This window comes from Anomalospiza imberbis, chromosome 32, assembly GCF_031753505.1.
Source record: "Anomalospiza imberbis isolate Cuckoo-Finch-1a 21T00152 chromosome 32, ASM3175350v1, whole genome shotgun sequence".
Lineage (NCBI taxonomy): Eukaryota > Metazoa > Chordata > Aves > Passeriformes > Viduidae > Anomalospiza > Anomalospiza imberbis.
In genome coordinates this window covers 1,592,417-1,718,907 of record NC_089712.1, presented here as the reverse complement: position 1 = coordinate 1,718,907, position 126,491 = coordinate 1,592,417, and the positions used below count along the sequence as shown (strand labels likewise).

Here is a 126,491-nt window from a genome sequence, read left to right as displayed (position 1 = left end):
TGGGGCCAGAGCCGGCTGGGCTGTGCTGGGGAGAGGCCCTTGGTGCTGCACAGAGCTCAGGGCAGCTGGCAGAGCTTGCAGGGAGCTGGGCTGGGCTCAGAGAGCCTGGCACAGAAACCATCAGTGTCCATCCCAGCCTGGCTGAGCGTGCAGGGGCCAAGGAGAGCAGCCCCGGGTCTGCAAGTTCTCTGTGTGGGAGCTGAGCTGGTGAGCCCCTGAGCCCTCCCGAGTGCTGGGGCTGCACCTCCAACTCCAGAGGAGATGTGACAGATGGGAGCAGAGACAAATCATTCCTGCTGGATTCTTTATTGTGTTTGCTTATACACGTGACTTGGATCCATATGTAGACGAGCTGTTTTGTGTCAGCAAACCCTGGTAGAGTGAGAAGAACAATATTTCTTAGCTGAAAATAGTATTTCATGCATAAGACACAATGAGAAAGAAAAGACACATATGATCAGAAGAGCATCTGAGTTTTTTAGAGGATGAGAGAGTCATTGATGTTCCAGCAGTCAAACCTGCTCAAATACTTTCCTCTGGACTTCCTTGAGATGAGAGGTGACCACCAGAGGACCAGGCCAACCAGAGGTGTCTGTCCTGCCAGCTTTTGTCTGGGAGAACCCTTGCATATAGGGAATTTTTCAGGAGGAGTATCAGTTTTGGGTGTGGGCACCTGGAAAGACGGATGGTTCTTTTCCATAGGAAGGAAAGCACAGAGCTCCAGTTCTCCAGGGACTGATGAGAGGCAGCTCTCAACATTCCAAGATCAGCTGGACCTGTCAGGTAGCCCATGGGAGCCCAAACCCTTGCTTCCATGAGGCCTTGCAGTATCACAGGGGTCTCCTTGGTGCCGCAGTATCACAATGGATCCTTGGTTCCATGGGGACTCCCAGTGTCAGAAGGGTCTCTTGGTTCCATGAGGCCCTGCAGAGCCCCTTGATTCAATGAGGCCTCAAAGTGTCACCATGGCCTCCAGGGTTCCATGAGGCCCCGCAATGTCACAGTGGACCTTTGGTTCCATGGAGTCCTGCACTGTTCCATGGATCCTTAGTTCCATGGGGCCCTGAAGTGTCACAATGGACCCCTTGGTTCCATGGTGCCACACAGTGTGACAAGTGCCCCTTGGCCTGACAAGACTCCATAGTGTCACAATGGCCCCATGGATCCATGGGGCCTGTAGTGTCACAATGGCTCCTTGGATCCATGGGGCCTGTAGTGTCACAATGGCTCCTTGGATCCATGGGGCCTGTAGTGTCACAATGGCCCCTTGGATCCATGGGACCTGTAGTGTCACAATGGCTCCTTGGATCCATGGGGCCTGTGGTGTCACAATGGTCTCCACGATGCCATAAGGCCTTGCAGTGTCACAACAGAGCATTGGTTTCACTGAGCCCCACAGAGTCACTATGGTCCCCTTGGCTGCACAGGGCTCTGGAGTGCCACAATGCCTCCTTGCTGTCACAAGGCCTCCAAGTGTCAAAATGGCCTCCGAGGTTCCATGAGGCCCTGCTGTGTCACAATGGACCTGTGGTTCCATGATGCCCCATAGTGTCACAATGGCATCCTTGGTTCCACGGTGTCAGAATGGCCCCTTCATCCCATGGACACCCACAGTGTTCACTGTAGTGCCCTTGATTCCACGAGGCCCTGCCATGCTCTAATGGTCCCTTGGTTCCAGTGAGTCCAAAGTGTCAGAAGAGTCTCCATTGTTCCATGAGGCCCCGCAATGTCACTGTGCTCCCCTTGGTTCCACAGGATCCACAGTGGAACAATGGACTCTTGGTTCCATGAGGTTCCTCAGTCACAATGGTCTCCTTGGATTCACAGTGTCACCATGGACCCATGGCTCCATGAGGCCTTGCTGTGTCAGAATGGCCCCTTGGTTCCAAGAGGTTTCTCAGTGTCACAATGGTCTCCTTGGATCCGCGGTATCACAAAGGACCATTGGTTCAGTGTGGCCCCAACGTGCCAAAATGGATTTTGGTTCCATGGGGTTCTGCTGTGTCACCATGGACCCTTTGTTCCATGAATTTGCTCAGTGTCACAGCTGACTCCTTGGTTCTGTGAGGCCCCGCTGCCACCAAATCTCTGAAATATCAGAATGAGGCCCCTTAACATTCATTTGCTATTTCAGAGGGTATCGTTTATTCAGGCCTGAGGTCTAACATGGGATAACTCCTAACCTGACGTGGACATGTAATTCGACCAGTGTGTTGCTCATATACAGTCGCTAAATGCCAATTACAATTTACCCATTTCCATAAATCCCACCCCAAGTTCCCAGATTCAGTCCTTGTTTTCTCTATCACTGCACCCTTGAGCCAGATGTCTTCTTCTTCTCTTCCAGCCATCCTTGCTGGGAAAGCAGCCCCTGCATGCCTTGTTCCTGTGCTGGAAGTTCACAGGCCAGGTAAAAATGGAATGAACCCTTTGGGTCTGAAGGCCAAGGCTTTGTGTGGCCAGGCAGGGGCAGGCAGGAGGCAGAGCTGTCAGCAAAGGAAGGGGCCAGCGAGGTGGGGCAGCCGGGGGATGACGACAGCCTGCAGGGACAGAGGCCAGGGCAGGGACACCGCAGGACAGCCTGGGCTGCAGAGGGCACAGGGATGTGCAGCAGCTGCAAGGCCCTGACAGAGCCAACCTGTGCAGCCCTTTGGCCATGGCTGCTGGCCCTGGGCCTGAGGCCACGAGGGGACAAGTGACCCTTGCAGCCCTGGGGCCTCATGGCCTCCTTGTCCCTGCTCAGCAGCCTGGCAGGGGCCGCTCCATGGTCCTGCCCTTGGCATGGCACATCCCCACATGGCAGTGCCCATCCTGGGAAAAGCCCTGAGCAAGGAGGGAGGGACAGGATCTGCCTTGCCAGGGGCTGGGGCTCAGCCTTGGCCCTTTGCATTCCTGAGACACATCCAGGTTTGCTCAGCGCCAGAGACACCTTTGCCTTGTTTGTCCCCACCTGTCATCAGTGCCTCCAGTTCTCTGCTCTGCCTGGGGCCTGGGGACACTTTGATATGAATTGTGTCCTTGAGTGGAACCCATTTACAGTTAAAGAAATTTGGACTTTGAATCTGACTTTTTGAGTTCTTGAGAAGTTCTTTGAGCACACTCTGAGGGACTGGGTCTTATGCAAACAGCACCAAAGCCCCAGAGGTCATTAAAGTCCTGGTGCTGTGTCTGTGCTGCTGAGCTGGGCTGGGCTCCTGGCCCAGAGGCAGCTCCTGGCAAGGGCAGCACTGCAGAGAGACAGCTCTGGCCAGGAGCAGCTCCTGTGCACAGCCCAGCAGGGCTGGGGCACTGCCAGGGCATCCCAGGGACACGAGCAGGGCACAGACAGAGCTCACAGGGGCTCAGCACTGGCAGGGGCTGTGGGGTGTCCCAGAGGGGGCTGTGTCACAGCAGCACCTCTGTGGCTGTGTCACGGAGGCACAGAGCAGCTGTGATGTCAGAGAGGGGCTGTGTGACTGCACAGAGTGGGTTGTGTGAGGTCACAGATTGGGCTATGACATCACAGAGTTTGTTGGGTGAGGTCATCAAGCAGCTATGGCATGACAGAGGGCACTGTGTGACATCACAGAGCAGGCTGTGACATCATGGCATGGCTGTATGACATCATAGAGCAGGCAGTGAGGTCAAAGTGTGTGCTGTGACATTACAGAGTGGCAGTATGACATCACAGGGAGGGTTTTGTGGCATCACTGAGGGGGTTGTGACATCACAGGGCAGGCTGTGACATCATAGAGAAGGGTATAAGGCAATAGAGCAGATCCTGCCATCATAGACGGTGGCTCTGTGACGACAGAGAGTGGGTTGTGACATCACCGGGTGGCTGTGTAATGTCATAGAGCAGGCTGTGACACCAAAGAAAAAATAGTGACATTGCAGGGTGACATTGTGACATCTCACAGTCTTCTGTGACATCAAAGAGCTGCTGTATGACATCACAGGGTGACATCTCAGAGTTGGCTCTGTGACATCACAGGGGTGTGTGACATCACAGGGGCTGTGTGAGGTCACTGGGGAGGTCACTCCACCCCAGCCCCCCCTCCCAGTTCCCCCAGAGAAGTCCAACGCTGCTCGTGCACAGAGGGGTCCCCTGTCCCCCCGGGTCCCCCCGACCCCGGCACCGCAGCCTCCCCCAGAGGATGTTCCACGAGATCGACCCCAGAGCCTGAAACGGGGACGGGGGCTGGGGCTGTGGGGGGTGGGACAGGGGGACAGGAACCCCCTGGCAGCATCCCTGTGTCCCCCAGGGCCAGAGCCTGGGCCAGGGCTCCTTCACCCTGTTACCAACGAGGGCTTGAGAGCGCTGAAAAAATCCCCAGCAAGGGATCAGCAAAAACCAGATTTAATATTAAGCGAAAGCACCACAAAGTTCCTTGGCAAGAGTCACTCTGCTCCTGACTGGACACTGCAGGCACACCAAGGAAACAAAGCAACAACAAAACCAAACAGAATCCAGGCAATCAAACCAGAAATGAGCCAAGACCTGGGGCTTTCATTCCTGTGGAAAAGAACTGTCCTTCTCGTCCAGGTGCCCATGGCCAGAACTGGGATTTCACCTCCAACACTGCCTGTTGGGACAGACTGGAGGAGATTGTTGGCTGGAAACATTTCATGTGTGGGGGAGGAAGGGGCAGATCCAGCCTTGCCCTGCCCTGGAACCCCAGCCCTGCCCAGCCCTGGAACCCCAATCCCCCCAGAGCCTCTATCCCAGCCCAGCAGTGTCTGCCAGTCCCTGGCACAGCACAGGCAACGCTCCACAGCCACCTCTGCAGCCCCCAGCCCAGCTCCTGAGTGACCAAATGACCCCAAGTCCCACCTGGGGAAGGGCCCAGGAACACCAAGGGGTGTTTAAGGCTGACCACAAGGCAAGCACACATCTTGACCCTACCTCCTCTTGGAATTTCTATCTGAACAGTGCTGGAATCCAGGAATTGGTAGCTCTGTGTGTGCTTCTCTGTATATTTTTTGTCTTTCTCTCTTTCTGTGTCTATTTCTTCTATTTTGCTCCTCGTGCAAATGTTGATTAACTTAAAATTGAATGAGCTAATGGTCTGTGAAGTTGAATGGGCCAAGGTAATGCTTTGGGAAGTGTTTTTGTTGATTGAATGTCATGCTAAACCTTTTACCAAAGTTTCTCTGGGTTTCTAAAGTTGCCAGTTAAGGCTGTTTTGTTGTTTGGAGCTCCTGAGAATCTGTTCTTGGTATTTCTCCAGTGCATCCAACTCAGAGGACACAAACAATTGCAATTCCTCTTAAATGTCTCCTTGAGAGAGTTGTTTGGGGGATGGGAATCAGGGCTTGTGTGTCCTGCTTGGCACAGCCCAGGCAGGGCTTTCACAGCCACATTCCACACTCCATTTCCCAGCTGGAGCCGCTGGTGCCTCTGAGTTCTGATGCCCCAGCCCCAGGGACACTCTCCTTGTCTGCCCATTCCCCCACGGTCTCTGGGCAGGGATGGCCTCAGTGGGAGCTGCTGACATCCTCAGCACCTTGGAGCGCCCTGGAGCCACCTCCGGCCATGGATAGCGGCCAGCGGCGGGGAATGCCCCGGGGTGAGGAGGGAGGACACCAGCAGAGCATCCCCCCGGGGCAACGACGAAGACAGTGCCGGGATCAGGCGGAAGGAGCACGGACCCCCACCGGAGCTTCCTCCAAAGGTAAGGTGTTTTCCAAAGTAAAATGGCAAAAAATCTCATTAAATTCTGTGGCTGATCTTTGCTGTCTCCACTAGTCGCTCGCCACCCACACAAATCACAAAGTTACCCCTCAGAAGTGGGACTGGGACCACACAGACCCTTCCCCATAGTCTAGGGACCCCCAGAAGACCCCTCCCTATGGACTGGCCACCCCAGAAATGGGGCTAGGACCTCCAGAGAAACCTCCCCATTAACCTACAACCCCCCAAAATGGTGCTGGTACCCCCAGAGACCCATCCCCATGGGACTGGAACCACCACAGACCCATCTCCATGAACCTACAACCCCCAGAAATGGGACAGGGACCCCCAGAGACCCCTCCCTATGGGCCTGGGATCCCCAGAATGGGGCTGGGACTCCCCCATGTGAGCCACGCCCACTCCCCGCCTTGCCCCGCCCCCCAGCGTCAATCCAACCAATCAGCACCTGGAACAATCAGTGCAGGAACGCCTTCCGCATTGACCAATCAGATCGCTCTCTCATTCTGGACCCACCCCTTCATTGTGACATCACAAGTGGCCGTGACACTCAGCCCCTCACCACTATGACATCACTGCACTCCCATTGGCTGTCGGCGGGAGGGCGGGGCTTGCCTGGACTATAAAAGGCGTGTGCTGGCACACAGGGCTCAGTGCGGGCCCGGCGATGGGGCGGCAGTGGCCCCGGAGCCATCTCTGGCCGTGGAGCATCGTCCTGGTGCGAGGACGATGGAACCGGGAGGACCAGGGGAACCAGCAGAGCATCCACGGGGCTGAGGAAGGGGAACACCGACGCAGCATCCCCCCGGGGCAATGAGCATTTAGGGATTTTAGGGATTGTAGAGAGTAGTTTAGTATGTCACATGGGTGAGAAGTTTAGGTTTTACAATTTTTAGCATATTGTAGATTGTTATAAACGCCAATCACTTGGTTTTTAAAATTTTAAAAGTTTAATAATAATAAAATGGTTATAAAAATAGTAATACAATTAGAGTAATGAAAATTGAGAGTTAGGACAATTACAAGACAATAAAAAGCAAAGAATTACGGACGTCCGGATGCTCTCGGGCACTTAAGCCCAATAAGCATGCCTTGTGAACAAAGGAATAATCTTTAAAAGCAGTAGCCTGTTGCATATTCATACATCTCATACATGATGCATAAATTCCTTGCAAATTAAGAACTTTTCTGGTTTTTGTCAACTTCTTCCCCTTAATCCTGGTGGTTCCATAAAGACGGAGAGAAGGTGGAAGAATCTTTGTCTTTTCCGATAAGGAGGCAGTAATTCTTTATGGGCCCCCATCATTGTCATCTCTGTGTGAAGAGTTTCTTCATTATCTCATCTCTTGCTTGAGCTAGTAAAAAAAAACCCCACATATATAGCCTCTATTTTAACTACAAAACTACATTTACCATACTATTAAAATGTTAATACAGCACTTCTAATGAATATAACATAATACATATAGTATTCAATTTAATATTTGCGAAAAGCCAATCATAAAATATGCATTTTTCACAGATGGGTACAGGAGCTGTCACATCTTCAGCAGAGGAGGACACACCTTCAGCAGGAGCTGTCACAGCTTCACCAGGTGTTGGGGAATGGCTGCAGGAACAGGGTCATGGATCGATGGAACAATTGTTCCAGCAATCCTCTGTTTGAGACCCCAGACCTGAGCTCTGTGCCTGGGAGGAGCTCTGGCCTGGGAAACTGGCCTGGGAACAGCATTGTGTCTGGGTCTGGGAAACAGCACTGTGCCTAGCCTAGGAACAGTACACTGTGCATGTACAGATAGCAAAAAAGCAGCATATCCTTGAGATATGAGTTGTACAAGAACAGGATGTAAAACAAGATGTACCTAGCAAAGTAAAATATATCAAGCTAGCAGATGAAACACTTAGCTGCAGCTGAAACCACACGTAGGAGAGCATGTAACAATGAACCTTTATGAATTAACCAATGAGAGCTTGTTGCTAACATTGCTTGTGAAAGACTGTATAAACTGACAGGATCTTTGAATAAATCAGAGCTTGCTTATCAATCATATTGATTGTGTGCTTGTCTTCCCTCACTGCCCACGGCAAATCTTGGCACCCAGAACAGGGACCCTTGCAACCCTCAGGGGTCCCGGTGCCTCTCTGACTAAGGCGGTGAGCCCGGAGCAGCGCCGAATATGCAGTGTTCAGAGGGCTGGAAGTCTACTCGATGCTGGCATAAGGAGTCCTCTCGAGCCTGGGTCAGAGCAAGACTTGCCATCTGGGGAGTCAGGACAAGACTCGCCGTCCGGGGAAGAGCTGCCGGCTTGCAAGGTACAAAGGCTGCACTTAAGGGTCAGATTATGGAAAGCGAAGTAGCTCTTCAATTACTTACAGAAACGTGATTTAGCTGACATAGATTTAGATAAAGATCCGCCAGCTTTGTACACCTGTGGTCGGGCTCAAGGCTTATTTAAAGCCTCAGGAGATCTCTCTGATGAGAAAGAGTGGCGTGGATTAGAGAACATTCTTTAGTTTAAGGTGATTGATGATGATAAGGCTGCCCGAAAGCGAATGAGGTCGTGGCGCTCAGTCATAAATTGTTTGCAGAAGTATCAAGCAGAAAAGAAAGTTGCTGCTGTTGCTACTGCCACTTTAGAAGGGGTTAAACCAGGAATGCATTCTTTAGAGGTTGATATCAATCCTATTCCTCCAGTAAGAAATATTATTGAAATTAAGAGCAGATTGAGTGATAAGCAACCTACTGCTCCCCCTGCTTTTAATCCTGCCTTTAATGCTGCTCAGTCAGACACAGATCCCCTCCCCGGGAATGAACAATCAGTAATAAATGGTGAAAGACTTCCACAGGCTAAAAGAAAGCAGCTGCAGGATGAAACTGTTCAGAACAGCCACAAAAGAGTTTTAGTGACATCTGCTAGTAATCCTTTTAAGCAAGAACATCCTAAAATTTTACCAGGAATACACAGAATGAATTGGTTGAGTATCCAAAAAGAAGCAATAAGTAATAAAGATTATGACTTGTTCTACTATTACTGACATAGATTGCCAAGCTTTTCCTGTTGCTTATACACCAAATGCAGGAGGGGGAGAAACAACCAATTATCATCTTGTGGATTGGAAATTGCTTTCACAATTGAGAGCCGCAGTTAATGACTGTGGGCTACACGGGGAACCTGCAAAGCAAATGCTTAATTCCATATGGGGCTCAGGTTTACTTCTTCCAAAAGATATTAAAAGTATCATAAGAATAATTATGACACAGTCTCAGTTAAGACTGTGGCAAGCCCACTAGCATAAATTATGTAATCATTTTGCAAAGACTCCACGACAGCAGAATGAGCCCTTATTTGGGATAACTGTTGCACAATTAATAAGTGTTGGGCAATTCACTACAATTGAAACGCAGGCACAAGTAGGGGCTAAAGTATGAAAAGCTACCATACCATTAACTAGAGAAGCAATCTCCAAGGTTAGGACAAAACCAGTATCTCCTTCTTCTATGTCTCTTAAGCAAGGCAGAGATGAGCTTTTTACTTCCTTTGTGGACCAGGTGACCGAAGCTATTAATTTAGCTGATGTACAGGACTTTATGAAGAGAACCCTATTACGACAGTGTGTTTTAGAAAATTGTAATACCTCTACTAGAAGTATTCTTAACACAATGAGCATTGATGCAACAGTGGAGGAAATGCTCTGTGTGCTCCCCGATAACCTCAGCTCTGGGACCACTGTCTGCCCCAGGCTTCAGGGGCTGCAGTGGGAGCCTGGCTGGGCTCTGCCCTGGGGCCATCCTGCAGGGACAGCTGCAAACAGGGAGCATTCCCTTGCCACAAACAGCCAAGCCAGGGCTGCAGGGCAGCTGCTCCAGCCCGGAGTGCACTGCTGAGTGCTGTGCTCTGGGGCTGGGGCTCCCCGCACAGGGGACTGGACTGGTGTGCCAGAGGAGACTGAGAAGCTGCAGCTTCAGCCTAACTGAGGTGGGTGCGTGGGCTGGGAAGAGTGGGGAGGCTCAAGGGGATTCACAGAGCTCATCCTGCTGCAAGGACGAGGACAAGGGAGTGGGAACTCAGCAGTGAGGAGAGCTGAGGGCTGGAGAGCAGCTCTGAATGACACTAAAATCCCACTGGACCTCTGAGACATTGCTGCTCCTCAGCCAGTGACAGGATGAGTCCCTAAGCCTGGGGCTCAGCCTTCCTCGTGGTGAGGGGCACCAAGGAAGGCAACAGTGTGGTGGAGACTGCCATGGGCTGGGAACTCACTGGGGGAAAAGAGGGAGCAGTTGGGAAGTAAAAGGCAGGTGGGGGACAGAACTGTTCAGACAAGGGCTGAGCTACAGCTTGAGCAAGCTGCAAAATGTCATTTGGGGTCATCCCAGATTGATTTCATTTCAGAAACTATTGAACAAGTTTATTTTTTGGGTGGTGTCATGTTTTCCCTGGGAGGTGTACACTCTGCACACTTGAGCTGTGTTGCTGAAATGCTCAAGCAGGTCTGTGCTGCAGGTCACCCCATTTCTTCTTTGGCTGATTGCGGCCCGGTGCTGAGCTCCAGCAGAGCCCTGGCAGAGCCCAGAGCAGCCTCAGCACCCGCAGAGCCCGGCTGCAAGGAGAGAAACCAGAAAGCGCCCGTCAGCTGAAGGCTCCTGTCCCCTTGTCCCAGCCGCCCGCGGTGCCCAGGCCCTGCTGGCCGTGCCCAGAGCTGTGCCCAGAGCTGCCCATCCCTGCTGCCTTTGGGAGCAGAGCAGGAGGGCAGGACATGTGCCCAGCCTGCAGCCAGCCACGGCACATCCAGCCCTCAGCAGCTGCTCAGAGCAGGATGCTCCTGTGCTCGCTGCCATCTCCCCAAAGCTCTGATCCCACCATGCCAAGCAGACGGGACCCACCTGACGCCATCCCCCGCTGGAAGAAAAGCTGGTCCCAAATAATATCCTCTGTGGATATTCTCAGTTAATTCAGAGAGAAAAAGAGAAGGTTTTCTTACCAGGCGAGAGCCTGGGAGACAGTTGGGAGAGAATGTAAATAATTCTCTAATCTCTCTCGTTGTTCACATTGTTTATAGATAGGTTCTGCCACCGTGCGTCATTCACTGCACACCAGTGGTGTGAGATGTTTTTACTCTAGGACCAATGAAATTAGTCCACACGAAGTTCTCTATAAATAGAGTGGTGCATTTGAAATAAATCAGAGTTCATTCTCTTTGCCTTTGATTTGGAGTCATTTTTGTTCCCGTCCTGCTCTACGGCGACACTGTACTACCAAGATTGTGCCCCCCAAATCCATCAGTATTTATGTCTCCAGCTGCTTGCACCAATGGCAGGGAACGTCCTCAACAGTGCTGGGGCACAAAGTTACCTTCCACAGGTCATCTGACAGGGCCTTTTTCTCCCTGTGCTTCCTGTCTTTCTCCTTGTCTCCTACTTGCAATTTTGACAGGATTTATTCTTATTTTCTCTTGATCAGGGCTAAAATGCATGTTTCTCTTCTAAGTTTCCGTTTGTTTAGTGATCCTGTCCAGCCTTTTCTCACAAGCCTTTTTAATGAAATTGAGAGTCAATTTCAGCAATTTTGGTGATTCTCTGTGTGAGTTACACAAATCTCCTGTTAATTAGGGCACCACTTAGGAAGGTACAAAGAGAAAAAGGATGTTTCTGTATGTCAGTTCAGTAGTGGAATATTCATGGATAGAGAGAGTGATTAGCTGAATTTTACACGTACTCCTAACCTGAAAGTGCAACAGCTAACTTGGGGAGCAATTAGAGCCAGATCTCTTCTCCTACCAGCCGGAATTCAAATGTAAAGGAAATACAGCAGGGTGAGAATGTTAGTGCTCAGCTCCCAAAGTGCCTTGTTAAGGTGTTGTTAGAGTAATGGAGATAAAAATCTGGGTTCCCATTCCTAATTGTCAGTTTCATTGACTCTGAAAACAGCAGAGATGTGCACATCACACTTATCAATCCATTTGGGGGTGTTTTAGGTTTGTAATGTAATAGCTTTTTAGATCTCTAGACAATGCTTCCAGGAGTCTAAATGACTGAATGACTTTCTCCTTTTCTCCTCAGTCTTTGCATTCCTGTGCACCAGAGATCTTCAGTGAATGAGTTCCACTCTACTCCAAGCTGAATCTCTCAGCTGTGTTTACAGTGGTTGTCTGTGGCTCTCTTCTGCACAGCACAATTTTAAAATCTTCATTCCTTTATATCTGTTTTCCTGCTCTCTGTGTTATCACACTTGTTCAGCAAGTTTTCTTTCTAAGACTACTAATCACAATATCCCAAAGGAATAAAAAATGGTTGGGAATTTGTTCCACAAGTATTTACAAAAGAACAACTTAAAAACCTGTATAAATGCTGGATGCAAATTGCAAATAAAAATAAACTTGAGAGTTCTCCCAAAAACCTTAAGAAAAAAACCCCATGTATTCAATAAAAACCAGATAATTCATCTGCAGAATACGAAACGGGGCATGTTCTAGAAGAGAAACTTTGTAAAACAGTGCTACACAGAATGAGATGCTTTCAAACTTTTTGCACTTCAGGGGCAGTATCATTCTCTGAACTGTAATGCTCTGAGCATGTTCTGCTCACCATGGCAGCTTTCTGCTCTCCCCTGGTACAGATCATCCTCCCAGCAAAGGGTGAGTGCAGCCACCACAACTCCCAGCACCTTCCCACCCAGCAGGAACCTGAAGGAGAGAGATGGCTTTCACCAGCTGCTGCGTGTTCTAATACTGCCACCTCTCAGCTGCTGAAAGCCTGAATTTCTGTGCCTTTTTCTCCTTCCCCAAATGTTACATTTTGCACCCCAAACCTGCAAACCATTCCTCTCATCAAAGAGGAATGTCTACCCCACCTGTATTTCAATGCCACCACTTGGCTCAGCCTCCTTTCCTTAGACCTACAACTTTTTTTCCAGTGTGTGAAATGCCTCCTCTTTAGAAAGGCATATTCCAGAGCTTAGCAGAACAGCAGGGGTGATGCATGGATTGAGAGCAGCCCTGTGGGGAAGGACTGGGAGATCCTTGAGAAGGAAACATTGGCTATGCGCTGTGTGCTTGCAGCCCTGAAAGCCCTCTGTGGCTGTGTCTAAAGAGGGATGTCCAACAGGTCAAGGGAGGGAGTTCTGCCCCTCTGCTCGAGGGAAAGCCAGGAACAGGATGCCCATGGCTGTTGTGGATGTGCCCTCATTGGGAGTGTTCAGGGTCAGGTTGGATGAGGGTCTGAGGAGTGAGGTCTAGTGAAGAGTGGCCCCAAGCATAGCGGGGGGCTTGGACTAGATGATCTCTAAAGGTCCCTTCCATCCCCACCCTTTCTGTCATTTCATCATTTCAGGGCCCACGGGACAGGAGAGAAAAAGAAATGAAATGGGATCATGGCAGCAAGTTAATGGGGGGATATTCTGGGCCACAGATGCGCAAGGAACTCGAGATCAAACCAGCACCTTGGCCAAGACTCCTCTTAAAGCATGAAATGCACCTCCTGGGGTGCATTAGTTACCCCAGGAAAAAGGGAATATTTTGGTACTCTGAAATTCCAGCTGCTGCCTGCACATTTAGACCGTTAAAAGTCCAATTCCAAATGAAATGGAATATAACTGCATATTTTAGGAGGCACTTTCTCAAGCAAGGAGAAACACCCTCCCCATAACAACACAAAGAAGTCCTGATGAACAAACTTCCGTCTTTGTCCATGTGTATTGTTAAGCACCAAAGTATGGCAATGGACATCCTCCATCTGCACAGGTTTGAAGAGAGATCTCTGCACCCTGAGGCAGAGCCACATGGTGGTTGCACACAGCATCCTTGCCTCACAGCAGCCAAGCCTCAAAGCAGGAGAAGTTAGTTCCAAGTGAAGAAAGAACTGCTTGGGCTGATGACTCTCAGGGATGACAACAGCCAGAGGCAGGAAGGGATGATGGCACAGCATGGCCCATGCGGTGATGGGTCCTGGGCTCTCCAGAATCACGACAGGGTTCCTCTGGCCCTTGTACCCCACTCTGCTGGGACAGCAACTCCAGGTCCTTCCTGAGGCTCTGGAAAGGAGCACAAAGGCACTGAACTCCAGAAACACAGAAACTTGGGAAGTGGAGAGGGACCCGGCACTGTGGGCAAGTGCCAGCGGGAGTGGATGGGGCTGGAGCAAAACATTCCTTCCTGCTTCTCCCTGAAGCAGGGACACAACCCTGTCCCACGGGGGGGGACACTCTCACCCCGGGCTGGCCACCAGCACCCAGGTTCTCCAAATCCCATCACTGCCACGGAAAGGCAGTGACAGGAGGAGACATCATCCAGCCACAGGCCGTTCATGCTGACAGCTCCCACCACTCCGCTCCTCACAGAAAACCTTGGCAAGGTGTCAGGAGCAGGGATGAGACACAGCCATGGACACATGACACAGGTGACCAAGGCAGAGCAATATGGAAGTGCAGAAGTTTTCTTCTTTCTCCTATCAACATGCACTGGTGTGGACATGGCCTCCTGATGGAGGGTGACATCACCGAGCGCAGGATTGTGACATGTCCCCCCTCGCTGCTTAAATACAGACGTGGGCAGAGCCGGTGCCAGTCTGGCTCTGGCCTGAACTCCTACCGAGCCTGACCGCGAGGTGTGGAGGGTCAAGCCAGGTTTCTCTGGTGCTGAGTGGTGCCTGTTCTTGGCAGGTCCCAGTGCCAGTCCCAGAGCAACCAGCAGGGTTTCCCCAGCCCTGCCTGGCTGGGGCAGAGCGTACCTGCAGCACTGACAGGAAACGTCCCCTGGTCAGACGTGGGCAGGTGACAGGGCTTTAGGGAGGTGGGAGGGTGTCCTTCTCCTTCCTCCCCTCTCCTGCAGGGTGTGACACCGGCAACAGAGAGCAGCTCCTGATCCTCAGCCCTCCCCAACGTGCTGCAGCAGCCAAATATGGCCACAGAGACAGATGGCAACTGTGCCATCTGCCAGGACACCTGGGATGACGTGGCTTCTACTCTGCCCTGTGGCCACCAGTTCTGCCGGAGCTCCATCCTGCGGTGGGCACAGACAAATCCATCATGCCCACTGTGCAGAGGAGTAGTAGAGACTGTCAGGTTTTCTGATGATGCTGGTGACTCTCTAGAGATTGTCATCACAGCCCCTGAGCAGCTGCCAGCAGCCACGAGCTCATCAGAGCGAGCTCCCGGCGGCCAGGACGAGATCAGCCCCCATGGCCCTGTGCTGGCCCATCCCTCTTCTCCTCAGGAGACACCAGCCAGAGCTGTCGGCGGTGTCCTGCCCAAGGTCTGGGCAGGACTTTTCCGTCGACGACGGGAACTTCTGGACCCTGTGTGGACTTGGCTGAACCAGAGGATGGAGGCCATCCAAAGGGAGCAGGGGTGGATGGCAAGGAGCACAGAGTGCCATCCTGTATGTTCTCTGTGTGCGTGGGGCAGACCAGGAGGACATGATCCAGAGTCTGCAGGGCTTCCTGGAGGAACACACAGTGCCACTGGTCCAGGGCACCATCGACATCACTGTGAGACACTGCAGCTCAGGGGCCCAGAGTCTGCTGCACTCCCACGCTGCCGCAGATGAGGATGACAGCCCAGCAGCCAGCAGCTGCTCCAGCAGCTCCAGTTCCATCTTCTCCAGCTCCCCCAGCCTCTCCAGACCCAACAGCCACAGTTCCCCCAGCTTCTCCAGCCCAAACAACCCCAACTCCTCCAGCCCTAACAGCCCCAGACCGAGCTCTTGGACTCTACCCAGCAGCCCTCAAGTCCCCACAGAGGAAGAAGAGGAAGCTGCCACAACGGAGGCCACCCCCAGCAGGGATCAAAGCCATCCGCCAGTTGTGCTGGTGTCCCCAGAGCAGGACCAGCCCCAGGATGAGGCAGGTCCCTCTGATCCATCTGTCCAGAGCACCAGCCTCAGACCCTCTGGTCCCACCCAAGGCAGGCACTGCTTGCCTGGGTGGCCCCGGCGGTCCCTAAAGAGAAAGGCCTCGAACTCTCCTCACCCCTGCAAGAGACCCCCCTGCCAGTAGAACTAGCAAGGCTCTTCAACTCCTTATTTTTAGAAAAATAAATAAATTGTTGTTATTTCCCCCACACAGTCTCTGGGCTCTGCTTCCTCAGCCTTCCCCTTGTGCCCCACCGTGGGTGGCACCCATGTCCTGTGGGGCACCAGCCTTGCGCCCAGGGCCATATGGGCAGCTTAATTGTCTTCAAGGCCATTCTTGCCTAAGAAGAAGATGCCTGGACTTTCATTCGTCTCAATGTCAATTCCACTCTTAGAGTTTTTCCCAGGTTTGTCCTTCCCAAGGCCGTTTGTGCTAAAATATCTCAATACTCCATCCTGGATCTTATGAACATCTGCGAACAGCTGTTTTGTGATGCTAATTACATATCACTTTCCCCTATTACTTTTTAACAAATATTTTCTAAAATATCGATATAGTTACAATTATTGGCACAAATCATATTCATTTATCACATCTCTATCTGGCTTTGTTTGAAGGTGTAGGCTCAAAGCAAACTCCCTTAGTTCCTCCCTGAGCCCTGGCCAAGAGGAGGATGAAACCAGATGTTCCCGCACTAGAAGTTGTGGTAGCTTGTTTATTCAACAGTATAAAATCTGGGCCCTCTCACAGAAAAGTTGGTGGCCTCGCCTGAGGGTGGGCGAACCACATAGGAATTCCCAGTTACTGGGAGTGCTTCTCCAATCCCTTGGTGTGACAGGGCATCCCCAGCTGACGTGTGTGTCAGGACAATGGTCAAGTATGAGGGTAACTGGTGATGTATCTTTCTGAATCCCTACAGGCAATCTTTTCTAGTAATAATCAGGTGCATTGCTTAGCTTATCCTTTTGTACTTCTGTGCTGCTTTGCCCTACAGTCAATGACACTTCTTCCTTAAGCTGGGGTGGGTGTCTTTGGTGCTGACCCTGCCAGCAAGCCATTCCCTTCAGAATTGGACTCGGTGGATCCCTTCCAACACAGAACATTCTGTGATTCTGTGATCACTTCTACAAAGTTTGCTCAGAATGAGTTTCAGCTAAAACACTTGGAATTATTTGTTGAAATTAGAGTTGGTAGATGGAACTCTTGCTGGTAAACAATGGAGGGAGAGAACAGCTTCATGTGCGTTTTTGGGGCGTTGCCCCAATTTTGTGGGTTCCTCCCTCCATTTTGGGATCTCACACCTCCGTTTTGGGGGTCTCCACCCACCGATTTTGGCTTCCACTCCTTCCACTTTGGGGTCCCCCTTTACTTTTGTGCACCCCATCCCCATGTTCCACACATGCCCAGCGGCCCCAGTGTGCACTGAATGGCCAGCAAGGGACTGGGGAATGCTGGGACCCACAGTGATGTCAGTCATCCCTCCTGGTTACACATAGGACTCCTCGGGCCTTTCTGGGGTGCCCTGGAATGCCAAGGCCACGGGGAGGAAATGTCTTTGCTGCCACGCTGGGCAGGATCTTGCTTGGCCCATTGTGGCCTCACGTCCCCTGTCTCTCATTGTCCTCTGACAGCCCCTGTGTCCCTGCACCCCTCTCAAGAGCAGGACTTTGGTGCCAGCACCCCCAGGCTCCAAATCCCCGCGTTGGCTCTGTCCCTATGGTATCCCCACACGGCCGTTGCGCCGGGGCCGTTGTGGCGACAGCCGGCGAGCGGCGCCATGGCGGAGCTGCCGCTGCCCGCCGGGCTCAGAGCCAGCGCCTTCCCCGCCAAGCTGTGGCGCCTGGCGAACAGCCCCCGCGTCCGCTCCGTGCGCTGGGACAGCCGGGCCCGGGGGCTGCTCATCCACCGCTCCCTCTTCGAGCGGGAGCTGCTCAGCCCGGGCGACGCCCAGGGCCCGGCCCCGCACACCTTCAGGGCCACGCAGTTCCGCAGCTTCGTGCGCCAGCTCTACCGCTACGGCTTCCGCAGGGTGCCGGGCCGGGTTGGCTCAGCTGCGCCGGGCGATGCCGGGGCTTGGCTCCACTACAGCAACCCCTGCTTTCGCCGCGACCGCCCCGACCTCCTGCTCCGCATCAGGCGCCGGAGCGCGGCCAACAGGCAGCGGCCGGCGGCGGGGCGGGAGGGCCGCAGGCGCCCGCCCCGCGGCTCCCAGCAGCTCCCCGGGGCGCGGCCGCTGCCGCACGGGCGGGACGGGCGCAGTCGCTTCCAGCCGCTCTCCAGGGAGCGGCCGCCGCTGCCGCCCGGGCGCCCGCCCAGCGGCTTCCTGCTGCTGCACAGGGAGCGGACGCTGCCGGACGGGCGGGAGCTGCGCAGCCCCCGGCCTGGCCGCTTCCAGCCGCCCCCCGGGCAGCGGCCGCTGCTCGCCCGGCGCCCGCCCTGCGGCTTCCACCTGCTGCACAGGGACCGGCCGGTGCCGGCCCGGCGGGAGGGGCCGAGCCGCTTCCAGGAGCTCTATGGGGAGCGGCCGCCGCCCGCCGAGCGGGAGCTGCTGCGGATCCCGCCCTGCGGCTTCTTCGGTTTCTACGGGGAGCCGCTGCTGCCGCTCGGGCAGGAGGGGCCTCGCAGCTGCTTCCAGCAGCTCTACGGGGGGCAGCTGCCTCCGATCGACCGGGAGGTGCTCAGGATCCAGCCCTGCAGCTTCCAGCAGCTCCACAGGGAGCAGCAGCCCCCAGCCCACGGCCCGCGAGGTAGGAAAAGAGTTGTAGCCTTGCTTTTCCAAAAGGTCATGAAAAGTGACTGTTTGAAGTATTTTTCCACAAGGCTCTGCCATTCTCGGCCCAAAATTCTCAAGCTTATTTAGAAGGGGCACCTAGAAAGGCAAAAGATTCTCTGCCTGGTTTTCCTGCCTGCTTCCTGTGATGGTTGATCCAAGGCAGCAACAGAGATCTGTGTCCCAGAGCCACACTGTGGAGTGTGACCAATGTCTTTGGATTCTTGCAGCCACCTCAGGCACTTCAGCCCCCAGCGCTCTACCTGGCAGTGCAGGTTGTGTAGCATCGACGGCCTCCGGCTCAGCCTGGAATGCACCTGGTGAAGAGCAATTGCCACCAGTGGATCTTGGCTTTGCCGTCGAGCAAATGATCCAGGAGATCAGGAGATCCCTGCCTGAAAGGTCTCCCTCTGCTCAGGTAACCCATTGGAGGGGAATGGAAGAGGCTGGGCTGAGAGCTTTTGAACGCTGTTACATGGAGGAGAGTAACTGTATACTTGATGTGATTCCAGCAAAATACTGAATGAACTTTAGTTTTCTTTTTTTTTTTTTCTCTTGTTCTTTCAAGGGCAATATGAATGTTGCCCCTGAGTCTTCAGGAGGGGAGCCTGTGAACCGGGCTGCAGCAGAGGAAACTTCATCTGGCACTGAGAGCTGCGAGAGCAGTTCCCCAGAGCCCGAGGAGCCTGGTAAGGACAGAGCCCCCGTTGGTTTAGAGAGGTGTGAGGCGGCTGCTCTGAGCCTGCCTCTGGCAGGAAGGGAGACGAGAAGAGTTGAGTTCTTGTCTGCAGGGTTGGTGCTTCCTGGTGCCTTTAGTTTAAAGGCACATGCACAACCTGCCCGAGCTCTGCCCTCCACGCTTCGCCAGAGGCTTGGGCACTGAGTCCTCTGCTGTGGCAAGAGAGCAGGGAATAAACCTGACCTTGTGGGAGTTGTGCCACCAAGCTGGGTGTCCCAGTCTGGTTCATACCTCAGCCCCCAGCAGCCTTCAGCCATTTCAGTGAGGACTGTGGTCTCTCTGTCACTGGGACTGTCTGTGTTTCAAGCTCTCGTGGGTGCCATTTGCACTGTGGGTGCTGAGACTTTATTAGGATACTTAAATACTTTACACAGTTCCGTCTTGACAAATTGGAAGGATCCCTGTTCTTTATAGAGCAGGCTTCAAATTGCCAAGTGAGAGTCTGCCTTTCAGGCCATCTTTTAATGTCCCTGATAGAAGGACAATTGGTGCTCAAGGGACACTTGCACAAGGGCCAGTGTTGTCTCAGTGTTCCCTTTGCTTCCCAGATCCCGTGTGATCAACGTGTCCAGGAGGGCTGCCCTGTGTGCCAGGAAGAGACAGAGGGAGAGCCTGTGACCCAATTCTACATTGGGCAGGTAGAATTCCTCTGTCTGTAGTTATATTTCTAGATGTGTATAGTTCTATTTATTGATATATGTAGTTGTCTTTATAGGTTTATGTAGTTATATTTATCTATCTACACAGATAGAGATTTGTCTAGTTAATTTATTTTTAGTTTTAGGTGTATATATTTATACTTTTAGATATGCAGTTATAGTTGTAGATGCCCATAGTTGCATTTATACATGTGTATAGTTACATTTACATATATATATAGTTATATTTGTAGATAGGCATATTTATATTGATATATGGGGGTTTAGTTACATAGATTGATATCTGTATAGTTGTAGGCCTCTTTTTAACCTCCTCCCCTGCTCTGCTTCCTCCCTCACCTCTTGCTTTTCCCCCGTGCCCCCTGTGTCCCCTCTCCCTTTGCTGGGTCCGAGCTGGCGGCCGGGCCGGGCGGAGCAGCAGTTCCAGCCCCGGGTGTCCCTGGAGCGGTGGGAGCTGCCGGTGGCCCCAGGCAGTGTCCCCTGAGGAGCTGCTGAAGGACGGTGAGACTGAGGGGGCTGAGGGGGCGGTGACGCTGAAGGGACGGTGACCCTGAGGTGCTGCTGGGGCTGAGGGCTGTGGGGCAGCCGAGGGCGATGGTGGCACTGAGGTGACAGGGAAGTGGCACAGGCCGAGGGGTGGCGGGTCTAGGGGGACGGGATGGGTCAGAAGGGACTGAGGGGCTGAGAGGACTGTGAGGGGCTGAAGAAACTGAAGGGGGCTGGGGGTTTGCCGAGAGCATGGCGGGGCTGAGGGGATGGAGGGGGCCGGCAGGGAGCACCGAGGGCTCCGGGACTGCAGCTCTGCCAGGCCTTGGAACCAGTTGCAGAGCCTCCGCTTTTGCCACAGCTGCAGTGGAGACCTTGAGGACAGCCGGAGACTGACGGGAGCCAGCAGGGAGAAGCTGAAGGCCAGCAGCAAGAGCAGGGAACGGGGACCTGCTGCTGCCACGCTGGAGAGAGCCCGGGTGAGGCCCCAGGGCCGGGGAGGCAGGGTGGGGCTGAGGGTGGCGTGGGCTGTGGCCGTGGGCACTGCCCGGCGGGGCAGCAGCGGGCCCTGCCCGTGCTGGGGCTGCTCAGCGCAGCTGCCCCGGCCGGCACAGGGGCTGTCCTTGGGCAAGGCAGCTGTGCCGGCAGGGCCCGGGAGCTGTGCCGGCTGTGCCGGGCTGCCGGGGCTGCGGGACAGTCCAGCCGCGGCTGCGCTCACCACAGCCTGGCCCGCTCGGCTGCTTTTTCTTTCTAACCCTCCTGGGGAGGCTCTGAGATCTTCCCTTCCCTGATGGAAGTGCAGCTGCTGCCAAGGAAAACGTCCCCATACTGACTCAGTGCTCCCTTTGCTTCCCAGCTGTGCCATCTGCCGTCCCTGTCCAGGAGAGCTGCTCTGCACGGGAGGAAGAGCCCGAGGGAGAGGCTTTGAAGATGGGGCAGCAGCCAGAGCAGGGAACGGGTGTTCTAAGTTAAAGTAAATAATTAGTCTGATCCTTTAGGGATTGATAAAAAGAATTTTATTGATTACAGCAAGCAATGACAAGCAAACAGCGCTGGGTGCAGCCGGGGAGTCAGTGCTCCGCCAAGGCTCACACCGCTTCCCTTTTCCCACGGTCCTTTATTCTCCCCCTTCTTCCGCGTTTGTGGCTTTTCCGGGAGTACTCTGCGCGTGCGCCTCCAGTTGCTAGGGGGTCACCACCTGCTCTCTGGTGGTCGTCTGGATGAAGGCTCTCCTCCTCTTCCTCACTGGGGGTTTATGACCCTGTAACAATCTTTCCATAGATGGTTACACACCTCCCGACCCTAGTTGTACAATCAACTTAAGGAGTCAGCATATCCTCGGGTTTCCTGTTATTCACAAAAAACCTCTTCCTTTGCCTGAGTTCCTGTTTAATGATGAACAAAGAGACTTCTCTTATCTATTATAAGGGGTCTGGAACACAAGTCCTGTGAGGAATGACTGAGGGAGCTGGAGTTGTTTATCCTGGAGAAGACTCAGAGGTGACCTTATCACTCTCCACACTCCCTGAAAGGTGGTTGCAGTCAGGTGGGGGTCGGTCTCTTTCCTCACAGCAACTGACAGAACCAGGGGACACAGTCTTAAGCTGCACCAAGGGAAATTTAGGTTGGATATTAGGAAAAAAAGTTTTTTATGGAAAGGGTAATAAATTACTGGAATTGTCTGTCCAGGGAGGTGGTGGAGTCACCACCATGGGATGTGTTTAAAAAAAGACTGGATGTGGCACTCAGTGCCATGGTTTAGCTGAGGTGGTGTTAGGGCATGGGCTGGACTTGATGATCTTAAAGGTCTCTTCCAACCCAGCAATTCTGTGATTGTGTGACATCACAGACCAGGTTGTGACATCATATAGTAGGCATTGACATCCCTGGTTTATTATGTGACATCACAGAGCAGGCTGTGACATCAGAGCATGCCTGTATGACATCAGAGAGCAGAGCAAGCTGTGAGGTAAAAGAGTGTGCTGTGACATTATAGGGTGGCTATGTTCCATCACTGAAGGTGTTGTGACATCACAGGGTGGGTCTGTGAGCCCACAGAGGTGCTGTGTGACATGTTAAGTGAGTTCTGCCATCACAGAGCAGGCTGTGACATCACAGAGGAGATTGTGATGTCACAAAGTCGGCTGTGACATTACAGGCTGGTTGTGTGACATCACAGAACGGGCTGTGAGGCCGCAGAGAAGACTCTGCCATCATAGGAAAGGGCTCTGTGACATCACAGAGCAGCTGTGTGATGGCACAGAGAAGGCTGACACAATACAGAGTGGGTTGTGCCATCACAGAGCTGACTGAGAAATCACAGAGCAGGCTGTGACATCACAGCGAGGCTGCATAACATCACAAAGGTAGAGCTGTGCCATCATAGAGCTGGCTGTGACATCACAGGCTGGGCTGTGACATCTCAGGGCAGATTTTGTGACATCACAGAGCAGACTGGGACCTCAAAGAGCAGGCTGTGACATCACAGTGCAGCTGTGTGACATCACAGGGGTGTGTGACATCACAGGGGCTGTGTGAGGTCACTGGGGAGGTCACTCCACCCCAGCCCCCCCTCCCCGTTCCCCCAGAGAAGTCCAACGCTGCTCGTGCACAGCGGGGTCCCCTGTCCCCCCGGGTCCCCCCGCCCCCGGCGCCGCAGCCTCCCCCAGAGGATGTTCCACGAGATCGACCCCAGAGCCTGACACGGGGACGGGGGCTGGGGCTTTGGGAGGGTGGGACAGGGAGACAGGGACCTCCCGGCAGCGTCCCCGTGTCCCCCAGGGCCAGAGCCTGGCCCAGGGCTCCTTCACCCTGTTACCAACGAGGGCTTGAGAGCGCTGAAAAAATCCCCAGCAAGGGATCAGCAAAACCAGATTTAATATTAAGCAACCGCACCACAAAGTTCCTTGGCAAGAGTCACTTTGCTCCTGACTGGACACTTCAAGCACACCAAGAAAACAAAGCAACAACAAAACCAAACAAAATCCAGGCAATCAAATCAGAAATTAGCCGAGAACTGTCTGTGTGTGTGTGTGTGTGACAAAAGGGCAGTGAGGGCAAGGTGTGAAAAATGCATATTTTATGATTGGCTTTTGTCACAAATATTAAAACAAATATTATATGTGCAGTGATAGAAAGTTATGCTGTATTAATTCTCTTAAGTAGTGTGTTAAATGTAGTTCTAGGTTATAACACAATGTTAAAATAGAAACTCTGCAATGTCAGATATTTTTACTAGCTCAAGAAAAGGGATAAGATAATCAAGAAACTCTTTGCACAGAAATAACAGCGAGAAGACACATAAAGAGTTACTGCCTCCTTATCGGAAAAGACAAACATTCTTCCACCTTCTCTCCATCTTTATTAAACCACTAGGATTAAGGGGAAGAAGTTCACAACAACCAGAAAAATTCTTAATTTGCAAGGAATTTATGCATCATGTATGAGATATATGAATATGCAACAGGCTGTTGCTGTTAAGGGTAATTCCTTTGTTCACAAGGCATGTTTTTGGCAGCTTAGTGCCCAAAAACATCCGGACATCCATAATTCTTTACTTTTTATTGTCTTGTAATTGTCCTAATCCTCATTGTCCAAATTTTTATTACTCTAATTTTATTGCTATTTTTATAACAATTTTATTACTAATAAACTTTTAAAACTAAAAAAAGCCCCAAGTGATTGGCTTTTTTCACACTATCAAGCCACCACTCCACTTAACACCCAGCCTCCTGCTTCTCAAAACCTACCTTTACCCCCTCCAATGATCCTTGCCCCTTCTCTATCTCCTCAGGGAATCTCCATGCCATTTTTACCCCCTCCAACAACCCCACTCCCCCATATATATCCACCCCTTGGTGCTTTTTCCCCGTTGCCTCCTACCCCCACTAACATACAACTTGCTTCACCTGTAAGTCAGAATACAACACCTTTCCCTGAGAAAAAACCTCTGGATATATCCTCCAACCTAACAACTGAACCCTCCCAACGTGATAACAAAGAATTAGTGAGCCAGTCAAATAAGCCTTCAGATGCTGCCCCTTACTGTAATACCAGATCAAAAAGTGGTGTAAGGCCAGAGGTAAATCCTGACAGGCTGCTTCCCTGAGGGAAGTTCCACTAGGTGTGGGGTAGGAGGAATAGGTGTTATAAATGCACCCCTGACAGCTTCTGAAGCAAGAATATATAAGAAAGAGCTAGTTGGTTTAATAGAAGATCCAACTGGCACCGCACAGCAAACAGATCAGTTCCTGGGTCCCAATACACACACCTGGGAAGAGCTGCATCCTATTAGGAACATCCTCTTCTCCCCAGAGGAGATTCACCATCTAACCCACTGGTTTGAGGCATTCCCCACGAGAAGGGAGACAGCCCAAACTGTGACAAAAGTTCTCTTAGAAGAAATTATTCCGAGATACGGGCTCGTAAATTTTATTGATTCAGACCGTGGCCCCCACTCTACATCCAGTGTTCTGCAACAAGTCCTCAGGGCCCTGGGAATGAAGTGGGAGTTACACACCCCTTGGCACCCTCAGAGTTCTGCGAGGGTCGAGAGGGTAAATCAAACCTTAAAGAATATTTTAACAAAATTGGTCTTAGAAACCCAATGGAATTGGGTCAAATGTTTACCACTAGCCCTATGACGAATAAGAACGAGACCCAGAACAGATCTAGGGGTCTCTCCTTGTGAAATGTTGTTTGGGCTGCCTTTCTTGCTTACCCCATACAGTACTGGGGAACATCAAGAGGGGGGGATGACCATGCAAAAATATATAGAAACAGTAACAACAACCCTGGAAGAACTAAAGAAAAAGGGCTACCTTCCCCAAACTTCCCCACTGGACTGTAAAATACATAGTACTAACCCAGGAGACTGGGTGTTGATGAAATCATGGAAAAACCCTCCACTAACTGCTCGCTTTGAAGGCCCCTTCCAGGCACTGCTTGCAGCAAACACCACAGTGAGAACAAAGGAGCAGGGCTGGACTCATGCAAGTCGAGTGAAGGGTCCAGTACAACCCCCAGCTGAGGCAAGCGAATGGACTATAGCCAGCAGAGACGATAAAGACTTGAAACTGGTCCTGAGGAAAGCACCAAAAGAAGTGCAACCCTGAACACAACCCCCCCACAGGAAACCTCTGCATTGTTATCTGTATATCCTTAAAGTTTGCTAATGTTTGTTATAGTTATAGGATAAATTTAAGTTTTGTTTAGCTAAGAATTGACAATCAGAATAACATCTCAGTTTCCAGTACTGCTCCATAGAGCACTCCCCTTGCAACCCTCATTGGGACCAAATTGAGGGAAGGGAGTTGGTGAGATAAGGGTCAGGGCAGAATGTCTCCAGAAGGAGGGAAAACCAGAGGTGGGAGGCAAGACTAGATCAGGAACTACCTCTGGGAAAGACTCTCAGGGCACCGAGAAAAGCCCTGTGGATCGAGAGGTGAGGAGGCCAGCCCGTACCCGACTCCCACTGGTAGCAATGCTGCTACTCATCCACTTCGGAGGAAGTGGAGGAAACACTTGTGAGAAGAGTTACTATCCCTTGTGTAGAGGAGATACAGTAAGTGCATTCATCAGAGTGCACACCAACATGAATCCCAAATGTATCGACCACTCCCAGTTAACAACCTGTAAAGAGGATAATGAAATATATTGGCTGGCTAAAACTATTGCAAACCTCAGTCAGAGGATCTCAGGAGAGTGCCCCATGAAAGAAAGATGGGTATGTTTTGAACAAGAAAGTAAAACCAACTTAGAGGATACATTCAAGGAGAAAGAAGTGCAATTGAAAGGACAAAGGGATAGGGAGGGACAAATAAATGGTAAGAATCTTTTTATCGATATGGTGGAAAAGATTACAAAACAATTTAATTTGACTGATTGTTGGGTGTGCAAGGGGACACACTTAAAATTTGTCCATGGGATGGTATCAGTTTGGGTCCCCTAGACATTTTAAAATGGATTACATGAAAAAAAGTATGGTGGTACCCAAAAGAAGGGAAGGAGAGTGGAAGCTCAAATCCACAATAATAGGGGAAGAGTGTTTATCAAGGAAAGGGAAAATGCATACTATAGAAGCAGGAGAAACACCATGTGAAAGATATCTAGCAGCAAATGACACACACACCCCAGGTGGATCCCAGAAACCCCCCATTCATATTGGTCAATAGAAAAAACTGAAAGTAGATGTCTATACAGAGAAAAACTGTTTGAATGCTTAGGAGATTATATTAACCCATTCTGGGCAATAGAAACCCTATCCAAATATTGGAAACATAGAGCAAATCAAGATTCTAATTTCTGGGATGCACCTAAAAGTTTTTTTTGGATCTGTGGTAACACGGCATATGTGAAGTTACCGGGAGGGTGGACCGGGAGCTGCACAATTGGAGCAGTAAAACCATCCTTTTTCTTACTGCTTAAGGATGTGAAATCACACTTGAGAGTCCCAGTATATGATGATCTGGCCAGAAAGAAAAGGAGTTTACTTGGCAGAACCCAAAATTGGAACAATGAAAGTTGGACCCCACTAAAGATTATCGATACTTATGGGCCGGCTGCCTGGGCCCAAGGTGGATCCTGGGGGTACAGAAGCCCAGTATACATGCTCAATCGAATCATCCGTTTACAAGCAGTACTTGAAATAATGTCCAATCAAACAACTCTGACCATTGATCTCTTGAGCCAGCAGCAACCACAAACATGATCAGTAATTTACCAAATTCGATTGGCAGTGGACTACCTCCTCGCAGAGGAAGGAGGGATCTGTGGGAAATTTAACATTTCAGAATGCTGCCTAGAGATCGATGACCACAGTCATGTAATTAAAAACATTACTCAAAATATTAGGAAACTAACCTATGCTGGAACGCAAAAATGGACCCCCTTTTTGGAGACCCCGATTGGCAGGACAACTTGTTCACCTGGAACGGTAAATGGTGGAAGGAATTGGTCTTCTTTGTAGTGTGTGCACTAGTAAGTGTAATATTTCTACCATGTGCAATTCCATGTCTAGTCCTGATAGTACCCAGCATTGGCCAAGGCAGCATCATGCTGCAAGGTAACGTAGAAGGGAAAAATGGCAAAAAAGTGATGCTAATAAAAGAACAGAGTGATCAGAATGCCAGAGATATGCTTGAACAGTATGACAAACTGAGAAAATTAGAAATTGGAGTTTAAAAGGCTGATGCAGGCTAGAAGACTGATCAAATCGTTAGAGGGGGAATTGTTAAAATAGGTCAGAAACTATTGTAAAATAGTTGATCGCTGTTGAGCGTGTACTGTTGGTTTGGTTATGGTAAAAGGGGTTTGAAGGGTAGTTAGAAGAAATACGGTACTCCACGTACCGTATTACACCTAAGTAAAGTGCAGCCACCCCCCAAGGGAAAGGAGCCAGCCTGGACTGAACTGCCACGGGCCAATCGAGCGCCTTAAACCTTCATGCAAATGAGGGATCCAAAAAGAAACCGATCCAAAGGGACAAAAAACAGGATAAAAAGGGGGCTTCTGACCCACGGAACCTGTGCTGCTCCACCTGGAACGTCGGGGACGTCGCTGCTCAGAAGACCCAGCGCCGGCGCTGCAGCATCCTTGAGGGGAGCGCTCCTGCTCAGCCCGCGGGCCTCCATGCTCTAGGCCTTTCTTTTTTTATTACATTAAATGCTGAAATCACTTTTCGTACCTGGAATGTTTCTAACAAGTATGCTTGTGTTAAAATGCCTGCTTGGATGGTAATGAACACAGGATGAGGACACCTGTACGGATCTGCCAACGATCAGCACTCACCGTCTGAAGGCAGTGAGGGCCGGGGCCAAAACTGAAGATGATGATAAAAAAGGACTAAAACCACAACCAAGGAATACACATGCTCTAAAAGGGTGGAACCGAGGAGGGGGAGCCACTCTAAACAGTTCTTGGAATATGTAAACTAGTTTGGGAAAAGAGTTTACTATGCATAAGGGTCTATGAATATGCAACAGGCTGATGGAATGGAAAAGGTATTTAATGGGAATCTCCAGAGATAAGTGTGCTCCTGGTTCAGTGCCAAGATGCACCCGGCCGTAACAACCTTTGCTCTATGGTCCTTGTCTCCTATCGTCCTGTATTAAAATGTTTAAATTTTCACAGGAGAGTGAGCGTGTTTTTCACAGCCCCGAGCAGAGAGCTCTGCCCGGGGGCTCCCGGGAAAGGCGGCGGCGCTCGGCAGCGGCCCCAGCCCGCGGGAATTCCCCCGCACCGGGACAAAATCCTGCCCCGAAGGAGGCACTTGGAACGCCCGCCTGCGGCTCTCCCTGCCCCAAAGATCCCGGCAGCAGCCCCGCTGTCGCAGCTGCGGCTCTGGAGCAGGGAGGCTCCGCGGGACCCCCGGGCTGTGCCCCCTCCCAGGCCGTGCCCGCCCCGGTGCTGATGTTCCGCCCGGGCTCTCTCGCTGCTCCCGGCTCCCGCAGTCCCGCCGTGACCGGGCACCGACCGCCCGGCGCCGCAGGGCCCCGAGCCCCTGCCCAGCAAAGGGTCGGTGTCCATCGCCGGCCCTTGCCGGGGGCTCCGGCCATTGCCCGGCCCCGGCACAACCTGCAGCTCCCAGCGCAGCTCCCCCGAGCCGGGCACTGCGGCTTCCGAACGAGGCAGAATATTCAGCTCCCGGAATCTCTGTTAGCTCTGCTGACATGTGCAAAACCAGCTGCTGCCGAGGCAATCCCAGCTCCGACTGAAGCCTTCCCACCCAAAATGCTGCCTTCGGTTCGGACACACCATTAAGAAATCCAAGAGCAAACTGAAAGCTGATTAGAGAATCTTGGAAAATCACATCCGAGAACATTTTGTGATAAAATCACAAATGTTAACAGAAGCTGAGAAAGTCAACAATGTTAGAAAACAAGCTTCCAGCACTGGGACTAGAAGAGCTCAGGCAATCCATTTGAATGGAATGAGCCCTCTCTTTCTGACATGTGAGCAATGCCATGGAATTTCCCAAACCAGGGAAATGGGGAGCCCTGGCAGCAGCGGCTTCACACGCAGCAATGACACAGAACAGGGCAGGGCAAGAGGCTGACAAAATTCTAACTTCTACTTGCAATGAAGAACCTGTTTCTACTATAGCCACTATTAATATAGAGTCAAAAAGACTAAAAATGCTAGTAATAACAACTGTACCATTAATAGCAAAAATAGAGATCATTGAAATAATAATGGTAATAAAAACCCTACCATACTTATACGAGGTTTGCATGGCCAGGTTTTGGCAAGGGAGGGGCTCTAGGAGCACCTTCTGTGAGAGCAGCTGCTCCTCCATGTCCCACAGAGTCAATTCCAGCCGGCTCCAGGATGGACCGGCCACCAGCCAAGGCTGGGCCAGTTAGAAATGGTGGTAACGCCTTTGGGATAAGAGATTTGAGAAAACAAAAACTGGTGATCGTTTTATTGTAACTGCGAGGAGGGAAGAGCCGGTGAGAACATGTGAGAGGAACAGCTCTGCACACCCCAGGGCAGAGCAGAAGGGGCAGGAGCTGCTCCAGGTGCTGGAGCTGATTGCCCTGAGATTGCCTGGTGCAGTCCCTGGTGAGGCAGCTGGGCCCCTGCAGCCCATGGAGGGCACGGAGAGCAGAGATGCACCTGCAGCGCCTGGAGGAGCCCGTGCCGGAGCAGGGGGATGCCTGAGCGGAGCTGTGACCCCACGAGAAACCTGTGCTGGAGCAGGGACCTGGCAGGGACCTGCAAACCCCTGGAGAGAGGAGCCCACGCTGGAGCAGGGTCCTGCTAGGACCTGTGAGCCCATGGAGGAGCGAGCCACGCTGCAGCAGTTTGTGAAGAACTGCTGTCCCTGAGATGAACTCACCTTGGAGAAGTTCATGGAGAAGTGTCTCAGGGAGGGACCCCAGCACAGCAGGGGAACGACTCCTCTCCCCGAGCAGCAGGAAAAACTAGAGGTGATGACCTGACCAGAACCCCCATTCCCTGTCTCCCTGCACCCACTGGGGGAGGAGGTAGAGCTGGGAAGGAGGGAGGGATGGGCAGAAGGGGTTTTTAAAGCTTTATTTTACTTCTCACTATCCTGCCCTGGTCTGGACAGCAATAAATTCCACTAATATCTCTGATTTCGAAAATGTTTTGCCCCTGATGGCATTTGCTGAGTGATCTGCCCCAGTCCTTAACTCAACCCATGAAGCCTTCCTTCTGTTTTCTCTCACCTGGCCATCTCTGGAGGGGAGTGAGAGAGCAGCTTTGGTGGGTGCCTGGCATCTAGCCAGGGTGAAGAGACAACACTTCCTTTCCTTCATTCTTTCTTTCTTTCCAGAGGTCACCGTGCAGAGGTTGAGTGGGGCATTGATGGAGGAAGTGAAGGTGGTGGGGAGTGGTGGGGACAGGAGCCACAGGGACATGGGACAGGCATCAGAGGGGCCCGGGCAGCTGGCAGGGGGCAAGGCCTGTCCCCCTGGCCCAGCAGCAGCCCCGTGCCCTGCCCAAGGCGCTCCCAGCAGGGGCTGGGCCCCAGAGGCAGGGGGAGAGCCCAGTCCCGGGGGCGGCGTTTCTGCCCCGACCCCCGTCCAGCCCAGCCTGCCCCGTGTGCGCAGTGACCGCTGGCACGGGCTGCACTGGACACTGTGACCTGCTGGGGACACTGAGAGCTGCCCTGCTGGGACACTGCCCTTGGCACTTCAGAGGCACAAACAGACCCCAGCCAGCACCGCCCCTGGTCATGTCCCAGGCACCGGAGAGCATCACAGCCAGCCCCGCTCCTGGTGATGTCCCAGGCACCAGAGCACATCCCAGCCCCGCTCCTGGTGGTGTCCCAGGCACCAGAGCACATCCCAGCCCCGCTCCTGGTGATGTCCCAGGCCCTACGAGTGTTCCAGGTGTGGGAAGAGCTCCTCACACAGCCCAGCCTTGACCCAACACCAACAGAGGCACCCCCAAGGGCAGCCCTGCGAGTGCCCCCAGTGTGGGAAGAGCTCCGTGCGCTGCTCCAGCTCCATCTCCCACGGGAGGATTCGTGCTGGATGATCCCCAGTGAGCCCCGGTGGGCAGAGCCCTGGTGATCCGTGGTGCCGCTGATCCGTGTTGGGAAGACACCTGGCTGGGGGCTCCACATCCTGCTGGCTCCCCTTGGCCTGGATTTTTTTTTCATTTCTCTTTGCCCTTTCAAAACCCTCAAAAGCAGGTAAAAATAAAGATGTTGAGCTAAGACAAGGATGGGGACATGGGGGTCTTGCAGGGAATGTGGGGGATGCTGGGTTTGAGGGACCGGAGGGTTCCTGGGAGAGCCCTGGGGGTTGCTCAGGGCTTTGGGGACACCAGGCTGAGCGGCTCCGGTTGCACTGGGAGACCCTGGTGGAGGTTCTGGGGAAGCTGGTCAAGGACCCCCTGTCCCTGTCCCCATTCCTAGTCCCATTCCCAGTCCTATTCCTGGTCTCTGCCCCATTCCCGGTCCCATTCCCAGTCCCTGTCCCAAGTCCTGGTTCCTGTCCCCATTCCCGGTTCTTGTCCCCATTCCCAGTCCCATTCCCAGTCCCTCTCCCCATTCCCTGTCCCCATTCCCAGTCCCATTCCCAGTGCTATTCCTGGTCTCTGTCCCCATTCCCATTCCCATTCCCTGGCCCCATCCCCAGTCCTGGTTCCTGTCCCCATTTCCGGTCCCTGTCCCTATTCCCGGTCCCTGTCGCCATTCCCATTCCCTGTCCCCATTCCCCGTCCCTGTCCCCATTCCCATTCCCTGTCCCCATTCCCATTCCCTGTCCACATTCCCATTCCCTGTCCCCATTTCCAGTTCCTGTCCCCATTCCCGGTCCCTGTCCCCATTCCCGGTCCCTGTCGCCATTCCCATTCCCTGTCCCCATTCCCGGTCCCTGTCCCCATTCCCATTCCCTGTCCCCGTCCCCATTCCCTGTCCCCATTCCCATTCCCAGTCCATCTCCCCATTCCCTGTCCCCATTCCCATTCCCTGCCCCCATTCCCAGTCCCTGTCCCCATTCTGGGTCCCTATCCCCATTCCTATTCCCTGTCCCCATTCCCATTCCCTGTCCCCATTCCCATTCCCTGTCCCCATTCCCGGTCCCTGTCCCCATTCCCATTCCCTATCCCCATTCCCGGTCCCTGTCCCCATTCCCATTCCCTGTCCCCATTCCCGGTCCCTGTCCCCATTCCCATTCCCTGTCCCCATTCCCATTCCCGGTCCCCATTCCCGGTCCCTGTCCCCATTCCCATTCCCTGTCCCCGTTCCCATTCCCTGTCCCCATTCCCGGTCCCTGTCCCCATTCCCATTCCCTGTCCCCATTCCCGGTCCCTGTCCCCTCTCACCGACGCCGCCGCCATCGCTCCAGCCCCCCCGGCCCTCACGTGACCGAGCAAACCCCGCGCTGCTCCCGCCGTATTTGCATAGCCCCGCCCCTTGGCCTGGCCCCGCCCCCGCCGGCTGCAGCCGCGTCCGGGCGCTGTTTGCTCCCAGTTCCCTCCCAGTGCTCCCAGTGAGGCGGTACTGGGAGGGAGAGCGCTCCCAGCTCCTTCCCGGTGCTCTCACCATCGTTCCCAGTGCTCCCAGTGAGGCGGTACTGGGAGGGAGAGCGCTCCCAGTTCCTTCCCGGTGCTCTCACCATCGTTCCCAGTGCTCCCAGTAAGAGCGGTACTGGGAGGGAGAGCGCTCCCAGCTCCTTCGCGGTGCTCTCACCATCGTTCCCAGTGCTCCCAGTAAGAGCGGTACTGGGAGGGAGAGCGCTCCCAGCTCCTTCCCGGTGCTCTCACCATCGTTCCCAGTGCTCCCAGTAAGGCGGTACTGGGAGGGAGAGCGCTCCCAGCTCCTTCCCGGTGCTCTCACCATCCTTCCCAGTGCTCCCAGTAGCGCTCCCAGTGCCGGGCGGGGCGGGGCCGCTTTGGAACCCCCCCAGGGCAGAGCGCGGCTGCTTTTGGGTGTCGGCACCGCCCGGGCCGGGCTGGGAGCGGAGGAGGAGCGGGAGGGAGAAGAGGGAGAGAGGAGGGAGAAAAGGAAAGGGAAAAAGAGGAGCGGGAGGAAAAGAAGGACCAGGAGGAAGAGGAGCGGGAGGAGGGACAGCGGAGGAGCGGGAGGAGGAGCAGCCCCAGCCCCAACCCCACGCGGTTCCCCCGCTCGGGCCGCGGCTCCTGCGGCTCCGCCAGCATCGCCCCCCCAGAACCGCAGGGGAGCGGGGAGGGGGAGCTCGCCCCAAATCCATCGGGGGTTCTCCGGCAGGGTTGTTTGGCAGGGCAGGGGATGTTTGGGTCTTGCAGGACCCCAAAGCTGAGCCGGAAATGGCCCTGCAGGGACCTTGGGGTTGCCACATGGCGATCACCCGGTACCGGCAGGCAGAGGAGGGATATCAGATATGAGAAGGTCGAAGACCGCCCAGCCCCGAGCACCCTCAGCGCTGAGAGGGACACAGCGCCCCTGGTCCCCAGCCCTGCACAAGCATTCCCTGAGGCCAGATGGATGGAGACCCCCCGAGCATCCCCCAGGGTGAAGGGACAGAGACTCCGAGCATCCCCTGGGCTGAGAGGGACAGAGACTGCCCCGAGCACCCTCTGGGACAGAGAGGGAGGGAGACCCCCCAGGAATTCCCTGGGATGAGAACGATGGAGACCCCCTGGAGAATGGCCTGGGGTGACAGGGACAGGGACAACCCCCCCCAAGCCCCTCCCAAGCATCACCCAGGGCGAGAGGCACAGAGACCCCTCGAGCATCCCCTGGGACCAGACAAAAAAAACTTGAGTTTTTTGAGTTTTTAAACAGATATAAGAAATCAAACTTACCTCTGCATAAAATACTTGTCGGATATTTGATTTTCCCACAAGTCACTTGTGATGGAAACGCAAACAAATCCCAAACATGAGTAAACTGACATTAGAAGCAATTCTGTGGCAATTCCAAGTTTCATCGGTTCCTGCACAGCTCCAGCTCAGCTGCTGGCAGGTTCTGATAAAAGAAAAGTGAAAAGTTGGCCCAATACAGATTTTTCAAAGGAAGGCAAATCTATGTGCAGCTGTCACAAAGGCGACAGGGACGAAGAAAATAATGATTCTCAAAGCCTCCAAGCCTATGAATTCGGGAGTTATTAGGGAATTTAGACACTTGAGCTGGGCTTCTTGTAGGACTTTAGTAGCCTTGTGTTCCTCACCTTGTGGTGAATGATCCTTGTCAGTCTCGCTGGTATAATTTGGTCCCTTTCCTGCAGTGATTTTAACAAACTTTTCTAGGGAGGACAACAAAATATTTTCTTTACATTGGCCACCCACAATAGCAAAATATTTTCTTTACATTGGCCACCCACAATAGCCATTTTCCTCATAAGTTCTCCCAAAAGTCACACAGAAGAAGCTGCATTGAAGTTTCCAAGAGATCCTCCAGAAAGAGACAGAACCTCCTGAGAGGAGGGAGCCATGCTGTTGTCAAAGGCACTTGGGGTCAGACATCAGTGCCCTGAACTCACTGCACCAAAATAATGTCTCAGTCTGGTTAATAACATTGTTAGAGAGATGCCTCTGCCCCAATGAAGGTGCTAACGAGACCAAATCCCAAGTGGATTTTATTGAACAGTAAATGTGAGGTAGAGGGAGAGATGGAAGAAAGAGAAAAGGGGGGAGAGCAAGGGAGTGACAGGGACAGAGACCTCCCCTGAGGTGGGGCAAGTGTGACATTGTCCCCTGTGTGCGGGGCCTTCCCAGGGTGGGGGTTTTACACCTGAGCCAGTTTGGGAAAGGGGGGTGGTGTTCACCCCCCACCCCGAAAAGGGATTGCCTCACTGTTTCAGGGTGCAATGTAAGATGTAACCCAAAGTATGTTTTCAGTCACCATCTTCATAAACTGTGATAAACAGGTGGGGCAGTGTTCTTTATCTCTTCCATGGCTCAACCCTGATAACGCCCTCCAGGGGCTATCTTCTGTTAATGGGCCATTGAGTGCCACTGCAGGACTGATAAAATTACATCATCCCATTGTGGGATGCTCCGCCCAGGGGGAGGAACCAAGCATTCCTACCTGGATATAATCTCAGCCTTGCAACACCAGGACCACCTTGCCTACTGGATTCCCAGAGGACAAGAGATCCATTACCACCACTGGACCTTCAGAGCAAGACCCATCAGGTGATTCCTTCTACAGGATCACTGCTTTGACAGAATCACGATCATCACTCCAACAGGGCTGGAACCTACATTTCATCCGACGGCTACCACCACCCTGACCAACGGGGTGTCAGGTTATATCCTGACTCTGTCAGATTAAGCCAGTGTTTCTGTATCATTGCCTTGATATTGATTTTTTTTATTAAATTGTAATTCTGGCTTGGACTCTCCTCCTGGTTTGCCTTCAAACCAGTACAAAACTAATTGTGCTCATCCCTTGTTTTCCTCCCAAAACAGAATTTTCCTTCTCCAAACCATTGCAAAATGGAGGAGAAGGATGCGAGGAAGAGGAAAGAACCCTGGGACACCCAGGCAGGTGAGGAGGAAGTCACTGCCCCTTTCCCCCTCTCTCCTGCTCCATCTCCCAGTGCAGCACGGCCCCCGACTACAGGACAACCTCGCTGCCAATGCCGTCCAGCCGGGGATGCACTGGAAGGATCTCCTTACCCTTCCCTATGGCACGGAGGCAAATCCCATCCTCTCCTTGTCCTTCCTCCCCCAGACAAGGAGCTGAGGATGGAGGCCAGGAAGGACAAATCCCTGTGGCAGAACCTCATGGAAGAGGCCGTTTTGAGCGGCTCCACAGCACAGGAATCCAACGGGGAGGAAAAGCCCAGGAGATCCCACAGGAGGAGGAGCTGCAAACCCAGTCCAGGGTGCTCTGAGGAGGAAAGATCCACCCTGTGCCAGGAAGGTTGACAGAGCTCCCACCAGAGCTCGGAGCTGGTGGGCCATCAGCAGCTTCATGATGGGGAAAAGCCCTACAGGTGCTTGGAGTGTGGGAAGAGCTTCAGGAAGAGTAACAACCTGATCCGCCACCAGATGATCCACTCCGGGGAATGGCCCTACGAGTGTGGGGAGTGTGGGAAGGGCTTCAGGTACAGCTCTGACCTTGTCATCCACCAACGCATCCACACGGGGGAGAGGCCCTATGAGTGTCCCCAGTGTAAGAAGAGGTTTCGGATCAGCTCCAATCTCCTCCTGCACCAGCGGATTCACACAGAGGAGAGGCCCTTCCGCTGCCCTGATTGTGGGAAGGGCTTCAAACGCAACTCCCACCTCGTCACACACCGGCGCATCCACACTGGGGAGAGGCCCTACAAGTGTCCCCAGTGTGGGAAGAGCTTCACCCAGAGCTCTCACTTGACCCAACACCAACGGAGGCACCGGTAAGGGAAGCCGTGTGAGTGCCCCAACTGAAGGAGGAGCTTCGTGCACTGCTCCAGCTCCATCCTCCATGGGAGAACCCATGTTGGGAAGAGTCTTGGTGATCCATGTTCCCTGTGATCCATGCTGGGAAGAGATCTTTCCCTTTTCCTGCCCCTGCCAATGACATGATGTGGGATCAAAGAACATGAGGGTCTGGCTGTGGCCCTGTCATTATATTCACTCTCACCTCAGGTCATTGCCAGGGGCAGGGAAGGCACTCTCTCTCTCTCTCTGCCTGAGGAGAAGGGTGTCCTTTCCAGGCAGGAGGAAATACATGGCTGGGAAGAGAAAGTTGGTGGTGATGTAGTTTTCCCTGTAAATTGGTTTTTTTATCCCTTCTGTTATCAGTATTGTTTCTGTTCCTGTTTGTTCCTTGTCTTGTTGCTGTTCCCAGTAAATTTTTCTTATCCCAGCCCATGAACTTTGTCTTTTGTGCTTTCCATTGGAAGCCAGAGGGCAGCGAGCGGCAGCACAGTTTTAGCGGGAGCAGGAAATTGGGGAATCCCATTCCTGAACACCGGCCCTTGGAAACCGAGCACCCCAGCTGGTCCCAGCCCTGGTGGCCATGGCAACAGCCTTGGGAGTGGGTCCCTGGCTGGAGCTGTGGGAATCTCTTCACTCTCATGCCCAGGGACAGGATGGGAGGGAACAGCTGCAGCTGAGTAGGGGCAGGCTTGGGTTGGATCTCAGGAAAAGGTTTTTGGCCAGAGGCTGCTGGGGCACTGCCCAGGCTCCCCAGGGAAGGGTCACAGCTCCAGGGCTCTCTGAGCTCTGAGAAATGGCTCCTTGGGGTGGTTCCCAAGGAAACCTGAACTGATGAGGGATGCCATGGCACCCAAACCCAGCAGTGGGGTCAGTGCAGTGTCCATGGCAACAGCCCCTTGCAATGGCCCAGTGCAGGGTGGGCTGATGATCCACCCTCACAGCTGGCCCAGGGCAGGTCTGCAGTGGTCTTGGTGGCACCTTGGGCTTGGCACACACTTGAGGAGGGTGTCTGATTTTACTGGGGAAACTCAGGAGTTTTAGAGTGCTTCAAAAATAAAAGAAGGAAAATCCCTCTTGGGCTGATTGCAGCCAGTTCACTAAGCAAAGCAGATCCCAGGTGAGTGAGGAGAGACCAGATGAGGCTGGGGAATGTGGAGCACAGTTGTCCACACTGGGTCAGAACTCAAGGCACAGCTTCTCTGACCAGGCCAGATCTCCTGAGGAGAGTGCCAGGATCAATATCAGTGAATACTGCAATCACCTCTTCTAGTAATAAGAAAAGTAATAAAACACAACCTTTAAAATAGGAATATATATTTCTTACAAACTCTTTGAAATATTTCCCCATAACTGCAGCAGCAGGAAACCTTCCTGATGAACTGCACGGAAGCAAAGGAAATCAAGGCACAGCCACTGTTTGTTAAGACTTGCTTGATCCTAATAAGCCCCGTGGTGCATCTGGAGCTGAGCCTTTGAACCTCAGGGCCTGAGAGGAGATTGCACAAACCTTTGCAGTGGTCAAAGCCAGAAGAAAACCCCGAAGTTGTTGGAGTCTCAAACCATAAATGGGACCCACAAAGGTCCATCCCCAACACAGGCTCCTCATAGAGTCCTTAGAGGAGAGAACTGGAGGACAGGATGGCAAAAAAAAAAAAACCTCTCAGAGACTCAAAATGGCACAAAAACCTCTCAGTGTGGAAAGGAAAACCCAAAGCACCTTAAACTCCTTAAGTATCTCAAAGCATTAATGAGCCCCACTGAGTGTCAGTGCAAAGCTCTCAAGGGACTCGTTAAAGCAGATAATTGGGGCCATGATTGCACAAACCTCTCACAGAGTCTGGATCAAAAGGGAAACACCAAGTACCTTAAAAGAACTGAAGTACCTTGAAGCATTCATGAGCCCCACTGAGTGTTGTTCCTGACAAAGCCTCTCCAGGGACTAATTAGAGCAGATAATTGGAGGCCATGATTGCACCAAGCTCTCAGAGACTCCAAGGCAAAAGCCAAAGTGCTTTGAAAAACCTGCAGTCCCTGGGAGCATGAAGGAGCCCCCAGGGCCATTCCTGAGCAAGGCTCCCCAGGGACTCCTTCCAGCAGATCCTTGAGGCCACTGGGATGTGGGCTAGGGGGGACGCTGAGGGCAGGACAAGGGGCTGACAGTGCCCAGCCTGGCTGGGGGCTGTGCCAGGAAGCCCCAGTGCCTCAGGACAAGGTGTCTCCTGACAGCCCTTGGTGGCACAGACCCTGCTGTGCCCCAGGGCACCCGGACTTGGCTTCTCTTTGTCCCCACCTGTCATCAGTGCCTCCAGTTCTCTGCTCTGCCTGGGGCCTGGGGACACTTTCTCAGTCGTGTCCCTCAGTGGGACCCATTAAAAGTCAAAGACACTTTGGAGTTGGATTCTGACTTGGAGTTCTGGAGAGGTTTCTGCAGCTCCCTCTCAGGGCCTGATGTTCAGGGCCTGAGCACAAAGCCCCAGAGGGTCATTAAAGTCCTTGTGCTGTGTCTGTGCTGCTGAGCTGGGCCGGGCTCCTGGCACAGAGGGTGATCCTGGTAACCAAGGAGAGCTTCAAAAGCACATTTCTCTGGATGAGCAGCTCTTCTCCCAGCCCAGCAGGGCTGGGGCACTGCCTGCAGCCAGCCCGGGCACAGAACAGAGGCACAGAGAGCTTCCATCAGTCAGGGCTGGGAAGGTGCTGAGAAGTGCCTGGGGCAGAATCCCTGGCAGCCCTTGGCACAGGAACCTCTGGCTGCAGGACAATGCAGCTGCAGCTCCTGGAGTGATCTCCTACAGCTGGAACATCCCAATGCCCACAGACCCTGTGAGTACATTCTCTGATCATCTCTTGTGCAGAGCAGCCAGGGGTGCCCAGGGCTGTCCTGCAGAGCAGGGTCCTGCAGCCCAGCGCTTGGTTTTTGAATGTGAGCAGTGATAACAAAAACTGGAACAAAGAATTCCTTGGACCTAATCCAATGGGTTGAGCCAGGGGTGTGTATTTTCGGCAACTGAATCTCCTACTGGATGTTCCTGTTTAATATCCTGATTAATTAAACTTAATAAATTGTTGAAATCGAGGGCTGGGTGTGCCCCATCCCCACTGGGACACCTGGAAGCTTCCAATAAAGGTCTGGTTTTTACTTTACTGGTCTACCACTGCTGCAAGGTTTTTTTTTCTCTTTTGGTTATAGACCACTGGGGGATAAGAGAAGCAGAGCAGGAATTGTAATCAGATATTCAGAGAACATTCTGAGTTGAAAGGGACACACAGGATCATCAAAGGAATGTTTGAACATTTACAGAGACTCCAGAACTGTGACTTTGGGTGGTCAGTCTCTCTGCTGGCAGCCTCCCAAAGGGCCTTCAGCCACTCCTCAGCCCTGGACAGCAGCAGCATCACCTTTGCAGGGCCCAGCAGGGCTCTCCTGAGCTGCCCTCGCCCAGCTGCACACAGACCCTGCCCCAGCCAGGGCCCTGCACACAGGCAGGTTTCTCCCGGTCTGGAGCAGGTTCAGATGATATTCAGAATGGGGAAAGGGAAGGAGGAAAAAAAACAGTCCAGGGTAAAAATTGGACTGCCTAGCCTAGCTAAACTAACTAATAAGCAAAAGCAAAAGAAAAGCGAAAAGCAAGCAAGCAAGCAAGCAAGCCAAACCTCTCCTTGACACAGACCATGGCAGGAGGTGAGCCAGCTGATAAAAAGACAAAAAAATCCTTCATTTTCAGAGTCAGTCCTGATGGCGCAGAACATAATATCAGGCATAAACAGAACACATGACTGGGGATACAAGCACCATAACGTCACCCTAAGACAGCTTTGTGGCTGCCCCAGCTCTGGGATGGGCCCTGGGCCTGGAGCAGGAGCAGCTCTGGAGGGCCCCAAGGCCGGGCTCTTGTGCTGGCCTGGGCAGATGGGATGGCAGCAGGGGCTGCAGAGCTCTCAGCACCTCAGCCCGAGGGGAGCAGGGCACCCAGGGAGCCTCCTTTGGCCTTGGCCAAGCCCCTTCCCCCATGGCTGGGGCTGAGTCCTGGCTGAGCTGCAGCTGCTGCTGTGCCCTGGCCAGGGGCTGAGGCCGTGGGGCCAGTGGCCAGAGCAGCCTGGGCTGAGCAGAGCTGTGGGGCCAGAGCCGGCTGGGCTGTGCTGGGGAGAGAGGCCCTTGGTGCTGCACAGAGCTCAGGGCAGCTGGCAGAGCTTGCAGGGAGCTGGGCTGGGCTCAGAGAGCCTGGCACAGAAACCATCAGTGTCCGTCCCTGTGGCAAGCACATTTCTCTCTCTCTCAGGATTTTTATAAAGGTGCACAGAGAGAAGTGAAAGAGAAAACAATTTCTATTTCTGCTCCTTGTTTTTCTCTTGTGGAATGTGTTTGGAGATTGTTTACCTAGAGCGAATGCCTGGTTGGATCACAGTGGATTGTTTGGGCCTGATGGCCAATTGGATCCACCTGTGTCTGGATTCTGGAGAACAGGGTCACGAGTTGTGGGGAGAGTGAGATATGATAGAGAGAGTAGCATGTAGTTTTTAGTATCCTCTTTTATATAGTATATTAATGTATCATAGCATAATTATAATAAAGAAATCATTCAGCCTTCTGAAATAAGTCATACATCATCATTCTTCCCATTGGGTTCGCCGACAATTGTGGACATGTGCCCTGCCTTTGATAGCTTCAGAACACCCAAATCTTCCCAAATATTCTATTGAACCAACCCCAAATTCACCCCCAAATCCTGGTAAATGGTGCAGCTTTAGATCTCTTTGCCTAATTTCTTTATTTTCACCCCAGTTTTGGTTGTTTAGACATGGTGAAGAAAGAAATTATTTAAATTGAAAAGACCTAGAAGATCATGCAGCGCTGCTTGATGCCACCAGAGTAAATAACTGAACAGAGTGGGTGAGATTTTCTGGGGTGTAAAGTCAAGAAATCACTTTCTCCCAATGAATTTCCAGTTTAGATCAGAGTCCTGGTGGATGTTCCTGCCTCTGTGTTCATCCAGGTGCCTATGGGGATCCAGGAGGACATGGAGACCACCAGCCAGGTGTCTTCTCAGCAGGGATCACAGGGAATGTGGGTCACCAGGGCTCTGAGCAAAGTGAGTCCTCCCATGGGGGATGGAGTTGGAGCAGGGCACGAAGCTCTTCCTGCAGTCCGGGCACTCACAGAGCTTCCCTTACTGGTGCCTCCGTTGGTGTTGGGTCAAGTGAGAGCTCTGGGTGAAGCTCTTCCCACACTGGGGACACTCGTAGGGCCTCTCCCCGGTGTGGATGCGCCGGTGGGTGACAAGGGTGGAGTTTTGCTTGAAGCCCTTCCCGCAGTCAGGGCAGCGGAAGGGCCTCTCCTCTGTGTGAATCCGCTGGTGCAGGAGGAGATTGGAGCTGGTCTGAAACCTCTTCTGACACTGGGGACACTCGTAGGGCCTCTCCCCCGTGTGGATGCGTTGGTGGATGGCGAGGGCAGAGCTGCAGCTGAAGCCCTTCCCACACTCCCCACACTCATAGGCCCATTCCCCGGTGTGGATCATCTGGTGGCGGATCAGGTCAGAGCTCTGCCTGAAGCTCTTCCCACACTCCAAGCACTTGTAGGGCTTCTCCCCATGGTGAACCTGCTCATGGACCACCAGCTCCAAGATCTGGCTGAACCTCTGTCCACCTTCCTGGCACAGGGTGGGTCTTTCCTCCACAGAGCACCCTGGGCTGGGTTTGCAGCTCCTCCTCCTGTGGGATCTCCAGGGCTTTTCCTCCTTGTTGGATTCCAATGCTGTGGAGCTGCTCAAAACGGCCTTTTCAGGGAGGTTCTGCCGCAGGGATTTGTCCTTCCTGGTCTCCATCCTCAGCTCCTTGTCTGAGGGAGGAAGGACAAGGAGACTATGAGATTTGCCCCTGTGCCAGAGGGAAGGGGAAGGAGATCCCCCCAGTGCATCCCCAGCAGGACGGGGTCGGCAGTGGGGCTGTCCTGAAGCCGGGGGCCGTGCTGGGCTGGGAGGTGGAGCAGGAGAGAGGGGGAAAGGGGCAGTGACTTCCTCCTCACCTGCCTGGGCGTCCCAGGGCATCTTCCTCTTCCTCACAGCCTTCACCTCCATTTCACGAATGTCTGCGGATGGGAAATTCTGTTTTGGGAGGAAAACAAGGTATGAGCACACTGAGTTTTGTACTGGTTTGAAGGCAATCCAGGGGGACAGTCTAAGCCAGAATGACAATTGAATAAGAAAATTGAGCTCAAGGCAATGATACAGAAACACTGGCTTAATCTGACAGAGTCAGGATTTAACCTGACACCCCGTTGGTCAGAGTGGTGGTACCCGTCTGATGAAATGGAGGCTCCAGCCCTGTTGGAGTGATGATCGTGATTCTGTCAAAGCAGTGATCCTGTAGAAGGGTCTGATCTTCCTCTGAAGGTCCAGTGGTGGTTACAGAGCTCTTGTCCTCTGGGAATCCAGTAGGCAAGGTGGTCCTGGTGTTGGAAGACTGAGATTATATCCAGGTAGGAATGCTTGGTTCCTCCCCCTGGGCAGAGCATCCCACAATGGGATGATGTAATTTTATCAGTCCTGCAGTGGCACTCAATGGCCCATTAACAGAAGACAGCCCCTGGAGGGCGTTATCAGGGCTGAGTCATGGAAGAGATAAAGAACACTGCCCCACCTGTTTATCACAGTTTATGAAGATGGTGACTGAAAACATACTTTGGGTTACATCTTACATTGCACCCTGAAACAGTGAGGCAATCCCTACTCGGGGTGGGGGGGTGAACACCACGCCCCTTTCCCAAACTGGCTCAGGTGTAAAACCCCCACCCTGGGAAGGCCACGCACACAGGGGACAATGTCACACTTGCCCCACCTCAGGGGAGGTCTCTGTCCCTGTCACTCCCTTGCTTTCCCCCCTTTTCTCTTTCTTCCATCTCTTCCTCTACCTCACATTTACTGTTCAATAAAATCCACTTTGGATTTGGTCTCGTTAGCACCTTCATTGGGGCAGAGGCATCTCTCTAACAATTTTATTAACCAGACTGAGACATTATTTTGGCGCAGTGAGTTCAGGGCATTGTTGTCTGACCCCAAGTGCCTTTGACAACAGCATGGTTCCCTCCTCTCAGGAGGTTCAGGCTCTTTCTGGAGGAACTCTTGGAAACTTCAATGCAGCTTCCTCTGAGCGACTCTTGGGAGAATTTATGAGGAAAATGGCTGTTATGGGTGGCCAGTGTAAAGAAAATATTTTGTTGTCCTTCCTAGAAAAGTTTGTTAAAATGACTGGAGGAAAGGGACCAAATGATACCAGCAAGACTGACAAGGATCATTCACCACAAGGTGAGGAACACAAGGCTATTAAAATCCTACCAAAAGCCCAGCTCAAGTATCTAAATTCCCAAATAACTCCCGAATTCACAGGCTTGGAGGCTTTGCCAAATGTGAGAATCATTATTTTCTTCGTCCCTGTCTCCTTTGTGACAGCTACACATAGCTTTGCCTTCCTTTGAAAAATCTCTACTGGGACACATTTTCACTTTTCTTTTATCAGAACCTGCCAGCAGCTGAGCTGGAGCTGTGCAGGAACCGATGAAACTTGGAATTGCCACAGAATTGCTTCTAATGTCAGTTTACTCATGTTTGGGATTTGTTTGCGTTTCCATCACAAGTGACTTGTGGGAAAATCAAATATCCGTCAAGTATTTTATGCAGAGGTAAGTTTGATTTCTTATATCTGTTTAAAAACTCAAAAAACTCAAGTTTTTTTTTTGTCCGGTCCGAGGGGATGTTCGAGGGGTCTCTGTGCCTCTTGCCCTGGGTGATGCTTGGGAGGGGCTTGGGGGGGTTGTCCCTGTCCCTGTCACCCCAGGCCATTCTCCAGGGGGTCTCCATTGTTCTCACCCCAGGGAATGCCTGGGTGGTCTCCCTCCCTCTCACCCTGTGCCAGGGGGTGCTCGGGGCAGTCTCTGTCCCTCTCAGCCCAGGGGATGCTCGGGGTCTCTGTCCCTTCACCCTGGGGGATGCTCGGGGTGTCTCCATCCCTCTGGCCTCAGGGAATGCTTGTGCAGGGCTGGGGACCAGGGGCTCTGTGTCCCTCTCAGCGCTGAGGGTGCTCGGGGCTGGGCGGTCTTCGACCTTCTCATATCTGATATCCCTCCTCTGCCTGCCGGTACCGGGTGATCGCCACGTGGCACCCCCCAAGGTCCCTGCAGGGCCATTTCCGGCTCAGCTTTGGGGTCCTGCAAGACCCAAACATCCCCTGCCCTGCCAAACAACCCTGCCGGAGACCTCCCGATGGATTTGGGGCGAGCTGCCCCTCCCCGCTCCCCTGCGGTTCTGGGGGGGCGATGCCGGCGGAGCCGCAGAAGCCGCGGCCCGAGCGGGGGAACCGCGTGGGGTTGGGGCTGGGGCTGCTCCTCCTCCCGCTCCTCCGCTGTCCCTCCTCCCGCTCCTCTTCCACCTGGTCCTTCTTTTCCTCCCGCTCCTCTTTTCCCCTTTCCTTCTTTTCTCTCCCTCTTCTCCCTCCCGCTCCTCCTCCGCTCCCAGCCCGGCTCGGGCGGTGCCGACACCCAAAAGCAGCCGCGCTCTGCCCTGGGGGGGTTCCAAAGCGGCCCCGCCCCGCCCGGCACTGGGAGCGCTACTGGGAGCACTGGGAAGGATGGTGAGAGCACCGGGAAGGAGCTGGGAGCGCTCTCCCTCCCAGTACCGCCTTACTGGGAGCACTGGGAACGATGGTGAGAGCACCGGGAAGGAGCTGGGAGCGCTCTCCCTCCCAGTACCGCCTCACTGGGAGCACTGGGAGGGAACTGGGAGCAAACAGCGCCCGGAGGCGGCTGCAGCCGGCGGGGGCGGGGCCAGGCCAAGGGGCGGGGCTATGCAAATACGGCGGGAGCAGCGCGGGGTTTGCTCGGTCACGTGAGGGCCGGGGGGGCTGGAGCGATGGCGGCGGCGTCGGTGAGAGGGGACAGGGACCGGGAATGGGGACAGGGAATGGGAATGGGGACAGGGACCGGGAATGGGGACAGGGACCGGGAATGGGGACAGGGACTGGGAATGGGGACAGGGAATGGGAATGGGGACAGGGAATGGGAATGGGGACAGGGACCGGGAATGGGGACTGGGAATTGGGACATGGAATGGGGACAGGGAATAGGAATGGGAATTGGGACAGGGAATGGGGACAGGGAATGGGAATGGGGACAGGGAATGGGAATGGGGACAGGGACCGGGAATGGGGACAGGGACCGGGAATGGGGACAGGGAATGGGAATGGGGACAGGGAATGGGAATGGGGACAGGGACGGGGAATGGGGACTGGGAATTGGGACAGGGAATGGGGACAGGGAATGGCAATGGGGACAGGGAATGGGAATGGGGACAGGGACAGGGAATGGGAATGGGGACACGGAATGGGAATGGGGACAGGGACCGGGAATGGGGACAGGGACCGGGAATGGGGACAGGGAATGGGAATGGGGACAGGGACCGGGAATGGGGACAGGGACCGGCAATGGGGACAGGGAATGGGAATGGGGACAGGGAATGGGAATGGGAATGGGGACAGGGACCGGGAATGGGGACAGGGAATGGGAATGGGGACAGGGACCGGGAATGGGGACAGGGACCGGGAATGGGGACAGGGACCGGGAATGGGGACAGGGAATGGGAATGGGGACAGGGACCGGGAATGGGGACAGGGAATGGGAACGGGGAAAGGGACCGGGAATGGGGACAGGAACCGGGAATGGGGACAGGGACCGGGAATGGGGACAGGAACCAGGACTGGGGACGAGGCCAGCGAATGGGACCAGGAATGGGGACAGAGACCAGGAATAGGACTGGGAATGGGGGCAGAGAATGGGGACAGGGACTGGGAATGGGGACAGGGAATGGGAATGAGCAAAGGGAATGGGGACAGGGACTGGGAATGGGGACACAAAGTGGGGACAGGGATTGGGAATCAGACCGAGAATGGGGACAGAGAGCAGGAATAGGACTGGGAATGGGACCGGGAATGGGGACAGGGACAGGGAATGGGGACAGGGACTGGGAATGGGACCGGGAAATGGGGCAGAGCCCAGGAATAGGACTGGGAATGGGACCAGGAATGGGGACAGGGACGGGGGGTCCTTGACCAGCTTCCCCAGAACCTCCACCAGGGTCTCCCAGTGCAACCGGAGCCGCTCAGCCTGGTGTCCCCAAAACCCTGAGCAACCCCCAGGGCCCTCCCAGGAACCCTCCGGTCCCTCAAACCCAGCGTCCCCCACATTCCCTGCAAGACCCCCATGTCCCCATCCTTGTCTTAGCTCAACATCTTTATTTTTACCTGCTTTTGAGGGTTTTGAAAGGGCAAAGAGAAATGAAAAAAAAATCCAGGCCAAGGGGAGCCAGGAGGATGTGGAGCCCCCAGCCAGGTGTCTTCCCAACACGGATCAGCGGCACCACGGATCACCGGGGCTCTGCCCACCGGGGCTCACTGGGGATCATCCAGCACGGATCCTCCTGTGGGGGATGGAGCTAGAGCAGCGCACGGAGCTCTTCCCACATTGGGGGCACTCGCAGGGCTGCCCTTGGTGGTGCCTCTGTTGGTGTTGGGTCAAGGCTGGGCTGTGTGAGGAGCTCTTCCCACACCTGGGACACTCGTAGGGCCTGGGACATCACCAGGAGCGGGGCTGGGATGTGCTCTGGTGCCTGGGACATCACCAGGAGCGGGGCTGGGATGTGCTCTGGTGCCTGGGACATCACCAGGAGCAGGGCCGGGATGTGCTCTGGTGCCTGGGACATCGCCAGGAGCGGGGCTGGGATGTGCTTTCGTGCCTGGGACACCACCAGGAGCGGGGCTGGGATGTGCTCTGGTGCCTGGGACATCACCAGGAGCGGGGCTGGGATGTGCTCTGGTGCCTGGGACATCACCAGGAGCGGGGCTGGGATGTGCTCTGGTGCCTGGGACATCACCAGGAGCGGGGCTGGGATGTGCTCTGGTGCCTGGGACATCACCAGGAGCGGGGCTGGGATGTGCTCTGGTGCCTGGGACACCACCAGGAGCGGGGCTGGCTGTGATGCTCTCCGGTGCCTGGGACATGACAAGGGGCGGTGCTGGCTGGGGTCTGTTTGTGCCTCTGAAGTGCCAAGGGCAGTGTCCCAGCGGGGCAGCTCTCAGTGTCCCCAGCAGGTCACAGTGTCCAGTGCAGCCCGTGCCAGCGGTCACTGCGCACACGGGGCAGGCTGGGCTGGACGGGGGTCGGGGCAGAAACGCCGCCCCCGGGACTGGGCTCTCCCCCTGCCTCTGGGGCCCAGCCCCTGCTGGGAGCGCCTTGGGCAGGGCACGGGGCTGCTGCTGGGCCAGGGGGACAGGCCTTGCCCCCTGCCAGCTGCCCGGGCCCCTCTGATGCCTGTCCCACGTCCCTGTGGCTCCTGTCCCCACCACTCCCCACCACCTTCACTCCCTCCATCAAAGCCCCACTCAACCTCTGCACGGTGACCTCTGGAAAGAAAGAAAGAATGAAGGAAAGGAAGTGTTGTCTCTTCACCCTGGCTGGATGCCAGGCACCCACCAAAGCTGCTCTCTCACTCCCCTCCAGAGATGGCCAGGAGAGAGAAAACAGAAGGAAGGCTTCATGGGTTGAGTTAAGGACTGGGGCAGATCACTCAGCAAATGCCATCAGGGGCAAAACATTTTCGAAATCAGAGATATTAGAGGAACTTACTGCTATCCAGATCAGGGCAGTATAGTGAGAAGTACAATAAAGCTTTAAAAACCCCTTCTGCCCATCCCTCCCTCCTTCCCAGCTCTACCTCCTCCCCCAGTGGGTGCAGGGAGACAGGGAATGGGGGTTCTGGTCAGGTCATCACCTCTAGTTTCTCCTGCTGCTCGGGGAGAGGAGTCGTTCCCCTGCTGTGCTGGGGTCCCTCCCTGAGACACTTCTCCATGCACTTCTCCAAGGTGAGTTCATCTCAGGGACAGCAGTTCTTCACAAACTGCTGCAGCGTGGCTCGCTCCTCCATGGGCTCACAGGTCCTAGCAGGACCCTGCTCCAGCGTGGGCTTCTCTCTCCAGGGGTTTGCAGGTCCCTGCCAGGTCCCTGCTCCAGCACAGGTTTCTCGTGGGGTCACAGCTCTGCTCAGGCATCCCCCTGCTCCGGCACGGGCTCCTCCAGGCGCTGCAGGTGCATCTCTGCTCTCCGTGCCCTCCATGGGCTGCAGGGGCCCAGCTGCCTCACCAGGGACTGCACCAGGGAATCTCAGGGCAATCAGCTCCAGCACCTGGAGCAGCTCCTGCCCCTCCTCCTGCCCTGCCCTGGAGTGTGCAGAGCTGTTCCTCTCACATGTTCTCACCCTGCTCTTCCCTGCTCAGTTACAATAAAACGATCACCAGTTTTTGTTTTCTCAAATCTCTTATCCCAAAGGCGTTACCACCATTTCTAACTGGCCCAGCCTTGGTCAGCGGCCGGTACATCCTGGAGTGGGCTGGAATTGACTCTGTGGGACATGGAGGAGCAGCTGCTCTCACAGAAGGTGCTCCTAGAGCCCCTCCCTTACCAAAACCTGGCCATGCAAACCTCGTATAAGTATGGTAGGGTTTTTATTACCATTATGATTTCAATGATCTCTATTTTTGCTATTAATGGTACAGTTGTTATTACTAGTATTTTTAGTCCTTTTGACTCTATATTAATAGTGGCTAGAGTAGAAACAGGTTCTTCATTGCAAGTAGAAGTTAGAATTTTGTCAGCCTCTTGCCCTGCCCTGTTCTGTGTCATTGCTGCGTGTGAAGCCGCTGCTGCCAGGGCTCCCCATTTCCCTGGTTTGGGATATTTCATGGCATCGCTCCCATGTCAGAAAGAGAGGGCTCATTCCATTCAAATGGATTGCCTGATTACACCTTTACTTAGGTGTAATACGGCACGTGGAGTACCGTATTTCTTCTAACTACCCTTCAAACCCCTTTTACCATAACCAAACCAACAGTACACGCTCAACAGCGATCAGCTATTTTACAATAGTTTCTAACCTAGTTTAACAATTCCCCCTCTAACTATTTGATCCGTCTTCTAGCCTGCATCAACCTTTTAAAGTCCAATTTCTAATTTTCTCAGTTTCTCATACTGCTCAAGCATATCTCTGGCATTCTGATCACTCTGTTCTTTTATTAGCATTACTTTTTTGCCATTTTTCCCTTCTACGTTACCTTGCAGCATGATGCACCTTGGCCAATGCTGGGTACTATCAGGACTAGAAATGGAATTGCACATGGTAGAAATATTACACTTACTAGTGCACGCACTGCAAAGAAGACCAATTTCTTCCACCATTTACTGTTCCAGGTGAACAAGTTGTCCCATCAGTCGGGGTCTCCAAAAAGGGGGTCCATTTTTGCGTTACAGCATAGGTTAGTTTCCTAATATTTTGAGTAATGTTTTTAATTACATGACTGTGGTCATCAATCTCTAGGCAGCATTCTGAAATGTTAAATTTCCCACAGATCCCTCCTTCCTCTGCGAGGAGGTAGTCCACTGCCAATCGAATTTGGTAAATTACTGATCATGTTTGTGGTTGCTGCTGGCTCAAGAGATCAATGGTCAGAGTTGTTTGATTGGACATTATTTCAAGTACTGCTTGTAAACGGATGATTCGATTGAGCATGTATACTGGGCTTCTGTACCCCCAGGATCCACCCTGGGCCCAGGTAGCCGGCCCATAAGTATCGATAATCTTTTGTGGGGTCCAAATTTCATTGTTCCAATTTTGGGTTCCGCCAAATAAACTCCTTTTCTTTCTGGCCAGATCATCATATACTGGGACTCTCAAGTGTGATTTCACATCCTTAAGCAGTAAGAAAAAGGATGGTTTTACTGCTCCAATTGTGCAACTCCTGGTCCACCCTCCCGGTAACTTCACATATGCCGTGTTACCACAGACCTAAAAAAAACTTTTAGGTGCATCCCAGAAATTAGAATCTTGATTTGTTGTATGTTTCCAATATTTGGATAGGGTTTCTATTGCCCAGAATGGGTTAATATAATCTCCTAAGCATTCAAACAGTTTTTCTCTGTATAGACATCTACTTTCAGTTTTTTCTATTGACCAATATGAATGGGGGGTTTCTGGGATCCACCTGGTGTGTGTGTGTCATTTGCTGCTAGATATCTTTCACATGGTGTTTCTCCTGCTTCTATAGTATACATTTTCCCTTTTCTTGATAACCACTCTTCCCCTATTATTGTGGATTTGAGCTTCCACTCTCCTTCCCTTCTTTTGAATACTCCCATACTTTTTTTCATGTAATCCATTTTAAAATGTCTAGGGGACCCAAACTGATACCATCCCATGGACAAATTTTAAGTGTGTCCCCTTGCACACCCAACAATCAGTCAAATTAAATTATTTTGTAATCTTTTCCACCATATTGATAAAAAGATTCTTACCATTTATTTGTCCCTCTCTCTCCCTTTGTCCTTTCAATTGCACTTCTTTCTCCTTGAATGTATCCTGGTTGGTTTTACTTTCTTGTTCAAAACATACCCATCTTTCTTTCATGGGGCACTCTCCTGAGATCCTCTGACTTGGGTTTGCAATAGTTTTAGCCAGCCAATATATTTCATTATCCTCTTTACAGGTTGTTAACTGGGAGTGGTCAATACATTTGGGATTCATGTTGGTGTGCACTCTGATGAATGCACTTACTGTATCTCCTCTACACAAGGGATAGTAACACTTCTCACAAGTGTTTCCTCCACTTCCTCCGAAGTGGATGAGTAGCAGCATTGCTACCAGTGGGAGTCTGGTACGGGCTGGCCTCCTCACCTCTCGATCCGCAGGGCTTTTCTCGGTGCCCTGAGAGTCTTTCCCAGAGGTAGTTCCTGATCCAGTCTTGCCTCCCACCTCTGGTTTTCCCTCCTTCTGGAGACATTCTGCCATGACCCTTATCTCACCAACTCCCTTCCCTCAATTTGGTCCCAATGAGGGTTGCAAGGGGAGTGCTCTATGGAGCAGTACTGGAAACTGAGATGTTATTCTGATTGTCAATTCTTAGCTAAACAAAACTTAAATTTATCCTATAACAAACATTAGCAAACTTTAAGGATATACAGATAACAATGCAGAGGTTTCCTGTGGGGGGGTTGTGTTCAGGGTTGCACTTCTTTTGGTGCTTTCCTCAGGACCAACTTCAAGTCTTTATCGTCTCTGCTGGCTATAGTCCATTCGCTTGCCTCAGCTGGGGGTTGTACTGGACCCTTCACTCGACTTGCATGAGTCCAGCCCCGCTCCTTTGTTCTCACTGTGGTGTTTGCTGCAAGCAGTGCCTGGAAGGGGCCTTCAAAGCGAGCAGTTAGTGGAGGGTTTTTCCATGATTTAATCAACACCCAGTCTCCTGGGTTAGTACCATGTATTTTACAGTCCAGTGGGGAAGTTTGAGGAAGGTAACCCTTTTTCCTTAGTTCTTCCAGGGTTGTTGTTACTGTTTCTATATATTTTTGCATGGTCATCCCCCCCTCTTGATGTTCCCCAGTACTGTATGGGGTAAGCAAGAAAGGCAGCCCAAACAACATTTCACAAGGAGAGACCCCTAGATCTGTTCTGGGTCTCGTTCTTATTCGTCATAGGGCTAGTGGTAAACATTTGACCCAATTCCATTGGGTTTCTAAGACCAATTTTGTTAAAATATTCTTTAAGGTTTGATTTACCCTCTCGACCCTCGCAGAACTCTGAGGGTGCCAAGGGGTGTGTAACTCCCACTTCATTCCCAGGGCCCCGAGGACTTGTTGCAGAACACTGGATGTAGAGTGGGGGCCACGGTCTGAATCAATAAAATTTACTAGCCCGTATCTCGGAATAAGTTCTTCTAAGAGAACTTTTGTCACAGTTTGGGCTGTCTCCCTTCTCGTGGGGAATGCCTCAAACCAGTGGGTTAGATGGTGAATCTCCTCTGGGGAGAAGAGGATGTTCCTAATAGGATGCAGCTCTTCCCAGGTGTGTGTATTGGGACCCAGGAACTGATCTGTTTGCTGTGCGGTGCCAGTTGGATCTTCTATTAAACCAACTAGCTCTTTCTTATATATTCTTGCTTCAGAAGCTGTCAGGGGTGCATTTATAACACCTATTCCTCCGACCGCCACACCTAGTGGAACTTCCCTCAGGGGAAGCAGCCTGTCAGGATTTACCTCTGGCCTTACACCACTTTTTGATCTGGTATTACAGTAAGGGCCAGCATCTGAAGGCTTATTTGACTGGCTCACTAATTCTTTGTTATCACGTTGGGAGGGTTCAGTTGTTAGGTTGGAGGATATATCCAGAGGTTTTTTCTCAGGGAAAGGTGTTGTATTCTGACTTACAGGTGAAGCAAGTTGTATGTTAGTGGGGGTAGGAGGCAACGGGGAAAAAGCACCAAGGGGTGGATATATATGGGGGAGTGGGGTTGTTGGAGGGGGTAAAAATGGCATGGAGATTCCCTGAGGAGATAGAGAAGGGGCAGGGATCATTGGAGGGGGTAAAGGTAGGTTTTGAGAAGTAGGAGGCTGGGTGTTAAGTGGGGGGGTGGCTTCATAGTGTGAAAAAAGCCAATCCCTTGGGGTTTTTTTTTAGTTTTAAAAGTTTATTAGTAATAAAATTGTTTTAAAAATAGCAATAAAATTAGAGTAATAAAAATTTGGACAATGAGGATTAGGACAATTACAAGACAATAAAAAGTAAAGAATTATGGATGTCCGGATGTTTTTGGGCACTAAGCTGCCAAAAACATGCCTTGTGAACAAAGGAATTACCCTTAACAGCAACAGCCTGTTGCATATTCATATATCTCATACATGATGCATAAATTCCTTGCAAATTAAGAATTTTTCTGGTTGTTGTCAACTTCTTCCCCTTAATCCTAGTGGTTCCATAAAGATGGAGAGAAGGTGGAAGAATGTTTGTCTTTTCTGATAAGGAGGCAGTAACTCTTTATGTGTCTTGTCGCTCTTATTTCTGTGCGAAGATTCTTGATTATCTTATCCCTTTTCTTGAGCTAGTAAAAATATCTGACATTGCAGAGTTTCTATTTTAACATTGTGTTATAACCTAGAACTACATTTAACACACTACTTAAGAGAATTAATACAGCATAACTTTCTATCACTGCACATATAATATTTGTTTTAATATTTGTGACAAAAGCCAATCATAAAATATGCATTTTTCACACCTTGCCCTCACTGCCCTTTTGTCACACACACACACACACACACACACACACACACACAGAGACAGTTCTCGGTTAATTTCTGATTTGATTGCCTGGATTTTGTTTGGTTTTGTTGTTGCTTTGTTTTCTTGGTGTGCCTGCAGTGTCCAGTCAGGAGCAGAGTGACTCTTGCCAAGGAACTTTGTGGTGCTGTTGCTTAATATTAAATCTGGTTTTTGCTGATCCCTTGCTGGGGATTTTTTCAGCGCTCTCAAGCCCTTGTTGGTAACAGGGTGAAGGAGCCCTGGCCCAGGCTCTGGCCCTGGGGGACACGGGGACGCTGCCGGAGGGTCCCTGTCCCCCTGTCCCACCCCAGCTGTCCACAGCCCCCGTCCCCGTGTCAGGCTCTGGGGTCGATCTCGTGGAACATCCTCTGGGGGAGGCTGCGGCGCCGGGGGCGGGGAGACCCGGGGGGACAGGGGACCCCGCAGTGCACGAGCAGCGTTGGACTTCTCTGGGGGAACTGTGAGGGGAGGCTGGGGTGGAGTGACCTCCCCAGTGACCTCACACAGCCCCTGTGATGTCACACACACCCCTGTGATGTCACACAGCTGCACTGTGATGTCACAGCCTGCTCTTTGAGGTCCCAGTCTGCTCTGTGATGTCACAAAATCTGCCCTGAGATGTCACAGCCCAGCCTGTGATGTCACAGCCAGCTCTATGATGGCACAGCTCTACCTTTGTGATGTTATGAGGCCTCGCTGTGATGTCACAGCCTGCTCTGTGATTTCTCAGTCAGCTCTGTGATGTCACAACCCACTCTGTATTGTCTCAGCCTTCTCTGTGACATCACACAGCTGCTCTGTGATGTCACAGAGCCCTTTCCTATGACGGCAGAGTCTTCTCTGCGGCCTCACAGCCCATTCTGTGATGTCACACTGCCAGCCTGTAATGTACCAGCCGACTTTGTGACATCACAACCTCCTCTGTGATGTCACAGCCTGCTCTGTGATGGCACAGCCTGCTCTGTGATGGCAGAACTCACTTAGCATGTCACACAGCACCTCTGTGGGCTCACAGACCCACCCTGTGATGTCACAACACCTTCAGTGATGGAACACAGCCACCCTATAATGTCACAGCACACTCTTTGACCTCACAGCTCGCTCTGCTCTGTGATGTCATACAGGCATGCTCTGATGTCACAGCCTGCTCTGTGATGTCACATAATAAACCTGGGATGTCACAGCCAACTATATGATGTCACAACCTGGTCTGTGATGTCACACAATCACAGAATCACAGAATTGCTGGGTTGGAAGAGACCTTTTAGGCCATCAAGTCCAGCCCATGCCCTAACACCACCTCAGCTAAACCATGGCACTGAGTGCCACATCCAGTCTTTTTTTAAACACATCCCATGATGGTGACTCCACCACCTCCCTGGACAGACAGTTCCAGTAATTTATCACCCTTTCCATAAAAAACTTTGTTCCTAATATAAAACCTAAATTTCCCTTGGTGCAGCTTAAGACACTGTCCTCTGGTCCTGTCAGTTGTTGTTAGGAGAGAGACCGACCCCCACCTGACTGCAACCACCTTTCAGGGAGTGTGGAGAGTGATAAGGTCACCTCTGAGTCTTCTCCAGGATAAACAACTCCAGCTCCCTCAGTCATTCCTCACAGGACTTGTGTTCCAGACCCCTTGTAATAGATAAGAGAAGTCTCTTTGTTCATCATTAAACAGGAACTCAGGCAAAGGAAGAGGTTTTTTGTGAATAACAGGAAACCAGAGGATATGCTGACTCCTTAAGTTGATTGTACAACTAGGGTCGGGAGGTGTGTAACCATCTATGGAAAGATTGTTACAGGGTCATAAACCCCCAGTGAGGAAGAGGAGGAGAGCCTTCATCCAGACGACCACCAGAGAGCAGGCGGCGACCCCCAAGCAACGGGAGGCGCACGCGCAGAGTACTCCCGGAAAAGCCACAAGGCACGCGGAAGAAGGGGGAGAATAAAGGACCGTGGGAAAAGGGAAGCGGTGTGAGCCTTGGCGGAGCACTGACTCCCCGGCTGCACCCAGCGCTGTTTGCTTGTCATTGCTTGCTGTAATCAATAAAATTCTTTTTATCAATCCCTAAAGGGTCAGACTAATTATTTACTTTAACTTAGAACACCCGTTCCCTGCTCTGGCTGCTGCCCCATCTTCAAAGCCTCTCCCTCGGGCTCTTCCTCCCGTGCAGAGCAGCTCTCCTGGACAGGGACGGCAGATGGCACAGCTGGGAAGCAAAGGGAGCACTGAGTCAGTATGGGGACGTTTTCCTTGGCAGCAGCGGCACTTCCATCAGGGAAGGGAAGATCTCAGAGCCTCCCCAGGAGGGTTAGAAAGAAAAAGCAGCCGAGCGGGCCAGGCTGTGGTGAGCGCAGCTGCAGCGGGACTGTCCCGCAGCCCCGGCAGCCCGGCACAGCCGGCACAGCTCCCGGGCCCTGCCGGCACAGCTGCTTTGCCCAAGGACAGCCCCTGTGCCGGCCGGGGCAGCTGCGCTGAGCAGCCCCAGCACGGGCAGGGCCCGCTGCTGCCCCGCCGGGCAGTGCCCACGGCCACAGCCCACGCCACCCTCAGCCCCACCCTGCCTCCCCGGCCCTGGGGCCTCACCCGGGCTCTCTCCAGCGTGGCAGCAGCAGGTCCCCGTTCCCTGCTCTTGCTGCTGGCCTTCAGCTTCTCCCTGCTGGCTCCCGTCAGTCTCCGGCTGTCCTCGAGGTCTCCACTGCAGCTGTGGCAAAAGCAGAGGCTCTGCAACTGGTTCCAAGGCCTGGCAGAGCTGCAGTCCCGGAGCCCTCTGTGCTCCCTGCCGGCCCCCTCCATCCCCTCAGCCCCGCCATGCTCTCGGCAAACCCCCAGCCCCCTTCAGTTTCTTCAGCCCCTCACAGTCCTCTCAGCCCCTCAGTCCCTTCTGACCCATCCCGTCCCCCTAGCCCCGCCACCCCTCGGCCTGTGCCACTTCCCTGTCACCTCAGTGCCACCATCGCCCTCGGCTGCCCCACAGCCCTCAGCCCCAGCAGCACCTCAGGGTCACCGTCCCTTCAGCGTCACCGCCCCCTCAGCCCCCTCAGTCTCACCGTCCTTCAGCAGCTCCTCAGGGGACACTGCCTGGGGCCACCGGCAGCTCCCACCGCTCCAGGGACACCCGGGGCTGGAACTGCTGCTCCGCCCGGCCCGGCCGCCAGCTCGGACCCAGCACAGGGAGAGGGGACACAGGGGGCACGGGGGGAAAAGCAAGTGGTGAGGGAGGAAGCAGAGCAGGAGAAGAGGTTAAAAAGAGGTCTACACCTATACAGATGTATAAAAAGAGGCTTACACCTATATGCATGTATAAATGTAACTACGGACATCTACAACTATAACTGCACATCTAAAAATGTAAATATATACACCTAAAACTAAAAATAAATTAACTAGACAAATCTCTGTCTATGTAGATAGATAAATGTAACTACATAAATCTATAAAGACAACAACATATATCAATAAATAGAACTATACACATCTAGAAATATAACTAGAGACAGAGGAATTCTACCTGCCCAATGGTCACAGGCTCTCTGTCTCTTCCTGGCGCACAGGGCAGCCCTCCTGGACAAGTTGATCACACGGGATCTGGGAAGCAAAGGGAACACTGAGACAATACTGGCCCTTGTTCAAGCGCCCCTTGAGCACCAATTGTCCTTCTATCAGGGACATTAAAAGATGGCCTGAAAGGCAGACTCTCACTTGGCAATTTCAAGCCTGCTCTATAAAGAACAGGGATCCTTCCAAGTTGTCAAAACGGAACTGTGTAAAGTATTTAAGTATTCTAATAAAGTCTCAGCACCCACAGTGCAAATGGCACCCACGAGAGCTTGAAACACAGACAGTCCCAGTGACAGAGAGACCACAGTCCTCACTGAAATGGCTGAAGGCTGCTGGGGGCTGAGGTATGAACCAGACTGGGACACCCAGCTTGGTGGCACAACTCCCACAAGGTCAGGTTTATTCCCTGCTCTCTTGCCACAGCAGAGGACTCAGTGCCCAAGCCTCTGGCGAAGCGTGGAGGGCAGGGCTCGGGCAGGTTGTGCATGTGCCTTTGAACTAAAGGCACCAGGAAGCACCAACCCTGCAGACAAGAACTCAACTCTTCTCGTCTCCCTTCCTGCCAGAGGCAGGCTCAGAGCAGCCGTCTCACACCTCTCTAAACCAACGGGGGCTCTGTCCTTACCAGGCTCCTCGGGCTCTGGGGAACTGTTCTCGCAGCTCTCGGTGCCAGATGAAGTTTCCTCTGCTGCAGCCCGGTTCACAGGCTCCCCTCCTGAAGACTCAGGGGCAACATTCATATTGCCCTTGAAAGAACAACAGAAAAGAAGAAAACTAAAGATCATTCAGTATTTTGCTGGAATCACATCAAGGATACGGTTACTCTCCTTCTCCATGTAACAGCGTTCAAAAGCTCTCAGCCCAGCCTCTTCCATTCCCCTCCAATGGGTTACCTGAGCAGAGGGAGACCTTTCAGGCAGGGATCTCCTGATCTCCCGGATCATTTGCTCTACGGCAAAGCCAAGATCCACTGGTGGCAATTGCTCTTCACCAGGTGCATTCCAGGCTGAGCCGGAGGCCGTCGATGCTGCACAACCTGCACTGCCAGGTGGAGCGCTGGGGGCTGAAGTGCCCGAGGTGGCTGCAAGAATCCAAAGACATTGGTCACACTCCACAATGTGGCTCTGAGACACTGATCTCTGTTGCTGCCTTGGATCAACCATCACAGGAAGCAGGCAGGAAAACCAGGCAGAGAATCTTTTGCCTTTCTAGGTGCCCCTTCTAAATAAGCTTGAGAATTTTGGGCCGAGAAGGACAGAGCCTTGTGGAAAAATACTCCAAACAGTCACTTTTCATGACCTTTTGGGGAAAAGCAAGGCTACAACTCTTTTCCTACCTCGCGGGTCGTAGGCTGGGGGCTGCTGCTCCCTGTGGAGCTGCTGGAAGCTGCAGGGCTGGATCCTGAGCACCTCCCGGTCGATCGGAGGCAGCTGCCCCCCGTAGAGCTGCTGGAAGCAGCTGCGAGGCCCCTCCCGCCCGAGCGGCAGCAGCGGCTCCCCGTAGAAACCGAAGAAGCCGCAGGGCGGGATCCGTAGCAGCTCTCGCTCGGCGGGCGGCGGCCGCTCCCCATAGAGCTCCTGGAAGCGGCTCGGCCCCTCCCGCCGGGCCGGCACCGGCCGGTCCCTGTGCAGCAGGTGGAAGCCGCAGGGCGGGCGCCGGGCGAGCAGCGGCCGCTGCCCGGGGGGCGGCTGGAAGCGGCCAGGCCGGGGGCTCCGCAGCTCCCGCCCGTCCGGCAGCGTCCGCTCCCTGTGCAGCAGCAGGAAGCCGCTGGGCGGGCGCCCGGGCGGCAGCGGCGGCCGCTCCCTGGAGAGCGGCTGGAAGCGACTGCGCCCGTCCCGCCCGTGCGGCAGCGGCCGCGCCCCGGGGAGCTGCTGGGAGCCGCGGGGCGGGCGCCTGCGGCCCTCCCGCCCCGCCGCCGGCCGCTGCCTGTTGGCCGCGCTCCGGCGCCTGATGCGGAGCAGGAGGTCGGGGCGGTCGCGGCGAAAGCAGGGGTTGCCGTAGTGGAGCCAAGCCCCGGCATCGCCCGGCGCAGCTGAGCCAACCCGGCCCGGCACCCTGCGGAAGCCGTAGCGGTAGAGCTGGCGCACGAAGCTGCGGAACTGCGTGGCCCTGAAGGTGTGCGGGGCCGGGCCCCGGGCGTCGCCCGGGCTGAGCAGCTCCCGCTCGAAGAGGGAGCGGTGGATGAGCAGCCCCCGGGCCCGGCTGTCCCAGCGCACGGAGCGGACGCGGGGGCTGTTCGCCAGGCGCCACAGCTTGGCGGGGAAGGCGCTGGCTCTGAGCCCGGCGGGCAGCGGCAGCTCCGCCATGGCGCCGCTCGCCGGCTGTCGCCACAACGGCCCCGGCGCAACGGCCGCGGCTGCGCCGGCGGCGCGCGGCCTGAGGGGGGCGCTGCGCTCGGGCCCGCGCGCGCCCAGCCGCACTGGGCGGGGCCGTTCCTGGGCTGTTCTTGTCAGGTGCAGTTCAAAGGCTGCAGGCGCATTGAGGAAGACATTCTACCTATTTGCACCTCCAACCTTTGAAAAGCCCTTGTGTATGAAAAGCTCTGCATCAGCACCAAAAGCTGGTCACAGTGAGACCCAGACGAATTAGCCTCAAGAGCTGCTCTTTGTTCCCTGCTCAGGGCTTGTTCTCTGATTTTGTGTGTCTGCTCCTTCCAGTGCAGGAACACGGGGAAGAGAAATTAGGATGTAAAACAAAGAAGTGGGATCCACAGGCCTGCACCTTGGTAGGTATAATAGATCTGGGATGGCCCCACATTCCTGACAAACTTGATGGGCAAGGCACTGAGGTCACTTTTGTTGCCTTCCCTTCCCCTGCCTCCCCCCTTCAGATAATCAGTTTTCTAGAAAGAGCTTTTTCTTTGTGTAGCATCTGGTACCTCACAACCTCCAACGTGACTTGTTTAGAACACGTGAATATTGCTCCTACCATCAAAACACTAGGAAAGAAGTATTTCAGGCCAATTTTTAAGTATTTTTATCAAGGCTTTTATGTTCTTATCTCTACACAGGAGCCCAGAAACATGTTATAAAAAAAAATTAAAATGTTATTCATATCTTAAACAAAAATGTTTTGCTTCAAAGCTCCAAACACCAAATCCTTCAACAAATCAGACTTCATCTAAAAGCAAAAATATAAATGGAAAACTGTCAACCACCTAATAACTACTATTAAGCAAGTATTATTTCTGGTGGCTGTCTGAGGAGTTTCTCCCATGTCAAATGCAAAATACGGATTGCTCTGAATTAGTGCATCACCAACTGTGCCTTTTCCCAAAAGACTCAACTTACTGCTGCCCAACAAAGACATGCTATTTTCGCCTTCAGCCACTGCTCCAGCCTGATCCCCTGGGGACAAGAGATTGCTGTGGGTTTCTGTGGGAAGGGGAGTGGCACAGGCACATCAGTGCCTGCAGACTGTGGCAGAGGGGAGGATCTGCTGTGACAGAAGGTGCACGGGAGACTGGAGATGAGGTTTTTTCTTTCTTGTCTAAGACACTGAATTTAGAGAATGTTTTCATAAAGAATACTGTCACCGCTTTACTCTTTTTACCCCAATACTTACTAGTCCTGATAAATGTTAATTATTTCCATACATTCTGTTTCTCGGTGGTTTAATTAAAAGCACAGAGAAACTCAGTTCTTTCAGAAATGAGCTTGAAATAAGCTGTTACTTTAGAACAAACCCAACATTTTCATTGTTTCTAAGTGTTAAAATTATGTCCACCTAGGGAAACTCAGTCACTTCCAAAGTGAGCTTGAAATAAGCTTTTGTTTTAAAACAAAACCAAGACTTTTTTCTTGCTAAGGGAGAACAGGAGTTTCCCAAACTCCTCTGTGGAACTAATACAAATTGTTTGAAGTATCCATTTCCTGCCAGGAGCAGAGGGATGCCAACCTGGGCAGAGTTCACCCAAAGCTCATTTCAGTAGAAAGGTGATACAAGAGTGACTGGGGACGGACAGAGGGGCTTTGCAGCTCTGCTGGGGCTGCAAAGTTCAGGCTGCTGTTCACAGCTGTAAAAGGAACTCCTGCTGCTCTAGCCAAGGTGTTTGAAGATGCAGACAGTTTATTCATGAGCCAGGTCCTGGTGCGATGAAGAAGCATCTGTACCCCAAAATCTACCAGCAGCATTACCACATCATTCCTTAGCCAACTTGCTGCCAGAACCTGTAACCCCGGGAGCAATTTCCAGGGAAAGGGGAGCGGGTTCTACTCTCATTCCTTCTAACAGCTCTTACACCATGGCAGGAGCTCTCAGCAGCCCAGGTTCCCCTTGGAAAGGCAGGATGCAGTGCTCCTTCTCACTTCTCAGGATTCCTCATCATTTACAAGGCTTTACTCATATATTCTGAATGTTTTCCCCAAGATAATGAATAGTGTAAGAGCCTGCGATGAACTCCTTTTACTTTGTATCTGGTATTTCCTGCAGGGAGGGGATGGAGGAAGGCAGGAGATTCCATGCTTCAGGGAAGGGACACCCATGAGACAAACCTCTGAGAGGTGCACCTTCCAGGCAAATTTTACTTAAATACTACTGTTTACTTAAACACTACATCCCAGGAAGAAATGTCACAAATCAACAAGTTCCCATTTTGATTTTAGCAACAGGCTTCAAATGCTCCAAGCACAGGGAGCACCGAGACTCTAAGCCACACCACATCCCTGCCAAAATTCCCAGCAGCCATGACAAAATGGCTGCAGAAATAATGCAGCGTCCTGGCCCTCCTGTTGTGTCAGGAATAAGCTACTGGGGATAGAGCCAAAGGGACAAAAGTTGTTCTAGCTGAGCATATCTTGAAAGGAGAAGAAGGAAGAGATCAAGTGTCTCTACTGTAGAAGTTTAAAGCTTGTGAGAAATGTTTCCAAGAACTGGACAAAGGATGGGAGAGCAGACAGTACCAGAGGCAGGAGAACCAGAAAAATAGACCAAAGAACAGCTTTAAGAAGAATTTGTACATAACAAGGTCAATCTTTGTGGTAAAGCTGCAGCAAAGGAACCACTAAAAGCCCTTTTCTGAGAAGGACAATGGCAGCAATGCTTCAGCCTAGGGGAAGGTGAGCACATCAACCAGGGCTTGTCAGTGGAATGCTGTTTTCTAAGGGTCTCCAAGATCTCTCCTTTCTCCTCTGGTGGATATTCAGACCTGTTTGTTTGGGGTAGGGTTTCCTAGTGCACCAGCCCTCGAGGGTTCTTGCCCTGACTCAGGAAGGTGCACAGGTACCTAAGGAATTGCTCCACTGAGTCTACAGATTAATTTCCTTGGTCTCTATTGGGCCTGTTAATTGGGAAACACTTCCCTCCCAGGAGCAGTGCCATTCCTTGATGGGACTCAATTAGCATCCAAAGCAGAGCCCTCAAATAAAGCTCTCACTAATCTCTGCTGCAGCTCAGCTTCCATCCCACCAAGGCAGCACTTCAGCTGCACGTTCCCGCCTTGGCAGTGTGAAAGCAAGGGATGGGAAACTTCCTCTCAGGCACAAAGAGCACACAAAAACTGAGGGCATGACCAAAGGGACAGGGCCAAGAAAGGAAGCAAGATCCAGAGTGTATTTCTTTGGAGACCCTGAAGGCTCCTCCCAGAAGACACTGCAGCTCAGGCAGCAGAAGCTGAGAGGGAGGGAAGGAGGCTGGCTCAGCACCAGCAGGGGCTCTGAGAGGGCCTCAGCCGATGTAGATCCTGTGGGAGTCGTTGGCCCCGAAGGCCGCGTTGCACTTGGGGCACTTGCGCTGCCGCGTGTCGTAGCGCGTCTTCACACATTCGAAGCAAAAGACGTGGAAGCACCTGGTGAGCACCGCGTCTTTCTTGAGCATGTTGCAGCACAGGCACGTCAGGCAGGCCTGCATCACAGACACACACACACACAGACACAGACACACAGACACACAGACACACACAGACACACACACACACAGTCACACAGACACACAGACACAGATACAGACACAGACACACACACAGACACACACACACACACACACACACACACACACAGACACAGACACACAGACACACAGACACACACACACACACACACACACACACACACACACAGACACACACTCACAGACACACACACAGACGCACAGACACACACACAGAGCTGTGAGGGGCCCTGCAGCCCAGCTGCAGTGCTCAGAGATGTCTCAACATGTAGGTGCTTCCATCCCTCAGAAGGACAAGGTGGTTTCTCCAGTGCCAGAGTACAGACGAGAGATGTCAGACACTGAAAGTGTGCCTACACACCTTCTGACTAAAGTAAAAAGGGAAGCTGACGGACACAGACACTCACCTTGTAATCCTTGATTTCCTCCATCAGGATCTCATCACAGCTGGGAACCATGTCAGGCTTCTTTGTGGTCTCCAGCTTCCTGCGCAACCTAGAAATATCTTCCTGCAGAAAAACAGGAGACCAAGCGAAGGAGCAGTACATTCTCTGTCAGCTTCTTCAGGGACCAAAGAGAACGTGTACCTGGCTAAGTCATGCCAGCCATAATTTCATCCCCTATAATCCAAGAGACAACATGATCATCTGATGCCACAAGTATTGTCAGTTATCAGGGGACAAAATCTGAAAGAGCCAAGACCCGATGAAGCCAAAGTCAAAGTGAAACTGGATACCAAGAGCAGTTCAGCTGAAACCCTCTGCAAGCTCAGTGTACAAGGAGAAGGACACTAAAGCAGACAGATCTTGAGGGATTGTGCATAGGGTATATACCTCAGCCCTTTTGAGGTTGAACAACTCCTTCTCTCTAGTTGCTGTGTTTTCCACAATCTCCTCCTGAAAATCATGTAACTTCTTCTGAGCCAGCTCTAGCTGGGCCTTCAGATCATCTGCAAGCTGGGCTGCATCCATGGCCTGAGAAAGAAAACCAGTATATAAGGACCAAGCACAGAAGAACAGCTCTGGTGGTCTCTAGTCCCTTGTTCTTACCTTATTATCAACAAGTTCTAATCATTTAGCTTCAAGATTCCTTTGGGCAGAGCCAAACCTTGGCACACTGCAAGGCATATCTCTTACAAAAACACCAATGATCATCCAATTCTCTTCTTAACCTATTTTCAGCCTTCCAGCTTCCGTGTCTTCTCTATTAAAGTGTTCAGAGGCAGTTCTATCGCTGTACTAGACAGAACTGCACGATACCTATTTCTAACAATCTCTCTTCACCAGTTCTCTTCTGACTTTATAACCAAGTGCCCTTAATACCACAAGTTGTCCTATTAAACACAGGTCACTGCTGAATTCTCCCCAGCTCCTCTTCACAGGGATATTCCTGCTTTCCTTTCTGCCTGTTTTAATGTAATTTCTGCATTTCTACTAAAATTTAACAACAAAGGCAGCATCAGCTATAAACTTAGACTTATTTTACTGGTAACACTGGTTACTTTACTCGTCTTAGGCATTTGTTGAAGTGTTCACATTCCCCAGCTGTATTTCCTTTTGCTTATCCCATCTTTGCTACAAAAGCTTTGACCCCAGTTCATCTGGCTGCTGTCTCTCTCTTCACCACAGGTTACACAGAAAAACATATGACCTGCTTCTCCTTATCAAAGGAAAACATCAGTCTCCAGTACTTTAATCATAATTCTCTCCAGGACTCCTCAGCCTTCTGAGATACTCATCCAAAAGCAGGGACTACCAGGTTCTCTAATCCCAGTGAGAGCTCAGAGCCTTCCATGCCTCCCACAAGGCAGCAGCTCCACCTCACAACCCAAGAGGAAACGAAGGCATCACTCACCTTGCGTTTGCTCATCTCCAGGGCCTGTGTTCGCAGACCCAGCTCCTTCTCTCCCGTTCCAATGCTGCTCTGCAGTAATTGTTCCTTCTCCTCCAGCTTACGTACAACCTGCAGCTGGGCATCCACCTTGGGAAGGGAGACAGAGGGAACAGAAGGAATTAATGTATGCTCTGTGGGTCTTCAGAGCTGTCATTCAAGCTGCAGGCTAAAACTACCCCTGCTTCCCCATCACCAGGGAGCACACATTCAGCTTGCCTTTTTCTCCCTGAACAGCTGTGCCTGTATCCAAAGAGCTGTACCCAGATCTCTATGGTCAACACTTTAAAGCTCAGCAGTCAAATATTTGCAACAAAGATTTCTTAATTTTTGGACAGAGGCTTAAAGACTTGCTGCAAGGCAGCGAACAGTTCCACAGTGGTTCCAAGGACGACAGGATACAGAGTCATAGAATGGCCTGGATTGGAAGGGACCTTAAAGATCATCTAGTCCCAGCCTCCCTGGGATAACTTCCTCTAGGGCATGTGTTGTAGATGTCGGCGAACCCAATGGGAAGAATGATGATGTCTGACTTAGTTCAGAAGGCTGAATGATTTCTTTATTATAATTATGCTATGATACATTAATATACTATATAAAAGAGGATACTAAAAACTACATGCTACTCTCTCTATCATATCTCACTCCCTCACAACTCGTGACCCTGTTCTCCAGAGTCCAGACACAGGTGGATCCAATTGGCCATCAGGCCCAAACAATCCACCGTGATCCAACCAGGCATTCGTTCTAGGTAAACAATTCTCCAAACACATTCCACATGAGAAAAACAAGGAGAAGAAATAGAAATTGTTTTCTCTTTCACTTTTCTCTGTGCACCTTCATAAAAATCCTGAGAGAGAGAGAAATGTGCTTGCCCCATTTTGGGGTCTCTGCTGAGGTGTGCAGGGATCCCTCACGAGGCACACAGGGATATTTCTGGCCTCTCCTAAGGTGTGCAGGGATCCCTCATGAGCTGTGCATCAGGGTAAATGTGAAGGTTTTTTTTTACTCTTCTCAGCACAGCAAAGGGACACTTGGCCAAGGTTTTGCAAGGTTCCTGTCTTTGAGCCGGATCTGGCTATCCCAATATCCCAGCTCTGGCTATACCAATATCCCAGCTCTGTCTATCCCAGTATGCTGGCTCTGGCTATCCCAATGTCCCAGCTCTGGCTATCCCCATATCCCAGCTCTGGCTATCCCAATGTCCCAGCTCTGGCTATCCCAATATCCCAACTCTGCCTATCCCAATGTCCCGGCTCTGGCTATCCCAATATCCCAACTCTGCCTATCCCAATGTCCCGGCTCTGGCTGTCCCAGTGTCCCGGCTCTGGCTGTCCCAATATCCCAGCTCTGGCTATCTCACTATCCTGGCTCTGGCTGTCCCAGTGTCCCGGCTCTGGCTATCCCAATATCCCGGCTCTGGCTATCTCAATATCCCGGCTCTGGCTATCCCAATGTCCTGGCTGGCAGAGCTGGGAAGGAGGTTCAGAGGCTCAGAGCCAAGGAAAGGGGTGCAGGGACTGGGAGAGCTGGGATGGGGTGTCCAGGGAATCCTGTGCCCAGGAAAGGGGGTGCCAGGGCTCCTGAGTGTGAGGAAAGGAGGGGCTGGGGGCTGGGAAAGGCAGGAATTGGGGCCCAGGGGTCCCTGGTCAGGGTAAAGGGTGGGGCTGGGGGCTGGGAGAGGTGGGGGGCCGGGAACAGGTTGTGTTGGTGCCGGATAAGGGGGTGCAGGGGGGTCTCAGTGCCGGGCAAAGGGATAAAAGGGTGTGTCAGTTCTCAGGAATGGGGGTGCAGGGGGGTCTCAGGGTCACAGAAATGGGGGGCAGGGATGTGGAGAGGTAGAAGGGAGTTCCAGGGGGTCCTTAAGCCCAGGAAAGGGGAGTCCAGAGTTTCCCAAAAAGGGGGAACCAGGAAGGGGACACCCGGGGTGTCCGGGAAGGGGGAGTTCAGGGGGTCTCTGGTTTTGCACAAAGGTCGGGCTGGGGGCTGGCACAGGCAGCAGTTGGGGTCCAAGGCGTTCCAGGGTGTCCCAGGGCCAAGCCCAGGGGAAGTCTGGAGGCTGGGAGCCATGGGATGGCGGGGAAAAGGGGAGCAGGGGGCCCTGATGTCCGGAAATGGGGGATTCAGGGGTGTCATAAATGAATGATCCAATTTATTAATTAAAGAAAATTGATTAAATTGTCCAAATATAAATTTAGAGAATAACAACGAAAAGCCACTATCAAAAAAGGTCAGTGCCGAGCCCGGGATCAGCGCTGGGTGAGACACAGGCTTGACCACTGCAGCATAGGGTCCCCTATGTTCACCCCGACTGTTCTGTCCGAGCGATTTTCATACGGTTTTTCTTGCCTGAGGCAAAGTCCATTTCTTTTTTTCTGGGCTGCACCTATTCATGTGGAGTTCCTTCACTGTGGCAAGTTGAACAGAACCCGTCCGATGTGTTCCTGGAGTTCCGTATTCAGATGTATCTCCCTGATGGTTCTGGTTATCTCACTCTCAGGTACTTATCATGTGTTCCTCATCCGCCACATCCATTCGTTTGCAAATTAGGTCCTTTTCTCCCTGCTGCCAGCTGCGGTTTTGAAATACTGTAAAGCAACCTTCCCGCCCCCGGCTGGGGTGCTTAAAAAAACTTACAGAATATTTCTTACCAATATAACATATTTCATACATCTATTTCTCACAAGCACGAATTATCTAAAATACACATAACAATACGTATTTTATATAAATACATTAATTCGTGCTTTTCTCTTAAAAACTTTACATTTTTATTTTTAGCTACCTGTGAATTTTCCCTTGAACCCATGTAACTATTCCATACTCTACTTATTTGGTGCTCTTAAGAACTCTTAATTTTTTTTTTTTAGATTTTGTACCTTTATTTTACCCTTCCTGTGGTATTTCTTGATACATCCTATAACCAACCCTTTTTTCTTTTATTGTCTGGGTCCATCCCCTCTTTATTTCTTGAGAAGCAGAATGTCCTATCATATTGCAGACAGACCCCAGCGCTCTCCTGCCTGTGACACCCCAGTGGTGACAGCCCCAGCGTTCCCCTGTCTGTGACACCCCAACACTGACAGCCCCAGCGTTCCCCTGCCTGTGACACCCCAACACTGACAGCCCCAGCGTTCCCCTGCCTGTGACACCCCAACACTGACAGCCCCAGCGTTCCCCTGCCTGTGACACCCCAGTGGTGACAGCCCCAGCGTTCCCCTGTCTGTGACACCCCAACACTGGCAGCCCCAGCGTTCCCCTGTCTGTGACACCCCAACACTGACAGCCCCAGCGTTCCCCTGCCTGTGACACCCCAGTGGTGACAGCCCCAGCGTTCCCCTGTCTGTGACACCCCAACACTGACAGCCCCAGCGTTCCCCTGTCTGTGACACCCCAACACTGACAGCCCCAGCGTTCCCCTGTCTGTGACACCCCAGCCATGACAGCCCCAGCGTGCCCTCCCTGAAGAGGCTCCAAGGGAAGTGTCCCGAGCCTACGTCCAGCCAATGGAACTGACCGGCCACTGACCAACCCAGCCTGGGCTGGTGTGGATTCCTCTGCAGACAGCTCGGGGAAGGTGTAAGAGGCCGTCTGAAGCCCCCACATTTGCCTACCAATTGCCATGAGGAGAAACCCCTTCCCTCACTACAGTTCCGGCTTGGAGAGAGCGGCAGTGCAGGTGCAGCTGCTGCACCGTTACGTTAGCTGTTCCGAACAAGGCCTGGCAAGGACTCGGCAAGGAGTTGGCAAGGACCTGGCATGAACCCAGCAAGGAACGGCCTACTGCATATTTGCCCACTCTCCTCCTGAAGCCGAATGAACTTTTGGGGTGTCCCTAGTGGTCCCTCACTGAAGACCTCGCATCTGCCCCGTTACCACTGTGACAGACGGATGGAGATGGAAAACCCTCCTCCCAAGGACTGAGATTGAGACCCCTACCACAGGGAGTGGGGAAACCACTAATGACACGACCTGTTCTTCTTCAGTCATTCCAATGGACTTATTCTTCATTGTGTTCGTCCTGCCTTGGTGGTTTCAGTGGACTCACCTGTTCCCCCACAGCAATTACAATACACTCTCATTGTCCTACATGTTCCCCCGTCTTTCCTCTGTGGACTATAACTGTGAGGATCTCGCCTGTGTTGGTAGCTATTCCCATCCCCCTCTTTTCTCTCTCTCTCTCTCTCTATCCTTTTATCTCCTTTCTGATCCCCACTATTGCATTTACTGTTTTGGCCCTTAATAAAGGTGCATTTGTTGTGATTAACTGATAGTCCCTTGTTGTTTGCCTTATTGCACTTTTGAGATTGGTGAAAAGAACCATCGCGACACCCCGCACAAGCGAATCGTGACAGATGGCCAGGGTGTCAGACCCAGCCAGCAGGGGTTTAGCAGGGGCAGGTCGTGTCTGACCAACCTGGTCTCCTTTCATGACCAGGTGACCTTCCTGGTGGATGCAGGAAAGGCTGTGGATGTGTCTGTTTGGACTCCAGCAAGGCCTTTGACACTGTCTCCCAGAGCACACTCCTGGAAAAGCTGCAGCCCACAGCTGGGCCAGGAGCACTCTGTGCTGGGTTCAGAACTGGCTGGATGGCCGGCCCAGAGAGTGGTGGTGAGCAGTGCTGCATCCAGCTGGGGACAGTCACCAGTGCTGTCCCTCGGGGCTCTGTGCTGGGCCAGCTCTGTTCAATATTTTTATTGATGTCATGGATGAGGGGATTGAGGCTTTCATTAGTAAATCTGCAGTTGACACTAAGCTGGGAGCGTGTGTCCATCTGTTGGAAGGTAGGAGGGCTCTGCAGGGACACCTGGAACAGCTGGATAGATGGCAGAGTTCAATAAGTTTAAATTTAATAAATCCATGTGCCAAGTCCTGCATTTTGGCCACAATAACCCCCTGCAATGCTCTAGGCTGGGGACAGCGTGGCTGGACAGTGCCCAGGCAGAAAGGGACCTGGGGGCACTGGTCGACAGCAGGGTGGACATGAGCCAGCAGTGTGCCCAGGTGGCCAAGAAGGCCAATGGCTCCTGGACTGGATCAGGAATGGTGTGGCCAGCAGGAGCAGGGAGGTCATTCTTCCCCTGTACTTGGCACTCGTGTACTTGGCATTCTTCCCCTGTATTGGCAACGTACCTCGAGTGCTGTGTCCAGTTCTGGGCTCCCCAATTTAGGAGGGACATGGAGGGGCTGGAGTGTGTCCAGAGAAGGGCATCAAGGCTGGTGAGGGACTTGGAACACAAGTCCTGTGAGGAACGACTGAGGGAGCTGGAGTTGTTTCGCTTGGAGAAGACTCAGAGGTGACCTTATCACTCGACAGCTTCCTGAAAGGTGGTTGCAGTCAGGTGGGGGTCGGTCTCTCTCTCCTCACAGCAACTGACAGAACCGGAGGACAGTGTCTTAAGCTGCACCAAGGGAAATTTAGGTTGGATATTAAGAATAAAGTTTTTAATGGAAAGGGTGATAAAGTACTGGAATTGTCTGTCCAGGGTGGTGGTGGAGTCGCCAGCATGGGATGTGTTTAAAAAAAGACTGGATGTGATACTCAGTGCCATGGTTTAGCTGAGGTGGTGTCAGGGCATGGGTTGGACTTATGATCTTGAAGGTCTCTTCCAACCCAGTAATTCTGTGATTCAGTGATTCTGTGACATCACAGAGCAGGCTGTGACATCAGAGCATGCCTGTATGACATCACAGAGCAGAGCAAGCTGTGAGGTCAAAGAGTGTGCTGTGACATTATAGGGTGGCTGTGTTCCATCACTGAAGGTGTTGTGACATCACAGGGTGGGTCTGTGAGCCCACAGAGGTGCTGTGTGACATGTTAAGTGAGTTCTGCCATCACAGAGCAGGCTGTAACATCACAGAGGAGGTTGTGATGCCACAAAGACAGCTGTGACATTACAGGCTGGCTGTGTGACATCACAGAATGGGCTGTGAAGCCACAGAGAAGACTCTGTCATCATAGAAAAGGGCTCTGTGACATCACAGAGCAGCTGTGTGATGTCACAGAGAAGGCTGAGACAATACAGAGTGGGTTGTGACATCACAGAGCTGACTGAGAAACCACAGAGCAGGCTGTGACATCACAGCGAGGCTGCATAACATCACAAAGGTAGAGCTGTGACACCATAGAGCTGGCTGTGACATCACAGGCTGGGCTGTGACATCTCAGGGCAGATTTTGTGACATCACAGAGCATACTGGGACCTCAAAGAGCAGGCTGTGACATCGCAGGGCACCAGTATGAAATCAGAGGTGGCCTGCTACATCTCAGAGTGGGCTGTGTGCATTACAGGGGCTGTGTGACACCACAGGGGTTCTGTGACATCACCGGGGCTGTGTGAGGTCACTGAGGAGGTCACTCCACCCCAGCCCCCCCTCCCAGTTCCCCCAGAGAAGTCCAACGCTGCTCGTGCACAACGGGGTCCCCTGTCCCCCGGGTGCCCCCCCCCCTGGCGCCGCAGCCTCCCCCAGAGGATGTTTGTCATGGTTTGACACTGGCGCAATGCCAGCGCCTCCATGAAAATGTACCTTTTTAAATAATTGCTGTAAGATGTGATCAGGAACAGAGCAGAGCAGGCCCAAACATAGAAAGAACTTTCTTTCCCAAAGGAAAGAACTTTATTAAACTACTACTACTATAAAAACTACAAACACTAAATCCTGGATGAAGATTTTCCAAAACACCCCTCCTCCTCCCACCTAATTTCTAAACAAACTCAACAGTGAGACACCACCCAGGATCTTGATCAAGTTGTTACCCTTCAGATATCCAAATACTCAATCTTTCAATGGAGACGGGAGTCTCTCTTGTGCCACAAACTCCCCAGGAAACACAATTGCCACCCTTGTGTTTCCATGCCACACATGGCAACCGCCCGGAGAAAATCTGCCATGGTGACACTCTCCTTTCCATGTCACAGTGCTCTCACCACCGTGCATGGACAGACTGCTCACAGGGCTCCTTTAAGGATGCTTTGCCATGGACCAAAAGAGACAACAGTTCAGTTTCTCATTTTGGGACTACAGTCCCCCCCATTTTCCCCTGGGGCTGAGGGTCCAAGAACAGAGGTCTTCTTCTCCTCTTCTTCTTCCTTGAAGATAGAGGGCTTCTCCACACCTTCTCCAGCTCTCCTCTGTTCTCTCTACTCCTCTGCTGGTAATCACTGAAACAGGTCTCCTGGCACACCAACGCACCACCCTAAGTGCAGCTTCTGTTAGGAGAATTTGGTTCAGTCTATGGCTAACAAGAGAAGTCCAGCCACAAGCCACTCCATCATCTCCTTCCAACTCGAGAATTTCTTCTTCCATCATCTCGGATCCCAGACTGTCTCTCTTCTACTTCAAATCAAGGAGGAGTAATATTTTACAAAGCCTTCATTTCTCAGGAAAGGGTTAAAAGTTCAGACTCCCTGGACGGCCAAAATCTCTTCCCAGCAGCCAATTCCCAAGGCCAAGGCTGGGCGCCTTCCCCCCGCTCCTTCTCCTCCGCGCCGGCAAAGTTACAGGTGCCGTCTGGACTCTCTATCTCTTCCCTCTGGGGGGGGAATGACAAAGACATCTCCGCTTTTTTCCACCCTTCCGTCCACAGGAGCTGGCTCAGTTCCAGTCCTTCTACCCCTCAGCTCACCTCGACCAGGCCTCATGGCTCCCCCTCCCCCACCCAGCCCCATGGCTGGGCAGGGGAGGTCTGCACAGCACCTTGACCGGAACCAAAGAGAGCGAGCTCTTGAGAGTTCTTGCTTTTAACACCCTGTGTTCTCAGAGGCGTATCCCTATCTTCAGTGGTCACTTCAGGTGCCAATATCCAAACTTGACCACTGATTGGTTTGACCCAACTTCCTGAAAAAAAAAAAAAATTCACTTCCATGTCAAACCACGACACCAGTCCTGCATTTTGGCCACAATAACCCCTGCAATGCTCTAGGCTGGGGACGGTGTGGCTGGACAGTGCCCAGGCAGAAAGGGACCTGGGGGCACTGGTGAACAGCAGGCTGGACATGAGCCAGCAGTGTGCCCAGGTGGCCAAGAAGGCCAATAGCTCCTGGGCTGGACCAGGAATGGTGTGGCCAGCAGGAGCAGGGAGGTCATTCTTCCTCTGTACTTGGCACTGGTGTACACTTCCCCTGTACTGGCACCTTTCCTTGAGTGCTGTGTCCAGTTCTGGGCTCCCCAATTTGGGAAGGACATGGACAGGCTGGAGCGTGTCCAGAGAAGGACAACAAGGCTGGTGAGGGGCCTGGAACACAAGTCCTGTGAGAAATGCCTGAGGGAGCTGGAGTTGTTTATCCTGGAGAAGACTCAGAGGTGACCTTATCACTCTCCACACTCCCTGAAAGGTGGTTGCAGTCAGGTGGGGGTCGGTCTCTCTCCTAACAACAACTGACAGGACCAGAGGACAGTGTCTTAAGCTGCACCAAGGGAAATTTAGGTTGGATATTAGGACAAAAGTTTTTGATGGAAAGGGTGATAAATTCCTGGAATTGTCTGTCCAGGGATGTGGTGGAGTCACCACCATGGGATGTGTTTAAAAAAAGACTGGATGTGGTACTCAGTGCCATGGTTTAGCTGAGGTGGTGTTAGGGCATGGGCTGGACTTGATGATCTTGAAGGTCTCTTCCAACCCAGCAATTCTGTGATTGTGTGACATCACAGACCAGGCTGTGACATCATATAGTTGGCTGTGACATCCCAGGTTTATTATGTGACATCACAGAGCAGGCTGTGACATCAGAGCATGCCTGTATGACATCACAGAGCAGAGCAAGCTGTGAGGTCAAAGAGTGTGCTGTGCCATTATAGGGTGGCTGTGTTCCATCACTGAAGGTGTTGTGACATCACAGGGTGGGTCTGTGAGCCCACAGAGGTGCTGTGTGACATGCTAAGTGAGTTCTGCCATCACAGAGTAGGCTGTGACATCACAGAGCAGGCTGTGACATCACTGAGGAGGTTGTGATGTCACAAAGTCGGCTGTAACATTACAGGCTGGCTGTGTGACATCACAGAACGGGCTGTGAGGCCACAGAGAAGACTCTGCCATCATAGAAAAGGGCTCTGTGACATCTCTTCGCCATCCACCACTGACAGCTTTGCAAATCAGGAATTGTTTGAGCTGTTTTGCCCCCACTGCAGGACAATCATCCTGATACAAGAACTTAATTGTGTTTATTTCTATCACGGAACCACGGTTGTCTAAAATCAGTTCTAGTATGGGAATCACTTATGGATGCTGGACTCATCAGATGCTGCTGGGATGTTGCACATAGCTCAGGGAAGAGTGTGATTGTTATTAAATTGTGTCCTGTTCAACCATGGTCTGTTGGCCATGAAGAGAAACTTTCTGTGCCTCTGAGTCTCACCAGTTCCTGGCTCCCAAAGGACACAAACCTGATGAGTTGTGGTTCCCACTCCAGCGGTGACGCTTGGACCTCCCTCCATCCCCAGAGCAGAGCTCCCTTGTCCCAGAAAGTCCCTGGCAATGCAGGGATGAAGGAAACAGGACAGGCTGTGGGGATCAGGGGCAGGGCACAGCCAGGGATTTGGGGTGGTTGTGAGCCCAGGGCAGGACCCGGCCCTTGGCCTTGGTGAACCTCATCCAATTGTCCTGGGCCAATGGCTCCAGCCTGTCCAGATCCCTCTGCAGAGCTTCTGCCCTCCAGCACAGCCACACTCCCACCCAGCTTGGGCTCACCTGGGAACTGAGGGTGCCCTCGATGGCCTCATCCAGATCAGCAATCAAGAGATTTCACTGACCTGGCCCCCATCCTGAGCCCTGGGGACATCCCTGGGTGTGACTCCATTCCTCAGCTGCTCTGAGTGCCAGGGGTTGGATGAGGGAAATGGTGGGGAGGGGGTGGGGACAAAGTGTTATTGATTGTCAGCCATGAAGGGTCTTGATTTTCACATCTATTCAGACTGCATTAGGAGGTGCTGGGGGTCAATATCAACTGGACATTGCTGATATCCATCTCTAAACAGGAAAAACTGGAAAAGAAAACAGGACAAAATAGTTCTCTCTGCAAAGTTTTCAAAACAGTACATTCACTTTAAATACACTACTGAAACCTGTCTAATTCATCACAGAAGAATTGAAAACTTCAATTATTCCCAAGGGCTTTTCTTGTCTTGGGCGTTTTGAACAAATGTTTATGAGCTTTTCTCACTGAATTCCTGAACTGAAGAGCTCAAGAAAGAAGAGCCCTGTGGAGAAGTAAAATTCATCAGCAGCCTCCAAGTGGCTGAGGATCCATCCCCATCAGAGCAGCAGTGACCAGCAATGGGCACAGCTTTGTGGCTGCCCCAGCTCTGGGATGGGCCCTGGGCCTGGAGCAGGAGCAGCTCTGGAGGGCCCCAAGGCCGGGCTCTTGTGCTGGCCTGGGCAGATGGGATGGCAGCAAGGGCTGCAGAGCTCTCAGCACCTCAGCCCGAGGGGAGCAGGGCACCCAGGGAGCCTCCTTTGGCCTTGGCCAAGCCCCTTCCCCCATGGCTGGGGCTGAGTCCTGGCTGAGCTGCAGCTGCTGCTGTGCCCTGGCCAGGGGCTGAGGCCGTGGGGCCAGTGGCCAGAGCAGCCTGGGCTGAGCAGAGCTGTGGGGCCAGAGCCGGCTGGGCTGTGCTGGGGAGAGGCCCTTGGTGCTGCACAGAGCTCAGGGCAGCTGGCAGAGCTTGCAGGGAGCTGGGCTGGGCTCAGAGAGCCTGGCACAGAAACCATCAGTGTCCATCCCAGCCTGGCTGAGCGTGCAGGGGCCAAGGAGAGCAGCCCCGGGTCTGCAAGTTCTCTGTGTGGGAGCTGAGCTTGTGAGCCCCTGAGCCCTCCCGAGTGCTGGGGCTGCACCTCCAGCTCCAGAGGAGGTGTGACAGATGGGAGCAGAGACAAATCATTCCTGCTGGATTCTTTCTTGTGTGTGCTTATAGAGGTGACCTGGATCCATATGTAAACGAGCTGTTTTTTGTCAGCAAACCCTGCTAGAGTGAGAAGAATAATGTTTCTTAGCTGAAAATAGTATTTCTTGCATAAGACACAGTGAGAAAGAAAAGATACATATGATCAGAAGAGCATCTGAGTTTTTTAGAGGATGAGAGACTCATTGATGTTCCAGCAGGCAAACCTGCTCAAATACTTTCCTCAGAACTTCCTTGAGATGAGAGGTGACCACCCGAGGACCAGGCCAACCAGAGGTGTCTGTCCTGCCAGCTTTTGTCTGGGAGAACCCTTGCATATAGGGAATTTTTCAGGAGGAGTATCAGTTTTGGCTGTGGGCACCTGGAAAGACGGATGGTTCTTTTCCATAGGAAGGAAAGCACAGAGCTCCAGTTCTCCAGGGACTGATGAGAGGCAGCTCTCAACATTCCAAGTTCAGCTGGACCTGTCAGGTAGCCCCTGGGAGGCCAAGCCCTTGCTTCCATGAGGCCTTTCAGTGTCACAGGGGTCTCCTTGATGCCGCAGTATCACAATGGACCCTTGGTTCCATGGGGACTCCCAGTGTCAGAAGGGTCTCCTTGGTTCCATGAGGCCCTGCAGAGCCCCTTGATTCGACGAGGCCTCAAAGTGTTACAATGGCCTCCAGGGTTCCATGAGGCCCCACAATGTCACAGTGGACCTTTGGTTCCATGGAGTCCTGCGCTGTTCCATGGATCCTTAGTTCCATGGGGCCCTGAAGTGTCACAATGGACTCCTTGGTTCCATGGTGCCACACAGTGTGACAAGTGCCCCTTGGCCTGACAAGACTCCATAGTGTCACAATGGCCCCATGGATCCATGGGGCCTGTAGTGTCACAATGGCTCCTTGGATCCATGGGGCCTGTAGTGTCACAATGGCCTCATGGATCCATGGGGCCTGTAGTGTCACAATGGCCCCTTGGATCCATGGGACCTGTAGTGTCACAATGGCTCCTTGGATCCATGGGGCCTGTAGTGTCACAATGGCTCCTTGGATCCATGGGGCCTGTAGTGTCACAATGGCCCCTTGGATCCATGGGGCCTGTAGTGTCACAATGGCCCCTTGGATCCATGGGGCCTGTAGTGTCACAATGGCCCCTTGGATCCATGGGGCCTGTAGTGTCACAATGGCCCCTTGCATCCATGGGGCCTGTAGTGTCACAATGGCCTCATGGATCCATGGGGCCTGTAGTGTCACAATGGCCCCTTGGATCCATGGGACCTGTAGTGTCACAATGGCTCCTTGGATCCATGGGGCCTGTGGTGTCACAATGGTCTCCACGATGCCATAAGGCCTTGCAGTGTCACAACAGACCACTGGTTTCACTGAGCCCCACAGAGTCAATATGGTCCCCTTGGCTGCACAGGGCTCTGGAGTGCCACAATGACTCTTTGGTGTCACAAGGCCTCCAAGTGTCAAAATGGCCTCCAAGGTTCCATGAGGCCCTGCTGTGTCACAATGGACCTGTGGTTCCATGATGCCCCATAGTGTCACAATGGCATCCTTGGTTCCACGGTGTCAGAATGGCCCCTTCATCCCATGGACACCCACAGTGTTCACTGTAGTCCCCTTGATTCCACGAGGCCCTGCCATGCTCTAATGGCCCCTTGGTTCCAGTGAGTCCAAAGTGTCAGAAGAGTCTCCATTGTTCCATGAGGCCCCGCAATGTCACTGTGCTTCCCTTGGTTCCACAAGACCGTGCAGTTGAACAATGGACTCTTGGTTCCATGAGGTTCCTCAATCACAATGGTCTCCTTGGATTCACAGTGTCACCATGGACCCATGGATCCATGAGGCCTTGCTGTGTCAGAATGGCCCCTTGGTTCCAAGAGGTTTCTCAGTGTCACAATGGTCTCCTCGGATCCGCAGTATCACAATGGACCATTGGTTCAGTGTGGCCCCAATGTGCCAAAATGGATTTTGGTTCCATGGGGTTCTGCTGTGTCACCATGGACCCTTTGTTCCATGAGTTTGCTCAGTGTCACAGCTGACTCCTTGGTTCTGTGAGGCCCTGCTGCCACCAAATCTCTGAAATATCAGAATGAGGCTCCTTAACACTCATTTGCTATTTCAGAGGGTATCGTTTATTCAGGCCTGAGGTCTAACATGGGATAACTCCTAACCTGGCATGGACATGTAATTCTACCAGTGTGTTGCTCATATACAGTCGCTAAATGCCAATCACAATTTACCCATTTCCATAAAACCCACCCCAAGTTCCCAGATTCAGTCTTTGTTTTCTCTATCACTGCACCCTTGAGCCAGATGTCTTCTTCTTCTCTTCCAGCCATCCTTGCTGGGAAAGCAGCCCCTGCATGCCTTGTTCCTGTGCTGGAAGTTCACAGGCACGGTAAAAATGGAATGAACCCTTTGGGTCTCAAGGCCAAGGCTTTGTGTGGCCAGGCAGGGGCAGGCAGGAGGCAGAGCTGTCAGCAAAGGAAGGGGCCAGCGAGGTGGGGCAGCCGGGGGATGACGACAGCCTGCAGGGACAGAGGCCAGGGCAGGGACACCGCAGGACAGCCTGGGCTGCAGAGGGCACAGGGATGTGCAGCAGCTGCAAGGCCCTGACAGAGCCAACCTGTGCAGCACTTTGGCCATGGCTGCTGGCCCTGGGCCTGAGGCCACGAGGGGACAAGTGACCCTTGCAGCCCTGGGGCCTCATGGCCTCCTTGTCCCTGCTCAGCAGCCTGGCAGGGGCCGCCCCATGGTCCTGCCCTTGGCATGGCACATCCCCACATGGCAGTGCCCATCCCGGGAAGAGCCCTGAGCAAGGAGGGAGGGACAGGATCTGCCTTGCCAGGGGCTGGGGCTCAGCCTTGGCCCTTTGCATTCCTGAAACACATCCAGGTTTGCTCAGCACCAGAGACACCTTTGCCTTGTTTGTCCCCACCTGTCATCAGTGCCTCCAGTGCTCTGCTCTGCCTGGGGCCTGGGGACACTTTGATATGAATTGTGTCCTTGAGTGGAACCCATTAACAGTTAAAGAAATTTGGACTTTGAATCTGACTTTGAGTTCTTGAGAAGCTCTTTGAGCACACTCTGAGGGACTGGGTCTGATGCAAACAGCACCAAAGCCCCAGAGGTCATTAAAGTCCTGGTGCTGTGTCTGTGCTGCTGAGCTGGGCTGGGCTCCTGGCCCAGAGGCAGCTCCTGGCAAGGGCAGCGCTGCAGAGAGACAGCTCTGGCCAGGAGCAGCTCCTGTGCACAGCCCAGCAGGGCTGGGGCACTGCCAGGGCACCCCAGGGACACGAGCAGGGCACAGACAGAGCTCACAGGGGCTCAGCACTGGCAGGGGCTGTGGGGTGTCCCAGAGGGGGCTGTGTCACAGCAGCGCCTCTGTGGCTGTGTCACGGAGGTACAGAGCAGCTGTGATGTCAGAGAGGGGCTGTGTGACTGCACAGAGTGGGTTGTGTGAGGTCACAGATTGGGCTATGACATCACAGAGTTTGTTGTGTGAGGTCATCAAGCAGCTATGGCATGATAGAGGGGACTGTGTGACATCACAGAGCAGGCTGTGACATCATGGCATGGCTGTATGACATCATAGAGCAGGCAGTGAGGTCAAAGTGTGTGCTGTGACATTACAGAGTGGCAGTATGACATCACAGGGAAGGTTTTGTGGCATCACTGAGGGGGTTGTGACATCCCAGGGCAGGCTGTGACATCATAGAGAAGGGTATAAGGCAACAGAGCTGATCCTGCCATCATAGAGGGTGGCTCTGTGACGACAGAGAGTGGGTTGTGACATCACCGGGTGGCTGTGTAATGTCATAGAGCAGGCTGTGACACCAAAGAACAAATAGTGACATTGCAGGGTGACATTGTGACATCTCACAGTCTTCTGTGACATCTCACAGTCTTCTGTGACATCACAGAGCAGATGTATGACATCACAGGGTGACATCTCAGAGTTGGCTCTATGAAATCACAGGGGCTGTGTGACATCACAGGGCTGTGTGACATCACAGGGGCTGTGTGAGGTCACTGGGGAGGTCACTCCACCCCAGCCCCCCCTCCCAGTTCCCCCAGAGAAGTCCAACGCTGCTCGTGCACAGAGGGGTCCCCTGTCCCCCCGGGTCCCCCCGCCCCCGGCGCCACAGCCTCCCCCAGAGGATGTTCCACGAGATCGACCCCAGAGCCTGACACGGGGACAGGGGCCGGGGCTGTGGGGGTGGGACAGGGAGACAGGGACCCCCCGGCAGTGTCCCCGTGTCCCCCAGGGCCAGAGCCTGGGCCAGGGCTCCTTCACCCTGTTACCAACGAGGGCTTGAGAGCGCTGAAAAAATCCCCAGCAAGGGATCAGCAAAACCAGATTTAATATTAAGCAACAGCACCACAAAGTTCCTTGGCAAGAGTCACTCTGCTCCTGACTGGACACTGCAGGCACACCAAGGAAACAAAGCTACAACAAAACCAAACAGAATCCAGGCAATCAAACCAGAAATGAGCTGAGACCTGGGGCTTTCATTGCTATGGAAAAGAATTATCCTTCTCGTCCAGGTGCCCATTGGGATTTCACCTCCAACATTGCCTGTTGTGACAGCCTGGAGTAGATTGTTGGCTGGAAACATTTCATGTGTGGGGAGGAAGGGGCAGGTCCAGCCTTGCCCTGCCCTGGAACCCCAGCCCTGCCCTGCCCTGGAACCCCAATCCCCCCAGAGCCTCTATCCCAGCCCAGCAGTGTCTGCCAGTCCCTGGCACAGCACAGGCAATGCTCCACAGCCACCTCTGGAGCCCCCAGCCCAGCTCCTGAGTGACCAAATGACCCCAAGTCCCACCTGGGGAAGGGCCCAGGAACACCAGGGGGTATTTATGATTGAGCACAAGGCAAGCACACATCTTGATCCTACCAACTCTTGGAATTTCTATCTGAACGCCACTGGAATCTAGGAGTTGGTAGCTCTGTGTGTGTTCTTCTCTAAATCTTATTTTTCTCTCTTTCTTGGTCTACTTCTATTTCTGTCCTCTTGCAAATACTGGTTAACTTAAAATTGAACAGGCTTAGAGTTTGTGAAGTGGAATGGGCCAAGTTAATGCTTTGAGAAGTGTTTTTGTGAATTAAATGTTATATTAAACCTTTTGGAAAAGTTTCTCTGGTTTTCTAAAGTTACCAGTAAAGGCTGTTTTGTTGTTTGGAGCTCCTGAGAATCTCTTGTTGGTATTTCCCCAGTGCATCCAACTCAGAGGACACAAAGAATTGTAATTCCCCTTAAATGTCTCCTTGAGAGAGTTGTTTGGGGGATGGGGGTCAGGGCTTGTGTGTCCTGCTTGGCACAGCCCAGGCAGGGCTTTCACAGACACATTCCACACTCCATTTCCCAGCTGGAGCCGCTGGTGCCTCTGAGTTCTGCTGCCCCAGCCCCAGGGACGCTCTCCTTGTCTGCCCATTCCCCCACGGTCTCTGGGCAGGGATGGCCTCAGTGGGGGCTGCTGACATCCTCAGCAATTTGGAGGCTGCTGCTGAATTTTACTGCTCCAGAGGCTTCTTCAGCCTTCAGCTCTTCAGTTCAGCAATTCAGTGTCCCAGAGCTCATTAACATTCAGAACAGATTAACAAGCCAAACCTCTGGGAATAAGGTAAGTGTTCAAATCATTTGTGGTTAATTAGCCCAATTACAGAAGCCTCTTCAAAGTGAATACACTAGATTTAAAAAGACAGTGAGAAAATATTTTTTTAGGTCCTGTTTAATTTTTTCCCCCTGTTAATACATTAATATGTGCACTCTCCAATTGACACTGAATCCAAGTACCTCCTCATGCAGTTGGAATAGATATGAAAATCAAGACCCTTCATGGCTGACAATCAGTCAGACTCTGTCCCTACCCCCACCCCACCATCTCCCCCATCCAAGCCCTGGCACTCAGAGCAGCCTTGTGCAAATCTGAGCTCCCTCCAGCCCAGGCTGCACCTGCAGGTTTCAGCTCCTTGGCTCCAACTCCCCCTGCTTTCCTTGGAGAAGGAGCTTCTTGAGACACGGAGGGATGTTCATTTCTTGTCAGCCAACAAACCCAAGGGAAGGCACAGCTCCACCAAATGCAAAAGTCATTCCTCTGCTGGATATTAACTCCACTGTGCACAACAGACAGTCCCAGAGCAATGGAAAACACCTTCTGTGCCCAGCACAGATCCCAAGGCCCCCCAACCCCTCCCTGCCCTGATTCTGCCCAGATTTGCTCTTTGCACACAGGAGTCACAGGCTGAAGTCAGGAGCTCCCTCCATGCCCAGAGGGAGGAAAAGAGGGAAAGTGGATGAAGAGCTCTCCTGTGCAGAGCCAAGGTCCAAGTGCCCCTGCAGTGGGAACCACAACTCATCAGGTTTGTGTCCTTTGGGCTCAGGGATGGTGACACTCAGAGGCACAGAAAGGTTTCTTGCCAACAAACACAAGTTGAACATTTGAACAGTTTAATAACCATCACAGCTCTTCCCTCAGCTCTCTGTGATGTCCCAGCAGCATCTGACATGTCCCCCATCCCCAAGAGATTTCTGTACAGGAACAGTTTTAGACAAAGACACAAGAAAAGTTAGTTCTGTGATAGATTTAAAAACAATAAGATATAATTCATATTTATTTGAACTTCAAAAAGATTGGGACACTCTCTGATGTGCAAAGCATGAAACCAGTCCATTGAGAGACATTTGAATGACCAGAAAGCATCTGGAGGGGGAAATCTGGGTGCAACGGGAAGTACATAGATCCACCTGGTCTAGTGCAGAGATGTCCTTAGACATGGCCATTTCAACAGGAGAACTGGAAACACCTGAAGGAAGAGGGAGAGGAAAGAATAAACAGAATATTGGTGACTCAAGGAGATGGGAAGATCAGTATTTGTTATCTTTCTGCCATCAGTACATCAGAAAATTGCTGTTTCTTGAAAGTACTGAAGTGACGCAGATACTAAAAATGTGCTTGTATAATATGAAATGAACAAGTATTAACACCTGTGCCCCTTTCCAGGCAGACATCAGCTGTGTGCCCATGACCAGGCAGTGCCACTTGTGCCCTGAGCTGCCGAGCTGGGATTGGATCTCTCAGAGAGGAGCTGAGGGAGAGAAGAGCACCTTGCAAGCTGCAGGTCCCTGCCAGCCCCGCAGGGCTCCTGTGCCATCAACATCTGCTCTGCTCCAGCCTGGAACAGGGCCCAGCATGGTGCTGGGACCATCAGAGAGCTGAGGTGTGTGCTGGAATTCAATGCCCTCCCCATGGCGCAGCAGCCCTGCATTTCCCTGCTCCAGCCTTGGTCTCCAGCACAGCCATGGCGGCTCTTCGGGCTCCTGAGTGTTCCTGCTGTGTCCATGCCCCCAAGGGCACAGAGCAGCCTCCTCTCTCGGGCACTTGCCTGTTTTCCATGCCTTGCACAGGCGCTGGCCCTGCCCCACAAGGCCTGGGCTGAGTCCTGCCCTGCACGCTCAGCCAGGCTGGGATGGACACTGATGGTTTCTGTGCCAGGCTCTCTGAGCCCAGCCCAGCTCCCTGCAAGCTCTGCCAGCTGCCCTGAGCTCTGTGCAGCACCCAGGGCCTCTCCCCAGCACAGCCCAGCCGGCTCTGGCCCCACAGCTCTGCTCAGCCCAGGCTGCTCTGGCCACTGGCCCCACGGCCTCAGCCCCTGGCCAGGGCACAGCAGCAGCTGCAGCTCAGCCAGGACTCAGCCCCAGCCATGGGGGAAGGGGCTTGGCCAAGGCCAAAGGAGGCTCCCTGGGTGCCCTGCTCCCCTCGGGCTGAGGTGCTGACAGCTCTGCAGCCCCTGCTGCCATCCCATCTGCCCAGGCCAGCACAAGAGCCCGGCCTTGGGGCCCTCCAGAGCTGCTCCTGCTCCAGGCCCAGGGCCCATCCCAGAGCTGGGGCAGCCACAAAGCTGTCTTAGGGTGACGTTATGGTGCTTGTATCCCCAGTCATGTGTTCTGTTTATGCCTGATATTATGTTCTGCGCCATCAGGACTGACTCTGAAAATGAAGGATTGTTTTGTCTTTTTATCAGCCGGCTCACCTCCCCCCATGGTCTGTGTATAGGAGAGGCTTGGCTTGCTTGCTTGCTTGCTTTTCGCTTTTCTTTTACTTTTGCTTATTAGTTAGTTTAGCTAGGCTAGGCAGTCCAATTTTTACCCTGGATTGTTTTTTTTCCTCCTTCCCTTTCCCCATTCTGAATATCATCTGAACCTGCTCCAGACCGGGACCTGGGAAACACCAAGAGACACCGAGAGCCTGCACTTTGTGACCTGCAGCAGCCATCCCCTGCGCCAGAGACCGAGAACTGGGCGACCACCCCCAGGAGAGACTTTCCGAATTTGTCATCTCTTCAGAACAGTGAAAGAGTTTTGTCATCTGGTGTTGTTTTTGTACTGGGGAGTGTTTTGCTTGTTAAATAAACAGGTTTTTTTCCACTACTCTCCGAGGGAGTTCTTCCTGAACCAGGTGGGGAAGGGGCCGTGAAGGTTTGCTTTCTGGGGGCTCCTTCCGGAGGTCTTCTCCCAAATTTGCCCTAATCTTGGACAATCTAATCTGTGCCCATTTCTGTTCATTGCTTCTCTGATGGGGATGGAGCCTCAGCCACTTGGAGGTTGCTAATGAATTATACTACTTCACAGGCCTCTTCTTTCTTGAGCTCTTCAATTCAGGAATTCAGTGAGAAAGGCTCATAAAGATTTGTTTAAAACTTCCAAACAAGAAAAGTCCATGGGAATAATTGAAGTTTTCAATTCTTCTGTGATGAATTAGACAGATTTCAGTAGTGTATTTAAAGTGAATATACTGTTTTGAAAACTATGCAGAGAGAACTGTTTTGTCCTGTTTTCTTTTCCAGTTTTTCCTGTTTAGAGTTTGATATCAGCAATGTCCAATTGATATTGACCCCCAGCACCTCCTAATGCAGTCTGAATTAATGTGTAAATCAAGACCCTTCATGGCTGACAATCAATAACACTTTGTCCCTACCCCCTCCCCACCATTTCCCTCATCCAACCCCTGGCACTCAGAGCAGCTGAGGAATGGAGTCACACCCAGGGGTGTCCCCAGGGCTCAGGATGGGGGCCAGGTCAGTGAAATCTCTTGATTGCTGATCTGGGCGAGGCCATCGAGGGCACCCTCAGTCATTTCCAGGTGAGCCCAAGCTGGGTGGGAGTGTGGCTGTGCTGGAGGGCAGAAGCTCTGCAGAGGGATCTGGACAGGCTGGAGCCATGGGCCCAGGACAACTGGATGAGGTTCACCAAGGCCAAGGGCTGGGTCCTGCCCTGGGCTCACAACCACCCCAAATCCCTGGCCGTGCCCTGCCCCTGATCCCCTCAGCCTGTCCTGTTTCCTTCATCCCTGCATTGCCAGGGACTTTCTGGGACAAGGGAGCTCTGCTCTGGGGATGGAGGGAGGTCCAAGCGCCACCAATGGAGTGGGAACCACAACTCATCAGGTTTGTGTCCTTTGGGGGTCAGGAACTGGTGAGACTCAGAGGCACAGAAAGTTTCTCTTCATGGCCAACAGACCATGGTTGAACAGGACACAATTTAATAACAATCACACTCTTCCCTGAGCAACGTGCAACGTCCCAGCAGTGTCTGATTAGTCCAGCATCCACAAGTGATTTCCATATAAAAACAGATTTTAGACAAAGTTGGTCTTGTGATAGATAATAAACACAATTAAGTTCTTGCATCAGGATGCTCATCCTGCAGTGGTGCAAAACAGCTCAAACAATTCCTGATTTGCGAAGCTGTCAATGGTGGATGGTGAAGAGATGTCACAGAGCCCTTTTCTATGATGGCAGAGTCTTCTCTGTGGCCTCACAGCCCATTCTGTGATGTCACACAGACAGCCTGTAATGTCACAGCCGACTTTGTGACATCACAACCTCCTCTGTGATGTCACAGCCTGCTCTGTGATGTCACAGCCTCCTCTGTGATGGCAGAACTCACTAAACAGCGCAGCACCTCTGTGGGCTCACAGACCCACGCTGTGATGTCACAACACCTTCAGTGATGGAACACAGCCACCCTATAATGGCACAGCACACTCTTTGACCTCAAAGCTTGCTCTGCTCTGAGATGTCATACAGGCATGCTCTGATGTCACAGCCTGCTCTGTGATGTCACATAATAAACCAGTGACGTCACAGCCTGGTTGACGTCAGACATATGACATCACAGACATATGATGTCACAACCTGACCTGTGATGTCACACAATCACAGAATCACAGAATTGCTGGGTTGGAAGAGACCTTCAAGATCATCAAGTCCACCCCATGCCCTAACACCACCTCAGCTAAACCATGGCACTGAGTGCCACATCCAGTCTTTTTTTAAACACATCCCATGATGGTGACTCCACCACCTCCCTGGACAGACAATTCCAGTACTTTATCACCCTTTCCATAAAAAAAAAAAATTTCCTAATATCCAACCTAAATTTCCCTTGGTGCAGCCTAAGACACTGTCCTCTGGTCCTGTCAGTTGCTGTGAGGAGAAAGAGACCGACCCCCACCTGACTGCAACCACCTTTCAGGGAGTGTGGAGAGTGATAAGGTCACCTCTGAGTCTTCTCCAAGATAGACAACTCCAGCTCCCTCAGTCATTCCTCACAGGACTTGTGTTCCAGACCCCTCACCAGCCTTGTTGCCCTTCTCTGGACACACTCCAGCCCCTCCATGTCCTTCCTAAATTGGAGGGCCCAGAACAGGACACAGCACTCAAGGAACGGTGCGAGTACAGGGGAAGAATGCCAAGTACACGAGTGCCAAGTACAGGGGAAGAATGACCTCCCTGCTCCTGCTGGCCACACCATTCCTGATCCAGGCCAGGAGCCATTGGCCTTCTTGGCCACCTGGGCACACTGCTGGCTCATGTACACCCTGCTGTCGACCAGTGCCCCCGGTCCCTTTCTGCCTGGGCACTGTCCAGCCACACCGTCCCCAGCCTAGAGCATTGCAGGGGGTTGTTGTGGCCAAAATGTGGGTCTGGGCACTTGGAATTGTTAAACTTCATCTTATTGAACTCTGACATCTACCCAGCTGTTCCAGGTGTTCCTGCAGAGCCCTCCTACCTTCCAACAGATGGACACATGCTCCAAGTTTAGTGTCAACTGCAGATTTACTAATGAAAGCCTCAATCCCCTCATCCATGTTGTCAATAAAAATATTGAACAGAGCTGGCCCAGCACAGAGCCCTGAGGGACAGCACTGGTGACTGTCCCCAGCTGGATGCAGCACCGCTCACCACCACTCTCTGGGCCGGCCATCCAGCCAGTTCTGAACCCAGCACAGAGTGCTCCTGGCCCAGCCGTGGGCTGCAGCTTTTCCAGGAGTGTGCTGTGGGAGACAGTGTCAAAGGCCTTGCTGGGGTCCAAATAGACACATCCACAGCCTTTCCTGCATCCACCAGGAAGGTCACCTGGTCATAGAAGGAGACTCGGTTGCTCAAACACGACCTAGCCCTCCTAAACCCCTGCTGGCTGGGTCTGACACCCTGGCCATCCTGGAAGTGCTGTGTGATGGCACTCAGTGTGAACTGTTCCTTGACCTTACTGGGTACTGAGGTCAGGCTGACTGGCCTGGAATTACCAGGATCCTCCTTCCCACCCTTCTTCTGAATGGGCGTCACATAGGGCAGTTTCCAGTCATCTGGAACCTCACCAGTGAGCCAGGACTGCTGGTAAATGATGGAGAGCAGCTTGGCAAGCTCATCTGCCAGCTCCCTCATCACCCTGGGGTGGATCCCATCTCGTCCCATGGATTTATGAACATCCAAGCAGCTCAGCAGTTCTCTGACTGCCTCTCTTGGATAACAGTGGTCCACTCTGCTCCCTGACACCATCTACCAGCCCAGGAGGACAATTGTCCTGAAGGCAAATCATCTTCTCACTAAAAACTGAGGCAAAAAATGGCGTTAAGCACCTCTGCCTTCTCCTGATCTACAGTTATTAAATTCCCTTCCACATCTAATCAAGAACAAAGGTTGGTCTTACCCTTCCTTTTACCATTGATATATTTGTAAAAGCATTTTTCATTATCCTTTACAGAAGCTGCCATTTTAAGTTCAAACTGAGCTTTGGCTTCCTAATTTTTTTCCTATATACCCTAGCAACTCCCTTAAATACTTCCTGAGAGACCTGACTCTCCTTCCAAAGATGATACATCCTCTTTTTATTCCTACATTCCTTCAAAATCTCCTTTCCCATCCAGGCTAGATGTTTGCATCGTCGACTCGTCTTTCAGCACACAGGGACAGTGTGTTCCTGTACCCTGGAGATCTCTGTTTTGAAGCTTCCCACCTTTCCTGAACTCCTTTGTTTTCAAGGGCTGCTTCCCAAGGAACTCTCTGAATAAGTCTCCTAAGAAGGCCAAAGTCTGCCCTCCGAAGTCAAATGTAAAAGTCTTATTGGTGTTCCTCCTGACTTCACCAAATATTGAGAATTCTATAATTTCATGATCACTGTGCCCCAAGTGACCTCAAACCACCACATCTCCCACCAGCTCATCTCTATTTACAAACAACAGATCTAACATAGTCCCTCTCCTGGTGGGCTCACTCACCAACTACGACAAAAAATTGTCCTCCACAAACTCTAAAAATTTCCTAGACTGCCTTTTTTCAGCTGTATTGAGTTCCCAGCAGATGTCCAGCAGGTTGAAGTCACCTACAAGAACAAGGGCTGATGATCTAGAAACATTCTCTAGCTGCTTGAAAAATAACCTGTCCATCTCTTCTTCCTGGCTGGGTGGACGATAACAGACTCCCAGTAGGATGTCAGCCTTGTTGCCCTTCCCTCTAAGTCTCACCCATAGACTTTCAACTCCATCATCATTAGTTTCAACATCTGTAGCATCAAAAGCTTCCCTAATATAAAGGGGCCACCCCTCCACCTCTTCTCCCTTTCCTGTCTCTCCTGAAGAGCTTGCAGCCATCCAGTGCAGCGCTCCAGCCATGTGAGTCATCCCACCCTGTTTCTGTGATGGCAATTACATCATAGCTCTGCTGCTGCACCATGGCCTCCAGCTCTTCTTGTTTGTCACCCATGCTGTGTGCATTGGTGTACATGCACCTCAGCTGGGCTGCTGATTTTACCCCTAACTCAGGCTTACCACCCACGAGCCTGCTTCCAGACAACCCAGCTGCACCCCCTTCCCCTTCAGACCTAGTTTAAAGCCCTCTCAACAAGTTCTGACAGTTCATGAGCTAAAATTCTTCTGCCCTTCACAGAAAGATGGAGCCCGTCTGGTCCAAGCAGGTCGGGTGCTGTAAAAGTTGCCCCATGATTAAAGAAACCCAAATTTTGACGATGACACCAACCCTTGAGCCACTCGTTGATAATGTGAGCTCTCCTATTGCTTTCAGCGTTTTTCTCAGACTCCAAAGGGACTGAGGAAAAGACTGTCTGTGCCCCTGTCCTATTAACCACCTGACCCAATGCCCTAAAGTCCCTTTTAATTGCCCTGACACTCCTCTTTTCAATCTCATCACTGCCAGCCTGGGGTACCAGCAGTGGGCAATAATCAGAGGGCTGAATCAGCCCAGGCAGTGTGTCAGTGATATCCCGTACCCAGGCCCCAGGGAGGCAGCAGACCTCTCTGTGGGGTGGCTGTGGTCGACATATGGGGTCCTCTGTTCCCCTCAGGAGGGACTCACCCACCACGATTACCCTTCTTTCCTTTTTGATGTTAGAGGTGCTGATCTGTCTCACAGATGAATCATAATTGGGAGGCTCACTGGGCAGATAATTTTCTTCTAAACCATCTGGCTGACTCTCCAGATCCAGGGGATCATACAGAATCTGAAGTGGCACCTGGCTTGGGAGAGGGGGTTGGGAGGGATTTTTATTATTACCTCCTCGAGTAGGTACCCACTCCCACTCCCCTTCATCGGCCAGGTGTCCTTCTATAGCCTGACAGTGGGAGGTGTAGGAGACAGCGGGAACCAAGGAGAGCATTGCTGCCCTGCCAGACCTCATGGAACCAAGGATCCATTGGGACACTGCAGGGCCCTGGGGCACCACGGTGCCATTGTGACACTGCAGGGCCCAAGGATCCAAGGGACTTTGTGACACCAGAGGGACATTGTGACACTGGGAGGCCTCATGGAATCATGGAGACCATTGGGACACTCTGGGGCCTCATGGAACCGTGGTGACACCAAGTTGTCTGGGAGTGTGGATCTGCTGGAGGGAAGTAGAAATCTGCACAGGGCCCTGGACAGGCTGGATCCATGGCCCAAATCCAACAAGGTGAGGTTTAACAAGACCAATTGCCAAGTCCTGCACCTTGGCCACAACAACCCCTGCAGCACTACAGGCTGGGGACAGAGTGGCTGGACCGCAGCCAGGCAGAAAGGGACCTGCAGGGACTGATGGACAGCAGGCTGGACATGAGCCAGCAGTGTGCCCAGGTGGCCAAGAAGGCCAATGGCTCCTGGGCTGGATCAGGAATGGTGTGGCCAGCCAGACCAGAGCAGTGATTCTTCCCCTGTGCTCAGCACTGGTTGGGCAGCACCTCGAGTGCTGTGTCCTGTTCTGGGCCCCCCAATTTAGGAAGTACATGGAGGGGCTGGAGCATGTCCAGAGAAGGGCAACAAGGCTGGTGAGGGGTCTGGAGCACAAGTCCTGTGAGGAGCGGCTGAGGGAGCTGGGGTTGTTGATCCTGGAGAAGAGGAGGATCAGGGGACACAAGGCGGTGTCAGGGCACAGGTTGGACTTGATGATCTCCAAGGTCTTTTCCAGCCTTGCTGATTCTGTGATTCTCTGAAACCACCCTTAGAGCAGTTGCAGGAGGAGCCCTGGGCCTCCTCTTCAGAAGCTCCAGCAGCCCAGGTCCCTCAGCTCCTCCTCACAGCCCCAAAGCCCATCCTGTCAGTCCTGCAGAGCCTCTGCAGCCCCTCCTCACTGCCCAGAACAGGCAGCCCCACAGCCAGACACAGCAGCCCAGATGTGCCCCCCTGGCCTGGGCTGCCTCTGGCAAGGGAGCAGCACCAGGCACTGCAGGAGCCTGCAGACAATTCCTGCAGCACTTGTGGGATGATCCTGCTCCCCAAGGGCCGTTCCCATGGTGCCAAGTCAGGAAATGGAATGGGGAGTGGGGCCAGACAGGAAAGGGCAAACAGGGATGGGCTGTTTGCAGGGGAGGGAACAGGGATGGGCAATGGGAAGAAATATGTACAAGGGAAGAGTAAAGAAAGCAAAGGTGAAGCCAAGGAAATGCTCAGGGCAGTCTGGGGGTGGCTTCCAGGCAGCCCTGGCTCTGAGCAGCAGCGTCTGCAGTGGGACAGGAAACTCCCAGCTGATGGGAACAAACTTTCTGGCTGGCTGCAGAGGCCAGGACAAAGCTGAGTGGTTTCCCTGGCGTCCCCCAGCCCTTCCTGGCCCCAGGGGCTGATGGCATTTGTGCTCCCTCAGGTTCATGTCCCCACAGCAGCAGCATGGGGGTGCTCCCGCCTGCTGTGTGCAATACAAACAGGGGCTCCTGAGCCAGCGCTGCCGTGGCTGTGCCTGCAAGGATGCGGCACCTGTGTGAGCTGGGGGAGAGGCCAGGGCTGCAGAGGGGGGATGTTGTTGGCAGCTCCATCAGGACGCTCTGGGACGCTGCCCTGGGCTGTCCAGCGCACTGGGGATGGATCAGCCCCTGCTCTGCTGCTCCTTCCCGTCTCCCCCAGGGCCCTTGCAGAGCACCAGCCATGCTGTTTGCCCCCAGCCTTCCCACGGCCAGCCTGGGGCTGCTCACGGGGGTTTTCTGTGCTGAGCATTGGCCTGGCCGTGTTCTTGAGAGAGCCTGGGCAAGGAGCCTGGAGCCCCCAGGCCCTGGCCTGAGGCGTCAGCGCTGCCCCAGCAGTGCCCATGGGCTGTCCCTGCTGCAGCCCCGGCACTGCCACCCCCAGGACTGTGCCCGGCCCCGAGAGCACTCAGGCCCTGCAGCAACACCAGGGCCACCAGGGCAGCGGGGCAGGGCCACGGGAGCAGCACTGGCAACACCAAGTGCTGCTGCTGCTGGGCACAGCTGCTGTGCCAGCACTGATCTGCCCCCAGCTCTGCACACAGACATTGCTGCTGCAGCTCCAGAGAAGGCAACAAAAGGGCATCTCTGCAGAAAACTTTGCTGGGAGGTCCTTGAGTTCCTTTAAAGCCATCGAGAGCGCAGCCCCTCATTGACACAGTCTGTGGCCACAGGGAAGGTGGAGAGAAACAAAAGGAGAAATGGCACAGAGTGTATTTTTAATTGTGGAGAGTATGAAAAAAAAAATACAAAATATGAACCTCCAAAATGAAACCAACAAGATGTATCAAAGATGACTTTTATTACAAGTGACTGGCAGAAATTGGCCAGCAGTTTAATGTTTCTGAAACCATCCAGTCATTAGTCTCCACACTGCAGCCTTGAGCTCCTGGTTCCTCAGGCTGTAGATGAGGGGGTTCAGGGCTGGAGGCACCACCGAGTACAGAACTGACAGGGCCAGATCCAGGGATGGGGAGGAGAGGGAAGAGGGCTTCAGGTGAGCAAACACTGCAGCTCTGACAAACAGGGAGACCACAACCAGGTGAGGGAGGCAGGTGGAAAAGGCTTTGTGCCGTCCCTGCTCAGAGGGGATCCTCAGCACGGCCCTGAAGATCTGCACATAGGAGAAAACAATGAACACAAAACAACCAAATACCAAACAGGCACTAACAGCAATGAGCCCAAGTTCCCTGAGATAGCATTTGGAGCAGGAGAGCTTGAGGATCTGTGGGATTTCACAGAAGAACTGGCCCAGGGCATTGCCATGGCACAGGGGCAGGGAAAATGTATTGGCCGTGAGCAGCAGTGAATAGAGAAAGGCACTGGCCCAGGCAGCTGCTGCCATGTGGGCACAAGCTCTGCTGCCCAGGAGGGTCCCGTAGTGCAGGGGTTTGCAGATGGACACGTAGCGGTCATAGCACATGATGGTCAGGAGGGAATACTCTGCTGAGATGAAGAACACAAAGAAAAAGAGCTGAGCAACACAGCCTGAGTAGGAGATGGTCCTGGTGTCCCAGAGGGAATTGTGCATGGCTTTGGGGACAGTGGTGCAGATGGAGCCCAGGTCGCTGAGGGCCAGGTTGAGCAGGAAGAAGAACATGGGCGTGTGCAGGTGGTGGCCGCAGGCTACGGCGCTGATGATGAGGCCGTTGCCCAGGAGGGCAGCCAGGGAGATGCCCAGGAAGAGGCAGAAGTGCAGGAGCTGCAGCTGCCGCGTGTCTGCCAGTGCCAGCAGGAGGAAGTGGCTGATGGAGCTGCTGTTGGACATTGGCTGTGGCTGGCCATGTGGATCTGTAATAAAAGTGATCATGGAATAGTTGGGTTTGGAGGGGACTTTAAATATCCCAGCACAGCTTGGGGACACTTTCCACCCTCTGCCTGCCCAGGGTTCTGCTTCCTGGTGTTGTCCCTGCCAGCAGCTGCTTCCCTGTGCCCAGGGCTGGACCCTGCCAGTGCTGCCAGAGCCCAGCCCAGTTCTGGGGGCTCAGCTCCGCCCTGCAGAACCCTCCCAGCTCTGGCACTGCCCAGGGGCAGCTCTGGCTCTGCAGGCTCTGGTGGCAACACCAAAGCAACCCTGAGGAGGCTGGAGAAGTGACACTGACGCTGCCTCTAATAGACCTTGTGCTGATTCCTGTAACTGCCTGGTTTAATCACATACGAGACAATTTTTTTTATTTTGCTCAACGTGAACTGAGAGATTAATATCTATGTGCAATTTCCCATACAGGCAACACAGATCAGTAGACTAAAACTGAAGGATTTTCCGTTTTTTGCAGCCCATGACTTGCTGTGCTCCATGTATAATCTGCTTGGAAATGTTCTGCAGTTAAATGCCATGCTGGAAGCAGTTCTGATCAATGCAGCATCCTCACCACACATGGAGAACACGTCCAAGCCCTACCAGCTCTCTCCTTTCAACCACATCTTGTCCCCCAGCGCTGGGAGCAGCTCCCTGCTGAGAGGGAGCCGGCTCAGAGAGCTGTCCCTGGCAGGCAGCAGAGTCCCTGGCCCAGCACAGCGCCCTGGGCTGCAGGACCCTGCTCTGCAGGACAGCCCTGGGCACCCCTGGCTGCTCTGCACAAGAGATGATCAGAGAATGTACTCACAGGGTCTGTGGGCATTGGGATGTTCCAGCTGTAGGAGATCACTCCCGGAGCTGCAGCTGCATTGTCCTGCAGCCAGAGGTTCCTGTGCCAAGGGCTGCCAGTGATTCTGCCCCAGGCACTTCTCAGCACCTTCCCAGCCCTGACTGATGGAAGCTCTCTGTGCCTCTGTGCTGTGCCCGGGCTGGCTGCAGGCAGTGCCCCAGCCCTGCTGGGCTGGGAGAAGAGCTGCTCATCCAGAGAAATGTGCTTTTGAAGCTCTCCTTGGTTACCAGGATCACCCTCTGTGCCAGGAGCCCGGCCCAGCTCAGCAGCACAGACACAGCACAAGGACTTTAATGACCCTCTGGGGCTTTGTGCTCAGGCCCTGAACATCAGGCCCTGAGAGGGAGCTGCAGAAACCTCTCCAGAGCTCCAAGTCAGAATCCAACTCCAAAGTTTCTTTGACTTTTAATGGGTCCCACTGAGGGACACGACTGAGAAAGTGTCCCCAGGCCCCAGGCAGAGCAGAGAACTGGAGGCACTGATGACAGGTGGGGACAAAGAGAAGCCAAGTCTTGGTGCCCTGGGGCACAGCAGGCTCTGTGCCACCAAGGGCTGTCAGGAGACACCTTGTCCTGAGGCACTGGGGCCTCCTGGCACAGCCCCAGCCAGGCTGGGCACTGTCAGCCCCTTGTCCTGCCCTCAGCATCCCCCCCTAGCCCACATCCCAGTGGCCTCAAAGATCTGCTGGAAGGAGTCCCTGGGGAGCCTTGCTCAGGGATGGCCCTGGGGGCTCCTTCATGATCCCAGGGACTGCAGGTTTTTCAAAGCACTTTGGCTTTGGCTTTTGCCAAAGCTTTGTGCTTTGGCAAGCTGAGAGCTTTGTGCAATCATGGCCTCCAATTATCTGCTGTAATTAGTCCCTGGAGAGGCTTTGTCAGGAACAACACTCAGTGGGGCTCATTAATGCTTCAAGGTACTTCAGTTCTTTTAAGGTACTTGGTGTTTCCCTTTTGATCCAGACTCTGTGAGAGGTTTGTGCAATCATGGCCCCAATTATCTGCTTTAACGAGTCCCTTGGGAGCTTTGCAATGACACTCAGTGGGGCTCATTAATGCTTTGAGATACTCAACTTTTGTAAAGTACTTTGGATTTTCCTTTCCACACTGGGAGGCTTTTGTGCCATTTTGAGACTCTCTGAGAGGTTTTTGTGCAATCCTGGCCTCCAGTTCTCTCCTCCAAGGAGTCCATGAGAAGCCTGTATTGGGGATGGACCTCAGTGGGTCCCATTTATGCTTTGAGACACTTTGGGGTTTTCTTCTGACTTAGACTCCTGGAAAGGTTTGTGCAATCTCGTCTCAGAGTCTGAGGTTCCAGGTCTCAGCTCCAAATGCACCACATGGCTCACTCCTGGCTGAGACAGGGGCTGGGCCGGCCTGGTCACCTCTTTGCTGGCCAGAAGGGAAACAGACCCAGCCAGGGTTTCTCATCTTTAACTTGTGTCTTCACAGAGGCGTGTGCAGCTTCCTTAGTGGTTTAACAGATTGTCAGCTCTCAAAGCTAATTACTGATTGTTTTTTTGTCAGACACAGAGGGAACTGCTAGCAGCTTCTCTTAGATCATCACTTCCGTGATGCAAAACCACCACAAGAGCACAGAGCACAGAGCTCCTTTGTCCATATGTAGTGGTCATGTGCCCGAGGCCCCAAAACCCCACCTTGGGAGATCTCTGGGCCCTCTCTAAGGTGTTTTCAAATGAAAACATTCAGCTCATAATCTAAGAAAATCACCAGAGGACAGGGCCAGCCTGACCTGTCTGTCCTGGCTACTTTTGTCTGGGAGTGATCCTTGGATATATGGAATTTGGGAGGCCAAATTCTAATTTTTGCCATCGTCCTTGGCATGAAGGCTGGGTTTTTTTCCATAGGAAGGAAGGAACAGAGCCCTCTGTTTCAGGGGCAGATGAGAGGTGACCACCAGAGGCCAAGGCCAACCAGAGCTAGCAGGTTTTTCTGAGACATACCTTTGCATAGAGGAAATTTTAAGGGAGCTTACCAATTTGGGCAATGGGCATCTGAAAAGAGGGACAGTTCTTTCCCATAGCAAGGAAAGCACCGAGCCCCAGTGCTCCAGGAGCTGATGAGAGGCACCCCTTGGCATTCCAAGATCAGCCAGACCTGTCAGGTGGCCCATGGCAGGCCAAGCCAGCCAGACCTGTTCCATGTTCCCTCGGTTCCATGGGGCCCCACAGTGTCCCAATGGTCCCTTGCTTCCATGAGGCCCTGAGGTGTCACAATGCCCCCTTGGTGACACGAGGCCCTGAAGGGTCAGAATGGCCTCCATGGTTCCATCAGGCCCCACAGAGTCATAATGGTCTCTGGGTCCATGAAGCCCCGCTGTGTCACCATGGCCCCTTGGTTCCATGGGCTCCAGTGGTGCCACAATGATCCCCTTGCTTCCATGAGGTCCCCACAGTGTCACAGTGATCTCCATGGGAAGGAAAGAACCGAGCCCCAGTGTGGCAGGGGCAGCCACCAGAGGCCAAGGCCAGCCAGACTTGACGGTACTGGCAGATTTTGGCTGGGAACAACCTTTGGATATAGGGAATTTTAGAAGTGGAATCCCAATTTCAGACATGGACACCCGGAGGACAAGCACAATTCTTTTCCATACAAAGAGAAGCACAGAACACCGGTGATTCAGGGGCAGATGAAAGGTGGCCACCAGAGGCCTAGGCCAGCCAGAATGGATGGTACTGGCAGATTTTTTCTGAAAGCAACCCTTGGATATAGGGAATTTGGGAGGTTGAGCCCCAATTTTGGCCATTTCTGCATAGATAAGAAGGACGGTTCTTTTCCACAGGAAGGAAAGCACAGAGCCCAAGTGTTTCAAAGGCAGAAGAGGAGAGAGGTGGCTCCTGGGAGGCCAAGCCAGCCAGACCTGTTTGTCCTGGCAGCTTTTGTCATGAAGGGATCCTTGGATGTATGGAATTTGGGAGGAGGAATCTCAATTTTGACCATGGACACCTTGAGAAGAAGGACGACTCTTTTCCACAGGAAGGAAAGCATCGAGCCCCAGTGTTTTGAGGCAGGTGAGAGGCAGCTCCCAAGAGGCCAAGGGCACCCAGACCTGTCTCTCCTGGCAGCTTTCACTTGGAAGCAATCCTTGGATGTACGGAGTTTTGGAGGTGGGATCCTAATTTTGGCCATGGGCGCCTGGTCAGGATGGCTGTTTTTTCCTATAGGAAAGAAAAGCACAAAATCCAAGTGTTCTGGAAGAAGATGAGAGGTGGCCACCTTTAGGCCAAGCCAGCCAGACCTGTCTGTCCTGGCACCTTTCCTCTAGGGGCTATCCTTGGACACAGGGCATTTTGGAAGTGGAATCTCAGTTTTGGCTGTGTGTGCCTGGAAAGGAAGAGGCGTTCTTTTCATTAGGAAGGAAAGCACAGAGCCCCAGTGTTTCAGAGGCACATGAGTGGCAGCCCTCAGGAAGCCAAGGCCAGCCAGACTTGTCTCCCCTGGCAGCTTTGGTCTGGGAGCTATCCTTGGATATAGGGAATTCTGGAGGCAGATCCCCAATGTTGGCCATGGGTGCCTAGTTGAGAGGGATGTTTTTTCCCATAAGAAAGAAAAGCACATGGTCTCAGTGTTTCAAAGGCAGATGAGAGGTGGCCCCTGGGTGGCCAGGGCAGCCAGATCTGTCTCTCCTGGCAGATTTCATCTGAAAACAATCCTTGCATATAAGGAAATTTGGAGGAGGAATCCTGGTTTTGGCCCTGGGTCCCTGGAGGAGAAGGACAGTTCTCTCCCATAGGAAGGAAAGCCCAGAGCCCCAGTGCTTCAGGGCAGGTGAGAAGCAGCCATCGACATGCCAAGGTCAGCTGGACCTCTCAGGTGGTCCCCAGGAGGCCCAGCCAGCCAGACCTGTTCCGTGTTCCCTTGGTTTCGTGTGTCCCCACAGTGTCACAATGGTCTGCTTGGTTCCATGAGGCCCTGGAGTGTCACAATGTTCCCCTTGCTTCTGCAGTGTCACAATGGCCCTGTGCTTCCACGGGGCCTTGCAATGTCACAATGGCTTCGTGGTTCCACAAAGCCTGATGTGTCACAACGGCTCCTCTGTGACACTGCAGGCTCCACAAGGTCACCATGGACCCTTGGTTCCTTGGGACCCCCGTGTTCACAATGGTCTCCTTGATTCCATGGGGCAGCACAGTGTCACAACTGACCCATGGCTCCATGAGGTTCTGTAGTGTCACCGTGGTCACTGTCAGAGGCTGGATGAGATCGATGTCCCCAGACACCTTGGGATGCTCGGAATGGCCGTGTGGGGCCAGGAGCGGGTCAGGCCTTGGTTTGTGGTGGGACAGAGCCCCGCCCCCAGCCCTGGCCTGGCACAGCTGTCAATCACATGGAAGGGGCGGTGTTAACCCAGCTCTGATTGGCTGAGCTGTCAGTCAATCACACAGCAGGCAGGGATAACCCAGCTCTGATTGGCCCAGCTGTCAGTCAATCACACAGCAGGCAGATCTGATTGGCCCAGCTGTCAATCACACACCAGAAGCTCGTGCCTTCCCTGACTCTGATTGGACAAGCAACTGGCAGTCCCACCCCAGGGGCGGGCCCATGAAGGCCCAGGGGTTTAAAAGCCGGAGCACGAGGCCAGCCCATGGTCTGGATCCTGCCTTCTCCTGGGGTTCCTCTGTTAATGATGCTAGAACCTGAGCAGTTTGTATCTATGTGTGTGTCTTCCTATAGATCTTCTGTCTTTCTGTTGTTCTCTATTTCTTCTTCTTCTAATCCTGCTTACCTGGAACATTTTTTGGTAACTTATCATCATAAGGGTTAAAGGTTTTTAGGTAAAGTGGGCTAAGTTAACAAAGTAATGCTATGGTAAGAGTTTTATGCTGCAGTGGATGTTGTATGAAACCCTTTGCTCAAGTTCCTTGATTGTCTATATTTTGTCAGTAAAATTGTGTGTTATTTTGATCTCTTAGCTCCATTGGTTAGAGCATGGTGCTGGTATCACCGAGGTTGTGGGTTCCATCCCTGTGTGGGCCATTCACTAAAGAGCTGAGTCCCTTCCTACCAAGAATATCCTTTGCATCTGGCCATGGTGAGAATATCTGGTTGGTGTTTCTCCTGTGCACCAAACTAAAGTAAAGAAACCTTTGGTGACCCCCAGCATTTCAGTGTTCTGGGGTGTTACAGCCCTGCAGGCTCACAATGGCCTCTTGTTTCCATGAGGCCCCACAGTGTCAGACTGGCCCCTTGGTTCCATGGGCCCCAACAGTGCCACAGTGATCCCCTTGGTTCCACAACTTCCCACAGTGTCACACCGGCCCCCTGGTTCCATGAGGATCTGGAGTGTCACACAGGTTTGTGACATTTGTCCTTGCTGCCCCTCAAATCCCACTGTTGAGAGCTGGCATGAAAAGTGCTGCATGCACAGCGGAGAGTCCTGGAAGGTGCTGGCAAGAGCGTCCTGCGGGAACAGGGCTCTGGGCTCTGGCTGGAACAGCCTGGTTTTGCTGCAGTGACCACAGGCAGGAGTTGAGGCAGGTGAAGAGGCAGCAGGCAGCTTGTGTTTGTAGAGGGCCTGGGGCTGCCCCTCTGAACCTCCACCTGGAAACACACTTGGGAGAATATGAGCTACAGCTGGAATGCCTGTCCTGAAAGGACCTGAAGTCATTCAGCCTTGCCAGCTTTTCTTAAGAGTGTGTTGGTGTTCCCCAGGACAGCTACACATTTGGGGAAATGCCTTTGGAGGAAAGGGGCTTGCTTCTCAAGGAAAGTGCTTCCCAGGGAGCGCCCAGCAAGGCAGGTGCAAGGGTCCCCCTTTGGCTCTCTGTGGTCCTTTCACTGCCTGAGGCCCGTTGCACTTGGCAGAGGGGCAGGGCAAGGGAGAAGGCTGTGAAGAGCGGGTTTGGCATCCGCCTGGACCTGTGGAGACCAACCCAAGCACCTGCAGCAGGGTGTGTTCCCCCCTTTGGACAGAGGCGTGAGCAGGAGCATCTCTGTCCAGCCGTGAGCCCCAGAGCTCTCTCTGAGAGCTGTGAATTAAAAGGCCTTTACACACACACTTTTCACCTCTTCCCTGTCTGCTGTGTTTCAATTCTTGGCAATGTGCATGTGGCTCTTGCTTGGTGGAAGCTGCTGTGGCCCAGGGCCAGCACAGAGCTGGGCTGGGTGGGCCAGGCAGCGTGGAGAGTCTTGGCTGATCTTGGTGTGTCCCTGGCCTCAGAAAAGGCTGGGAAGGTTTGCCTCCCAAGGCGTCCTGCTCATTGGCTCTCCCTGTGCACCCTGGAGAGAACAAGGTAGGCATTTCTGGCAGCTGGGCATCAGCAGACCTGAAAATGGGGGTGTGCTGTGGAGCGAGCCCAGCTGAGATACCCTGAGAGGAGCCCAGTGCTCCTTGCTCCCCTGTGCTGACACGTGAGTGTTTGTCTGGTTTCGGGATGGCCCTGGCTGTGTGAGGGGTGCTACGTGGACACGAGACAGCTGGTCCTGTCCCGCTGGGTCCCAGCAGTGCCTCACAGCAGTCCTGCATCCACGTCAGGATGCTGGCCAAGAGAGGTCCTGGAAGCTGAGGCAGCTGATTTTAAGCTTGTGCAGGTGCCTACAGGCCAAGGCCAACGGTGTTCCCTCAGGATACAGCAGTCCTGAGGGGTCTCCCTCATTCAAAGAAATCGGCAGACAAATGCATTGTCAGCCAAAAGCCCTTTTACTGACCTGGCAGGATGGCTGGGGTCTGCACCCCACTAAAGTGTTCCTCTGCCACATATAAATTTCAGTGGGTTGATGTAGGCCTTGTATCAAAATCACCATCCATCTTTACACTGCTGAGGTGATTCCATAGGCAGGCGGTTGGAAATACATTGTGTCAGATTCCCATACTTGAAGCTGATGTCCAGGCCCTGGCCAGGAGCGGTCTCGATGCCCCAAAGCAGCACAAAGTCTTCCTCACGGCTTCCCTGCACAGGGCTGATTCCACACTTGCCCTTAGTTCTTCTGGTAGACTGTGTCTAAAGCTTTTTGTCAGGTCACTCTCATGTCAAGTTAGGCCACCAGGTTTTTGTTATGCTAACTGCTGCTAAGTACTTAGGCATGTCTGTGCTAATTACTTGTTTACTCATGTGAATTGCTTGTGCTTACTCATGTCAAACAAAGGCCTTGTTCCATCCCCAAAGGTGCCTGAGGCCACCCGCTCCTTGTGGCACCAGTTGCTTTCCTGTGGAATGTTCTCCCTCCCCAGGGTAAAGAGGGAGCTGCAGAAAGAGCTTGCCAGGCTGCTCTCCATCCTTTCCCAGCACTCCTGGTGAAGTGGAGAAGTCCGAGCTGAGCGGAAAGGTGCAAATGGAACAGCCGTGCATAGGAAGGCTCAGTGGGAAGGATGATCCAGGATCCATAGGCCTGGCAGCCTGAGCGTGCTCCAGGGGAAGGCCTTGGAGCAGATCCTCCTGAGTGCCATCCCACGGCACCTGCAGGGAACCAGGGCGTGTGCTGGAGGGTGGGAAAGCTCTGCGGAGGGACGGGGACAGCTGGGGCTCCTGGCGGGGTGTTGAGGGCTTCTGTGCGGGAGTTTGGGGGGCTTGGTGCTGGTGGGGTGTTGGAGAAGGAGTTGTGTGGAAGGTGAGAGGTCTAGGCTGGAATTTGAGTCAGTTTGAAGGCAGCATCTGTGCTTTGGCACAGCTTTGGTTATGGAGGCCAGAAGGAATATCTGTGACTTTTCCTCTTCATGGTCCTGATTGTCCTGCAGGGAACAAGAGGGGAGAGCTGTACTTTACTGGCCACTCAGATCTCTGTACCAGGGGGAGGATTAGCCCTTTTGCCATCTACTCATTTGTTTGGGATACTTTTGTAACATTGAGTGGACTTTCATTTCCTGAGAGTGTTTATTCCTTAAGAGAATTAGGATATTATCATCCGTTCATAGAAAACCAAAGAATGGCCCTTGTTTTTGCCCTTTTTTTGTGTAGTGTTATGTTCTGTAAAGTGACCCTCAGTGGATGAGGTTAAGGCAAATGAGTTGCTGCTTTGAGATTGGAAGCAAAATTCCAACTCTTCACCTCCTCAGGCCATCCCAATTAATTTGGGAAGTTTGCAACTTTCTGGAACTACTTGAGTTGAACAATGGGAAGTAAAGCTTTCCTGAATTGAGGATTCTTACTTGCCAGATTCTTCTGTGCCTTGGCCGCTAAGGGGTTTTTGTGCTGAAGGCAATAACTTCAATGAGAAAATAATTTCATCATGGAGTAAGAGCTTCTGACAGAGGACCAAGTGTTGCCAGCAGTTGCTCCAGGTGCTCCTGCCAACAGCCCCTGCAGGTAGGAGCGCAGCCCCCAATGCACGAGGGCTTTGGCTCCCTCTGGCACAGGAGCCCCCCACGGGCACAGGTCTCTGGGGCAGGAGACGGGCACCGGTGCTGCCAGGGCTCAGGGGGTGGCAGGTCTGCTTGGGCAGGGACTGTGCCACACCTGCTGATGTCAGCGCTCCCCGGGCTCCAGGGGTCAGAGCAGCATTCCTGCCCTGGCCCACACGTTCCTTGTCTGTGTCACACCCGCGGGTTTAGGATGGCCACCATGTGGGATGTGTCCCAAGGAGGCCGTGCCAGCTTCTGTGGAAGGCCCCGTGCCCTTCCCAGCACGGCTGCGTCGGCAGCCCTGAGGGCTCCTTCTGCTGCCCTGAGCCCGCAGAGCAGGGCAGCGTTTGCTGATAGTTTCAGCTATTCCTAAAGATCCTGTCGGGCTGTCTTAGACACTTGGGGTGAGGGATTCCTTCCAACCTGAGCCACTTTGGGTGAGCTGGGGGCGGCCCCAGGGCAGGGGGCAGTGTGTGCAGGGGACCTTTGTGACACGGTGCAGCATGGTCACCGTGGCATGGAACGGGACAGCGTGTCCAAGGGCCCTTTGTGACACAGGGTGACATAGGAGCTGGCGGTGACAAGACCACGCCACAGTGCTCGGAGCACGCGACGGGACAGGACGGGACAGAGCGGTGCCGTGAGGAGCCCCCGCACAGCGCACTCCTTTGTGTCTGACCTGGAGCTTTTCTGAGGTGTTATTCCTGCGGCTGACCTCGAGGCCAGACCACAGGACTTGGTGACCCATGGCCTTTCCGAGGCTTCTCTCCTGCAGGTGTCCTTGAGGGCAGACCTTGGGACTTGGTGCCCTGGAGGCATCTCCCATCCCTGCCACCGGTGCCCTCGAGGCCAGACCACAATCCTTGACAGGAGTCTCCTGTCCTTGTGGCAGGAGCCCTCGAGACCAGAGTGCAGGACTTGCTGTCCTGTAGCCTTCCTGAGGCTTCTCTCTTGAAGGTGCCTTCCAGGCACGACTGCAGGCCTTGCTGACTCAGAGCTTTTCCGAGGCATCTCTCCTGCAAGTAGCCACAAATCCAGTCACTGACATGGAGCAGAGACCCCACAAGAGTGCCCAAGCTGGCCTGGGTGGAGGAAGAGGAAGAAGGCCCTGGAGCTGGCCCAGCACAGGAGACTGAAGAGGTGGTGCAGTTCAAGCCTCAGCAGGAGGGTGAGTGGCAGAGCTGGGCTGCTGGGCTGCTTGGCCACATCCCATCCCATGGCATTCCATCCCATCCCATCCCATCCCATGGCATCCCATGGCATCCCATCCCATCCCATCCCATCCCATCCCATCCCATCCCATCCCATCCCATCCCATCCCATCCCATCCCCTGGGCACTTGCCCATGGACAGGACGGAATAGGGGCCAGGGCAGACACCCCATAGCCGTGCTCCATCCCCTTGGGCATCGCGGGGCTGTCCCTGCCTGGGGAGCGCAGGGCTGGGCTGTGTTCTCCGGCCTCTCCCGCAGCCCCTCAGCTCAGGCTGCGCTCGCTCTTTGCCAGGTGCAGCCGTGCAGCACACACAAGAGCAGGATCCCGCCCATGGCCTCTTCCACAGAACAGCGCAGGTACCTGCAGCCATCCCCAGCTGGGCTGGGCCTGCTGTCACCGCTCAGCTGAGCACCGTGCTTGGAGCATTCCGTGGAACATCCCTAGCTTCCTGCCCTTCTCCTACAGCTGGTTTGCAAATTCATCAAGAGGATTCGGGAGGAAGAGACCAGCACCATGGGCACAGGGCTCAGAGCATATTCGCACATCTTCAAAACCAAGACCTGTGCTGCCCTGCTGGATATGCTCGTAGAGGAGGTGTTTTCCAGTCCAAAGCATGTAAGCAGCCTGTGGCCAGGATTTCATCCACCCCTGCTGTGCTGGGGTCCCTCCCTGAGACACTTCTCCATGAACTTCTCCAAGGTGAGTTCATCTCAGGGACAGCAGTTCTTCACAGACTGCTGCAGCGTGGCTCGCTCTTCCATGGGCTCACAAGTCCTAGCAGGACCCTGCTCCAGCGTGGGCTCCTCTCTCCAGGGGTTTGCAGGTCCCTGCCAGGTCCCTGCTCCAGCACAGGTTTCTTGTGGGGTCACAGCTCCGCTCAGGCATCCCCCTGCTCCGGCACGGGCTCCTCCAGGCGCTGCAGGTGCATCTCTGCTCTCCGTGCCCTCCATGGGCTGCAGGGGCCCAGCTGCCTCACCAGGGACTGCACCAGGGAATCTCAGGGCCATCAGCTCCAGCACCTGGAGCAGCTCCTGCCCCTCCTCCTGCCCTGCCCTGGGGTGTGCAGAACTGTTCCTCTCACATGTTCTCACCCTGCTCTTCCCTGCTCACAGTTACAACTACACGATCACCCATTTTCTTTTTCTTGAATCTCTTATCCCAAAGGCGTTACCACCATTTCTAACTGGGCCAGCCTTGGCTGGTGGCCGGTCCATCCTGGAGCCGGCTGGAATTGACTCTGTGGGACATGGAGGAGCAGCTGCTCTCACAGAAGGTGCTCCTAGAGCCCCTCCCTTACCAAAACCTGGCCATGCAAACCAAGTAAAAGTATGGTAGGGTTTTTATTACCATTATTATGTCAATGATCTCTATTTTTGCTATTAATGGTACAGTTGTTATTACTAGTATTTTTAGTCTTTTTGACTCTATATTAATAGTAGAAACAGGTTCTTCATTGCAAGTAGAAGTTAAATTTTTGTCAGCCTCTTGCCCTGCCCTGTTCTGTGTCATTGCTGCGTGTGAAGCCGCTGCTGCCAGGGCTCCCCATTTCCCTGGTTTGGGAAATTCCATGGCATTGCTCACATGTCAGAAAGAGAGGGCTCATTCCATTCAAATGGATTGCCCGAGCTCTTCTAGTCCCAGTGCTGGAAGCTTGTTTTCTAACATTGTTGACTTTCTCAGCTTCTGTTAACATTTGTGATTTTATAACAAAATGTTCTCGGATGTGATTTTCAAAGATTCTCTAATCAGCTTTCAGTTTGCTCTTGGATTTCTTAATGGTGTGTCCGAACCGAAGGCAGCATTTTGGGTGGGAAGGCTTCAGTCGGAGCTGGGATTGCCTCAGCAGCAGCTGGTTTTGCACATGTCAGCAGAGCTAACAGAGATTCCGGGAGCTGAATATTCTGCCTCGTTCGGAAGCCGCAGTGCCCGGCTCGGGGGAGCTGCGCTGGGAGCTGCAGGTTGTGCCGGGGCCGGGCAATGGCCGGAGCCCCCGGCAAGGGCCGGCGATGGACACCGACCCTTTGCTGGGCAGGGGCTCGGGGCCCTGCGGCGCCGGGCGGTCGGTGCCCGGTCACGGCGGGCGTTCCAAGTGCCTCCTTCGGGGCAGGAATTTGTCCCGGTGCGGGGGAATTCCCGCGGGCTGGGGCCGCTGCCGAGCGCCGCCGCCTTTCCCGGGAGCCCCCGGGCAGAGCTCTCTGCTCGGGCTGCGAAAAACACGCTCACTCTCCTGTGAAAATTTAAACATTTTAATACAGGACGATAGGAGACAAGGACCATAGAGCAAAGGTTGTTACGGCCGGGTGCATCTTGGCACTGAACCAGGAGCACACTTATCTCCGGAGATGTCCATTAAATACCTTTTCCCTTCCATCAGCCTGTTGCATATTCATAGACCCTTATGCATAGTAAACTTTTTTCCCAAACTAGTTTACATATTCCAAGAACTGTTTAGAGTGGCTCCCCTTCCTCGGTTCCACCCTTTTAGAGCATGCGTATCCCTTGGTTGTGGTTTTAGTCCTTTTTTATCATCATCATCTTCAGTTTTGGCCCCGGCCCTCACTGCCTTCAGACGGTGAGTGCTGATCGTTGGCAGATCTGTACAGGTGTCCTCATCCTGTGTTCATTGCCATCCAAGCAGGCACTTTAACACAAGCATACTTGTTAGAAACATTCCCGGTACGAAAAGTGATTTCAGCATTTAATGTAATAAAAGAAGAAAGGCCTAAAGCATGGAGGCCCGCGGGCTGAGCAGGAGCGTTCCCCTCAAGGATGCTGCAGCGCCGGCGCTGGGTCTTCTGAGCAGCGACGTCCCCGACGTTCCAGGTGGAGCAGCACAGGTTCCGTGGGTCAGAAACCCCCTTTTTATCCAGTTTTTTGTCCCTTTGGATCGGTTTCTTTTTGGATCCCTCATTTGCATGAAGGTTTAGGCGCTCGATTGGCCCGCGGCAGTTCAGTCCAGGCTGGCTCCTTTCCCTTGGGGGGCTGCACTTTACTTAGGTGTAATACGGTACGTGGAGTACCGTATTTCTTCTAACTACCCTTCAAACCCCTTTTACCATAACCAAACCAACAGTACACGCTCAACAGCTATCAACTATTTTACAATAGTTTCTGACCTAGTTTAACAATTCCCCCTCTAACGATTTGATCAGTCTTCTAGCCTGCATCAACCTTTTAAAGTCCAATTTCTAATTTTCTCAGTTTCTCATACTGTTCAAGCATATCTCTGGCATTCTGATCACTCTGTTCTTTTATTAGCATTACTTTTTTGCCATTTTTCCCTTCTACGTTACCTTGCAGCATGATGCTGCCTTGGCCAATGCTGGGTACTATCAGGACTAGACATGGAATTGCACATGGTAGAAATATTACACTTACTAGTGCACACACTACAAAGAACACAAATTTCTTCCACCATTTACCGTTCCAGGTGAACAAGTTGTCCCGCCAATCGGGGTCTCCAAAAAGGGGGTCCATTTTTGCGTTCCAGCATAGGTTAGTTTCCTAATATTTTGAGTAATGTTTTTAATTACATGACTGTGGTCATCGATCTCTAGGCAGCATTCTGAAATGTTAAATTCCCCACAGATCCCTCCTTCCTCTGCGAGGAGGTAGTCCACTGCCAATCGAATTTGGTAAATTACTGATCATGTTTGTGGTTGCTGCTGGCTCAAGAGATCAATGGTCAGAGTTGTTTGATTGGACATTATTTCAAGTACTGCTTGTAAACGGATGATTCGATTTAGCATGTATACTGGGCTTCTGTACCCCCAGGATCCACCCTGGGCCCAGGCAGCCGGCCCATAAGTATTGATAATCTTTTGTGGGGTCCAAATTTCATTGTTCCAATTTTGGGTTCTGCCAAGTAAACTCCTTTTCTTTCTGGCCAGATCATCATATACTGGGACTCCCAAGTTTGATTTCACATCCTTAAGCAGTAAGAAAAAGGATGGTTTTACTGCTCCAATTGTGCAACTCCCGGTCCACCCTCCCGGTAACTTCACATATGCCGTGTTACCACAGATCCAAAAAAAAACTTTTAGGTGCATCCCAGATATTAGAATCTTGATTTGCTGTATGTTTCCAATATTTGGATAGGGTTTCTATTGCCCAGAATGGGTTAATATAATCTCCTAAACATTCAAACAGTTTTTCCCTGTATGCACATCTACTTTCAGTTTTTTCTATTGACCAATATGAATGGGGGGTTTCTGGGATCCACCTGGGGTGTGTGTGTCATTTGCTGCTAGATATCTTTCACATGGTGTTTCTCCTGCTTCTATAGTATACATTTTCCCTTTTCTTGATAAACACTCTTCCCCCATTATTGTGGATTTTAGCTTCCACTCTCCTTCCCTTCTTTTGGGTACTACCATACTTTTTTTCATGTAATCCATTTTAAAATGTCTAGGGGACCCAAACTGATACCATCCTATGGACAAATTTTAAGTGTGTCCCCTTGCACACCCAACAATCAGTGAAATTAAATTCTTTTGTAATCTTTTCCACCATATCGATAAAAAGATTCTTACCATTTATTTGTCCCTCCCTATCCCTTTGTCCTTTCAATTGCACTTCTTTCTCCTTGAATGTATCCTCTAAGTTGGTTTTACTTTCTTGTTCAAAACATACCCATCTTTCTTTCATGGGGCACTCTCCTGAGATCCTCTGACTTGGGTTTGCAATAGTTTTAGCCAGCCAATATATTTCATTATCCTCTTTACAGGTTGTTAACTGGGAGTGGTCGATACATTTGGGATTCATGTTGGTGTGCACTCTGATGAATGCACTTACTGTATCTCCTCTACACAAGGGATAGTAACACTTCTCACAAGTGTTTCCTCCACTTCCTCCAAAGTGGATGAGTAGCAGCATTGCTACCAGTGGGAGTCTGGTACGGGCTGGCCTCCTCACCTCTCGATCCACAGGGCTTTTCTCGGTGCCCTGAGAGTCTTTCCCAGAGGTAGTTCCTGATCCAGTCTTGCCTCCCACCTCTGGTTTTCCCTCCTTCTGGAGACATACTGCCATGACCCTTATCTCACCAACTCCCTTCCCTCAATTTGGTCCCAATGAGGGTTGCAAGGGGAGTGCTCTATGGAGCAGTACTGGAAACTGAGATGTTATTCTGATTGTCAATTCTTAGCTAAACAAAACTTAAATTTATCCTATAACTATAACAAACATTAGCAAACTTTAATGATACACGGATAACAATGTAGAGGTTTCCTGTGGGGGGGTTGTGTTCAGGGTTGCACTTCTTTTGGTGCTTTCCTCAGGACCAGTTTCAAGTCTTTATCGTCTCTGCTGGCTATAGTCCATTCGCTTGCCTCAGCTGGGGGTTGTACTGGACCCTTCACTCGACTTGCATGAGTCCAGCCCCGCTCCTTTGTTCTCACTGTGGTGTTTGCTGCAAGCAGTGCCTGGAAGGGGCCTTCAAAGCGAGCAGTTAGTGGAGGGTTTTTCCATGATTTCATCAACACCCAGTCTCCTGGGTTAGTACCATGTATTTTACAGTCCAGTGGGGAAGTTTGAGGAAGGTAGCCCTTTTTCCTTAGTTCTTCCAGGGTTGTTGTTAGTGTTTCTATATATTTTTGCATGGTCATCCCCCCCTCTTGATGTTCCCCAGTACTGTATGGGGTAAGCAAGAAAGGCAGCCCAAACAACATTTCACAAGGAGAGACCCCTAGATCTGTTCTGGGTCTCGTTCTTATTCATCATAGGGCTAGTGGTAAACATTTGACCCAATTCCATTGGCTTTCTAAGACCAATTTTGTTAAAATATTCTTTAAGGTTTGATTTACCCTCTCAACCCTCCCAGAACTCTGAGGGTGCCAAGGGGTGTGTAACTCCCACTTCATTCTCAGGGCCCCGAGGACTTGTTGCAGAACACTGGATGTAGAGTGGGGGCCACGGTCTGAATCAATAATATTTACTAGCCCGTATCTCGGAATAAGTTCTTCTAAGAGAACTTTTGTCACAGTTTGGGCTGTCTCCCTTCTCGTGGGGAATGCCTCAAACTAGTGGGTTAGATGGTGAATCTCCTCTGGGGAGAAGAGGATGTTCCTAATAGGATGCAGCTCTTCCCAGGTGTGTATATTGGGACCCAGGAACTGATCTGTTTGCTGTGCGGTGCCAGTTGGATCTTCTATTAAACCAACTAGCTCTTTCTTATATATTCTTGCTTCAGAAGCTGTCAGGGGTACATTTATAGCACCTATTCCTCCTACCCCCACACCTAGTGGAACTTCCCTCAGGGGAAGCAGCCTGTCAGGATCTAACTCTGGCCTTACACCACTTTTTGATCTGGTATTACTGTAAGGGCCAGCATCTGAAGGCTTATTTGACTGGTTCACTAATTCTTTGTTATCACTTTGGGAGGGCTCAGTTGTTAGGTTGGAGGATATATCCAGAGGTTTTTTCTTAGGGAAAGGTGTTGTATTCTGACTTACAGGTGAAGCAAGTTGTGTGTTAGTGGGGGTAGGAGGCAACGGGGAAAAAGCACCAAGGGGTGGATATATATGGGGGAGTGGGGTTGTTGGAGGGGGTAAAAATGGCACGGAGATTCCCTGAGGAGATAGAGAAGGGGCAGGGATCATTGGAGGGGGTAAAGGTAGGTTTTGAGAAGCAGGAGGCTGGGTGTTAAGTGGGGGGGTGGCTTCATAGTGTGAAAAAAGCCAATCACTTGGGTTTTTTTTAGTTTTAAAACTTTATTAGTAATAAAATAGTTGTAAAAATAGCAATAAAATTCGAGTAATAAAAATTTGGACAATGAGGATTAGGACAATTACAAGACAATAAAAAGTAAAGAATTATGGATGTCCGGATGTTTTTGGGCACTAAGCTGCCAAAAACATGCCTTGTGAACAAAGGAATTACCCTTAACAGCAACAGCCTGTTGCATATTCATGTATCTCATACATGATGCATAAATTCCTTGCAAATTAAGAACTTTTCTGGTTGTTGTCAACTTCTTCCCCTTAATCCTAGAGGTTCCATAAAGATGGAGAGAAGGTGGAAGAATGTTTGTCTTTTCTGATAAGGAGGCAGTAACTCTTTATGTGTCTTGTCACTGTTATTTCTGTGCAAAGAGTTTCTTGATTATCTTATCCCTTTTCTTGAGCTAGTAAAAATATCTGAGATCACAGAGTTTCTATTTTAACATTGTGTTATAACCTAGAACTATATTTAACACACTACTTAAGAGAATTAATACAGCATAACTTTCTATCATTGCACATATAATATTTGTTTTAATATTTGTGAAAAAAGCCAATCATAAAATATGCATTTTTCACACCTTGCCCTCATTGTCCTTTTGACACACACACACACACACACACACACACACACGGACAGTTCTTGGTTCATTTCAGGTTTGATTGCCTGGATTTTGTTTGGTTTTGTTGTTGCTTTGTTTCCTTGGTGTGCCTGCAGTGTCCAGTCAGGAGCAGAGTGACTCTTGCCAAGGAACTTTGTGGTGCTGTCACTTAATATTAAATCTGGTTTTGCTGATCCCTTGCCGGGGATTTTTTCAGCACTCTCAAGCCCTCATTGGTAACAGGGTGAAGGAGCCCTAGGCCAGGCTCTGGCCCTGGGGGACACGGGGACGCTGCTGGGGGGTCCCTGTCCCCCTGTCCCACCCCCCACAGCCCCAGCCCCCGTCCCCGTGTCAGGCTCTGGGGTCGATCTCGTGGAACATCCTCTAGGAGAGGCTGCGGCGCCGGGGGCGGGGGGACCCAGGGGGACAGGGGACCCCGCTGTGCACGAGCAGCGTTGGACTTCTCTGGGGGAACTGTGAGGGGGGGGCTGGGGTGGAGTGACCTCCCCAGTGACCTCACACAGCCCCTGTGATGTCACACACACCCCTGTGATGTCACACAGCCCACTCTGAGATGTAACAGGCCACCTGTGATTTCATACAGGTGTCCTGTGATGTCACAGCCTGCTCTTTGAGGTCCCAGTCTGCTCTGTGATATCACAAAATCTGCCCTGTGATGTCACAGCCCAGCCTGTGATGTCACAGACACCCTGTGATGTCATAGCCAGCTCTATGATGTCACAGCCACCTTTGTGATGTTATGCAGCCTCGCTGTGATGTCACAGCCTGCTCTGTGGTTTCGCAGTCAGCTCTGTGATGTCACAACCCACTCTGTATTGTCTCAGCCTTCTCTGTGCCATCACACAGCTGCTCTGTGATGTCACAGAGCCCTTTCCTATGATGGCAGTCTTCTCTGTGGCCTCACAGCCCGTTCTGTGATGTCACACAGCCAGCCTGTAATGTCACAGCCGACTTTGTGACATCACAACCTCCTCTGTGATGTCACAGCCTGCTCTGTGATGGCAGAACTAACTTAACTTGTCACACAGCACCTCTGTGGGCTCACAGACCCACCCTGTGATGTCACAACACCTTCAGTGATGGAACACAGCCACCCTATAATGTCACAGCACACTCTTTGACCTCACAGCTTGCTCTGCTCTCTGATGTCATACAGGCATGCTCTGATGTCACAGCCTGCTCTGTGATGTCACATAATAAACCAGGGATGTCACAGCCAACTATATGATGTCACAACCTGTTCTGTGATGTCACACAATCACACACTCACAGAATTGCTGGGTTGGGAGAGACCTTCGAGATCATCGAGTCCAACCCATGCCCTAACCCCACCTCAGCTAAACCATGGCACTGAGTGCCACATCCAGTCTTTTTTTAAACACATCCCAGGATGGTGACTCCACCACCTCCCTGGACAGACAGTTCCAGCACTTTATCACCCTTTCCATAAGATACTTTTTTCCTAATATCCAACCTAAATTTCCCTTGGTGCAGCTTAAGACACTGTCCTCTGGTCCTGTCAGTTGTTGTGAGGAGAGAGACTGACCCCCACCTGACTGCAACCACCTTTCAGGGAGTGTAGAGAGTGATAAGGTCACCTCTGAGTCTTCTCCAGGATAAACAACTCCAGCTCCCTCAGTCATTCCTCACAGGACTTGTGTTCCAGACCCCTTGTAATAGATAAGAGAAGTCTCTTTGTTCATCATTAAACAGGAACTCAGACAAAGGAAGAGGTTTTTTTGAATAACAGGAAACCCGAGGATACGCTGACTCCTTAAGTTGATGGTACAACTAGGGTCGGGAGGTGTGTAACCATCTATGGAAAGATTGTTACAGGGTCATAAACCCCCAGTGAGGAAGAGGAGGAGAGCCTTCATCCAGATGACCACCAGAGAGCAGGCGGCGACCCCCTAGCAACTGGAGGCGCACGCGCAGAGTACTCCCGGAAAAGCCACACTCGCGGACGAAGGGGGAGAATAAAGGACCGTGGGAAAAGGGAAGCGGTGTGAGCCTTGGCGGAGCACTGACTCCCCGGCTGCACCCAGCGCTGTTTGCTTGTCATTGCTTGCTGTAATCAATAAAATTCTTTTTATCAATCCCTAAAGGATCAGACAAATTATTTACTTTAACTTAGAACACCCGTTCCCTGCTCTGGCTGCTGCCCCATCTTCAAAGCCTCTCCCTCGGGCTCTTCCTCCCGTGCAGAGCAGCTCTCCTGGACAGGGACGGCAGATGGCACAGCTGGGAAGCAAAGGGAGCACGGAGTCAGTATGGGGACGTTTTCCTTGGCAGCAGCTGCACTTCCATCAGGGAAGGGAAGATCTCAGAGCCTCCCCAGGAGGGTTAGAAAGAAAAAGCAGCCGAGCGGGCCAGGCTGTGGTGAGCGCAGTCGCGGCGGGACTGTCCCGCAGCCCCGGCAGCCCGGCACAGCCGGCACAGCTCCCAGGCCCTGCCGGCACAGCTGCCTTGCCCAAGGACAGCCCCTGTGCCGGCCGGGGCAGCTGCGCTGAGCAGCCCCAGCACGGGCAGGGCCCGCTGCTGCCCCGCCGGGCAGTGCCCACGGCCACAGCCCACGCCACCCTCAGCCCCACCCTGCCTCCCCGGCCCTGGGGCCTCACCCGGGCTCTCTCCAGCGTGGCAGCAGCAGGTCCCCGTTCCCTGCTCTAGCTGCTGGCCTTCAGCTTCTCCCTGCTGGCTCCCGTCAGTCTCCGGCTGTCCTCAAGGTCTCCACTGCAGCTGTGGCAAAAGCGGAGGCTCTGCAACTGGTTCCAAGGCCTGGCAGAGCTGCAGTCCCGGAGCCCTCTGTGCTCCCTGCTGGCCCCCTCCATCCCCTCAGCCCCGCCATGCTCTCGGCAAAGCCCCAGCCCCCTTCAGTTTCTTCAGCCCCTCACAGTCCTCTCAGCCCCTCAGTCCCTTCTGACCCATCCCGTCCCCCTAGACCCGCCACCCCTCGGCCTGTGCCACTTCCCTGTCACCTCAGTGCCACCATCGCCCTCGGCTGCCCCACAGCCCTCAGCCCCAGCAGCACCTCAGGGTCACCGTCCCTTCAGCGTCACCGCCCCCTCAGCCCCCTCAGTCTCACCGTCCTTCAGCAGCTCCTCAGGGGACACTGCCTGGGGCCACCGGCAGCTCCCACCGCTCCAGGGACACCCGGGGCTGGAACTGCTGCTCCGCCCGGCCCGGCCGCCAGCTCGGACCCAGCACAGGGAGAGGGGACACAGGGGGCACGGGGGAAAAGCAAGAGGTGAGGGAGGAAGCAGAGCAGGGGAGGAGGTTAAAAAGAGGCCTACAACTATACAGATATCAATCTATGTAACTAAACCCCCATATATCAATATAAATATGCCTATCTACAAATATAACTATATATATATGTAAATGTAACTATACACATGTATAAATGCAACTATGGGCATCTACAACTATAACTGCATATCTAAAAGTATAAATATATACACCTAAAACTAAAAATAAATTAACTAGACAAATCTCTATCTGTGTAGATAGATAAATATAACTACATAAACCTATAAAGACAACTACATATATCAATAAATAGAACTATACACATCTAGAAATATAACTACAGACAGAGGAATTCTACCTGCCCAATGTAGAATTGGGTCACAGGCTCTCCCTCTGTCTCTTCCTGGCACACAGGGCAGCCCTCCTGGACACGTTGATCACACGGGATCTGGGAAGCAAAGGGAACACTGAGACAACACTGGCCCTTGTGCAAGTGTCCCTTGAGCACCAATTGTCCTTCTATCAGGGACATTAAAAGATGGCCTGAAAGGCAGACTCTCACTTGGCAATTTGAAGCCTGCTCTATAAAGAACAGGGATCCTTCCAATTTGTCAAGACGGAACTGTGTAAAGTATTTAAGTATCCTAATAAAGTCTCAGCACCCACAGTGCAAATGGCACCCACGAGAGCTTGAAACACAGACAGTCCCAGTGACAGAGAGACCACAGTCCTCACTGAAATGGCTGAAGGCTGCTGGGGGCTGAGGTATGAACCAGACTGGGACACCCAGCTTGGTGGCACAACTCCCACAAGGTCAGGTTTATTCCCTGCTCTCTTGCCACAGCAGAGGACTCAGTGCCCAAGCCTCTGGCGAAGCGTGGAGGGCAGAGCTCGGGCAGGTTGTGCATGTGCCTTTAAACTAAAGGCACCAGGAAGCACCAACCCTGCAGACAAGAACTCAACTCTTCTCGTCTCCCTTCCTGCCAGAGGCAGGCTCAGAGCAGCCGCCTCACACCTCTCTAAACCAACGGGGGCTCTGTCCTTACCAGGCTCCTCGGGCTCTGGGGAACTGTTCTCGCAGCTCTCGGTGCCAGATGAAGTTTCCTCTGCTGCAGCCCGGTTCACAGGCTCCCCTCCTGAAGACTCAGGGGCAGCATTCATATTGCCCTTGAAAGAACAAGAGAAAAAAAAAAAAGAAAACTAAAGTTCATTCAGTATTTTGCTGGAATCACATCAAGTATACAGTTACTCTCCTCCATGTAACAGCGTTCAAAAGCTCTCAGCCCAGCCTCTTCCATTCCCCTCCAATGGGTTACCTGAGCAGAGGGAGACCTTTCAGGCAGGGATCTCCTGATCTCCTGGATCATTTGCTCGACGGCAAAGCCAAGATCCACTGGTGGCAATTGCTCTTCACCAGGTGCATTCCAGGCTGAGCCGGAGGCCGTCGATGCTACACAACCTGCACTGCCAGGTGGAGCGCTGGGGGCTGAAGTGCCTGAGGTGGCTGCAAGAATCCAAAGACATTGGTCACACTCCACAACGTGGCTCTGGGACACAGATCTCTGTTGCTGCCTTGGATCAACCATCACAGGAAGCAGGCAGGAAAACCAGGCAGAGAATCTTTTGCCTTTCTAGGTGCCCCTTCTAAATAAGCTTGAGAATTTTGGGCCGAGAATGGCAGAGCCTTGTGGAAAAATACTTCAAACAGTCACTTTTCATGACCTTTTGGAAAAGCAAGGCTACAACTCTTTTCCTACCTCGCGGGCCGTGGGCTGGGGGCTGCTGCTCCCTGTGGAGCTGCTGGAAGCTGCAGGGCTGGATCCTGAGCACCTCCCGGTCGATCGGAGGCAGCTGCCCCCCGTAGAGCTGCTGGAAGCAGCTGCGAGGCCCCTCCCGCCCGAGCAGCAGCAGCGGCTCCCCGTAGAAACCGAAGAAGCCGCAGGGCGGGATCCGCAGCAGCTCCCGCTCGGCGGGCGGCGGCCGCTCCCCATAGAGCTCCTGGAAGCGGCTCGGCCCCTCCCGCTGGGCCGGCACCGGCCGCTCCCTGTGCAGCAGGTGGAAGCCGCAGGGCGGGCGCCGGGCGAGCAGCGGCCGCTGCCCGGGGGGCGGCTGGAAGCGGCCAGGCCGGGGGCTGCGCAGCTCCCGCCCGTCCGGCAGCGTCCGCTCCCTGTGCAGCAGCAGGAAGCCGCTGGGCGGGCGCCCGGGCGGCAGCGGCGGCCGCTCCCTGGAGAGCGGCTGGAAGCGGCTGCGCCCGTCCCGCCCGTGCGGCAGCGGCCGCGCCCCGGGGAGCTGCTGGGAGCCGCGGGGCGGGCGCCTGCGGCCCTCCCGCCCCGCCGCCGGCCGCTGCCTGTTGGCCGCGCTCCGGCGCCTGATGCGGAGCAGGAGGTCGGGGCGGTCGCGGCGAAAGCAGGGGTTGCTGTAGTGGAGCCAAGCCCCGGCATCGCCCGGCGCAGCTGAGCCAACCCGGCCCGGCACCCTGCGGAAGCCGTAGCGGTAGAGCTGGCGCACGAAGCTGCGGAACTGCGTGGCCCTGAAGGTGTGCGGGGCCGGGCCCCGGGCGTCGCCCGGGCTGAGCAGCTCCCGCTCGAAGAGGGAGCGGTGGATGAGCAGCCCCCGGGCCCGGCTGTCCCAGCGCACGGAGCGGACGCGGGGGCTGTTCGCCAGGCGCCACAGCTTGGCGGGGAAGGCGCTGGCTCTGAGCCCGGCGGGCAGCGGCAGCTCCGCCATGGCGCCGCTCGCCGGCTGTCGCCACAACGGCCCCGGCGCAACGGCCGCGTGGGGATACCATAGGGACAGAGCCAACGCGGGGATTTGGAGCCTGGGGGTGCTGGCACCAAAGTCCTGCTCTTGAGAGGGGTGCAGGGACACAGGGGCTGTCAGAGGACAATGAGAGACAGGGGACATGAGGCCATAAGGGGCCAGGCAAGATCCTGCCCAGCGTGGCAGCAAAGACATTTCCTCCCCGTGGCCTTGGCACTCCAGGGCACCCCAAAAAGGGCCGAGGAGTCCTGTGTGTAACCAGGAGGGATGACTGACATCACTGTGGGTCCCAGCATTCCCCAGTCCCTTGCTGGCCATTCAGTGCACACTGGGGCCGCTGGGCATGTGTGGAACATGGGGATGGGGTGCACAAAAGTAAAGGGGGACCCCAAAGTGGAAGGAGTGGAAGCCAAAATCGGTGGGTGGAGACCCCCAAAACGGAGGTGTGAGATCCCAAAATGGAGGGAGGAACCCACAAAATTGGGGCAACGCCCCAAAAACCCACATGAAGCTGTTCTCTCCCTCCATTGTTTACCAGCAAGAGTTCCATCTACCAACTCTAATTTCAACAAATAATTCCAAGTGTTTTAGCTGAAACTCATTCTGAGCAAACTTTGTAGAAGTGATCACAGAATCACAGAATGTTCTGTGTTGGAAGGGATCCACCGAGTCCAATTCTGAAGGGAATGGCTTGCTGGCAGGGTCAGCACCAAAGACACCCACCCCAGCTTAAGGAAGAAGTGTCATTGACTGTAGGGCAAAGCAGCACAGAAGTACAAAAGGATAAGCTAAGCAATGCACCTGATTACTACTAGAAAAGATTGCCTGTAGGGATTCAGAAAGATACATCACCAGTTACCCTAATACTTGACCATTGTCCTGACACACACGTCAGCTGGGGATGCCCTGTCACACCAAGGGATTGGAGAAGCACTCCCAGTAACTGGGAATTCCTATGTGGTTCGCCCACCCTCAGGCGAGGCCACCAACTTTTCTGTGAGAGGGCCCAGATTTTATACTGTTGAATAAACAAGCTACCACAACTTCTAGTGCGGGAACATCTGGTTTCATCCTCCTCTTGGCCAGGGCTCAGGGAGGAACTAAGGGAGTTTGCTTTGAGCCTACACCTTCAAACAAAGCCAGATAGAGATGTGATAAATGAATATGATTTGTGCCAATAATTGTAACTATATCGATATTTTAGAAAATATTTGTTAAAAAGTAATTGGGGAAAGTGATATGTAATTAGCATCACAAAACAGCTGTTCGCAGATGTTCATAAGATCCAGGATGGAGTATTGAGATATTTTAGCACAAACGGCCTTGGGAAGGACAAAGCTGGGAAAAACTCTAAGAGTGGAATTGACATTGAGACGAATGAAAGTCCAGGCAACTTCTTCTCTAGGCAAGAATGGCCTTGAAGACAATTAAGCTGCCCATATGGCCCTGGGTGCAAGGCTGGTGCCCCACAGGACATGGGTGCCACCCACGGTGGGGCACAAGGGGAAGGCTGAGGAAGCAGAGCCCAGAGACTGTGTGGGGGAAATAACAACAATTTATTTATTTTTCTAAAAATAAGGAGTTGAAGAGCCTTGCTAGTTCTGCTGGCAGGGGGGTCTCTTGCAGGGGTGAGGAGAGTTCGAGGCCTTTCTCTTTAGGGACCGCCGGGGCCACCCAGGCAAGCAGTGCCTGCCTTGGGTGGGACCAGAGGGTCTGAGGCTGGTGCTCTGGACAGATGGATCAGAGGGACCTGCCTCATCCTGGGGCTAGTCCTGCTCTGGGGACACCAGCACAACTGGCGGATGGCTTTGATCCCTGCTGGGGGTGGCCTCCGTTGTGGCAGCTTCCTCTTCTTCCTCTGTGGGGACTTGAGGGCTGCTGGGTAGAGTCCAAGAGCTCGGTCTGGGGCTGTTAGGGCGGGAGGAGTTGGGGTTGTTTGGGCTGGAGAAGCTGGGGGAACTGTGGCTGTTGGGTCTGGAGAGGCTGGGGGAGCTGGAGAAGATGGAACTGGAGCTGCTGGAGCAGCTGCTGGCTGCTGGGCTGTCATCCTCATCTGCGGCAGCGTGGGAGTGCAGCAGACTCTGGGCCCCTGAGCTGCAGTGTCTCACAGTGATGTCGATGGTGCCCTGGACCAGTGGCACTGTGTGTTCCTCCAGGAAGCCCTGCAGACTCTGGATCATGTCCTCCTGGTCTGCCCCACGCACACAGAGAACATACAGGATGGCACTCTGTGCTCCTTGCCATCCACCCCTGCTCCCTTTGGATGGCCTCCATCCTCTGGTTCAGCCAAGTCCACACAGGGTCCAGAAGTTCCCGTCGTCGACAGAAAAGTCCTGCCCAGACCTTGGGCAGGACACCGCCGACAGCTCTGGCTGGTGTCTCCTGAGGAGAAGAGGGATGGGCCAGCACAGGGCCATGGGGGCTGATCTCGTCCTGGCCGCCGGGAGCTCGCTCTGATGAGCTCGTGGCTGCTGGCAGCTGCTCAGGGGCTGTGATGACAATCTCTAGAGAGTCACCAGCATCATCAGAAAACCTGACAGTCTCTACTACTCCTCTGCACAGTGGGCATGATGGATTTGTCTGTGCCCACCGCAGGATGGAGCTCCGGCAGAACTGGTGGCCACAGGGCAGAGTAGAAGCCACGTCATCCCAGGTGTCCTGGCAGATGGCACAGTTGCCATCTGTCTCTGTGGCCATATTTGGCTGCTGCAGCACGTTGGGGAGGGCTGAGGATCAGGAGCTGCTCTCTGTTGCCGGTGTCACAGCCTGCAGGAGAGGGGAGGAAGGAGAAGGACACCCTCCCACCTCCCTCAAGCCCTGTCACCTGCCCACGTCTGACCAGGGGACGTTTCCTGTCAGTGCTGCAGGTACGCTCTGCCCCAGCCAGGCAGGGCTGGGGAAACCCTGCTGGTTGCTCTGGGACTGGCACTGGGACCTGCCAAGAACAGGCACCACTCAGCACCAGAGAAACCTGGCTTGACCCTCCACACCTCGCAGTCAGGCTCGGTAGGAGTTCAGGCCAGAGCCAGACTGGCACCGGCTCTGCCCATATCTGTATTTAAGCAGCGAGGGGGGACATGTCACAATCCTGCGCTCAGTGATGTCACCCTCCATCAGGAGGCCATGTCCACGCCAGTGCATGTTGATAGGAGAAAGAAGAAAACTTCTGCACTTCCATATTGCTCTGCCTTGGCCACCTGTGTCATGTGTCCATGGCCATGTCTCATCCCTGCTCCTGACACCTTGCCAAGGTTTTCTGTGAGGAGCGGAGTGGTGGGAGCTGCCAGCATGAACGGCCTGTGGCTCGATGATGTCTCCTCCTGTCACTGCCTTTCTGTGGCATTGCTGGGATTTGGAGAACCTGGGTGCTGGTGGCCAGCCCGGGGTGAGAGTGTCCCCCACCGTGGGACAGGGTTGTGTCCCTGCTTCAGGGAGAAGCAGGAAGGAATGTTTTGTTCCAGCCCCATCCACTCCCACTGGAACTTGCCCACAGTGCCAGGTCCCTCTCCACTTCCCAAGTTTCTGTGTTTCTGGAGTTCAGTGCCTTTGTGCTCCTTTCCAGAGCCTCAGGAAGGACCTGGAGTTGCTGTCCCAGCAGAGTGGGGTACAAGGGCCAGAGGAGCCCTGTCGTGACTCTGGAGAGCCCAGGACCCATCACCGCGTGGGCCATGCTGTGCCATCATCCCTTCCTGCCTCTGGCTGTTGTCATCCCTGAGAGTCATCAGCCCAAGCAGTTCTTTTTTCACTTGGAACTAACTGCTCCTGGTTTGAGGCTTGGCTGGTGTGAGGCAAGGATGCTGTGTGCAACCACCATGTGGCTCTGCCTCAGGGTGCAGAGATCTCTCTTCAAACCTGTGCAAATGGAGGATGTCCATTGCCATACTTTGGTGCTTAACAATACACATGGAAAAAGACGGAAGTTTGTTCATCAGGACTTCTTTGTGTTGTTATGGGGAGGGTGTTTCTCCTTGCTTGAGAAAGTGCCTCTTAAAATATGCAGTTATATTCAATTTCATTTGGAATTGGACTTTTAACTGTCTAAATGTGCAGGCAGCAGCTGGAATTTCAGAGTACCAAAATATTCCCTTTTTCCTGGGGTAACTAATGCACCCTAGGAGGTGCATTTCATGCTTTAAGAGGAGTCTTGGCCAAGGTGCTGGTTTGATCTTGAGTTCCTTGCGCATCTGTGGCCCAGAATATCCCCCCATTAACTTGCTACCATGATCCCATTTCATTTCTTTTTCTCTCCTGTCCCGTAGGCCCTGAAATGATGAAATGACAGAAAGGGTGGGGATGGAAGGGACCTTTAGAGATCACCTAGTCCAAGCCCCCCGCTATGCTCAGGGCCACTCTTCACTAGACCTCGCTCCTCAGACCCTCATCCAACCTGACCCTCAACACTCCCAATGAGGGGACATCCACAACAGCCATGGGCATCCTGTTCCTGGCTTTCCCTCGAGCAGAGGGGCAGAACTCCCTCCCTTGACCTGGTGGACATCCCTCTTTAGACACAGCCACAGAGGGCTTTCAGGGCTGCAAGCACACAGCTCACAGCCAATGTTTCCTTCTCAAGGATCTCCCAGTCCTTCCCCACAGGGCTGCTTTCAATCCATGCATCACCCCTGCTGTTCTGCTAAGTTCTGGAATATGCCTTTCTAAAGAGGAGGCATTTCACACACTGGGAAAAAACGTTGTAGGTCTAAGGAAAGGAGGCTGAGCCAAGGGGTGGCATTGAAATACAGGTGAGGTAGACATTCCTCTTTGATGAGAGGAATGGTTTGCAGGTTTGGGGTGCAAAATGTAACATTTGGGGAAGGAGAAAAAGGCACAGAAATTCAGGCTTTCAGCAGCTGAGAGGTGGCAGTATTAGAACACGCAGCAGCTGGTGAAAGCCATCTCTCTCCTTCAGGTTCCTGCTGGGTGGGAAGGTGCTGGGAGTTGTGGTGGCTGCACTCACCCTTTGCTGGGAGGATGATCTGTACCAGGGGAGAGCAGAAAGCTGCCATGGTGAGCAGAACATGCGCAGAGCATTACAGTTCAGAGAATGATACTGATCCTGAAGTGCAAAAAGCTTGAAAGCATCTCATTCTGTGTAGCACTGTTTTACAAAGTTTCTCTTCTAGAACATGCCCCATTTCGTATTCTGCAGATGAATTATCTGGTTTTTATTGAATACATGGGGTTTTTTTCTTAAGGTTTTTGGGAGAACTCTCAAGTTTATTTTTATTTGCAATTTGCATCCAGCATTTATACAGGTTTTTAAGTTGTTCTTTTGTAAATACTTGTGGAACAAATTCCCAACCATTTTTTATTCCTTTGGGATATTGTGATTAGTAGTCTTAGAAAGAAAACTTGCTGAACAAGTGTGATAACACAGAGAGCAGGAAAACAGATATAAAGGAATGAAGATTTTAAAATTGTGCTGTGCAGAAGAGAGCCACAGACAACCACTGTAAACACAGCTGAGAGATTCAGCTTGGAGTAGAGTGGAACTCATTCACTGAAGATCTCTGGTGCACAGGAATGCAAAGACTGAGGAGAAAAGGAGAAAGTCATTCGTCATTTAGACTCCTGGAAGCATTGTCTAGAGATCTAAAAAGCTATTACATTACAAACCTAAAACACCCCCAAATGGATTGATAAGTGTGATGTGCACATCTCTGCTGTTTTCAGAGTCAATGAAACTGACAATTAGGAATGGGAACCCAGATTTTTATCTCCATTACTCTAACAACACCTTAACAAGGCACTTTGGGAGCTGAGCACTAACATTCTCACCCTGCTGTATTTCCTTTACATTTGAATACAGGCTGGTAAGAGAAGAGATCTGGCTCTAATTTCTCCCCAAGTTAGCTGTTGCACTTTCAGGTTAGGAGTACATGTAAAATTCAGCTAATCACTCTCTCTATCCATGAATATTCCACTACTGAACTGACATACAGAAACATCCTTTTTCTCTTTGTACCTTCCTAAGTGGTGCCCTAATTAACAGGAGATTTGTGTAACTCACACAGGGAATCACCAAAGTTGCTGAAATTGACTCTCAATTTCATTAAAAAGGCTTCTGAGAAAAGGCTTGGCAGGATCACTAAACAAACTGAAACTTGGAAGAGAAACATGCATTTTAGCACTGATCAAGAGAAAATAAGAATAAATCCTATCAAAACTGCAAGTAGGAGATAAGGAGAAAGACAGGAAGCACAGGGAGAAAAAGGCCCTGTCAGATGACCTGTGGAAGGTAACTTTGTGCCCCAGCACTGTTGAGGACGTTCCCTGCCATTGGTGCAAGCAGCTGGAGACATAAATACTGATGGATTTGGGGGCCACAATCTTGGTAGTGCAGTGTCGCCGTAGAGCAGGACGGGAACGAAAATGACTCCAAATCAAAGGCAAAGAGAATGAACTCTGATTTATTTCAAATGCACCACTCTATTTATAGAGAACATCGTGTGGACTAATTTCATTGGTCCTGGAGTAAAAACATCTCACACCATTGGTGTGCAGTGAATGACGCACGGTGGCAGAACCTATCTATAAACAATGTGAACAACAAGAGAGATTAGAGAATTATTTACATTCTCTCACAACTGTCTCCCAGGCTCTCGCCTGGTTAGAAAACCTTCTCTTTTTCTCTCTGACTGAACTGAGAATATCCACAGAGGACATGGTTTGGGACCAGCTTTTCTTCCAGCGGGGGATGGCGTCAGGTGGGTCCCGTCTGCTTGGCATGGTGGGATCAGAGCTTTGGGGAGATGGCAGCGAGCACAGGAGCATCCTGCTCTGGGCAGCTGCTGAGGGCTGGATGTGCCGAGGCTGGCTGCAGGCTGGGCGCATGTCCTGCCCTCCTGCTCTGCTCCCAAAGGCAGCAGGGATGGGCAGCTCTGGGCACAGCTCTGGGCACGGCCAGCATGGCCTGGGCACCGCGGGCGGCTGGGACAAGGGGACAGGAGCCTTCAGCTGACGGGTGCTTTCTGGTTTCTCTCCTTGCAGCTGGGCTCTGCGGGTGCTGAGGCTGCTCTGGGCTCTGCCAGGGCTCTGCTGGAGCTCAGCAGCGGGCCGCAATCAGCCAAAGAAGAAATGGGGTGACCTGCAGCACAGACCTGCTTGAGCATTTCAGCAACACAGCTCAAGTGTGCAGAGTGTACACCTCCCAGGGAAAACATGACACCACCCCAAAATAAACTTGTTCAATAGCTTCTGAAATGAAATCAATCTGGGATGACCCCAGATGACATTTTGCAGCCTGCTCAAGCTGTAGCTCAATCTTTCTCTGAACAGTTCTCTCCTCCACCTGCCTTTTACTTCCCAACTGCTCCCTCTTTTCCCCCAGTGAGTTCCCAGCCCATGGCAGTCTCCACCACACTGTTGCCTTCCTTGATGCCCCTCACCACGAGGAAGGCTGAGCCCCAGGCTTAGGGACTCATCCTGTCACTGGCTGAGGAGCAGCAATGTCTCAGAGGTCCAGTGAGATTTTAGTGTCATTCAGAGCTGCTCTCCAGCCCTCAGCTCTCCTCACTGCTGAGTTCCCACTCCCATTTTTCTTGCCCTTGCAGCAGGATGAGCTCTGTGAATCCCCTTGAGCCTCCCCACTCTTCCCAGCCCACGCACCCACCTCAGTTAGGCTGAAGCTGCAGCTTCCCAGTCTCCTCTGGCACACCAGTCCAGTCCCCTGTGCAGGGAGCCCCAGCCCCAGAGCACAGCACTCAGCAGTGCAGTCTGGGCTGGAGCAGCTGCCCTGCAGCCCTGGCTTGGCTGTTTGTGGCAAGGGAATGCTCGCTGTTTGCAGCTGTCCCTGCAGGATGGCCCCAGGGCAGAGCCCAGCCAGGCTCCCACTGCAGCCCCTGAAGCTTGGGGCAGACAGTGGTCCCAGAGCTGAGGTTCATGGGGAGCACCCAGAGCTGTGGCTTGCAGTCAGTGCTGGCAAATGTTGTGTTCTCATCTCCTGCAGCCTGTGGGGAAAGCCACCTGTGCTGCCAGGCCTGTGTGTGCCAGGCCTGTGTGTGCCAGGGGCTCTTGGATGTCTCTGTACCCATGGACAGAAGGCTCTGTGTGTGCCAGGGGCTCTTGGATGTCTCTGTACCCATGGACAGAAGGCTCTGTGTGTGCCAGGGGCTCTTGGATGTCTCTGTATCCATGGACAGAAGGCCCTGTCTGTGCCAGGGTTTCCATAGTGTCTCTGTGCCCATGGGTATGGAATAGCATGGACACTGAAAGTGTCAGTCCTGTTGCTTGCACGCTCCTTCCTTTGTATACAAGACGCATCCATGCACACCCCCATGTACAGATACATTAAAACGTCAGGGAGGGACAGAGATTTCCCACAGAGCTCTAACTTGGGCATAACTCACCTTTTAGCCGGTGGCCAGGGGATTTTTTCCCAGCTCTGTGTGAGAAGGTGTCCAGGAGCTGAAGGAGCAGCATTTAGAAGCAGTTTCAGGATTTCTAGGCAGGAAGTGGAGCTAACAACCATCCACGTAACTCGCCGTATTCATCAGGATGTGCTGCTGGTTCTTTGGGAATATGGCCCAATGGAGACACGAGCCTTGGAAAAATCCCAGCTCTCTGTAGGTTTGTGCAAAGGGGGAGCAGCAGAAACACTTTGTGTCTGCTTTGGGGACACAAGGCCCAAGGAGCTGCGGTGGCAGAGGGTGACCTGGGCTGGTGGCAGGTGAAGTCCTGGTTCATGACATCCCAGAGTGGCACAGGACAAAGCTCCGAGCACTCCCAACCCCACTGATGAAGTCTTTGTGATGCTGCACATCCTATAGGAAAAGCTGCTGTCACACAATGCACTGGGATTTGTAAGTTTCATTTTCAATACTTTAGGTCCAAGTTTCAAACTGCAATATTTTTGTACTCAAGACACAGTCGTGCACAATCCATCTCTCATCCTCCTATTGCTCCAACTCCAATTAAAAAAAAATCTTAATATTGGAAACAAAACCCAAAATCTTTAAAATGGATGCTGATGTCAGTCCGTAAGATGGATCCAGGCATCAGAACATGCACAAATTAAATGAGTTCTCCTTTTAAAAAGATCAGTTACCTCTTAATCCAAAGTTCAAGAAGATTTCACTCCACATTTGTTTCTTTTTTTTTCTCTTTAATATTTTTCTCGGTTTTTTTTTCTTTTTTCTTTTTCTTTTTTAAGAAGATAACACATTCTGAAAAAGAAATGTACAGAAAAATGAGATGCATTTCTGATAAACAATGAAAATATTTACTCCTCTGTTTACTTTTCTCTGGATACACTGATGTAAAAAATCTAGCAGATATGAGAAGAGGTGTAAAGTGTTTGCTTTGGACTAAGCTGGAGTTCAGCACTGCTGACATCCTGCTCCAGCCAAGAGTTGCAGAATTCTTTTGCACATCTCGAGCCATGTGTTTGCAGGCACAGCACCTGCAGTGCTGACACACCAGTGCACGTGAATAACTCTGTTACTCCCTCACAGAATTTGGGCTCTGCCCCAGAACGAGGTGCTCCAGCCCTTGGCTCCTGGTTCCCGTGGGGAGCAGCTCCCTTCCCTCTGGCTGAGCTGCTCAGGCAGAGCCCGGCAGCTCCTGGCCCTGCAG

At 52.7% G+C, this 126,491-nt stretch overlaps 2 protein-coding genes and 2 long non-coding RNA genes across 4 annotated transcripts; 2 read left to right on the top strand and 2 right to left on the bottom strand.

Moving 5' to 3' along the window:
* Nucleotides 1-18,569: 18,569 nt before the first annotated feature.
* LOC137463927 (uncharacterized) lies at nt 18,570-19,703 on the top strand. The gene is made up of 3 exons (XR_010994016.1): nt 18,570-18,703; nt 18,854-18,974; nt 19,573-19,703. It is a non-coding gene; the product is annotated as an uncharacterized lncRNA (long non-coding RNA).
* A 15,768-nt stretch (nt 19,704-35,471) lies between these two features.
* Nucleotides 35,472-36,914, top strand: LOC137463917 (zinc finger protein 22-like). The gene is made up of 2 exons (XM_068175287.1): nt 35,472-35,614; nt 35,801-36,914. Exon 2 carries the CDS (start codon nt 36,121-36,123, stop codon nt 36,469-36,471), a length of 351 nt encoding a protein of 116 aa, XP_068031388.1. The 5' UTR covers nt 35,472-35,614; nt 35,801-36,120; the 3' UTR covers nt 36,472-36,914.
* A 4,584-nt stretch (nt 36,915-41,498) lies between these two features.
* LOC137463957 (zinc finger protein 239-like) lies at nt 41,499-42,566 on the bottom strand. Its single transcript, XM_068175301.1, has 2 exons — nt 42,515-42,566; nt 41,499-42,328 (listed from the first exon to the last, which is right to left on the bottom strand). The coding sequence occupies exons 1-2, from the start codon at nt 42,564-42,566 to the stop codon at nt 41,658-41,660; spliced, it is 723 nt and encodes a 240-aa protein (XP_068031402.1). The 3' UTR covers nt 41,499-41,657.
* Nucleotides 42,567-55,815: 13,249 nt separating this feature from the next.
* LOC137463935 (uncharacterized) lies at nt 55,816-114,258 on the bottom strand. Its single transcript, XR_010994024.1, has 4 exons — nt 114,211-114,258; nt 56,733-56,943; nt 56,269-56,386; nt 55,816-55,891 (listed from the first exon to the last, which is right to left on the bottom strand). It is a non-coding gene; the product is annotated as an uncharacterized lncRNA (long non-coding RNA).
* Between the last annotated feature and the right edge of the window lie 12,233 nt (nt 114,259-126,491).

Coding starts and splice junctions, on each gene's coding strand:
- LOC137463917 (XM_068175287.1), top strand. CDS start 36,121: ATGATCCACTCCGGGGAATGGCCCTACGAGTGTGGGGAGTGTGGGAAG.
- LOC137463957 (XM_068175301.1), bottom strand. CDS start 42,566: ATGGAGGTGAAGGCTGTGAGGAAGAGGAAGATGCCCTGGGACGCCCAG. Junction 42,329..42,514: donor GCCCTGGGACGCCCAGGCAG/GTGAGGAGGAAG, acceptor TTCCTCCCTCAG/ACAAGGAGCTGAGGATGGAG.